We start from the raw sequence: 139,265 nt of genomic DNA, 5'->3' as shown, positions 1-139,265 counted from the left end.
AATAACAATGAAACAAAACACACAAAAACTGAAATAACAATTGTCTTAGCAAAAGTTCACAAGGAAGTAACATTCAACAGAAAAACCAAGCATGGCTTCTTCTCAGGTTCATTCTTGACTCCTCCCATTGATTTACTCCTCTGCATCCCCTTCAAAGAAATAAAGAAAGTCACGTTGCAGGCATCAATGGTTTTAAGTTTCTTTACTGAAATGAGTTCAGTGATGTACCTTTCAAACAGTCTGCTGACTAAAGTAAGCTCTGATCTTATTCGCGGTTGTTAAAATCAGATTCTCAGTGGTTGCAAGAGAGCTAAAAGACAGCATAGTCGAAGGATCTTTTTCAGCCAGAACCTGAAAGGCAGTACTCACTAGTGACCCTCCTTCTCTTCCAGGCTGAGCCGTACCATCAGGAAGAATAGCAAAACCCATTGGAAGTAGTGACACATTGCCAGGGTCACCTCCCATGAGAACATTCTCTGTCAATGTTACATCAAGAGGTGCGTAGATCACAAATGAAGCGGTTGGGTCAGTAGAGGTCTCTTGGATCATCATCATCTTTTTCTGGCTAGTGTTTGGGGTCTGTATAACCAGAAACACATTAGTCACATATTAAAGACCAAAAAAAGAATCAAAAACAGACTAAACAGAGAGTAACTTTTATACCCGGAGTAAAGATACACAGTTCCTACTGTCTCTCCCATTTCCAATCTGTGACATCAACTGTAAACCTTCCCCTCCGGTTGTGATAACATCCCACTGCATATAACATTTCAAAACATGTTATATATATCAAGAAAGAAATCAAAACAAAGAGGAGTTATTGTTCCAAAAAAGGTACTAACATTGGTTCGATTGTTGGCATCTCTGAGGAAGTCAAAGACAGTCTTAGGAGGAACCGGTAGCCAAAACGAAGTGGATGCATAGAGAATGACCCCTACAGGCCTTCCTGGATCATTCAAGCTCTTTCGAGTCATCGCTCTGACAGTATTTCCTCCATTACCAGACAATCCAAACCATATATCTCCATTTGAAGTAGCCACTCCAGAGAGGAAGCTTCTTGTCATCCTCTCAGCTATCTTCAGAAGGCTCTGCTTTGCATTGTTCGTTATCACTGCACCATTCCACAAACAAAATCACAAAATGGTTAAGGAAAAAAGAGAGAAAGAGTTTATCACTTAGAAGCAATGTTTGTGATTGCGTAAGATCATAGGGAGTAGCAAATACTTATTAGACCATCCGGTTCTATGGATGGAACATTTGGAGACATGATGTAGGCTAAACGCTCGCACTGGCGCTCCAATGTTTCAACCCAACGTTCAGCACTTAAAGCTTGACCAGAGCTGATTAAGGACTTATACAAGGGGTGTACTTCTCTGTCATCTACCTCCACATGCTCAACCCAAGTAACCTTTTTCAAAACCAAAATGATAACCATTTAAACTTGTTTACACACAAAACTAACTCTGCGGATTTCAACTGAGCCGAACAAAAAAATTCGGTTTTCAGTTTGGTTATGGTTTCGAGATTGATTTAATTTCAATATTTTGAAAATACTTCAGTTTTTGGTTCAGTTTTAAGTTAGTTCGATTTTTTCTTAAAAATGAATTATACCCGAAAAAATATAACCGAATTAACCAATATTTTCCATTTTTTTAAAAAAAATTCAAATTTAATCGAAACAAAAAATTTGGTTATTTTCGGTAAAATACTAAAATTTTGAAAACTGAAATTTACCAAAACCAAAATTTCGGTTTAATTTGGTGAGATTATGGCGAAAATATCTGACCCGAATAAACCAAAAAAAAAAAAAAAAAAACGCATAAACCGGATGGCTACACAAAACCATAACAAGACAATTAACCACAAAGTCAAGTAGTACCTTGCAGAATCCATTTTCAATTTGCTGAATCAAACATCCAGAGGGCCGTCTCCGACATTTAAGTTCAAGGTTTGGAAAGAGATGGTCGATAGAAACATCGACCACCGCCCATATACCGTCACCTTGCTGCTTACAGTGGCGGACGAAGTAGCATTCTCGGGTTGAGACTACTGGCGAAAGAACTTGGTATTCAGCAGTCATCTGTGTAGTGATAACAACAATAGTATTAGTTATGTTGATAGTATTGTTCTTATTTTAGAATTCTTGAACTTGTACATATATTATATTGGAATAAAATTGAAAGATCTACCAGATGGAACGCTCCGTCAAAGTTTCCTTGGACTCCAGTCAAGAGAGCGTCATGACTCATGGCTCTAGCAACCATTCTAGCAAACATGTTCGACCAAAGATTCTGTGAAAATACACGTTAGTTAATAACACCACCTTGTAGACACTATTAACGTATGTATGTTGTTGACAAGGGAACATTTAATTAACTTACCACATCCATTAGACTTTGAACAATGTCTAGATGGTTCATGAACGCGATTGAGGTTGCCTTGGATGCCTCGGTTCTAAGCCCATTCAGTATAGGCCCGAGTCCGTTCCGAAATATTCTTGTGTATTCATTCAAGTTTAAAGCTAAGCTCGTGCCATTAGCTCCTATGTCCCACAGCGGTTCATCCAGTCGAGCCATCGCCATTAGCTCCTTCATGGCTAACTCTGCTAACTCTATGATCAACGGCTTATCGCCATCTTTCACTCTAAGTGCTGACCCCGGGACGTTTCCGATACTTCCATAGACTTCTCTTCTATTAGATGCTATCTCTTCCAAAGGTCGAGCTGGAACAGGAGGAGTAAGGGTATAGTTCATTACAGGCTTGCCTGTACACTTGGGCATCACCAAAGATAATTGACGGATCTAGCACCCCAAAAGACAAAAAAAAAAAGAAGTTGAAAATTAGATTTGAATTGATTTTTATATGTATGAACTAATTACATAGCCTACTGATATGCTGTATGAATTGATTTTTATATGTATGAACTTTCAAATCTATATATTGGCAACCAAAAAAATTGTATAAGAATCTATGAGTTTCACCATGTTGATTTCAGTGGTACGTTGTGAAATGGTTATGAGACTAATCATATATGTTAGTCTCCGGTGTATGCCTAGCATTTTAAGTTAAAAATACATTATAAAGGTGCATGGCTCACTTATTCATCTTCTAGTACACATAGTACGTACGTACCTCTTCAGCTAACTTAGTATTTTCGAGGAGAAGATGATGTTCCTCGAAAGACATTTCACCAATTGCGGTTTTACCTCCACACCTATGACATATGGCCTTAGCAATAGATGCTCGACATTGGTGGTTTTCGGCTCTAAGCCTATCGTTCTCTGCCCGAAGTTGTGAGTTCTCATGGCGTTCTTGATGATTCTGCCAAAAAAAAAAGACCAAGCCGAGTGGTTATATATATATTTAGAATGGATGAGTAACAAAGACAACGAAGTTTTTGGTTTTTAAGTGAGTTAAGAATTAATTTAGTAAAAGAAGTGATCATGAATATTGATCGCGTTCGTGCAACCCTCACACCAACGTATAAGCGCGATTTATGTCACATTTGTGTGGCGCGCGCAATTAGACATTTAATTTGAAAAACCTTATGCATAATACATGTGTGTTGCATTTATATTCTCTCGCATTATGTCAACACTACATATGTATAGATAACCATCAATATATATTTATCTACCATGTATCAGAACCAACTATAATTTTTGTCAAAATATTAAATATGTGATAACTGATGATACATTTTTTGACATACATATACCTTTATTTGGGTGCGTTTGTTCTGGAACCAGAATTTGATCTGATGATGGTCTAATCCCAGCTGACGGCTAAGCTCTTTCCTTTGCGTGTCATCTGGATGAGGACACTCTTTGAAGAAACTATTCAACAAAGAAACAAGACACAAATGAAAGTTAAAGTTTTATAGTTACATACAATAAGACCAAAATGAAAGTTAAGGAAGAATTACTTTTCCAATTCCTGGATTTGATGTTTGGTGTGACGATGATAACGTTTTCTCTTACTAGGACGTGCTGGATCTTGATGATCGCTTCCATCTTCTTGATTCTCACTTGTATTAGCACTGTCTATTTCCTCATCCCCCAAAACAATACCCCCATTCATGTCGTTGTTGGTGGTGGTGATGTTGTTTCCGTTGTTGTTGTTGTTGTTGTTGTTACCGTCTCCAACATTGTTGTTCATCTCCACTGGTACCATGTTGGGCTGAGACATTTTTGCTATTTTTTCTTTGGATAATCTGGAAGATCTTTAGAGTTTCAAAAACTATCAGTACTAGAGATTAAACTCAAATAAGATAAATGATAATTTTAACTCATAATATCCAGAAATTAGGGTTTACTAGAAAGGTTTATTTCGTTTCCCTTAGTATCTAGACAACACTCTTGCCCACATACACTGAATTCGTTACAAGAAAAAGTTAGCTTCTCCAAGTCAACTACTTTTCTTTCTCTCCTTTTTCTTCTTCTTAAAGATCTTATAAATAAAAGAGAAACATAAAATAATATAAGAAATTCAGGATGACGATATTTGTAATGAAAGGACCTACCAATTCAAATTAAGGACACAAAAACGCATAACACCGCAACCAGCATATTAACAAAGAATCAACATAAATTGACTTTCATAGACAGAAACAAATGAAATCAAATATATACTGAAAAAAATCAAGATTGTAAAAAGGATAAGTCTTCTTAGAGACTGATTGAAAATCGTAGTATCAAGCCTATCAAAAGAATACTTAACATGTTTTGTTTTAACATTAAATTTATTTTGAAGGTTCCTCAGTTTACAGAGATATAAATTGAAAAAGGAGAACATCTAAATAAAATAAAGAGAAAGGGAAAAGAATACAAAAATATAAGTGGTGGATTCTTTTCTCAAACAGTTAATTAATGTTTGCAGCCAAATTAATAATGGTGTAGCTTAGAGTCTTTAGACCCTTTCCTAATCGATATAAATATTCTATTAATCTAGATTGATTATTAATTTATTTTATAAAAATTTAAAATATAGAAAAAAATCTTAATACAGATGTGACATCATACAATTAATTATTTATAGTTCAATTATATCAATAATACAATCAATTTGTAAAAGTAAATCACTTATTAATTAATTTCAAAGATTATATTAATAGCGCATGAAATTTGAAATGCTGGAAAAACAACATAGCACAAAATTTGAAATACTGAAAAAAACATATTGTTCTTTTGTTTTGAAAATATGATTTACGTTTTTCAATAAATATATATAATTAATTACTAAGACCGGTACTAACATATCCTTTAATTATATATGTAATATCATATATTTATCTTATATCAATTACAATATAATAGAACTATAGATTATTCGTAAATAAATCTAAACCTTCAGTCCAATCTGATTAGAAGCATACAAAATTTTGAACATTGAGTATTTTTTTTAATTAATCATGTATATATATTATGGATTAATTGGACGACCACTGAAAAAGATCTAACTATAACTATGTAAGAATTTAAAGAAGTTGTATAATATTTTAAAATTTTCCGAATATATTTTTCATTAATTGTTTATGTATATGTAGTCAGATCTTTCCCGGTGGAGATCTAACTATGTAAGATGCATAAATAATTTTACACACATACATAGTGTATATAAACGTCATGCACGAAAACATAAATTGAAAAGGATAAGTAAGACTATGAGAATCCAACGATACCTTTATGGTTCCTTTGTTAGCGTCGTTTCTCACTCCAGCTTTGTCTAATCACTCTCTTTCTATAAACGAGAAAAAATATAAATCTATAAACAAATACGATACGGTCCAGATAGCAGTATAAATAAGAATCATGTCATCATTTGATGTACCATTTATGTATATGGACATGATAGATAATTAAATAAGTTATTGATGATTAGGTACTTTGCCATAAAATGAATGGTTCAATAAATTTAACCATAATTAATGAGAAAGTTAATGAATATGAATGGTTCAATAAATTTAACCATGCTTAATGAGAAAGTTAATGAATATTACAAATGTACGTTGTCGATGAAGAATAGGCAATGAGTTTGGTCGGAAAACTGTTGGTGGTTTTACGAAGCGGTTTAGAGGCGTACGTTCAAAGGAGAGAGTTAATGAAAGTGTTGGAGAGAGGATTAGTAAGTGTGCTATTGAATTTAATGGTGATATATCATATATATATATTGTGAGAGGCAGAGACGCACTCTTAGTCTATATCTACCCTACACGCTCGACGAAAAGAAAACAGAAGAAAAGAGAGAGAGAAAGAGAAAGTATGACTTTTTCACAGTTTCTATCCTTGGCACAATATAGTAGACAAAAATTTAGTTTCTTACCATTAGAAGAAAAATATTATTAAGATAGTCTTCTTTACATTTTAATGTGTACTCTATTCTTGTTATTTAAACTTTTCATTTTAAGAAATAAATAATTCATAAATCATTTATGGTAGGACCTAGGACTATGCATATATCTGTAAGAAAAAATCACATTATTTAAATTTGTTTCAAAATCTAAATTTTTTTTACCTAAAATACACAATCAATCTTATTTATAATACTAATACAAGAGATAAACTTTTCTCAAATGATTCTTTCAATAATATATACATTTTCTTAAATTTTAAATTACTTTTGCGATTGTTTGGTCTCAGATTAACTTACATATTCAAGATTGGTTCATTTATATATATGTTATCATATATCTTGTTAATAACAAATTAAATTTTGGGTCAATGGTGGAATTTTTTTATTAGTATTGACTGGACCATCATTTATTAATTAAATGAATAAAAATGATCGGAATAAGAAACAAAAAGGAAAATATAAAATGATATTCTTACTAATTTGATCGATTACAAAAATCTTATAAAAAAAGTTATTGTCAATAAAAGAATAGAAAATTATTTGATTGATTACCAATTTAATCATTTATTCAAAAAATAAAATGATCGGAATAAGAAACAAGATGGAAAATCTAAAACTGTATTCGTACTAATTTGATCGATCACAAATATATTTTTAAGTCAATAAAAGAAAAAAAAAGTGTAACATTTATTCTTAAATTTTAAATTACTTTTGCGATTTTTTTGGTCTCAGATTAACTTACATATTCAAGATTGGTTCATTTATATATGTTATCATATATCTTGTTAATAACAAATTAAAATTTGGGTCAATGGTGGCATTTTTTTTTATTAGTATTGACTGGGCCATCATTTATTAATTAAAAGAATAAAAATGATCGAAATAAGAAACAAAATAGAAAATATAAAACGATATTCTTACTAATTTGATCGATTACAAAAATCTTAACAAAAAGTTATAGTCAATAAAAGAATAGGGAATTATTTGATTGATTACCAATTTGAACATTTATTCAAAAAATAAAATTATCGGAATAAGAAACAAGATGGAAAATCCAAAACGGTATCCTTACTAATTTGATCGATCATAAATATCTTTTTTTAAGTCAATAAAAGAAAAAGAAATGTAACATTTATTTTGGAAACCCCGTCAAATATCATTACAAGTAGTCCTTAGTCAAATATTTTATTACCAAGTTACTAAATCAAATGAATTTGACCAGAATAATAATCATGTTTTAAAAAAATAATGAAAATTATTGATTAACTAAATATACAATAAAATTTTAAGCGCTAGTGCCTAGTGTGTAAGGTTTAGTTTGTTTGCAGAAATTAGATTTGTATAATTAGTCGGCCCTGGCATCAAGCAAATGAAGCAATTGCTTGTGGCCATTTATTTTATGAATAAGATTCGGCCACATAATCAATATATTCCCTTTAATCTAGTGGCAATGCTCACTAAACTTGCCTTCTTCAGCTCATGGGTTCGACCATCAGTGGCTACAGATCCGGCCACATATTATTTTTTTTGCTTCCAATCTTAAATATTCTAGGACCGGCTCTGTGTATAAACCATGTTGTAAGCTAGTTTACTCCGAATTCAACATCCAGTTACAATATATTTGGGTTGTTTAAATATATGGTCGGAAAAATACTTCAAATTGAATATCTGTTTTTTACTAAAATCCTTACAAAAAGTTCTAAATCCCCAAAATCTCGAATCTAGCTCTGGTGTCAATATATTACTTATATGCTAAAATTGTTTCGAAGCCACGAAATAACTTTGGGAGTGATTGGCAATTGTTGTAGATGTTTTCCATGGCCATAATTATATTTACAGTCCTAAATCTACACCAATCTTGATTTGTATTTTTTTAAAGCTCACAACCATTTTTTAAAAATCCACAGCATTTCTTTAATCTAATGTCTTTATAATTGTTCTGCCGAAACAAATACCTATAACTCAAATTTAAATACTTTTAAAAATTAAAAATCTAGAACCAAAGCAAAAAAAATCACAGCAATATTTCTACAGCCAAAAATGAAATCACAGCTCTTACCAATCAAGCTCTATATCAAGCTCTTACCAATCAAATCTTATATCAAGCCGAGTCTAAGCCCATTTTGTGATTTAGATGAAACAATTATAGAGCTGAGCATAAAATCATTTTGTGAAACACAACAAAACAACTATATATAGAGTCGAGTCTAAGCCCATTGTCTGATACACCCGGAACAATAATTTTTTTGGAGCACCTACGGCATTCAACTAGGTACCTCTTAGACTCTTAGTTGGTAACACAAAAATTGTTTCTTACAGTCTTCATTCTGTCTTTTAATTAAGGTCCACTTTCTATAATATCCACAAAAGAAAATTTGAAAGTATTTTATATATAAATCTATAAAATAAATTATTCTTAACCTGATATATGTTAATTTATATCATTTGAAGTCAATATATATTATAAAGTAGCATAATTGCTGCATGCTTCTCCCCAAAGGTGACTGAAAGCTTATTAACCATTAGGAGTAGGGTGAGCACTGATTGAATGTCTGGATCTTTTAGAGGTATTCATGATCCGGTTTATTTGGTCAGAACAATCAATTATCCGATTCAGTTCGATCAGTAGCCAACCGGATATTTATTGTCCCGGATATCCGAAAAATTAAGATTTTTAACTGGATATCCACACGATCTGTACAAAATAAAATTATTTTAATTTTAAAATAATAATATTTTATTACAAAAATAAAAATAATTATTTAATTTTTAAAATTCTAATAAATATATAATAAATTTAATCATTAAAAATATTATAAAACTTATATAAATTATAATATTTATATAAATTATATATAGAATCATTTAAAATAGATGCATATATATGTAACAGATCAGATCGGATATCCGTTTCTAAAAATATTAGTATTTGTGATTTGTTTTATTTTTTATGAATATTGTATATTAGTATTTGATTTGTTTCTTTGAGTTATGGATATGATATATTTCCTTAGATTTTTTTTTCAAATTTGTATTTTTTTCCTCTAAAATATGATATATTTCCTTTATTCGAAAATATGATATATCTCATTTTTATATAATATTTTATTGCTCTTTTTATTTTACATTTTTACCCTTTTGTCTCATTTATATGTTTTCTGCATTTATATTCCAGACCAATTAATCCAGTCACCAAGTCAAACAACAGTTGGGGTTTATTAGGTCACCCCCTGTGTTTCGAACCGAAAACTCTTAACTCAGTTAAGAAGCACACAACCACTAAGATACATGCATGTTTTGGGGTTTTTTATGCCCATATATATATAACCTAATTTGGCGCCTAAAGCTGGTGCTTATTAGGTCAGGGCCGGTGGTACTGCAGAAAACTCAAGTTTCTTCGGCAAAATGAACCGTTATCAATTGAGGGGGCCCCGGCTCATCTCCATCACGAGTACAAACCTCACGAGGATAGTGATCTAAATGTCTTGCAAATGAAATTTAGAATAGATGATTAGTGAAGTGAATAGTGGAGTGTCACAACTGTCGGCTTTATGTTATAGGATTGGGCTAATTGGTTACACTTGCATCATTATTTGTTTGCCATAATCAGTTGATTTGCCAATGATCCAATGTTTTCACCTTATTAACCTTTTTAGTTACTTTAATTGTGTAGCCTTAATGTTTATTGTTTTGTTAGTCATTTTCATTGCTTATCGTGTTGTCTTGCTTTGTGTTATTTTATGTTTTAGCTTTAGTTCAACTAGTAAAATCATAACAAGTTTATTAATGTGAAAGGTTCCGTGCAACAGTAAAGTAATGAACTAGCTAAGTAACTCCTAAATGCAATTGGGTTGGTATAAGACAAAATTCTAAGGATTGTTTACCTTTCGTTTTTTTTTTTGAATGAGTCTGTTTTTTAAAAAGATTAATGAATCCTTTATATACACTTTATTTTTACGTATTAACATTTTTTTACATATTATAAAACAAATTAATAAATATATATTGAATAATTTACACATATACATAAATTAAAGAAATCACTATGGTTTATTTTGTGGTGAATACATTTAAACAATTATTTTCCTCTATTTTGTATTGTATGGAATTAAATTTAAATAATATTAACATATATATATATATATATATAGTATATAGTATGATTTTATGATCATTTGTAATTTTTAACCAAAAAAATTAAACAATTAATAACAAAAAATTAGTTTGGGACTTTTAATATTTTAATAAATTATAATATTTCTTGAAAATTCAATGCAAATTTTGAAATTAAAATATTAAGTTCTCAATTTAAAATATTTAAACCATTGATCACAAAATTTTCAGTATGAGGCTTTTAAAAGTTTTCATAATTTATAGTCGTTTTTAAAATTCAAAATATAACATATACGAAAAAATCTAATTTATATGGTTAACATTATTGTTTAATTTATTTTAATAATATAGCATTAAAAAAATAATTGAGGATATGTAAATTGTTATCAAATATTTATTATTAAAATCACTAATTGTCAAAATATATATTCTATTCATTTTTGGTAACTCCGTAGTTTTTATTTAAAGAAAGAATGAAAAATTTTAATTGTAGATTGTTAATAAATTTATGGTTAATTTAATGACAAATATATAATATATGTTCAGTGGACTAACATATTTTTCTAAAGATGTTAAGAGCTAGGAAGCATAGCTAAAATGATATAATGTTTCTCTTGTAATATATACTAAGTTTTGACCCGCACGTCCACACGGGTGTATTTAAAAAAAAATAACACTATTTATTTTTTATGTCACTATTTAGGGTTGAAAACAAAACTCAAATTCGAAGAACTGAAATGATCCCAATCCAAATAAGTAGCACCAAATCTGAACTGAAATTGATTAAATATCTGAATTATTCAAAGTTTTGGTATTTGAAGAACTGAAACCTAATCAGATCCGAACCGAAGTATTTTGGATATCCAAAATAGATTTATATACTTATATATATTAATTATATTTAGATTTAATATATATAAAAACATCCATAATATATATACTACTTTCAAGTTTGTTTAAATACTTGAAAAAATATACAAATAATCAAACGTAAATATCTAAAATAGTTAAAATATATTCAAAACTCCAAAAATACTTAAATAATTATTAATTTTCTATCCAAATATTTAAACCAAACCAAACCAATGTATATGTTAAGTTAGGTACTCTGGCATATGTTATTTAAATTTATATGTAATATATTATATTGTTTATAGATATTTAAAAAAATAAAACATATAATAAATTTGAAATTTTTTAAAAATAATTTAAATTAGTTTATCCAAATCTGAACCGAATCCTCAAAGATCTGAACTGAACACGAAATCCAAAACATACCCGAAAACGAATTCGAACGCCCACCCATAATCACTATTATATATCCTATATGTGTCATCATAGGTTACAAAAATATGTATTATCATATAAGTAATCATATAACTAATAATATTTTATACGTACAATCATATAAATAATCATATATATTATATTTTTAAATTTCAATGTGAAATATAAAAAAATATAATTTAAGTTGGTGTTTGAAATTGAGCTTTGTATTGTATTTTTTTTATATATATTGAAAACATTTTTATACTGGTTATTGGAAAATATGTTAGTAAAAATCTGTTTCAAAAAAAAAAATGTTAGTAAAAATCAAATTTTGAATATATATATTTTTTTGAATGAATTTTTTATATAAATAAATTTTAAATTATTATTTTGATTTGAATATGTATATCAAGTAACATAAGCTCATTATTTTTTTAATATAATGTAATGACCTTCCGATTTTTTTAATAGCATAAGTTTATTACTTTTTTCATAACTTACTGCTATCCATGTTTCCAAACATTACTATTTTTTTAACTGCTATTTATGTTGTCAAACAAAAACTTAAAATATTTCTATTTTAATAAGATAAATATGTGATAATAATGCTATTACACTTGTATTTCTTTCCGTAAAATGTTTAAACACAAGGGGTGACTGGTAAATGCTTTCCACAAGCCACATTAATGTACAATCATGCTTTAGTAAAGAGGATATGTTAGTTTTGAAAATCAATTTTCAAGCTCCTAATATCTATTCTTTTGAAAGTTTTTGAAATAATTCTACATCAATAAAATTTGCAGTTGCAGCTAAAAGCCCTTCCTACACAAGTCTATTTACTTAATCGTATTGATATTAATCCTTCAAAAAAACAAGGAATGTAGATCATGAGTTACCTTACATATATCATGTTTGCGCTTATATATGATACGATTTGCATTATTTGATTTCTATAGAAACTAATGACGGCTGTAATATATTATACGATTTGCACATTAATTTTGGCATGGTCCATTTCTTATTGATATATAAATGAAAATTTCAAAAAAATACTTTAATTAAATTTCGTTAAAATTTTTAATACCTATTTTTTTTGCTACCCATTTTAATATCTTAACTAATTTTTTTTTTTCATTTTAATACATTTTTTTTGTAAATTTGGATCCATTTAATACCCAAAATGTATACTATGTTTGTTTCATAATAAGTGTCACTTTAGGTCTAATTTGTTGTTTAAAAAACTGTCGTTCTAAAATTTCAATGTAACTTTGTACATTGAATTTATTTTTTACCCTCTTGAATAACAAATATTTTTTTATTTAAATCATTTTTATTTAATTAATCATACATTAAATAAAAATATATTAGTCTATTGCACAATTTTTAATCTTCGTGAAAATGATAAAGTGAAACTTAAAAAAAAAATAGATTGAGTATATTTTAGTCAGAAATATTAACAAGTTTCAAATAAAATTAAAAAAACAATATTTGAAAATTGTAATTTTATTTTATGTTTTGGAAATAAGTAACTAAATTTTAGATAATTTTAAATTGTGTAATAAAATTTTATGTTTTAAATATCGAATTTAGTTTGTTTTCTGAAATAAAAATAAATTTATTTTTTCTTTGAAAGTTAACTGTCTTTTCATGTAAATATTTCTTCAAGATTTAGTTACTTTCTTTCCTAAAAATTTAAAATAAAAGTAGAATTTTCATGATTTTTCTTAATTTTTGGAGAAATTTACAATTTGGTTAAAATTTATTAATACTTTAGATTAAAATTAAAATAAACAAATTTAGGTGTTAAAATGGAAACATGTTTAAACTTTTATGTATTAAAATGAGCTAAATGATTAGTTAATGTATTAAACTGGGTAGCAAAAAATTTAAGGTATTAAAATGTAACAAAATTTAGTTGGAGTACTTTTATGAAATTTTCCCGTATATAAACAAAAATATAGGTCTATTTCTTATTAATAAGCCAAAAATATATAATAATATCTATATACCAAGAAGAAGTTATGGTTATCTTATTAGTTTATGGTTATATATGGTCCATCAATGGCAAGCATTTTCTTGGTCCAATATTTTACCCCATAAAAATGTGTTTAAAATTAGTATATAAACTTTATTATTAACACAAATTATCCATAACTATGCATTCTGCGTATAACGCGGATCTTAGCCTAGTTATTTATTGCTAGCAGAGTAAGCTAACTGTTCCGAAATTGATTAAGTTTGTCAAATGGAAAGTCAATATTCTCCAAATTTTGGGTATAAATGTAGCCAGAACCAAATTTGATAGGATAAATTTTTGGGTATTACCGGTTCTTAACACAATATCCATACAAAAAAAAAGAACCGAATGATAATCTAATCTAACAAACTTTAGGATGGTTCATCTTTGGTTACCTGAAGTCGAAAACCAAAAAAAAAAGATAAATTAACTGAATCGAACCTGAATTGAAAACCAAATGCCTATTGAAAGGATCACAACTTTTTATAGATAAAAGGGTTACGTTTATACCATCCATACAATGTACATATATTAGTATACAAGTAATTATGTTGAGTCCGCAACAAAATGAATTGTGTTACGTTTTACTACACATTGCATCGCCCACGTTTCATTGTGAAGTTTTAGTTACATCGACCCGAGAACTAATTTGGAGATCTAGCAAATCGTTTAAAAGTTGTAGTGTCCACTCACCCCGTTGATCGTAGTATCAAGTATAATAATTCCTTTTATACGGTCTTTTTGAAAATATATTTTTTATCATGAAAATATTTATTTGATTATATATTTTTATCTTAATTTTTAACTAATTGTTTAGCAACCGCCTACCATTAGACCACCATGGTTATAGAGCTGGCTCCACATTAGGCTTCTCAAAATCATAAGCTTTCAGAAAATATATCAAAAGTAAAGAAAGCTCTATGAGTTTCAAGTTTCACGACTGAACGCTATACTAATCACTCAAGCAGTATGCATGCGTTTATTTACGTAGATGAATTACGTAGAAAATATATCAAAAGTAATGGATTGGTTTGCCACAAGAAGTTAGCAAGAGATTAAGTTGCTTTTGATCTTCAATATTTTTTCTTATTGCAAAAATAAAACAATGTTACACCTGATGTAAAAAAGTTTTTTTTTATTTGAATAAATTTAACATTTTTTCAAAAAAAAAAAAGAATTGCTAAAGTCAATCAAACACGTAAACCGTTGACCAAAACAAAGACATTTTTTTCTTATTTAACCAAAAACTCGTTGATTTGTTTCTTATATACAGAAACTTGTGTAACTTTCATATACTACACTTTCCTATGAATAATATATAATTTACATGTCTTCGTAAGCAGTTAAGGAACTTGCGTTTTTTTTTTTTTGCCAAATATGTGAATTCCATTAAAATGGGTAGAGTTTGTAACTTATTACAATCGGTGCAACTAAACTGGTTTTCGGTGCAACTAAACTGGTTTTCATTCGACAAGTGTAGCACCAAGAACGTTGTCTGGCTATTTATGGATTAGGTTAAATAAAATAAAAAGGCTTCTTGATCCATTATTAGTTCTTTACTTGATCCAACATAAATACTAACTCTCAACAGATACAAACACAAGTTAAATTATTTACCAACTCTGCTCACCGAAGATTCTTTTTCAATCACTTCTTCCTAAAACCACTATATACACACACATCTGACACCAAACGTTAAGCACCAAACATCATCATCTCTTTGATCTATCTTTCAAGCTCTTGTTGATTTTCCCTCACAAAATAAAAAAGAGAAGAGAATGGCATCCAGAGAAATGCTGATCATATTATTGGTCTTCGCAAGTACACTCATCGGTCTAGCAGTACCTACAGACCATACAATTGGTGGTCCTAGTGGTTGGACCGTAGGCACTAATCTTGGAACTTGGGCTGCAGGACAAACATTTGCTGTTGGAGATAATCTTGGTAATTAACACATCTTCATGCTAATCTTTGTTTCAACATAAACAAGACTAAAAATCTGAACACTATGGGTTTGAATGGCAACCAAGAAAATGAAAAGGAATACTCTGAACACTATGGGTTTGAATGAAAAAGAATATTATATTCCTTAACGTTCCTTAAAAAGATTACCATTCATGAGAAATATTTTTTCTCTTCATTCTTTTTCATTCCCTTTTTTTTTAGAGAATTATAATGTAAATTTGTTTCTTATTAATTTTGATAATTGAACTCTCATTCTTCATCATTTCCAAAATTTTATTCCTATTAATTCTTTTCCTATTAATTTCTAATGTTCTTTGATGAACACAAATTTTTTTTGCTACACACAGTTTTTGCTTACCCTTCTGCATTCCACGACGTCGTTGAAGTCACCAAACCGGAATTCGACAGCTGTCAAGCGGTTAAACCGCTTATAACGTTCGCTAATGGAAACTCCATTGTTCCTCTCACCACTCCTGGAAAAAGGTTACTACAACAAAGACTTATATGACATGATTTATATATATATATGTATATATATATACTTGGCAATATTCATAATTCGTGATAAATTATGTTTAGGTACTTCATTTGTGGAATGCCTGGACATTGCACACAAGGGATGAAACTTGAAGTAAACGTTATTCCAACCGCAAACTCAGCACCAACCGCACCGGTTCCAAACTCTGTTAATTCCATATATAAACGCGCCTTCACCTTCTTCTGTTCTACCAATACAACCTCTTAACCCTGTCCCTGCTCTCTCTCCTTCTTCCTCAACTCCGCTTCCTTCCTCCTCTCTGCCTCTTATTCCGGCACAGTCGCCGGGACTTTCTCCAACGGCTGCAGCGGGGACTTCTTTGCCGTTGTTCCCAGGCTCACCTGCCAGCTCTAGCAGCACCACCACCAAAACCGTCGGGAGCTTCCCTTCTAGTGGTACGGATACGACGGCTGATCTTTCCGGAGCAGGAGCTCCTCCGGTTGACTCCTCCTCCTCTTCCTCTACGAAAAGCCTTGTTTTGGGATTCGGATTCATGATTGCTATGATGCTTCATTTGTTCTAAGTGTTTAACTAGTAGAGAGAAATTTGTTTGCAGAGGTTAATGTGTTTGCCTTTACTTTTACTTTTTTTTGGTTTGATTGTTGTATATGTTGTTTTTGTTTTGTGGTTTCGTATGTGTATTTCAGAATTTACCATTGTATATCGGACCATATATATCCGACTATTTATTGTATATTATATTTTTATTTTCAAGTTATATTTATGGGATTTTTGCCAAAACTAACCCACAACTTGATTTTAATTCTAAACCTATACCCAAACTTGAATCAAATGCAAAACTAACCTAAAAGCCTAGTGAAATTACAGCTCAGCCCCTTGTGACCAAACAAAAAAGCAGAAGCCATTTTTACGAATATAGCCCCAGTAAATCGTCTGAGTCGTCTGAGATGTTGGAAGTCGTCTGGACGACTGAAGTGTAAGTCGTCTGGTACCAGTTTATTTTAAAAATAATTTATAAATCTTGTAAAAAATATTTTGATGCGTAAAAAATAAAAATCAAGTAATTATAAACAGTTTTAACTGATATAAATTAAGATATGATAAAATTGATTTGTTTTGAAGATATATGAGTGGAAGTAGTGAATCATGAAATACTTTGGTTTAGGAGTTTGGCAAACATATGTTGTAGTATTGTATGTATTGTTAGGGTTAGATTTTGGAAAACTAAAATGTTTTTTTCAAAAATTAGTTTTCACCTATATGTGTTTATTTCTGTGTATAGTAAACACTTTTCAAGTTTGATTTGGTTTTATGAAGTGTTTAATTAGATAATTAAGTTTAGGGGTTATGTTTAGGGTGTGGACGACTTATATTTCAGTCGTCTGTTGAATAATTTACCCGGACGACATATATTTCAGTCGTCCAGACGACTTACTTGTAAGTCGTCTGGAAAGTCTTCTATTTTAGTTTCCCGCTAAAAATATTTAATTTCCCGCTAAAAATATTAAACTCTTCTCGACGACTTACATGTAAGTCGTCTGTTTTAATTTCTTCACCAGACGACTGAAATGTAAGTCGTCCAGGAAGTCGTCTGAGTCAAAAATATTTAATCTAATTGGATTTTTTGTCTCCCTATATAAAGAAAAATTTACACATTCTCTCTCCTCCTCTCAAATGGCTGTAACAAAAATGTAATGTTCATCATTCTAAAACTCTCCAACCTCTCTCTAATCTCTTTGACTTGAAAACACCAAACTTTATATGAATTTTTCAGTTTTGTCTCATGTATTTCTTACTAATCTATCTCTTTTGCAGGTTTTTAATCAAACGGTACTCAACTTCCACTAATTTAGAGGTAGATCTATTAATTTTAGATATGTATTTTTGTGTGTTCTATAAATGTAGATTTATCTAATCTTCCACTCATTTTCTCTATTTTTAAGTCATTTGAACGTTTATGAATATGCAGGTTTTTCAGATCTGGATTTGATGTGCAGGTTTTTCAGATCTGGAAGACTTCTGGGACGACTTACCTGTTAGTCGTCTGGAAGTCGTCTGGACTTCTTGGAAGTCTTCTGACAAAGTCGTCTGGACTTCCAGGAAGTCGTCTGGACTTCCAGGAAGTCGTCTGGACTTCTAGGAAGTCGTCTGGATTTTTCTGAGCGTTTTGGTAAGTTCTTATGTCTGATTTTTGTTCATTTGGTAACTTCTTGTTGTATAAAGTTCTTACTTTTTTCCCAAACTAAAACTCTCCAAACCCACTCTAATCTCTTTGACTTGAAAACACCAAACTTTATATGATTTTTTCAATTTTGTCTCATGTCTTTGTTACTAATCTATTTTTTTTTGCAGGTTTTTAATTATTTGGTACTCATCTTCCACTAATTTAAAGGTAGATCTATTATTTTTAGATATGTATTTTTGTGTGTTCTGTAAAGGTAGATTTATCTAATCTTCCACTCATTTTTTCTGTTTTTAAGCCATTTGAACGTTTTTGAATATGCAGGTTTTTCAGATCTGGATTTAATATGCAGGTTTTTCAGATCTGGAAGACTTCTGGGACGACTTACTTGTTAGTCGTCTGGAAGTCATCTGGAAGTCGTCTGGAAGTCGTCTGGACTTCCTAAAAGTCGTCTGGACTTCCTGTAAAGTCGTCTGGAAGTCGTCCGAACTTCCTAAAAGTCTTCTGGCAAAGTCGTCTGAACATCCTGGAAGTCGTCTGGACTTCTTAGAAGTCGTCTGGACTTCTTAGAAGTCGTCTGGACTTCTTAAAAGTTGTCTGGTCTTGTCTACTCAAGTGGAATCCAAGCTTGTCTTTGTAGATGAATGATCTATAATTGTTTTGTTTGTGGTCTGTTTTATGAATTGCATGTATACTCTTTTAGTTGTGAATTTTTTGTAAAATCAGTAATAATATTTTCCAAGATGTATTAAATGTGCTAACAATGTGTTTACACATTTACAAATCAATGAAATAATAGACTTCAGTAGCATTTTTCTTATCTTTGGATCTCTCATATGCAATAATAAACTCCAATGGCCTTTTTCTCATCTTAATAAACAAGAATGTTGGTAAGAGATGGAAACAAACAATAGTAACTAGTCAAAGCATATCATATTTTTTATAAGTTTGCATTGAAAAACTTAGTCAAATTTAGTAAAACTAAGGGAGAGAACATATTTTGTAAATATGAGTTTTACATATCTTGAAGTTACTTATCACTCTTAAAAATACAAGTTATTCAAAAACTAACGTAGAAGACTTAAAAACTAGTGGAGAAGACGCGGACGACTTCAATCTAAGTTGTCTAGACGACTAAACTATATATCGTCTGGTCAACGCAGAGGTTATTTTTGCAATTGACTTTGAAATCTGTTATTTCGGACGACTGAAAGTTAAGTCGTCTACTATTGTTTGGTTAAAAAAAACTCCAAAAAAGCTAGACGACTTACATTTCAGTCGTCAGAGGTTAGTTTTGCATTTGACTGGATTATTTCAGAAGTTTGACTTTTTGGACGACTTACATTTCAGTCGTCTAGTGAAAATTAAAATAATAATATTTTTTTAAAAGTAGACGACTTACAGTTAAGTCGTCATAGGTTAGTTTTGCAATTGAAAAAAAAAACTTCAAGATTTAATTATATACAGACGACTTATAATTCAGTCGTCCACGAGACGACTGAAATGTAAGTCGTCCAGAATTTACGAGGTTTGACCAGAATCTCGGAAAAAAATCCTGGACGACTTACAATTAAGTCGTCTGGTGGACGACTGAATTATAAGTCGTCTGTGTATAATTAAATCTTGAAGTTTTTTTTTTCAATTGCAAAACTAACCTATGACTACTTAATTGTAAGTCGTTTACTTTAAAAAAAAATATTATTATTTTAATTTTCGCCAGACGACTGAAATGTAAGTCGTCTGGGGAAGTCAAACTTCTGAAATTATCCAGTCAAATACAAAACTAACCTATGACGACTGAAATGTAAGTCGTCTAGGTTCTTTGGAATTTTTTTTGAAACCAAACAATAGTAGACGACTTAACTTTCAGTCGTCTCAGGTTACAGATTTCAAAGTCAATTGCAAAAATAACCTCTGCGTTGACCAGACGACTTCCAGGTAAGTCGTCTACAGCCAGACGACTGAAAGGTAAGTCGTCTACAGCCAGACGACTTCCCAAGTAAGTCGTCTGACGAACAGATCTGGAAAAAAACTCGATGTCATACCTTAAATTGGTGAGATAAGTTCCTTAGCATACATAAGGCTTCTCCAAGCACACAGAATCACAAACGGAAGTCACCCACCCATAATCGTTAGCTTCTATGACTCTATGAACCATAAAAATTTTAGAATCAAAATCTTGGGTTTTTTTAGCTCATTGTGGAGAGAAAGTGAGAGATATGTTGTGTTTAGTTCACAAGAATGGAAAAAGAAGAAGGGTAAATCGATTTTAGGAGCATTAAGAGCTTCAAATTGGTTGTTCATGGTGGTTGTGGTATTGATGACAATGGCAATCTTGTAATTACTTGAAGATGATGAGGGTGAGAGAGTAAAGATGTCATTTTCGAAAAAAAAAAAAAAAATTGATGGCATTTTCGTAAATTATATGAACTTGTGGGGTGAATAGGGCAAAACCAATTTTCAAAAAAAAAGGAGGTTAGTTTTGTGTTTGACTTTAAGTTGTAGGTTAATGTTGCAAAAATCCCTATATTTATACTATTATAATATAAGAAAAGTAATTACTTAATTGACACATTATGAAGTACCTAAACAAAATTGATATATTGCAAAAAAGTATTAGTTAGATTAAACCAAAAATTTGTATGTAATGTTTGATCACGTAAAATTAGTTCGCTAATGTCAAGTTCCAATATAGAGTTACTTCCAAATATTTCATCTATACTATTATTTACGAAGTAAATTTATTATATATAAAAAGTTAAAAACATGAATTATATAGCTAAATATTAATCAAATAAAATTTTTAATTATATAATTAAAATAGAATATTGAACTATCCAAAATCTAAAAATATAATTAAAAAATAATAATTTCTATATATATATATTGTATTGTTATCTGAAAAATATTTTAGTAAAAAAATTAAAACATAAATTATATAATTAAATATTAATCAAATAAAAAAAATTAATTATATAATTAAAAATATAATATTAAGTTATTTTAAGATTTATTTGAGTATAATGAATATAATGTACAAAAAACTTTTCAAAAATTATAAAAATGTTTAAGCACGCATCGCGGGCAAAACACCTAGTTAAGCATATTTAGTAAAAAAAATCTTAATTACTGTTTGTATTTTTAAAATAAAATAAAAACTAATATTAGGAATTTAATTGAAAGAGTTTATATGAGAAGGTTTTGATTAGTATCCCCGTAGTAAATAAATTTAGTAAGAGCAGCATTAACGGGAGGTTTTAAGTGGGGTGCTTAGGTTTTTTTGTAATTAAAAAAAAAGAAAAATCACAATTACCTTAAGCAGCGGAGCTTAATTAAGAAGAAGAAGCACCGGCTCTTGATACACGTGTCGTCTTCCATCCTCTCCCGTTCTCTCCTTCTCACCGCCGTCAATGCTTCGTAACGATGGCCACAATCTTCTTCTCTTCCTCTCCACTTGCTTGAAACGGACAAAAATGGCCACCATAAACCCTATTTTATCTTCGCGCCTGCTCACTCTCTTCAAGCTGGGTCGATTAACTTCTCTTATGGCCATGGGGGGTTCCTTCACCTCCCACAGTAACCCTCTCTATGGTCTTTCTATTTTATTTGTTCTAGTGGTGTTTGACTTTCAAGCTCGCTTATGGGTTTCATGAAATACAGTAGCTTTGTTCATATCTTCTGTAAAGTTTTAATCTTTCTTGGTATCTTTATTGATGGTTTAGTTTGCTAGACTTTACTTGATTGTGGATTAATCTGTTCTGTTTCGTAGCATTTAGGCTCATTTCTCTATTGTGGTTTTGGTTTTCAAGCTCGCTAATGGGTTTCAGGAAAGACAGTAACTTAGTTATGTCTTCATTGATGTTTTAATATGCTCTGTCTCGTCATTTATATGGGTTCTAGCCTCAGTTTGTTAAGACTTCACTTGATTGTGTACTATTCTGCTCTGTTTTATAGTTCTTAGGTTCAATTTTCAGGAGAATGCAATAACTTTGTGGTGTCTCCAGCCCATTGAAGTTTTAATTTGTTATGTCATGTAACTTTTGCGGGTTTTAAGTTGAATTTGTTCTTGTAAATTTCAGGAGATTAGCTTCCACAGAAGGTTATTCCACCTCCACAGTTTGTCATCCAGAACCAGTATGAGTTCTTCGTCCAGCGTATGGGAGGCCCTCCTCTGTATTCTCAAAGGAAAGGTTAAGTCTTTTTTACATTTTGGATTCTTCTTCCTTTACTATAATCTGGTGAATGCCTTCAAATGTTTGTTTGGTTCTAGCTGTTCTTTTAATGTTCATGGCACTTTAATCAGTTCTGCATTAACATAATTTTCAGGCTGCGATTGAACTATGGCTAGCCGCAATGATCCCTTACAGATTGCAACTTCCTAACTGTTTTGTATATTGGTGAGTGAGATTCTTTAGAAAGATTGAGAATTTGAGTTTATAAGATTTTTTTTCCTAAGGGGTGATGCATTTTGTATGTGTGAAGGGTTTGTGGGAGCTCACACAATGCCGGTTCTGTATGAGAAATATGAAGACGAAGTTGGTGGTTTTGTTGATTCTCTGCTCATGAAGTTTCACAGTCACTATAAGAAGATGGATACTGGCTTTCTCAGTCGAATTCCAAGTGGAAGGTTTGGGTTCAAGAAGCATGACTAAATCAACTTGTTTATCTGTGGATAAAAGGTATGTGTAGCTTGGTTTATTCTTGAACGTCTTCTTCTTGGTTTACTCTTATAGGATGTTTCAAACAATGTTGGCTTACTTTCTGATGATGGCAATAGATTTTACAAACCAAAGTGTTTCTTAATTTTTTTTTGATCTTTTAATATGTTTTATATAATAAATAAATTTTATCTTAAATAAAACAATGTTTAATTTTTTTTAAGAACCCCTAAATAAGATACTTGCATTGGAGGACAAAATTTAGAGGTTGCTTAAAAAAAGTGTTTATCACCCATTTATTATTAAAAAAGTGATTAAGCACCCCATTAGGGGTGCTAGGGTTAATGGTGCTCTAAGGATTTTAGAACGGATAATGAAAAATGGATTTTTTGTGCCCCCATAATATTAGAGCAAAGGCAAAACATTCGTGAGCTTAAAGCCATTTCCCCGAGAGGGTGGTAGTCTGGTAGATGGTAGAGCGAAGGCAAAACATTCGTGAGTTTCTCTAGGGTTTCAACCTCATTGTCTCCGCAATGAAAACACGGCGGCGTAACCTCTCCGGAGATCTTTCCTCAACTACCGGAAGTAATAAGCGATCGATGACCTCAGAGAATGGAAGAGACAACTCATTACCATTTCCAATTGATCTCGTTTTCGAGATATTCTGGAAGCTTCCGTTGAAGTCAATAGCTATATGCCGGTGCGTTTCAAAGACCTGGTCCTCCGTCCTTAGCCGTCAAGATTTCACCGAGCTGTTCTTGAGCAGGTCACGTACACTCCCCAAGCTGTTTCTCGCCTACCAAAAAGGCGGTGAGTTTTTCTTCTTCTCGGCACCTCAGCCGCAAAGCCCGGATGAGAATTCGTCTTCTGTAGTAGCTACTTATCATATGAAGTTTTCCTTTCATGCGTACCTCCCTGGTTTGTTTGAATTAAGTGGGCTTGATCAAGGCTTGGTGGGTCTTACAAGTAGGTGGATCGGAAAGGGAAGGGTGCCCTCGGTGCATGTGCCGGTGATATGTAACCCTAGCACTGGACAATCATTACCATTACCCAGAGTGAAGACGAAGAGAGTTAAGTCAAGGAGTTTGTTTGGGTATGATCCTATTGATAAACATGTCAAAGTATTGTCCATGTCAGTAAGTCAGGGAAGTGTCCTTCCTGTGGCTGAGGAGTATCAAGTTGTGACATTAGGAACGGGAAAGCTGTCACAGAGAATGATCAACTGCGGCCGCGAACTCCGTTATTGGCCACATATCAGAGGGAGATGCATCAATGGTATTTTGTACTATCCATCTGTGGATATGTCTACAGAGAGTCATGTGTTAGTTTGCTTTGACGTTAGATCTGAAAAAAGTTGATATGTTCTTCACTGAGGGAACTATGATAAACTACAATGGTAAATTAGGTTTACTTTGGTCTGAAGGATGGCTTTCTAGAAGTAGTACAAGTGTTAACTTGTGTGTGCTAGAAGATATCGGAAAGCAGGAATGGTCTGAGCATGTGTATGTATTGCCTGCTTTGTGGGAGGATATTGTTGGGAGTGCCTCGTTAAGCTTTGTTGGAATGACGCAGACAAATGAGATTGGGATGAGGTCGCTAGCCTATCCACCAAGCCCTTTGTACCTATTCTACTTCAATACCGAGAGGAATACTGTCGTTAGAGTTGCAATCCAAGGAATGGATGTGTCTGAGTATGATAGAGTTCACATCTTTCTAGACCATTTAGAGAATGTGAAGCTTATGTAAGTGTTTAGGTACTTCATTACTTGAGTCTTTGTTTGGCTATATGTTAAGTTTGTTGCTTTATACTCTCTTCTCCTTACAAGCAAAGCCATTTTAAAAAAAATGGTGAGTTATATGCTATTCGTCCATAGGTTGGTAAAATGCAAAAGAGAAAGACAACCTCTACAATAGATCGAGATTGGTTACTAATGCATAACTGGTATAATACCTGCATCTCACTCACAGTAAAATGTCCTACCTGAGAAAACAGGGGTTATCAAATCCATTTTATGTATTCTCTCACTAAAAAGAACTGGAACCTGGTCTTTATGATCAGCTTGATTTAGTTCTGTGAATTAATCAGTCTGAATAACGTTCTTGTATATTATATTATTACAGTTTAGAGTATGTACGTTAGAAATTAATAATCGTTTGGATTTCATGTCATATTGAATTAATATGAAACATATTTATTAACGTTTTATTCTTAATTATAAACATATTTCATGTCATACAATACTTAATAGCAATACTGCTACTCTGGAGGAAAAGATAGATGCATGTTTACAGATAACAACATCACCAAGTCTAGCACACTTTCAAGATTTACCAATCTGGATGCTATGGAGGCTTTGGAAGAGTCAAAACTTGCTTATATTTCAACAAAAAAAGCATTGCTTGGAGAAATTTAATCCAACAAGCGAGGTCTGATGCTACTGAATGGAAAACGCAGAGCAAAGCACAACAATCATAGCTATGCAGCATTGTTGGAGCAAAGGATATACGAACTGGTGGAGACAACAATTTCATAAAATCAAGTTCGTATAGATATCAAGAGAAGGAAACAGAGTTGATGATGCTTTGGCGAAAAATTTACTACCTCCTCTTCAAACATTTGTCTTTCATTATTATGTACCAAATACTATAACTCATTTGTTACATCAAAGACCATGTAAATTCTATTAACTAATAAAATATTGAAGTTAAAAGAAAAAATAACTGTTTGTGCTTTTAAATTACAATAAAAAACTACAGGACTTTAATTTGAAAGAGTTGTTTTATATGAGAAGATTTTGATTAGTATCTCGTAGTTAATAATTTGTTCACTGTAATTTTAGCAATTTTTTTAAAAAGAGGATAACTTTTGTTTTCAATAAAATCTTCATCTTTTTTGAGCAACTTTTTCCATTAAAATCTCTATTCTCGAAAATCAGATTAAAATTCTGATCTTAAGAGACGGGCCCTAAATTTGGGCTTGTTCTCAGCCCATTTAATATGACTTTGAGGCCTTACTCTTCCCTGTGGTTCACCTCAAAATGGTGGAGGAGCAACGGCGAAGTAGTAGTGGTTGGTCTAGGGTTTTAAACTCAGTGCCTCCGCCATGAAAACACGGCGTCGTAACCTCTCCGGGAATGATCTAACCACTACCAGACGTAATACTCGATCGAAGACCTTAGAGAATGGAAGAGACAACTCATTACCATTTCCAGTCGATCTCATCATGGAGATATTCTCGAGGCTGCCGGTGAAGTCAATAGCTACATGTAGGTGCGTTTCGAAGACGTGGTCCTCCGTCCTTCGCCGTCAAGATTTCACGGAGCTGTTCTTGAGCAGGTCACGCACACTCCCCAAGCTGTTGCTCGCCTACCAAAAGGACGGTGACTTGTTCTTCTTCTCTGCACCTCAGCCGCAAAATCCGGATGAGAATTCGTCTCCTGTAGTGGCCACTTATCGTATGAAGTTGTCTTTTGATGCCTACTTCCGTAATGGTGCGTTTGGAATAAATGGGCTTGATCATGGCTTGGTGGGTCTTAGTGGAAGGACACATTCGGTCATATGTAACCCTAGCACTGGACAATCTTTGCCTTTCACCAGGGCGAAGACAAGGTCAATGAGTTTGTTTGGGTATGATCCTATTGATAAACAAGTCAAGGTGTTGTCCATGTGGGGAGCAAAGTTTTCTGGACTGCTCAATGTGGTGGCTGAGGAGTATCAAGTTCTGACATTAGGAACAGAAAACCCGTCGTGGAGAACGATCGATTGTGGATGCATACTCAGTTATTATTCTCAACATGTGAGGCAAAAATGCATCAATGGTGTTTTGTACTATTTATCTACTGACATGTCTACAGAGACTACTGTGTTAGTTTGCTTTGACGTTAGGTCTGAGAAGTTCAGCTTTGTTAAAGTTAAGACGTTTGTCACTGAGGGAACTATGATCAACTACGATGGTAAATTAGGTTTCCTTCGGGCTGGAAAATCTGTCTGCGCTTATAGAGAAAGTAGAATTGTTAACCTGTGGGTACTAGAAGATATCGAGAAGCAGGAATGGTCCGAGCGTACGTTTGTATTGCCCGCTTTGTGGGAGGATGTTGTTGGGAGTGCAATATTAGGCTTTGTTGGAATGACGCGGACAAATGAGATTGTGATGAGGCCGCTGAGTATTCTACCAATACCTTTGTACCTATTCTTCTTCAATACCAAGAGGAATACTGTCGTTAGGATTGCAATCCAAGGAATGGATGTGTCTGAGTATGATAAAGTTCACATCTTTCTGGACCATGTAGATAATGTGGAGCTTATGTAAGTGTTTAGGTACTTCAAAACCTGAGACTTTGTTTGGCTATCTGTGTTCTAAGTTAAGATTGTTGCTTTATACTCTCTTCTCTTTAGATGGAAAGCTACTTTGTGCTTTGTACTCTCTTCTCTTTAAAGCTACTTTATGATTAGCTTGATTAGTTCTTGGTGAATGAGAATGTTCTTGTAAGAGAAGCTAAAAAAACCTGAATCAAAAATGTTATAGAATGTCCCACAATTGGTTTATTAATTCGATTTTAGCCGATGATATCCGAAACCAGCTTTTTTTAATCAAAAGACAAATACTTCTACGAAAATGCACGAATACAACTGAAACTATAAATCAAAAATAATGTTTTGAACTATATGGTTGATTTATCAGAGAAATTGTGTCGACTTGTAGTTACTGGAAAGGAACAATATATCATTACATGTCTCCTTCTCTAAGACACTCGCTTTCTCTTTGCTCGGTATTTCCTAAAACACACAAAAGCAGAACTATCTTGAGAACAAAACAACAAGCATAATTAGAAAAGGTAAACCTAATTTTAAAACCACGAGAGAACCACATTCATATTCTATAATCAATCATAACAGAACCAAATTAAAATCGAGATAAAGATATTTGAGAGAATTAGTGCACATTTTTTCTGAATTTTGAAAACCGTAGTGTTAATAGTGTTATTTTAACTATGGTAAACTACAATGGTAAATTAGGTTTTCTTCTGTCTGGAGAATCTGGCTACGTTTATGAAAGAAGTACAAGTGTTAACCTGTGGGTACTAGAAGATACCGACAAGCAGGAATGGTCTGAGCGTACGTTTGTATTGCCCGCTTTGTGGGAGGATATTGTTGGGAGTGTAAGGTTAGGATTTGTTGGAATGACGCGGACAAATGAGATTGTTATGAGGCCACTGGGTCTTCCAGGAAGACCTTTTCACCTAATCTACTTCAATATTGAGAGGAATACTGTCGTTAGAGTTTCAATCCAAGGAATGGATGTGTCTGAGTATGATCATGTTCACATCTTTCTAGACCATGTAGAGAATGTGAAGCTTCTGTAAGTGTTTAGGTACTTCATAACTTGAGACTTTGTTTGGCTATCTGTTCTAAGTTAAGTTTGTTGCTGTGTACTCTCTTCTCTTTAGATGGAAAGCTACTTTGTGCTTTGTACTCTTTTCTCTTTAAAGCTACTTTGTGAAACAGATCAATATTATGATGTTTTGACCAACTATGTCCCTGTCTTTGTCACGCCTCAGTTTAGGGCCATAACGAGCGATAACATTCTTGAAGCTTAAGAAAGTGAATCAGAGTCACATAGATGGAGCCATGGTTATAAAATGTCGGAATCAAAATGTCCAAAGCAATGTCAGTATTGGAAACCATGTTAACTGCCTGATACTGAGGTGCTTGTGATCGGATATTGGAATAGAAACATAGAGTTTTGTCTCTGCGCCGAGGAAGAACAGCTGTTGAGGATGAAAAATACATCAAAATGAGAATAACATTTATTCTCTATCGTAATATTGCTCTGTTTCTAGATGCGTAGAGATCAAGCTAACTTGTCATGAGCTGAAGAACAAAGAGCAGCTAGCAGAAACTATGAGTGTACCTCAGTAACTTGTTCAGCAAGTAAGCAAACTGATCACCCTATGTAACATACTTTTGTATATATGTTCTGACTTTGTGAATGTTTGATGTTCCTAAGGTTTTGAGTTGTGGATGGACAGAAGGTACTAAAGTTGCGGGCAAAAATTGGTTTCCAAGATTAGGTAGAGATGGATATAATAAGATTATACTAAAGGCATGGCCAAACAGGATTAATCAAGATGGTAAACCTAGAATGTTAGGGTTCACATATCTCTGGTTATCTGATAAACTTCTCACCGAACCAAACTTAGCGACGTTTTAAACCTGCTTGAAATAAATGCTTGAGAATCGAGTAAGCAACCAAAAGCCCTTTTTGAGAGCTGTCTTTCCCTCACAAACACACTATACAAACCATAGTTAAGGTACAACAACGATGCTTATACAAGCTACTGAATAATATGACCATATACACTAAACTCCAATATTTGGAAAAAAGTTACTTGGCAATGCTCTATCCATCACTGTAAATTCTTTACCTAGTAAATAATTAAACAAGTATTACGAATATATAAAATAATAACTAAAACTGAAAAGTTAGCAGAGCGTATGTTACCACTTAACACCAGAACTTCTTCATTATTCGTCTGAACGCACTCCTCTTTTTGTTTTTAGATTTCACATGTGTGACATGGTTATCAATCTCAGTTTCTTCATCTTCCAATATCGGGGCTAAAGACGGTCTCCATGTTGTGTACTCTTCTGAGTAAAGCACCACCGGCGATGGCTGATCAGTCACGGTGGTGGGGGAGGAACAACAACATAGACGGAATAGACAAAAAACCATTTGAAACTATTCCAAGTGTTAGTATTGGTAAGAGATTTGGGTTTTTTTACAACATTTGGGTTTGTTGTTATATACACCCTTATCATATACGAAGGATTACTACTCTTTTTAGGGGTCATTTATTAATGTTTGTTGGTATATTTGAATAGTAACTATATTATTTACTTTTAAAATTATTGTTGATTTAGAAAGGTAAAAAATCATCACTTTAATAATATAAAGTAGCTATAAAATACATATAATTAATGAGAATCTATAGGAAAATAATAGAGAACATATGAGTCAAGATTCATTTTGGGATAAATATGGAAAAAGTGAACTTTTTTCTCTGATTGGTCATGTTTTCAATGATTTTAAGATAACTGAATAAGTCATTATCCAATTAGAGATTACCACAAGTTTAAAGTTTTAGTGAAATTTTGAATACATGTGAAAATTCCAAAATGTTTTTATTCCTCAAAGCCATAACGCCAATCGGACCCATAGTATTTTTTTTTTCTTTCTTCAGTGATTTGCATTAATTATACGATTTGTGTGTTTATCAAGTTTCTTTTAGTTTAGTTTCAAAATATTTATGCTTTTGTTGATGAATACTCTTGGTAATTTCCTATTTAAATTATCTCAATGGATTTTTTTGTTAACTTATATAGAACAATCAAAATCACTCTTTGTGATTTGAGTTAAATGTTGCTTGCAATGATTTTTTTTATTTGTTTGCTTGTTTAAAGTATATTAAAAAAAATTAAATTTGATTATTGTTCATAATGGATATGGAATAAAATGTAATATATAAATAATGTTCATGAAACAGAATGAATAAGCACAAAATCATTAGCATGGACAATAATCATTTCTCTCGTTTCCCTCATTTTAAGAACATAAAAAATGCAATAAATACTAATTTACATTATACTAAATATCTGTCACATTACCGAAAGAACATATGATTATAGAAGTCGATGCCCAACTGGGCAAGGAGACAATCCGGGCGAGGTTCTTAAATCCGCCATCGCAATATTCCTATCAAAAAGTACTTCGTTATATTTTTATTAAAGTAAGTAAATGGCATTTCTTCTAAAGTTGATTATATATTTTTTTTAACATCAAAGCATAATCAAACATATACTTTGAAAGCATAATCAAACCTTTTTTCATAAACTAAACTGATAAATAGAAAACTATATACACTATGCAACAACTTACAAAAATATTGCATACTCATCATAGGGATATTCATATACAATCAATGTTAAAAGGAAAAAATGTCGTAACTAAAAAGATAGACTGTGCATTTTTTGTATAACCTAATCTATGGATTTTAAGAATATAATATGGGATTATGCGTGATGACTTACCAGGCTCTCTTGAATTTGTATCTGAACGAAGTCGTTTTTTTGGCCTTTGATTTATCACATGAGAGTAAGACCTTCGCCGTTAAGTGATCACTCTCGCCGTCGATCTCCAAAATGGGATACAACGACGGTCGCCACCGTTTGGAATCCCCATATGTGCTTCGCTCTGAGTAAGTAACTAACGATAACTGATTAATCGTTGATGATTCTTCTTCATCCGCCGCGGTATTGGAACGGTAACAATGGCGAAAAAGAGAGCAAATCATTTCAAACTTTGGAAAACAGATAGAAATCAGTTATAAATATTTATGTAATCTTTGGGTCAACGATAAATGGCGTTGTGTTTATATACTGAAATATTTATAACTGTAGTAAAGTTATGAGGATGCATTAAAGAGTTTCTATTCATTTTAGGTGGTGTGTTACTTCTCTGGATAAGTTTCAATTTAATTTAATGAGTCTTCTAAAAACTGTTTATGTTAATGGCTCTTTAGAAATCTCTTTGAAATGAAACTTTTTTTCACGGATATAGCTTCTCTTTTTTTTTTTTTTGGACAACCCTCGGATATAGCTTCTCAATTGCCAATTTAAGTGTAGTATGTTCATTAGCTTATTTCTTAAAGTTGGGAATCTTGTTTTACAGAAATATTTAAAGTATATAGTTAGTTATTCTATTGTAAATAAACTTTTTGAAGTTTGTTTTTTTCACTTTAGTATGTTTATGCTTTAATTATTTTATTTTTTTCATTTGTTACTTATTGCCTTAATAATATTACCAGTGTTAATATTGTAAACATGAATAGCTAAAAAAACTTATTCAATTATAAAGAATCGAAATAGCTTTTTGAGAAGATATACAAAAGTCTTAACTAAAAAGCAAAATAAGCGCAATAAAATGAGAATTAAAATAATATATGGACAAATGATATCTACCGTAATGGTTTCAGATACTTCAACAACTTCACACTTTTAAACTTATTAGCTATTTAGTTTTTTTTTTTATCAAACTCTTCTTGATGTATAGCTTGCTAATATATAGCGTGTGTAACATATATAGCTAATAAAAACCAATGCAACTGTAGAAGCATATTTGGTTTATTGGTTGTTCAGAGAGCAACAAATTCTAACCTATCATGTTAGAAATTTTGATGTTAATCTTATTTTTACATATATTTTGGATTCTACCTTCTTAGAGGTTTCGTAGAAAGTCGTTTCTTTATACGATCATTGTAAGTTGAATAACTGTAGTATAATCTAATTACGACTTAGCTATATATAAGATACGTTATATAACACACAAATAAATATAACATAAGGTCATTACAAGTCACACTCATTCAAGAAACAAATCAGGGCTTCTTACTTTTCTGGGACATGAATAAACTATACATAATTCAAATAATTTTTCTCATGTAGACATGAAGTGGGCCAGAAAATAGAGATTTCAAAAAAATAATTAAAGGAGAAACAAGAACAAATGCTTGACAAAAAGAACAAATAATTGAGTGTTGAATAAGAAAATAATCATGCCCATTTGGCCAATATAGACATGAGGCCAGCACCAAGAAGAAGAGCAATATGTGCCATTATTTGAAGTCCAGTGTTGGATTGCATTTTGGGATGCATAAAATCAGCTGCGAGAAGGTCCACCAGAGACATGTAGATGAGAATACCTGCGGATGCAGCGTTCAAAACTCCCTGTACGATCAGAGCCGTTGGAGAAGACTCATCGTACGTATTCGCTATTTCCATTCCAACAACGATACCTAATGGAGTTGTTATCGCGAAGAAAGTCGACATTATTGTTACTGACAAACACTTGAATTTGCCCTACAATAACAAAATAATGGAAGTGAAAACGTGTGCGACAACTATGCATAACGCAACTCTACAAAATATACAAGAGGATATAGTCATATAGACATATATATTTCGTCATGAATATATCATATGTGGACTAAGCTTATGTTGATTGAGTAAAGAGAGAGAGCTTATTAATTAATGAAGTAACGAAAATCAATAGAAGAGAAAAGATACCTGAGCAATACAACCACCAAGGCCAAGACCTTCGAAGCATTGATGAAACATCAAGGCAATAAAGAGAGCTTTCGCAGCTTCTGGACTCTGTGAAGCTCCAAGTGATATTCCAATTACCACTGAGTGTACTATTATTCCCAGCTCCAATACCTAACTCATTTTTTTTTTTAATAAAACACAAGAATATCAGTTTCTGGGGTAACATAAACGTTTACACTAGATGATTTTTTTCTCAGATAATACATAAGAAAAGTTCTTATTTTAACATTTCGGACTCAATATAACGTGATGTGGTTTCTCTAGAGAATCAAATCTCACATGGTCCGAATCTAAATAGCCCGCGTTGACAACAAATAAACTCTCAGAAATGCATGAACTAGTAGTTTTTTTCAATATCCTGAACAAAGCACGTTAAGTTGAAAATGTATGTTTTTAAATAAACTGAAAAAAATTGGTTGTTTTATTTTTTCAAAAATGTTATATTTTCAGGAAAAAAACTATTATATATTTTTGCTAAAAATCAAAATTATTTAAATTTTCAGAAATGTTAACCATATGAATTCCATGCATAAATATTTCCGATCGAAGCAGTAACAGTGCATCCATTAAATTGAAATGGGAATGCACATCCATCTTCGTCTATCAATTCATTTCATTTCTTCTGAACAGAAAAAAAAAATTCGAAGACTTTCTTTAAAATCATTAAACTAGAAAACGCAAATGCTATGTTTGTTAAACGTGGAGGCAACAAACCTGTGCAATAACTCTTGTCCGAAGCATCTGCACCTTGGCAGAGTCAACGACCAGCTCGCCAGATTCTCCATCAGGGATCGTCTTCGACGCATTGCAATGAGATTTATTGAAACTCGAAGTGGCAAATGTATCCACTGATAACGTCAATATCGCAGCGACCATCGCAATAAATCCTGTGAAAGGAAAGTCCCATGCTTCTGAAGTCAAGCACGGCGAGTTAAGCATCTCGTAAGCCTCAGGCAAGACGTGCATAAACCCTGTAGATAGGATCACTCCTGCAGCAAAGGCTTTCGTGACGAAGAAGAAAGGTGTCTCAGGACGCAAAGAAGGGAAGACTTTGCCTAGGAGAGGGAAAAGAACTCCGATTACTCCGGCTATTAGAACGGAAGGAACGGCAGCGATCTTGTATTTTTGAGCTCCAGCTTTGTTTTCTTGGTCGTGGTCGTGTGAGCATTCGCATTTTGGGTTTCTTGAATGAGAATGGCCCTCGTGGCCATCCTGGGCTTCAGCAACGGCGATCAGGAGGAGGGAGATGGAGATGAAGAAGAGTAGGAGTTTCACGTTCTTCACCATATTCTTTATTTTATAATTTAGGGTTTCTAAGGAGAGACTTCTAGATTTTTAATGATGAAAAAGATATAAACTGGTATGGAAATGGAAGTATGTGAATCTGTATATATATACACATATATTAATATCATATAAATTTGTGCTACTCATTAACAGGACATAAGATAATCTAAACAAAAAAAATATTGAACCTTGTGATTTTGTATCTCGTTTACCCAATTTGTAGTCCCAATTAACGAATATTTAATAGAAAAATAATCAAATCGTTGTTAAAAAGTATGCTATGTACTCAAACTTGTTTTTGTAAATTACCTGAGAAATATTTATAGTAAACATCAATTTATTCAATCAAAAGAATTTTACTTGAGGAAGTAGTTTATAATTGATCTCCCCATAAATAAATAAATCAGAAAATAAGCAATAGTTACGATTTGCCTAGAAAAAAATTCTGATAAAAAACATTATCACATAGGCTAGTAATCAAAAATTAATAAGGTAATCGTATCTTGCTTACCAAATTCAGATATGGTGCCTTGCATTGGTTTTCCCATGTTCAAAATACGGATGCCTCCAACATATGAAGGTATAGGACTATATGTCATTATCGGAATTTCTCAACATGAATCTCTAACCAATACTAAATCAGATGTTTTCAATACTGAATTAGACATTTTTTTTATAAATTGGGACCTCGCATTTTTTTTCTAGTTGGTTAAATAAAATGTATCACTATACTGATATTAATAATCACTATAGAGTATCATTTAAGATGTATCTCAAGCGTTTATAATTAATTTGTTGCTCATATCTAAAAGACTTCATACTAGTAATTTGTACAAGAAACAAATAGTGAGATATAGCACTTGTTTGAGATATTTTACTGGTTGAGCTATTTTACATTTTTCTTTCTTAATAAGCTCATATAAAAGATTTAACTTTCTAATCTTGTTTTAGCTAACTTGTGCTTGAACTCGCGGATACCAAATTATTAATTAATTGAATATTAATCAATAGAGGTTATTAGTTATACCTTACAGTCTTCTTCTCAACTGTAAATATAAGACACAAAAAATAAAAAACGTGGGAAAATAAAAACTTCTCAAAAGTTTAAAACTTTGCCAAAATTGAAAAATATTTAAAGAACCGACTTGATCAAAAAGAAAAAAAAATTAAAGAGCCGACTTGGACAAATTCGTATTTCAATTGAACAAGTTGAGCTGGAACTTGAAGATAGCGATATTTAATTTATGGCAGACACGAGTCATTGACTTTTCCTGTTTCAGACCATTAATGCATTATCTTCATAGCACTTTGCCCGTTTTATCAAAAAAATGCTGAAACAAAGATACAGAAGATTTTTTTTTTTTTTTGATAAAGTCTGATTAGGAAAATAGCTACGGTGGCTCAAAAGATACAGAAGATACCAAGTATCGAAAGAGAAAACATGAAAAGACAAAAAATCAACAAAGATGAGACAACTAATCAAAGACAAGCACGCACGTTCGAATTTTCAACACACTTACACAACACTCCGTTACTCAACATTGATATTATATAACGAACGGCTTATCCTTTGTATGGGTTGAGGATGGCTTGTATGTCAAGCAATGTTCAGATACTCTGAAATTAAATGAAGGTGAAGTTAATTGATAATTATTCTCTGTACATTTGTCGTGGAAGGAGAACCAGTTCTACGTAACTCAAGTGAACCAATTAGATTAAACGGCCTTGTAGGTTAGGAATATGCATTTTACCCTATATCCAAACTGGTACCCAAATCCGATTTGAAAATCCAAATTGAAGTGGCAAAATATATGAACGAATATTGAGTTAATTAGAAAAGATTAGATATCCGAACCCAAACGGAAATTAAACTAGGAAAAATTAAATATCTGAACCCGAACAAGTAATATCAGAACCTAAATGGATATCCGAACATATGTATATTTAACCTTATATTCCTAATTTACTTACATCATTTTATTTAAAATATTTATATTAATATTGTACATAGTTCAAAAATCATGTAATATGCATATACTTACCGACAAAGTGATTTGTTACTCACTTAAAATAAATGTCGAGCTTCTTGGTTGATGCATTAACAAAAAGTGCATTCAAAATCTCAAAACAATAACCATATAAGTTTTTTTCTGTTTTCAAATTTTTATCTTGAAACCTATTAATCGTTTAATCTATTAAAAATTAGAAAATTATTTAAGTTAATAATAAATTTTAAGAACAAAAAGCTTTTTTTTTAAATCTAAATATTCGAACCCAACCCAAAATAACTATACCCGAGTTAAAAAATATCCTAACCCGATCCGATATTTAAAAATACTCAAACTGGTTCTAACCGCCAATATTAAAATACCCTAAAACCCCCAAATATCTGATCGAATCCGAGAGGTATCCAAACGTCTATTTATTCTAATTTTAAGTCAAACACTGTCTAGATTTATTTGTGACCCAAATAATAATAAGAATTTAAAAAAAAAACTCTAACTTAATCTCTTTTTTTAATTCAAAAAGTTCTGAGTCTAAGTCTATAATCTCTTTGGACCATGAACAAGGACCGGTTGTTTAATCCCCTGCCCGCAACTACTGACACTCAAACATGGCATCTCTATCCTTTGGGGAGAAAGCTTTACCAATAGAACTAGCGCAGCTCTGAGTACCTAACTAAATCTTTCGAAGCCCTAAATGTAAATTCTTTTGCCGTTTGTGGGCTTCACATGATAGCAAATTATAGGAATACGATGTAGCAACTCCAGAGATCAACACGGACGCATCCTGAGAACCCTTTTCCGATGAGCGGAGAGGCCAGAAGATAAAAAAACGGAGCAACGCTGGAAAACAAGCGGAGGTTTACCGTTTATGGCTCCCGACTCCGGTCCCTTCCCACAAGCATAAAACTCATAAAACTAAAGATTCCGGCACCAAATAAGGAGGAGGCAGGGCACAACTAAGAAGAGTCGCTTTCCGGATAAGAGAAAAACAAAGGAGCTGATAGCTCCTATCAACAGACGACGATAGAGCCGCCAAACTTGATGCTTCACGAATTTGTCTAATGGAAATTATAGTCATCATTGTCCTAACATGATTTTGATGTGTGAAAAAGAAAATAATTTATGAAAAATGATAAATTCAACAATAAGAATCAAAGATAAAAATTTCCAAATGTGATAAACTACTCAAATCCCAAACATGGTACAACAAAGCAAGATACAAATCATTCGCACGAGAATTAACAACAAATAAACCATCGAACTCCTCTCAAATCAGAAGCAGGCGTCGAGGACACAACAGCAACACACGGCCGCAAGACTGCATTCAAAATTGAAAACAGCAAAGTAATCAAGACTACAATAACCGACCCGGTTCGATATATAACCAAACAAAACTGAATTTAAAGTTTTCTAGAGGAAGAGAAGAAGAGATTACCAGCCTTTCCAGAATCCATCACCCTTAGACTTTGTCTCGACCGGAGCCATCGTAGCATGACTTGTGTCGTTAGTTGGGTAACCGGCAGGAGGCGGTGCAACGTAGGGACTGGAAGACGCTGGTGGCGTTTGATAAGCTCCTAGTTATAAACACACATACATATGTTTCACGTTAGTTTAATACCATAAATCTCTAGGAATACGATTAATCATGATGACGGCTAACATACCTGCAGATTGTTTTTGGCTGAACTGACTCATTCTTCGGAGTTTGGACAACTTGTAAGTTCTCTTTCAAAAGCAAAGGGAGAATCGTACGTAAAGGTGAATGTATACGTGTGTGAGATATTGAGATGGCTTGTTATTTGCATGATGATCATATATATAGTCGTCATGCATATACTGTATATAGGGAAGAAGAAGGTCGGTTTAGTAGAACCGCGTGGGCGGCGGAATAACATTAAGTTATCATAATTGATCCCAGCGAACCAATTAATGAAACGACCAAGAAGCATCCTTTATTTTGGTATAGACACATAAGTTTGATTTAGTTTTGCTCTACTTCTTTGTGGTCTAGACACTTTTATTGTCGACATTTAAATAATAACTCTTTAACAAACAGAACTCCTTCATGGTAATTCAAATATGCCAACTTAAACTCGTAATTACTAGTGTATACACTACTGAAGATGTTTCATTATTTGCCTTACTTAAGAAACCAAAACAATTATATATATTGATATCACCATCATCATACATTTATAGTATTTTCCTTAAATTAAAAGAAAAAATCATTCACATATTTGATTTTGGTTTGCACAAAAATATACATGCCAAAGCTTTTGAATAATATTAGAAACTTTTTTTTAAAGAAAAACATTAGAATATGCAACATGAACGATGATCATAAATTTAACATGGGTTTATTCCTTTCGTTGTAATAAAAGGTTTTATTTTCTTTCTGAAAGCAAAAGCTTATTGCTTTCTCCATCGGAATATTTACATGTTAGAAAGTGAGATACAACTAAACCTTACACACAGTATTCGCTAATGGCGACTTATATCAAGTAAAATTGGACTGAAACTTTATGCTGAGAATATTTCCTTTTGAGATTTGCAAGTAATTTTTTTTCCTTTCCATCACGAATATACATAAAATACTATATACGAAAACTTTAGTTTCAAGATGGCGTATGGAATTTTTCAACTCAGTGAATGTAAACGCAAGTTGTGATTTGGCTAGTGCATCTACTTCTAGTAAATTAGCGGAGTAACGTTAGACAACGTTTGTTTGTTTGGTGAACCGACCAATATGTGGTTCTTAATCTACCAAACGCCATTTCAACTAATTAGGCCACTTATTTTTTAATTTCGAATCATCAAATTATATTTTACTCAAAAAAGAGATAATAGAAGATGATATAACGTTGTATGCTGCAATTCACTAAAAACAAACGTAGCTATCTTTTTCAGTGCACAAGCTTTTTAATTCACAAGTACTAAGCAAGTGCCAGCCATGGCCAGATCTAAATCTCCAAATCATGTTACCGGTTGACATTGAGTACAAAAGTTCTTTTATTCATCAACTGAAAACATCGTATAGTAGTTTGTACCAACAAAACAAATAGTTGATTCATCCCAAGAAAAGAAAATCAAGATGCAACAAAAAATCTCCGGAATGAATATCGTTGTAGGGATATTTAGTTAAGTCATTATTGCACATTTCTTCCTCATTGTCCAGAAGGCAGCATAGTATCGGTTCTGCAAACAAAATAAACCCAAAAAAATAAATCGAGATTAGAGATTAGATATAATGAAACTTTAGAGGGACATGAACAAATCTGAACCTGCATCATAGACCTAGGATTCGTAGTGTACGTTGTTTCAATTGTTCTCTCTTTCTGTAAACGTCAAGGACACGCAATGAGTGTGGAAGACCATGTGATAAAACAGGAATTGTCATAGTGTCTTGTGTTAGAAGATTACCTCAATCTCGAACCCATACTGTGAAGCAACTCTCTTCACATCCTCCAAACTTAGTTCAACTGACATTTCCTAAGGTGAAAACAAGAAATATACATTGTGATAACAAACGTTATAACGAGATTGTGGGATAAGACCAGTGCGTACATTGTCGTGGCCATATGTGTCCGCAAAGTGATACAACAGAGGTCCTAAGTTTATCCAAACCTGATAGAAAAATTGATATTAGACAAGTCAGGAGCATTAAGAGATCAAAGGCGTTGAGAAAAGTTTAACAGGGAATATTACTCCTCCATCCTTTAAGATCTTGGATATGGTTTCGATGTACTCAATGATGTTATGAGCGGTGTCTATGAAAAAACAAGTCACCACAGCATCCCACATTCCTGAAAATTCAGTGTTACGGGTTACGTTTTAAATAAATGAATAGTGTTTTTAGTATCAAACATTGTCTAAACAAAAACAAGTAATCACGAGTTCTAACCTGCCTGGCATGATTCATTGTATACTTCAACAAAATCACCACCGCACATAGAGAAACCTTCTGTTATCCCTGCACTGCTCTCGCAGGTGACATATAGTAAATGTAGTTTACATGAAACCATCAATGCAAACCTGCTTGACCACTTTTAGTTAAGTTCGATAAAAGGCATACCTTGCAGGATGAATATCAGGAATAGAAACAGGGCGTAACTGATCATTGTCGGAGAGCGAATTGCAGTTGCTGTGTATCCAGGGGTATATCGTCCACTCACCAGGCACTTGTGCACTGTTGAAAAACAATCAAGTTGAGAGTAAATTATAAGGAAATTAACAAAAAGATAAATATTATTCAGGAAGGTAAGAAACTCTCTTACTAATTCAGAATAAAACTTGAGCATATCATCATGTAGTATGAAAACTCATTTCCTTGGCTTATGAAACCTGTTCCAATTGCACAAGAGTATTAATATTCTTTATTATCATTGAAGCTAGATTACTTCTTCATGGCATACCTAGACAAGAAATTTCAAGGGCTAGACGTCCAAGTCCAGCACCAGGGACTAAACAGCTAGGAGGGGTGCTGCAAATCATATAATTAACTCTGTAAGCGGAGCTCAGAGACTCAAAAGAATATCACTAGCACGATGTACCTCTTCTTCTGACGATCAGGAAACAAGGAATCAAGCTCGTCAAGGATAGGCTTGTAGCACTGGTCTCGTTCTCTCTGACCCTAAAAGTAAAAAAAAAAAGAGTAACTAACAAGTCAAGTTCTGAATAAGCGATTGATGAAAGAATCTGAGTACATTAACATGACAAAAAGAAACACAGTTACCTCTGCTGCCCAGTCTCTAACTATATTCCTTATTATACAACGAACCTGTGTTAGAATACAACAAAACCATGAACATTTCAACGTACTAGATTGGTAAATGGTGACCAAAACACACAACAACAAACCATGCATACGTGTAAGATGTAATTAAGATCAAAAGGATTCACTCAATTAGAGAAAGCTACATGAGATCGTCAAAACTGCGTAATGAATCTAATAGAGCTTGAGAATAAATTCGAACACGTCAACTTATACTCTTTGTTCTGAACATTACAAGAACTCTAATAGATTTATGATTTCATCAGGCATACTAAAAGTCAAAAGCATACCTTATCTACGTCAACCAGTGGAACATGTGTCTGTAACGATGGGTCCAACCAATCATGAGATGATAATGATGCCTATGAAAAAAGAGCAACATTAGAACTAGAAAATCATCTGAATTGGTATGAGTTGACATTACATTGCCATGGTCGTGATTTAAATGGTCTCCATCACAATCATATCTCTCATCATGGTTTCTTGTGTCTTCAGAGTGATTCTTGGGGGGAGGATCACTAGCATTCATCCTCTGAAGCTCCTGCATTTATACATATACATTTAAAGTTCATAAATGAAAAGGATATATTTTTCATGTCTTGATCTGACAGCAATAGACAGAGTTCCTCTTACTGAGTCGTGCAAGCTTTTGCTTTCTTCCTCATGTGCACAATTATTAGTCAAGGCAGGCTGACAAGAGGAGTCGTGCCTTTCATCTAGTACGTATTTCTCATGTGGAGCACAATCAAGATTTGAGTCTTCATAACCATCAAGATCCTGACTCAGGTCTATAGGGGGCTCAAAAGCCTGCCAAGTAATTATGATTCACATCATTATTCATAACCATTACATGACATGAACTGCTTATGATTTCTAGCGTTTCAACGTTGAGTTTATGAATCACATAATCAAATAAGTAGCATGAAGCAATTAAAACGCCAAGGGAAATAAGAAAATATTAGAAAATGTGTATGCAACACTAACCTGAAGCATATTAAATATGAAATATGAATTCGTTGATATACACCTGCAATAACAGAGTCAAATAACCAACTGGTATTTTAAATCAGATTATAAACAGGATATAAAGAACTAAGTTCAATATGGCATACTATTGAGTTTAGTGTGCCAGCATGAGAAAGAACAATTATAAGAGGCACGGATATCACAAAATGACACGTGAATAATTAATCTAACAGGGTTTAGACAATCAAACACGGAAGTACTCCCTATTGTAAGTAGTTGCAAAGTTCATTTTTTTACTTTCAGAGGGTAGCAGATAAATATGTTGTCTTACATTAAACATGCAATTGCAAACTATTTTTCGAAAATCATCCTAGAGAGGTCACATTATTAATAGGATGACAACGCATTGATGTCACACCAAAAAACTAGTTTGTTATACGTTTAGACCGTTCCTAACCTCAATTACTCTAGGGGATATCATCACAGCGACAAAAAATATTATTTACTACAAAAATTAATGAAAACGTTTAGGAAGCATCAGGATTGTTCCATAGTCCTAAGTCGAAAAGAAGAACCAACGAGTCATATCTAAACCTTAAGGACACTATAACAAAAACATAAAAAAAGTTCAGAATATCATCCAAGCAAGCTCAGACACTGATATATACAACGAGATGACGAAAAATGATGAAAAGTCTACTAAATATAGATTTCACCTTTTTAATCTCTCAAACTTCAAAGCGTAATGGGGAACCAATGCCTGGACAAGGAAAAGAGAAAATACATCGTTGAAAATAGTCAGTTTTATTATAAGAAGAAAAGAGGATTCCACAAGTAATGAACTTCACTTGATATCATTTCTAATCTATCCATGAGCGTCAAATCAAATGTAAACTGTTGACATAATATCAATAGGCTTACACAACAAATAAAAAAACTACAAGGAACACAATAAGAAGTTTGTCTCTGTACAAAACTAATGCAACAAAAGATAACCTTGTGGGCAGGAGACAGCTTCCGATATGATCTTTCCCATTTTTTCAGATCCTCTTCTGCTGCCTCGGGGTAACTGTAACAAGTTTCCAAACCTAAGAATGAGCCCACTAACATGGCTATTACAAGAAAACTAATCTTCATCACACTTAACTCACAAAAAAGTGAGAATTCAAAAAGCAATGAACGTGAGTGAAGCTTCTGACATTATAAACCAAGGGAGACCTAATAACCGAAATACACCTTCTTTTTATTATTGCTTAAGAGAGTCTGGACCGAACCCTCATATCCGAAAGAGAAACCACATCATGTCACATTAGTTTGGTCTGAAGAACATCCGATCAAAATCAAATTCTTGTAACTTTCACTACTAAATCAAATTGTAATCAATCAGATAATTCTCCTGAACCCCAATTATAGTACACCTTTTTTATTATTACTAAGAGATTCTGGACCGAACCCTCATGTCCGAATGAGAAACTACATCATGTAACATTAGTTTGGTCTGAAGAACCTCAGATAAAAATTTCTTGTGATTTAACCACTACTAAATTCTAAGAAAATATAATAATAATAATCTAAATTTGAGTGATTCGAAGTTGTAATCAGTCAGATAATTCTCCTTGAACCCCAATCATAGTGCCAATTCAGATACGCAATATATATAAAGAACCGAAAGATAAATGATTAAAAATAAAGAAAGAAGGAGAGGATAAATATACTTGAGGTAAGCACTGATGATGCGGCGAAGAGATTTGGCTTCGAGAGCTTCTTCTAGCTTCTTCTGACGCCGTATCTTCTCCTCCTCTTCACCGTCCCTTTCCCTCGACATCTCGGTTTCCGTTGCTACGGCCGTAACAGTTTCCGGTGCCTGAGCGGTCGTCGGCTCCGTCATCTCTGACGATGAAATCATGGTGGCGTGGAGTTTGATTTCGTCGAGGAAGAGGATTATACGAGGGAACAAAGTTTTCTATTTGGGCTTTTATTCCTTTATGGGCCTCGTTTAGCCCATTTGTGAGATAAGATAAATAAAACGTACATTGGAGACTAGTCAGAGTTTCCAAATACATTTATTTATGTTGCAGTTTCGGAATTGATTTCTAGAACAAAACATTGAATTGCTTCAGAAACGCTTATGGTCATCGTCCGAATTCAAACATGTATACACTTCATATTCTTGCTTTCCTTTTTGTTTGAGATTAGTACTGCTAAAATGAGAGGATTAGTAAACTGAAATGAAAGTTTGTAAGGAAACATTTAACTAGAGCATAAAAACTAAAATATATGATATGAGCTTCAACTTAACCAATAGACTGCAATTTTTTGGATCCTCTAATCACATAATAAGAAAGAAAACATGAGATCACTCAATCCCAATATGCAACGCAGGTTTAATTGAGAGAGAACTAAGTAACACTTTCCACTATTCTATTGTTTCAAGAGAATTCAGCTTTTTTTTTGTCACGAAACTCTTAAATTAAATTAGATGTCCAAAGGATTTAAACGATTACAACCGGAAGTGAATTCGACGGCTAAACGAAAGCGAAAAATACTACAACAAGAGATAGGAGTGTTAAAGGGGTGAAGAAACCTGTAGACATGCTTCACTTGAAACCCTGAAACTGATGTTCCTAAGAACATACTAATGTCGGTACAACAACCGATGAAAGGGGACCCTGACGAGCGGGTTTGAAGATCGTTGGTGAACACCAACACTGATGATAAGCCCACTGAAAAGCTAGATTTGGCTATGCAGTCCATTAAACAAACAAGATCAGCTCTTATACCAACTATGATAAACCGGGAGACTAGGTGAATCTCAACTTTGCCGGAAAACATATTGTTGGAAGAGACAGATGGTGAGGCGGTTGATACTGTGCCATGAACTCCGGTTCTAGAGCACTCGCTGGAATGAACAACGGATGTTATTTCCATATAAACGAGACTCATCGTGACAGTTCTTGGCTTTGTTGATAGGTGGGTTGAAACCGGCTCTAAAGAATGGCTGACCTTCAAGAGAATTCAGCTTACATTACATTAAAATAGTTTTTTGCAAAAAAATTTATGAATACAAAAACTAAAAGCATACTATTGTTATTTAATTTTCTAGGTTGGATTAAATAGGGAAGTATGAGACTACCAAAATTCACAACTAAAAGTAGTTTGGTAGACTCATAATTCCTTAAAGTTCTTGGATTCCTTATTAGTTGTAAAGGGTTTAAAAGGTCGTAAATTTCATTTCCGGGTTAATGAGAACTAATTTAACATGGTCTGGGTGTGCTTTAGAAAGATATGCGAGTTTTCGGATCCAGAACCTCTTAATCATTAAAAAGATTAACATGGTTGACGCTAAACTGAGAATGATGAGATGTTTGATATGATCGTTTAGAAGTGTTTGAATAGTTTGTAACTTGCGAAGTACAGATTTATAACAAACAGTGGGAGCTTATGATAATTTTTAGAAGGAAAAAAACATATATTTTTTTAAGATAAAAACTATACGTTCAGACAAGAAGTGAGTGAGATTCTAAACAAAAATAAGTTATTTTGGAGTTCTGGTTCCAATATTACAATGTGGAAATAACAATCAACACATTTCGTGTTTAATAATTGGGAAAGATTAACATACCGCATAATGTCCAAAAGGACCCGAAGCCCACATAGGCCCATTAGAGTGGCCCAGGTTCGCAATCAGGGATCGTAAACCCTAATATAATAACTTCGTCACTCTATTTCCAGTTCACCTTCAGTTCGTCCTTGTCGTAGCCTACCTCCATCTCCAAGAAACAAACATGTCTGGGTAAGCTTCTCTTTGCGATGTACCTAATCACTTCTCTAGTTAAGTGTTTGTAGATTCGTTCATAGATTTGGTTCTTATCCAATGTGTTTCAGTGATGAAGCTGCTCCTGCTGTTGTTGTTCCCCCCGTTGCTGAGCCCTCTGCGATCCCAGAGGACATGGATCTCTTAACTGCACTGGAGCTCACGCTGAGGAAGGCTCGTGCTCACGGTGGCGTGGTCCGTGGTCTCCATGAATGCGCTAAGCTTATCGAGAAGCGGTCTGCTCAGCTCTGTGTCTTGGCTGAAGACTGCAACCAGCCTGATTACGTCAAGCTTGTTAAAGCTCTCTGCGCTGATCACAACATCAACTTGCTTACGGTTCCGAGTGCTAAAACCCTCGGTGAATGGGCTGGTGTAAGTTTTTGTCTTTTTCTTTTAATTGATGATGTGGAGTTTTGGTCTGGTTTTGTAATAATGTTGGAATTTGGTTTTGTAGCTTTGCAAGATTGATTCAGAGGGTAATGCGAGGAAGGTTGTTGGATGCTCGTGCCTTGTAGTCAAGGTAAAGAGTCTTCTTCTTTTTTTTTTTAAACGTCTCTCGATGTGATTGGTGATTTATTTGTTATGTTGTTTAATGTTACAGGACTATGGTGAAGATACGACTGCACTCAACATTGTCAAGAAGCATATTGAATCAAACTAAGTCAGCAAAGTTTTATTTCTGATGTTTTTCTTGTGGCCATTTTTCGTCTTTTTTCATTGTTTTTGTTATTTGATACAAGTATTTTTAGTGGAAAAAGGTCTTGAGATTTGTTTGGAGCATGAAGTTTTGATGTTTTGCCATCCCTCCCTCTTAAATCAATTTAATCACTCGATGGTACCTTTCTCAATTGCGATGCCGTTGAATACAAGTTTGGACTGATACAATCATACAATCATACTAGTCTTATTGTTGTATTTGACTTCTTAAAGTCTCATATGCTTTTTTTTTGGTATTGATTTAATTGACATCATGCTGGTTAAGTACTAAATCACTTATTCACTATAAATTACTTTAAAAATAGTAATATAATATAAGAATGGGAAAGTACTCTTTATCTTCACTAATGCTGCTTTTTAGTATCTGGTGGCTCATTTAACACAAGTGTTGTAACTTTGAATTAGTTGGTTTATTTGAATCTGTTGGCTCATTTAACATAAGTGTAAAACCTTTGATCAGGTGGTGTATTTGAATCCGGTGGCTCATTTTACACAAATGTGATACCTTTGAATCAATTGGCTTATTAGAATTTGGTGGCTCATTTAACACAAGTGTGGTACCTTTGAATCAGTTAGTTTGCACTTGTATTGTGCCTCTAATACATTGTGAACCATTCTGATAGACGTTTTTGTGTTGTTTGTTTGTTCGTTCTATCTTCCTTTGTCTAGCACTTTGGTGGAAAAAAGAGAGAAAAGATTGATGTTTTGTGTCCGTCTTCTATTCATATATTTTTCAAAAAAAAAAAAATTTATACATGAACTCTATTTTACAGGGGTGGACGTTTGGATATACGTTTTGGTTCGGTATTTATAAATTTTGGTTCAGGTTTCGTTTGGATCTTTGTGAGTTTGGATACCCGTTTAAACTATTTTTAATAAAATTTAAAAATTCATACATACTTTAAATTTCCAAAATCTAAAAAAATAAATGATATATTACATATACATTTGAACATTGTATGCTAAAATACATACACTTAACATATAAATTGGTTTGGTTTAAAGAGTTAATAGATATTTTTAGTATTTTTGGTGTTTTGATTATTGTTTAAATATTTTATGCATTTATTTTTGACTACTTGTATATATTTTTAAGTTTTTGGATAATTTTCATAATATTTTATATATTTTAGATTTTATGTATATTAAATCTAAAATAATTAATATATTTAAATATATAAATCTATTTCGGATACATTTAGGTACCTAAATATTTGAGTTTGGGTCCGATTCTGTTCTAGATCTCTAGATATCAAAATTTTGAACCCGTTCGGATATTTAACCAATTTTGGATCCAGTCCAATACTATATTTTCGGACCAGGTCCGGTTTGGTTTTTCGGATTTAAATTTTTTGTCCAGCCCTTATTTATATAACCAGAAAAAATCCAAGAAATATGAACTAAGAAGCAAGGTGTGAATTCTCAGTCTTAATTGACTAGGTGCTTTAAAGTTTAAAGTTAACAACAATAAAAATCTCAGTTTGGATAGCATCATCATCTATAGCTCTTCTTCAACTTTCTTTATTTTGTACCTATCTCTATGATCTCTTACAAAGACGATCAGAAAACTACGTACACATATCTTACTTAAAGAAACTTCACATCCTCAACATAGTTGACAAAGGTGTAAAATCTCTTTCCCTGAAGCGCTTCCATTACCTGGATCCCAACTTTTCTGATCGTCTTTCTCTCCACATTGTAGTAGATGACATAGGGAGGCACGTTTTGGAACAAAGGGGCCAATACGATTTCATTTGGACCAACCATTCCAGAAATGCGCATGTACTCTGAAACTACATCCTCCCACGAAGGCGGTAATACGTATACATGCTCGGACCACTCATTTTTTCCAGCATCTCGTAGAACCCACAGCTCAAGACTTTTACTTGCTCCACAAATATAATAACTACTAATATCTTCAGACATAAGCAAACCTAGTTTCCCATTGTAGTTGATCAGAGTTGTTGAACCATGCATTTCTTTACCGGAAGCTTTCATGAAATTCACAAAGGTCAACTTCTCAGACTGCAAATCAAAACAAACTACCATGGAAGGCTCGTAAGAACGGCTGTCTGCATTAGCTGTGTAATAAAGAACACCATTGATACATATCCACTTAGTAGAAGAACAATGTGGGATGGAACACTCGATCAACCTCCATGTCAGGTTCTTGGTTCCTAATGTCAGAACTCGATGTTTCACAGAGATCCACTCACCACTTACAAACGAGGTTTCCATTGACAAAACCTTGAACTCTTTAGAAACGGGGTCATATCCAATATAGCTTTCAACTCCAAACCTCTTGCTCGACTTCAATGTTGGTAAGGTCAAGGACTGTCCGGTGCTAGGGTTACATATCACCCGAACATACTCTGAATCTTTCATCCCCTCAAAGATCCGTTCAACTACATAACAGAAGAAGCCACTGGTAGGACTAGGAGTAGAGAATTTATAAGAAATTGGGAAACATGCAAGATGACTGGGGGCTACAACATACGAGTTCTCTTCCGGATTTTCATGCTGAGGCGACGAGAAAAAGACAACCTCACTGTCATCTTGGAAGGCGAATAGAAGCCGAGGGCGAGCACGAGATTTGGTTAAAAACAACTCTGTCAAATATTGACTACGAAGCATGGACGCCAAGAGCTTGGATAAGCAACGACATCTCGCTATCGCCTTTGACGGCAACCTCGAGAATATTTCGAAAACAAGGTCATCAGGGATCGGCAATGAACTTCGTGTAACAGGCGGAGAAAAGGTTAGAACCGAGACGTTCATGGCGGAGACAGGAGATTCCGAAGAGTTGGTGTTTTTTCTTTCTTGGACCAAAGAGTTTGTTTTGTTTTGGAAATAAAATCTCTGTATTTATTCTAGGAGCAAAGGAAAAAAAATCAAGAATTACAGATTCTGCGTGATACAAATGAGACCATTACCTCCTTTATATACATGGCATCTCCTCAATAAAAGGTGAAGATCGAATTGATATAATGACTGAAATCTATTCCTTACTCTCAACTTTTTAAGCTCATCTCTTATTTACTTTCTTAGATATTGCAAATCTTTCCAAAACATTTTAGATTACACTAGATATTTTACATCAATATATTCTTCCTAACTTTTACCATTAAAGAAACGCTAATAATTACAAGTAATGTCGTTAATATTCCAAAGAAATTAAACACTCATTAATGGTAGAATGGCCGTCCGGTTTTTGGGCTTTAACTACATCTCAACCTCAAATTATTTAAACTAGATCTTTGCCCGCGATGCGGGTTTAAATATATTCATAAAATTTTTAAAAGTTTTTTGTACAATATATTCATTATACTAAAATAAAATTTTAAAATAACTCAATATTCTATTTTTAATTATATAATTTATGTTTCTTTAACTTTTTACTAAAAGACTTTTTCAGATAACAATACAATATATATATAAAAATTATCTTTTTTTAATTATATTTTTAGATTTTGGATAATTCAATATTCTATTTTTAACTATATAATTAAGAACTTTGTTTGATTAATATTTAGTTACATAATTATGTTTTTAACTTTTCACTTAAAGACTTTTTCTGATAAAAATATAATATATATATAGAAATTATCTCTCTTTTAAATTATATTTTCAGATTTTGGATAACTATTACTATTATATCAATTATCTAATCAAATAAATTAAAATTTTGTTTTTATTTTTTAATTTATTTATACATTTTATTCATTAAGGGTATAAACAATATTAACCACTCTAACTTTTAACGTGAGAGTTCGATTTCGAAAATTTACTTCGCAAATAATAGTATAGATCCTTATTTAGTCCTAAGATTTCATTATCAACGATAAATAAAAATATCGGTGTATAATAGATTACTAATAACAAAAATAAACGAATATTGTTATATCAATAAATTTTATTTTTTATGTTACCATTTTTTCTCTTTTTCGAATTGCATAATAAAAATTTAATCAAAATTTAAAGAGTCATAAGTTTTATTCAATTTTATCTAACACTTAAAAATATATGAGAAATTAATCAAAAATTTTAAAAACTATTATCAAATTTTTGAGTTTTTCACCCTGTATCGGATCACGTGTTGATAGTGGATCTTTGGATTGTTAGCAGGTTTTATCGAATTTTTAATTAATGAATTTTTTATTAAATTCAGAGTGGATTATATAAAGATCGTTGGATTTACTGTTTTGACCAATCGGATATGAAAATTATGCTTGAAACTCAAACATTATAATATAACGACTTTAAAGTTATTTATTTTCAAAAAATATTTTATACTCATGCAAAGTTTATCAAAATGTTCAACAAAAAAAATATGCACTTTCAAATTACGAATGTAAATCTAGTAAGAACTAAAATTTAAAATATTAAATATTGTTGGGCTTGGTTCTCTTTACGATGATCCATTTGCTTGGCTGTTTTATGAATAAAAATGGCTAAAAATTATACCTTTTTTTTAATATTGCTACAACACGCATCTAAATTTTTTTAATTTTTATAGCAATTTAACGTGTTTTGCCAAAAAAAAAAAAATTCAAGATACATGTGAGATGATAGATGATTAAAATTAATAATAGAGATTCATGTTCATCTCTTAAGTCTCCAATACGGGTTTATATTACTGAAATGTAAGCCATTCTTAGAGACGTTTTTATTTGCTCGTTCGTTCGTTCGTTTCCTCTTCCTTTGTCTGACACTCTGGTGGACAAAGAGAGAAAAAGGTGAAAGTTGTGTGCCTCGTTTTTATGTTCTACTCTTCTTTTGTTATATTTTTCTGAAAAGAAAATCTTTTACATACTCTGTTTGTTGAGTAAAATATTTAATTTCAACCAAGTTAAAAGAAAAGAAAATCTTACACCAACTACAGAAAAAAAAACAATCAATAGTCTAATTGGAAAGATGACCAAACATTCTATGCCATGTCACATTATGGGCCTCCCACGAGACTGAAAGATAGCTCCATATTAGTTGTTGCGTATTTGACCGGCCGGTAGAAGCAACAAGGAAACTTCTGTTTTTATTTTCTTTATTTTTAATTTTATTTTATTTACTATACAAATGTCTAATTATTTAAACCGCCATATGTGTAGAATCAAGTATCAAATTGCCTTAGCAATCTTTGAGAATACAAACTTCAATGCCTTCAAAGGAAACAGACCAAGAAAACTCAAAAGAATCATCATCCAAGATGGAGATCGACTCATGCACTCTCAAAGCCGTGAGTTCCTCGCCGTCCGAGAAAATCCATCTCCGACCAATGACTCTCTCCGACATAGACGACTTCATGGTCTGGGCAACTGACATAAACGTCACACGCTTTTGCACGTGGGAGCCTTACACGAGCCGAGAAGCCGGCATAGCTTACATAAACAGCTTCGTTTTGCCACACCCTTGGCTCCGAGCTATCTGCTTAGATGATGACCGCGCCATCGGCTCGATCTCGGTCACGCCCGTCGATAGTATCAGAGGAGAGATCGGTTACGTTATCGGAAGCAAGTATTGGGGGAAAGGGATAGCGACGGAGGCGGTGAGGCTTGTGGCGGCGGAGATATTCAAGGAGATGCCGGAGATGGAGAGGCTTGAGGCTCTTGTGGACGTAGATAACATTGGGTCTCAAAAGGTTCTTGAAAAAGTTGGGTTTGTGAGAGAAGGCGTGATGAGGAAGTTCATGTACCTTAAAGGGAATGTTAGAGATATGGTCATGTTTAGTTTCTTGCCATCTGATTCTTTGCTCTAGTCTGATTTTGAATAACAAAGATCAGTCAAAGCACATGTATAATTTGATATGATGATGCTCTGTTTTTCTTTTTCTTATGTTGTTGTAACCTTATAGATTTTACTATTTTACACCAAAATTATTTATATTATTTGAGAGTATGTGCTTTTGTATCTAGTACCGTGTTCACTTCATAAAATGAATTCACCGATTCAAAATCTCATAAGTAACAAGAGTAAGTTTATATTGAACTTTTTAGAAAATTAAACAATTAGAAGGAAAAGGATAGTGTATGGAAATATTATAAGAGAAAAAACGATTTCATAAAATTTATTTGTTGAAAGTTTTGTTATTCATGTAAAATCTGTTTTAAACTGAAACTGATATTAATAAAGTTTTTAGCCGGCAAAAGAAAAATAAGAGAAAACCGATTCATATTTCTAACATAGTCAAATATCAGTTTAAAGTCTCCAAATTTCTAAGATTTAATATATATATATATATATATATAAACCTATGATTTCAAATTGTTAAAAATTAACTTTTTTGTTAAATTAAGATGTCTGTAGCTTCCAAATTTCGAAGCTGACTTTTTTTATAGCTACGATTAGATGAAATAAAGATCAGTTAACCATGATGGTGTTAAAAAAATTTAGAAGACCAAGTATTTTAAGAAAAATAGACCATACAAAATCTCTTAACGTTGGGTAAATTTTTACCTTCACAACATAACATGTTGAGCCTTAGCCTTGTTACAGAAGAAAACATGATGAGTCTTGCGTTGACTACTACCATACCAAATCATTTACTTTAACCACTTGTTACGAAAACTAAAATCCTCTTCGGAAAAGAAAAAGCGACCAATCAATTTTTGACACGTGGGGTTTAAGGCATCCCTTTTTCTTTTTTTTTTTGAAACACAGGCATCCCACTGGAAGCTATCAAGCAACAAGATGAGCTCCAAAGTCCGATCTATGCTTTGTTTGGCAACCAAGTAAGTGTAAAAGTCAAAGGTCAAAATTGACAACCATTCATTCACACTGACACGTCATCTTTTGTCGGAACTTCAGTCAATAATTGTTATAAAAAAATAATATGATATTACCACTAACTTTATTTTACTCAAAAGCAAGAAGCAAGATTCGAGTTTATTTGCTAAGCTGTGTATATAAAGATATCGCATTGACGTATATGATGAGATATCTCAAACAAACACTATCCTAAATGGAGATGGACTTAAACGAGACTCAGCCAACGGTGGTTGTTTCATCGCCGCCGGGAAGAATATCACTCCGGCCGATGACTCTTTCGGACGTTGACGACTACATGGTATGGGCCACAGATGCTGAAGTCGCACGCTTTTGCTCGTGGGAGCCATGCACGAGCCGAGAAGAAGCCATCAAATACATAACGGATTCTGTCTTGACACACCCTTGGCTCCGAGCCATCTGTTTAGAGGACGATCGTCCCATCGGCTACATCTTGATCATGCCGGTCGATAAGATCAGGAAAGAGATAGGTTATGTGCTAGCAAGAAAGTACTGGGGAAAAGGGTTCGCTACGGAGGCGGTGAGGCTAGTGACGGCGGAGGTATTCAAGGAAATGCCGGAGGTTGAGAGGCTTGAGGCACTAGTTGACGTGGACAATGTCGGATCTCAAAGGGTTCTTGAAAAAGTTGGGTTTACTAGAGAAGGTGTGATGAGGAAGTTTATAGTTATGAAAGGAAGTTTAAGAGATATGGTCATGTTTAGTTTCTTGCCTACTGATCCTTTCAAGTAATTAATCAATAAAAAGATTAATTAAGATTATATATATGTTTGACTTTGTGTACGATTCATATGTTGAATATGAAATAAACACTCTCTTTCAGTTTTCTTTCTTCTGTTTCCTCTGTATTTGTGAGCTAATTGCTACTGATGTATTAGTGTCTTCGTCAAAAGATTCTAATCCAAGTACATGATATTTTGAGTATTTCTATATACAGAGAACTTACATTAGTAACTATAGAAACCATCAAACCACTTAATTTTAACCAGCTATGTCAGAAAACTTAATTAGACGATCACCCAGTTACAGATGCTAGGTAAACAAGAGTTTAGAAAGCTAACTTTTAGCTTAGAACAAACCACACAGAAACCATTAAAATAGTCATCGAATAAGCCATAAAAGTGATAAGTATACAAAACCAGTAGAAAAGAGTAAGGGACTAAGTAACGAATTAAAACGCTTCCATTAGCTTCAGGTCATCAATATGGTCTAGGAAGGTGCACAAATTAGCACTCACACACGCTTGACGCTTCCATCCCTTGGACTCCAACTTTTATGATAGTTTTTTTTTCGATATTGTAGTAGATAACTTAAGATCACATTCTAAACTACTCTGTTTAGAATAATAATCAATGCTAAACTTCTCTGTTTTGGATGAGTATTTACATTTGTGAAGAGTTTGAAACAAGAAGATTATCTATCATCCACAACAGGTGGGGCTTTTTCAAACTAAGATGCTAGAAAAAAACGAAACACACAAAATGAAAACTACACTTTGTCTCTCACTGGTAAAATGCTTAAATAAGCTTCACATTCTCAACATAGTTGAGATAGGTTTTGAAACTCTTACCCTGAAACGCTTCCAGTCCTTGGATTCCAACTTTTGTGATGGTCCTTCTCTCCACATTGTAGTAGATGACATAGTAAGGCATTCTTTGGTAGCTTGGGGAGAAGACGATTACATTTGTACCAACCAGTCCAGCAATGTACATGGTCTCTGCAACCACATCCTCCCACGAAGGTGGTAATACGTATACATGATTGGACCATTCTTGTTTTGCAGCGTCAAGCAGAACCCACAGCTCAAAACTTGTACTTGATCGAGTAACGTCATCGTGAGAATCTCCAGACATAAGCAAACCTAGTTTGCCATTGTATTTTACCATAGTTGTTGAACTAGGCATTGCTTTACTGAACATGACGGAGCTAAACTTCTCAGACCTCAAATCAAAACAAACGACCATAGAATTCACTGAAGATCCGGCTGCTCTAGCTGCGTAGTAGAGAACACCACTGATGCATATCCACTCACTTGAAGAACAATGTGGGATGCAACATTCGACCAACCTCCATGACAATTTTTTGGTTCCTAATGTCAGAACTTGGTACTCCACAGAGATCCACTCATTACTTACAAGCGAGCTGTTCATCGACAATAACTTGAGTTCTTTCTCCATCGGCTCATATCCAAGATAGCTCTGCACTCCATACCTCATTTTCGAGATCAATCTCGGTAAGGTCAAGGACTGTCCCGTGCTAGGGTTACATATTACCGGAACACGCACTGGCTTTTTCAGCCCCTTAAAGAACCGGTCAGCTCCATAACAGAAGAAGCCGTTGGTACAACCATAGAATCCGTTGGAACGTGGGAAACACGCAAGATGATTGGCGGCGACAACGTACGAGTTCTCTTGGGGATTTTCAGGCTGAGGGGACGAGATGAAGACAAACTCTCTGACGCTGTAATCATCCCTGACGAAAAGGAGCTGAGGACGAGCGCAAGATTTGGTCAAGAAGAAGTCTGTGAAATCTTGACGGCGAAGCATGGAGGACCAGAGCTTGCATGCGCAACGACATCTCGCCATCGCCTTCGACGGCAGCCTCGAGAATATCTCCATAGCGAGTTCTTCAGGTACCGGCAATGAGTTCCGATGACGTCTGGTCATTGATCGTGTAACGCCTTGATAAATGGTTACACCATCGCCCTTCAAGACGTTCTGCCGCGGTGGCTGCATGGCGGAGACTCTTGAGTAGAGTTCGTTATCGAAAGAATGAATTCGTTCGTATCGAACTCTTTGTGTTCGTATTGCTTTGGAAAGAGTCTTTTATATCTTTATTATAAAGAAAAAAAAATCAAGAACTACTCTTCGTGTTTTCTTTTGATGCATGCAGCCCCACTTTACTTGGGTTAATATAACAAAATTATAACACTTGGATTTTGCAGCTAGACGTTTACCTTTTTAATATTCGAGTTGAAAAAATACTTAAAAAATACAGTTTGGAGTTTTCATTTCCTGATGTAAGGTGTCTTTTGATAATTATTGAATCGTCACCATCTAAAGCTGTTTGTTCAACTTGTTCTGCTTTTTTTTGTGTCTTTCTCGATTATTTCTTAAGAAGTTTTGACTTGTGATAAACACTATGTAACTCCGTACAATCCAAAATCGCACAAAATTAGATCATTTACAAGGGCTTGGACAAAACCTCGTTTTCTGGCGAGGTTAAGCAAATAGCAACATTCTGCTCATGTGATGGATCTAGAAACTCTTATCCTATCCATCACACTGAAAGATCGCATTCTTAATTAACATCCCCTTGGATTAGTATATTTACTATTTACAGAGTTTCTAACAAAAAAAAAAAGATTTTCTACCATCCCCTTGTCTATAATCTTCCACAACAGGTGGGGTTTTTCACACAAAATGAAAACTACACTCGTCTCTCACTTAAAAACGCTTAAAGAAACTTCACATTCTCAACATAGTTGAGATAGGTGTAGAAACGGCTACCCTGAAAAGCTTCCAGTCCTTGGATTCCAACTTTTCTGATCGTCTTGCTCTCGACGTTGTAGTAGATGACATAGGAAGGCACGTACTGGAAGCGTGGGGACAAGACGATTTCACTGGTACCAACCATTCCAGCAATGCACATGGTCTCCGTAACCACATCTTTCCACAAAGGTGGTAATACATATTCATGCTTTGACCATTCATCGTCTTGCAGAACCCACAGATCAAAGATTTTACTTGATCGAGTAACATTACTAGAATCTTCCGACATAAGCAAACCTAGTTTCCCATCGTGGTTCACCAGAGTTGTTGATTCATGCATTGCTCTACTGAAAGTTTCCAGGAAACTCACAAAGCGGAACTTCTCAGACCTCAAATCAAAACAAACCAACATGGAACTGAAGGACGAACTGTTGACTGAAGCTGTGTAGTAAAGAACACCTCCGATGCAAATCCACTTACGACAAGAAAAATGTGGTACACAGCACTCCACCAACCTCCATGACAAGTTCTTGGTTCCTAATGTCAGAACTTGGTGCTCCACAGAGAACAGTTCGCCACTTACAAGCGAACGGTTCATTGATAATACTTTTAGCTGTCCACTCCAACCCTCAACCTCGAGTTCAGTCTTGGTAAGGTCAATGACTGTCCTGTGCTAGGGTTCCATATCATCTCATCAGAATCACAATTCAACATCATGTTAGCTCCATAACACAAGAAGCCATAAGTACAACCAAATAAGCTATAGGAGCTTGGGAAACACGCGAGGTGATTAGAGGCTACAACGTACGAGTTGTCTTCCGGATTTTCAGGCTGAGGCGACGAGAAGAAGATGTACTTGCTGTCATCCTCGCATGCAAATAGAAGCTGAGGGCGAGCGCAAGATTTGGTCAAGAAGGAGTCTGTGAAGTCTTGACGGCGGAGCATGGAGGACCAGAGCTTGCATGCGCAACGACATCTAGCTTTCGCCTTCGACGGCAACCTCGAGAATATTTCGAAAACGAGTTCATCTGGAATCGGGAATGAGTTTGGTTGAAGTTTGGTCATCGATCGTGTAACGCGTCGAGAAATAGTTAGACCACCGACGTTCTGCCGCCGTGGTTTCATGGCGGAGACAGTTTTGGAAGAGTTCGTATAATTTTTTCTTGGACTAAAGAGTTTGTTTTGTTTTGAAAGACAGTAAAGACTTTTGTCTTTATGTTGTGCATGATAAAGCCCAATTTAAGCCCAATATATGGGCCCGTATCGATACAGCCTATGTAGTTCATATTATTAATGTTTGTTGAAAATGATCCATATATGCGCAGACCAATTATGATGCACATTCTCTTGTTTTTTGGATTTTTATGTTTTTTTTTTTTTTGAAAAAAGGGCTCTGATTTTATGTATTTGTCAGCTTATTGATGCAAATCACATTTTTTCTTTCTTTTTCAGTATACAGAAAGAATCATATTACGATTACTTGATATCTTTTTTTTTTGTAACACTTAAACAGTCTCATTTAATATCAAAGGTAGTAATACAATGATCTAGATATCACAAGTCACAACTGTGAAAAAAAGAAAAACAATGAACCAAAATTGTAACGAAAACATAGAAATATCAGTAGGTACCATAACTTAACATGTAAAGAAAAAAATTCACTTTGAGAAGACGAATGTAAGAGCATGTGCATTGCAAGCAACCTTATTTGTTGTTTAAGTGGGGCATGATTAATTTTTAATTATTAAAATTAAGAGAAGCAATTTTGTTAAGCAACGCTTAGTTATATGGGTTTATTGGTAGTTGCTTAATTAAGGATTTTAGAGAACAAAATGTCATGAGATGAATTTTTTTAGATTTTTATAAGTGTGCTTGTGATGAGAATTGATGATCAAACGATGATTTTGATGATCAAACGATGATCTTGATAACGTAAGAAGGAGAATATGTGTGATAACAAACCTCTATTGCAATTGTATCGATGAACCTTCCTCATGTCTCTCTCCACAGAACAAATCAAAACTCGATATCACAGGGAACAATAGCCTTGAAGACCGTCTCGAGACCAGGACTGTTATCAGAGAACCTTCCGACATGCGTGATAAGCTCATAAACTTGTTCCTCTTTAGCTCTAAGCTGAGCTTCGTAGGAGAGGTTCTGAGCTTTGCAGCCACCACAGTAGGAAGCATACTCACACGGAGCTTCTACTAAGTCACGGTGTGGAGTTAAAGTCTTGATCTTTGTCACCTAAACAACATATCAATAAGCAATTACGAACATAAAGATTGTAACTTTATTGCCAAAACAAAAAAAAAGAAGCTTTTTTCAAGAAAAAAAAGGAGAGATTTTTAATGGAACCTCAGCGTAGCTGCCTTTGCGGCGAGTGACGCGGCGAGGAAACGCTGCCGGGAAGAGCACGGTCGCACATGACGACGAAGCCTGTGCCGTGGACTTTGCAGATTCCTTTGCCTTTGAACGCCTTGGGAGAGTTCACGAAGAGTGATGAATCCACCTCTCCTCTCTTTCCACTCACTTGCCCACACGTATCCGTAAGCAATGTGCCTTCTGGGCCTTAATTAAGCCACGACGCTTCTATTATCAAGTCTTTTTGATTTTCTTTTTAATGAAAATTAGGCTAAGCAACGCCTTAAGCGTCCGCAATGCACATGCTCTTAGATCCTTGTACTTGTGATGTAAGAGTACTCGAAAAGTAACCGAACAATGACCATCTTAGGAGAAGAAACAAACTATAAAAAAATTCAATCGGATCAAACTCCATGGTATCTTTACTTGAGGCTGCAGTTTCCTCATTCAAGAAACATTAGCATACCTAGCATTGTATTATTGAATACGATGCGCAATCATCTATAAAGCAAAATAGCTACATTCTGCTCATTTCATGGATCTAATTCTCTTCTGCCTCTCACAGCAATGAAAGTGTCACATTTTTAAAAATTCTCTGTTTTGGATTATCTTAAAGAGTTTATAACAAAAGATTTTCTGCGAACAGAAGATTCAAACTAAGAATCTCAAAATAAAAACAACACACAAAATGAAAACTACACCTGCCTTGCTTAAAATGCTTAAAGAAGCTTCACATTCTCAACATAGTTGAAATAGGTTTTGAATCTCTTACCCCAAAACGCTTCCATTCCTCGAATTCCAACTTTTATGATCGTCTTTCTCTCAACGGTGAAGTAGATGACATAGGGAGGCACGGTTTGGTACCAGGGGGTCAAAACGATTTCATTTACACCAACCATTCCAGCAATGTGCATGTCCTCTGAAACTACATCCTTCCACAGAGGCGGTAATACGTAAACATGCTTGGACCACTCATTTTTTCCAGCATCCAGTAGAACCCACAGCTCAAGACTTTTACTTTCTCCACAAATACAACCACAACCACTATTATCATCAGAATCTCCCGACATAAGCAAACCTAGTTTGCCATTGTAGTTTATCAGAGTTGTTGAAACAGGCATTTCTTTACTGGAAGTTTCCATGAAATTCACAAAGCTGAACTTCTCAGACCTCAAATCAAAACAAACTACCATGGAACGCATGGAAACCCAGTTGTCTGGAGCTTCGTAGTAAATAACACCACTGATGCATATCCACTTATCAGAACAATAATGTGGTATGCAACATTCGACCATCCTCCATGACAACTTATTGGTTCCTAATGTCAGAACTTGGTGCTTCGCAGAGATCCACTCACCACTTTCAGACGAGCGTTCCATTGATAATACCTTGAACTCATTGGCAATGGGTTCATATCCAAGATAGCTTTCTACTCCAAACCCTTTCCCCGATTTCAATATTGGTGGTAAGGTCAAGGACTGTCCCGTGCTAGGGTTACATATCACATTCTCAAGCTCACAATTCATGATCAGGTTAAATCCATAACACGAGAAAAAGCCACTGCTAGGAGCAGAGAATCTATCGGAACATGGGAAACGTGCAAGATGATTGGAGGGTACAACATACGAGTTCTCTTCTGGATTTTCAGGTTGAGGTGATGAGAAGAAGTAAAGCTTACTGTCATCTTTGCACGCGAATAGAAGCTGAGGTCGAGCACAAGATTTGATCAAGAACGACTCTGTGAAATATTGACTGCGAAGCATGGACGCCAAGAGCTTGGATACGCAACGACATCTCGTTATGGCCTTTGACGGTAACCTCGAGAATATCTCGAGAACGAGGTCATCAGGAATCGACAATGAGCTTCGCGTAACAGGCGGAGAAAAGGTTAGAACATTCATGGCGGAGACAGATTCCTATGAGTTGGTGTTGTTTTTTTTGCCGTGAACCAAAGAGTTGTTTTGTTTTGGAAATATAACTTTTTGTATCTGATGAATATTTGGATACACATGCGGTCATTATCTTCTTATTAATAATTTTTGGTTTATGTCTTATTAATTCAAAAAATAATATAATAAATAATTATTAATGATTTAACAAAAAGTTTAAATCAAACATCATATATATATATATATATGATGAATATTTCCATCAAAATATATATATTTATTCTTGTGATAATTTTATTAAAGCACTTATATATTAGCAATATTTTTGATATATTAATATTTAATTATAAATGGTTCTATATCTTAATGTTTTATAATAAAAAAATATTTCCAGATAACAACAGTATATATATATATATAAGAATTATCTTATTTATTTTTAAAAATATATGTTTTGATTTTGAATTTTTTTCATATTAGTTTATAATAAATTAGCTAATATAACTTATAATCTATTATTACTAATATAAAATTCTTTTAAATTATATATTAAGCAAAAATACCTAAAATCATGGAGAATACGACACACAAACAAAATCTACTTTTGATTGATTAATATTTAATTAGAAATTGTTCTATGTCTTAATCTCTTATAATAATAAAATTTTATTTTCCAGATAACAATAAAATATATATGTATAAGAATTATTTTATTTATTTTTTTTTAATTTTGATAATTTATTATATTAATTTACAATCAATTTAGTAATATAAAATAGAATCCAATATTATTAAAATAAGAATTCATTTTAATTATATAATTGACTTTTAAAAGCACTTATATATTTGAAATATTTATAAAAATATTTTTGATTGATTAATATTTAATTATAATTTATTTATATCTTAATGTTTTATAATAAAAATATTATTTCAGATAACAACAAAATAATATGTAGAAGATTTATAGCATAGAAATTTTTTTTTATCATTTATCATATTAATTTATAATCAATTAGGTAATACGAAATACAATATAATATTATTAATATAAAATTCGTTTTGATTATATTATAAGTCAAATACCTAAAATTATGTAGAACTTGACACAAAAGCAAATTCACTTCTCAAATAATAGTATAGATATTCCAAATATCTTAATTATTTAGTTTTTATATTAGTTAATTCGAATTATTTAAATAACTTTTAATAGTTTTAAGGTTGCTAGATTTTATATAAATAGGTTTTTTTGTGCCTAGAGTTGTATTCAAATTTTTGATATTGAATAATTGAGCTTTCATAGCTAAACGAATTTTTATGACACGAGAATAGCATTTTCATACCAAGAGCTTTTGTTAAATCACTGATAAGAGTTTTTTTCAAACCTTAGTATCCGGTTATTTTTACAATCAACGAATCTAGTTTTATCCATATAAGCTTCCGTTATATCAGTTGGTATCAGAGCCAAGAAAATCAAGAATTACGCATTTTGCATGATACAAATGAATTCATGACGCCTTTATAAGTTTATATACATGGCATCTCCTCAATAAAAAGTAAAGATCGAACGGTGGGTTCACCATTTTGCGTATGGGCTTTTAGCACATACGCAAACGCAAGAAACTTTTGAATATGGCCTACTTTTGTGGGTTCACTATTTTTTTTGACATCTTACCATTTATTTTTCTAAAATAAAATAAATACTATTATGCATATTTAACCAAAAAACAATGACAAACACATGAAACTAATATATTTCTATACAATAAATTAATTATACAAATATAATATGTTTAAATAAACATTATATTTAACCAATTAGCTTATAAAATTAGTTATATCAAATGTAATGTCTTCATAATTTTTATTTTTGTATTGGACCCCTCAGAAATGTCAGGACCGGCACTGGATCAAACTGATCTAATGACTGAAAACTATTCCTTACTTCCAACACTATTTAAGCTTATCACTTATTTACTTTCTGATATTATACATTTTTTTTTCCAAAACATATTAGATTACTCTATATATCATAAGACTTAAAACTTAAAAACTGATTTGAAAAAGTACATAACGAAAGAAAGAAAAAATGGATCAGAAGAACATGAGCTCTGATACCATGAAAGTCTGTGTATTTCCTTAATCAAAACAAACGATGTACAAGAGTTTATATGGACAGAGTAGTTGTGAGATATACCTATAAGGAGATGTAATCTAACGTAACTGACTTCCATGAATAAAATTGGGCTGAAAATTGGCTGCAACAACACGCACCTAAAAGCTTTAATCTTTATAATTATAACAATTTAATGTGTTTAGCTAAAAATGTACTAAGAGACATGTCAGATGATAGATGATCAAAGTGTATATTTACTGAAATTTGGCTTATGATAATGAAAACTCTTGTTCATCTCGTAAATATGCAATAGGAGTATATATCACTGAAATGCAGTGGTCTCGTCTATTCATCATATTAAAAGAACATATTAACATAGAGAAATAACATTTAACCAAATATTTAAGTGCTAGTGTCAGATTATAAATATCTGCTATAATTATAATCATATAACGTTGTAGTTGTATTGTTTGTTAATTGAAATGTTAGCTTTTATACATAATTTTGGGGGTTTATAACTGAAAAAGAGAGAAAAGAAATGCGGAATTTGTGAAATTAGAATATATTGGTCTCATCTAGTCCAGTTAAAGAGCATGAGTACGAGATATTGTCAACTTTTAAGATGTAATGGTTTCATTGTGTTAGATGAACAACGATGAGGTATTTATATTTTTTATTAGCTGATATGTTAGATTGTAATAATTATATTAGAGTCTGAATTCCTAAAGACATGTAAAATTTAGAGCTAAGAATGTAGTGGACCTAGTGGTCTCATCTAACCACCATATATTTTTAATGTTAGATTGTAAGTATAATTAGATATTAAACTTTGACCTATCGTTGATCCTTTGAAGTGAACAAACCAAATTCGACTAACACAATGCTTGATATGAACATGTTAACATATATGAGTAACGTCTAAACAAGTTCTTAATTTTGTACCTTTTCACGATGATCTCTTAAGAAGTTTTGATTTATGATAAGACACTATGTACTCAGATCTACTCAATACAATCCAAAATGGCACAATTAGATCTACAACTTGTTATTTATCAATCATCTACAAAGGCTTGGACAAACATAATTTTCTGGTGAGGTTGAGTTCTCTTAAGCAATCTATTTATCTAAAAAACTATCTAAAGAGTTTGTAACAAGAAGATCTAAAAACTCTTCTCCCTCTCACAGCATTTAAACACCACATTTTAAACTTATCTGTTCTGGATTATCTTAAAGAGTTTCTAACAAGAAGATTTTCTGCTTACAGAAAATTTGAAACTAAGAAACTAGGAAAAAAAAGGCAACACACAAAACGAAAACTACACTTGTCTCTCTTAAAATGCTTAAAGAAGCTTAACATTCTCAACCTAGTTGATATAGGTGTAGCATATATTACCCTGAAACGCCTCCATTCCTTGAATACCAACTATTCTGATCGTCTTTCTCTCCACATTGAAGTAGATGACATAGGAAGGCACGTATTGGTAGCACGGGGACAGTACGATTTCATGTGTACCAACCATTCCAGCAATGCACATGCTCTCCGCAACTACATCCTTCCAAAAATCAGGTAACATGTAAACATGCTCGGACCATTCATTTTTTGCAGCGTCCCCAAGAACCCACAGTTCAATACTTTTACTTGCTCGACTAATATTACCAAAATCTTCCAACGACCTAAGCAAACCTAATCTCCCATTGTAGTTTATCAGCGTTGCTGAACCAGGCAGTGCTCTACTGAACTTCACAAAGCTGAACTTCTCAGTCCTCAAATCAAAACAAACTACCATATAATAAGCCTCTGAAGTCCTGGCTATGTAGTACAACACACCACTGATGCATATCCACTTACGAGAAGTAGAGTGCGGTACGCAACACTCGACCAACCTCCATGACAATTTCTTGGTTCCTAATGTCAGAACATGGAGCTCCTTAGAGATCCAACCATCATAACGTACAGACAATACCTTGAACTCTTTAGAAACGGGGTCATATCCAAGATAGCTTTCTATTCCAGACGTCTTGCTCGACTTCAATGTAGGCAAGATCAAGGACTGTCCCGTGCTAGGGTTACATATCACCGTGACATACGCTCGCTTTTTTCTCGCCTTGAGGATCAAGTTAGCTCCATAACACAAGAAGCCACTGGTGCAACCAAATAGTTGATAGGAGCTTGGGAAACACGCAAGATTATTGACGGCTACGACATGCGAGTTCTCTTCCGGATTGTGAGGCTGAGGCGACGAGAAGAATAGAAACTGCTCGTTGTCATCTTCGCATGCGAAAAGAAGCCGAGGGTGAGCACAAGATTTTGTCAAGAACAGCTCTGTGAAGTCTTGACGACGAAGCATGGAGGACCAGAGCTTGCATACGCAACGACATCTCGCTATGGACTTCGACGGCAACCTCGAGAATATCTCTGTAACAACCTCAACGGGAAGCGTCAATGAGTTTCGATGATGTGTGGCCATCGACCGCGTGATGCGTCGAGTGATTTTAACGCCATTCTCTGAGTCGTTCTGCTTCCGTTCTTTCATGGCGGAAACACTTTGAGTTGATTCCCCTGAGTTTCGTATTACTTTGGAAGGAGAATAAAGTTGTAACGTTAATCTAAAGAAAGAAGATCAAGAAATACAGATTGTGCATGATAATTAAGCACAATACTTGGGCCAGTATCGATAAAGCCCATTTAATTTACATCATATATGATCCATGTCACTGAGTTTATTGATTGCAAGTCATCCCTAGTATACAGAAAGATCATACTAGGATTATTTGATAAAATTGAAATGAAACAAACTAGCTCTGTGACTAGAGAATAGTCATCTACAAGGCTGATGCAAATTCCCTTAGTATATGTTTCTTAAAGCTGACATTGTAAATTACAAAACCAACTATGTTGTCAAAAAGTCCAATAAGGTCAATCACTCATTTATGCTAGTTGATTTTCTTAGCTTAAAACAACCATTGCTCTAGACTACGTGAACATGAACCAGTGAATAATGGGATGCATATAGTATCCATAGAAAATACTCATCAATAAGCCATAATAGGTGGGCGTTCGGGTACCAATTCGGGTTCAGTTCGGGTCTATTCGGATTTTGGGTTTTCGGGGTCCAAGATTTTAGCCCCATTTGGATTCTAAGTTTTGGTTCGGGTTAGGTTCAGATCTTTGTAGGTTTGGTTCGGGTTCGAATAACCCATTAAAATTATTTTTAAAATTTTAAAATTCATTATATACTTTAATTTTCTCAAAATCTATAAACAAAATAATATATTACATACAAATTTGAATAACATATGTCAAAATACCTAAACTTAACATATAATTTGATTTGGTTTGAATATTTGTATAGATAATCAATAGATAAGTATTTTTGGTGTTTTGAGTATATTTGAGCTATTTTAGATATTTCTTTTTGACCATTTGTATATATTTTTAAGTATTTTAGAAAATTTAAAAGTATCTTATATATTTTGGATGTTTTTAATAGACATTAAATTTAAAATATATTTATATAAGGGGATATAGAAATCTAATTCGGATACATTCGGGTATCCAAAATACTTCGGTTCGGGTCCGGTTCAGTTCCGGTTCTTTAGATACCAAAATTTTGAACCTGTTCGGATATTTAATCAATTTTGGTTCAGGTTCGGTACTACTTTTTCGGATCGGGTTCAGTTCAGTTTTTCGGATTCGGATTTTTTGTTCGGCCTTAAGCCAGAAGGTGGCTAAATAAACCAGTGGAATACAATATGGCTTTATAAAACCCTCCATGATCTTTCATGATGTGAACTTACGAGCATGGATATTGTTACAAACTCACGAAAAATATAGTTAAAATCATCAAAACAGTTCATAAGCTTCATGTTCTCTACATGGTTAAGAACCATGCCAAATCTACTAGACCTCAATCTTTCTATCCTTGGATTTCAACTAGGAGACGTTGACAGAACAATTTCATATGTAACAATCGCTCCAATAACAAAACTTGGCCTCCCAACTACCTTCTCATCAGGATTTTAAGTGATGATTACTTGTATTCAAAATTTATCTGTATTTTTTGTTGTATTTTGTAAGGTACGAACTTGTGTGCCTCCTACCTCTATGACTCTGTGCAGGAGAGTGAACGAATTCTGTAATTTCATAGATAGAGAAAATAAAATAATCTGGAAAAAAGATTTTTTGTTATAAAGACAAGAAATAAATGTGCTTGTGAGGCTGCTTTCGTTCCCACTCACGAAAGCCTATTCCATCATGTCTTTGTTTTTCTTAATGTAATCACTTTACTGTTCTAGAACTTGTTTTGACTTATTATAAAAATAAATTCATAACAATATAGCTTAATACATATACATGTAACCCTTTGGTCAAAAAATATATGTACATGTACATTATATATCATAATCGTATTCAGTTTCTTTTAGGTTGCTTGAATAAGGCTGACCTATTAATTCATAGAAGTTATTGCTATACAATTAAGATTAGTATGAAACAATTCTGAATACAATTTTCTGTGAACTTCATCTGTATGTTAAATCACTTTATAACTGTGCAATCTTTTTCTATTGACAAAAGAAATGATATCTAAGTGTCCACTCCTATAAAGTATAAATCATACAGTATATGTATAAATTTTCATTTCTTAGTAGGAGTAACTTTGATAGGGTACACAAGTGAAATCATTTTGATATACACTTATGGACCACACTTTCCATTCCTTCTTTATTGAATTGTTCATATTCCGTAAAATAGGAATTTCCATGAAAAATATATAACTGATCATTTTCTGACTTCACATTTTACAAGAATGTTTTTGATTTTGTGTTTTATATGTTCAGGTAAATGAAATGAAAAGGGAGGGAATTTACAAGTGTTGTTGTAATCACGAAAGCTGAAACAAGAGAAAGCATGAGTATATAGGAAGAAGAGAAAGGCATGATATTACACAACACACTCTCTTCACTTTCATGCTCCTTTTCAATCATTTCCATCTACAATTACCTCTTCGTAATATTCTCTCTCATACACTTCATTTTTACTATATCAACAACATTAAATATGATAGAAATATTTGATCAAGTCACAGTGAATAAACTCAAACTAATGATTGAAAATTATTAAACTTTTTGCACGCATAAATAATGCATATATATATATGTTTACATTAGAATTTTGCATTAGGTACTTAGGTGTTAATGTGTTATATATGTTGATTTGACAGATTTTAGTGATCAAATAGTTGACTTCGTTTCTCTCAAAACAATTTAAGAATTACCACATTCGAATTTATAAATTACAAAAAAAAATTATTGATTTTATGTTTTTTTTTTCTTTTTGGTGAAAGATGTTATTTGATTTTACGTTGTTTCCACTTTTTATATGACTTTACTTTATTGATCAAATGGTTTACTTACATATTACATTAGGTTGAAATTAGGATTTATCATTTACGTATTACATGTACATGCATGTGTTTGGGATGACCGTGCAACCCACTTTCAATTCACTAATGTTAATCATGTATTAATTTATACTGTTTAAATTACAGTAATCATCATAAATCATAACTCAAGTGTGATGATTGAGTTTGTGTGAGTACGCAATTCCATGACTCAATGTGTGCATGATAGTAGAAAATAATCATTGACTTTATAAAGTCCAGTATCGAATCAGAGAATGAGTGAGCTTCGAGGTTATCAAGAAACCTTAACTTTTTCAGTACAACGATCATCACAAGACGTTATCTTTAGATTCTTTTACTTTTTCTTCGCAAAGGAAACAATGAGAATGAATAAAAAAATAAAATAATGCTTTCTTTTTGGCATAATCTTTTTGTTACACGGCTAAACTTATACAACAAGCATTACACTATCATTAGGGAAGATGTGACCACACTTCACTTATAATAATATGCAAAAAATATTCACTAAGCATTAAACTAAAAAAAAAGATGGATTGTAAAAACACTTCCATCTATCAGTTTCATAATCCTTCACATAACACATGTTTTATAATTTACCAAAATAAAATTACCTTGGGATTAATCAATTCTTCAAAAGTTAGAAGATCCATGAAAAGAAAAGAACCGGTTTGATTTGATACGCCAAATTAGATTAACCAAGACAAAATTACAACCCTTTTCTACACCTGTAAACCGGAAATTTCACCCGTTAAGTTAAAAAAAAATACCAAACCGGAAACAGACATAAGAGAAGTTGGACCAAACCTGTTTCCTTTTGTGTTAAAAGAAGCAATGTAATGTCTCCATCACTCTTCAAAGCTTCAAACACCAACAATAAATTTTAAAAAAAAACTTTAATACACCTGACAAAAGCCGAATAAAATCATATACCATAAGTGATCAAGATATGATGAAGATACATACACAATAATTAACTCTTACAAGATTTTCAGAATCTTTTCTTTATCAAGAATGATACAAACGAATCTTACAGTTTCCTAATCAGTTGTTTTCACTGACGATGCAGAGATAATCATATCCCATCAAATCATATCCAGTGCCTTAAATGATATAATAGGAGAAACGTGTGGGCTACTTTCTTGGCTGATGTATATAAATGCAGACCAGTGTCTTAAATAGACTTAAGTCTCTATTATGAGTTTTCAGGACCACAACAACAACTACTACTAGTCTACCACCCTCGATAGGTTCATGTCACTGACACTACATTCTATCTGCAATCTCCTAATTTTCTGGTTAGTTCTATGGATAGAGATGGTCACTGAACCTTTTAGAAAAAAGTTAGCTCGGTGTATCCTCTTGGGTAAGGCAAGAGTTCTTCAGCTTGGACCCTTGAAGTAGAGTAGCTCGTGGCTCGTTTTAATCTCTTGTGATTTGACTCAACCTCTGCGCTGAATATGCCATAAACTGGTCTATGATCCGAGAATCTTGACTCCCCTCTTACATAACATAACTGATGCAGTCCTTCTCCATACCATAGTATTCGATCACACCTTTTTTAATAACACAAAGAAAAACAGAAACTCAGATCAGTACATGGTTCTTGATTATAGGATTGTGAATTAAAGAAACACTAACCAAGCAGGAGTGCGACGTTTCTCCTTGGGATGCAAGTCATCTCCTGCATATCTATCTGAGTTAGTTGAGTATTTGTAAGTTGGTGGGAAGTAGATCTTCCCTTCGTCCCATCCTTTAAACACATGTCCTCGTTTCTGCTCTATCCTTAACTGGTCGTTCTCTAGTAATGCCCTCCAGTTTTGCATCTCAACAAGTGCTTTAGCAGATCGGTAAGAGAGTGCTATCCGGTAATTCAGATCACCAAGCCATATTACTCGACTGAATCAAATGGAAACAAAACATTTAAGTACAAAACAAAACATTGGACTCATTCCAAGAGACTCAGGATTCACTTACTCATGCTGAAGTATATTCTCTGGAGACTTCTCTCCTGCAGAACTCTGGACACGAGGAAACCTTGTCTTCTTGAGTATCTCCATCACATCAGAGTTTCTCCTCAGCTCATCTCCTTCCTTTTGTCCTGATGTCAAGTGAGTGCAGACAAAGCAAAAGCTTGTTTGGTGAAGCAACATACTAATAGAGATTGATCCCTACAAAGAACCATAACAGCACATTTTAAACAATCCATCAACTAACTCAAGTGATAGTAGAAGCAGCACAAGAGCTTTACCTTGTTTCCAAGATAACCCATTAATCCTCTCCCAACACAAGACACTTTCATGTTCTTGACATGTTCTCTCAACTCACTTTTCACCCAAACTGTCAAAAAGATACCAACCATCTGCTTGCTAGCCACCAAACAATACTGAGAAGAGTTCCAAGAGATTCTAGAACCATTCTCGTTCGACCCTGGCGAATACAAGCCTGTGCTTGGTGAATCCCCTGGAGCATAATCATCATCTGAGTAACTACACCGAGAGACATCACTCTGCCTAGAGTAATCACTCGCTCTAGAGTAATAATCACTCGGTCTTGAGTAGTAATCACTTGCTCTAGAGTAATCACTAGGCCTGTGACTGCACCTGAAGCTAGGGTCAAAGTCACTCGGTCTATGACTGAAGAAGACACGATCACACACGCTTAAACGACGCTCAAGCGGTGGTTGTGTGGCCGAAGAGTCGTTCTCGTCCGTTCTCCAGATGCTTGGGGTCTGGAAAGAGCGTCTGTTGAAGAAGGTTTGTCTAGAAGATCCAGAGAAGTCAGCATCAATCTCTGCAATGGGGACAGGGATGGGAGATGGAGTGTGAGAGAGGCTGCTTGTTCCTGGGAGGTTGTTGAGTGTTTTTCTTATGAGGGAGTGCCATTTTTTGGCGGGACCGTTGTCTTCAGCTCCAAGAACGTTACCAGCATTAAGAGGAACAATCTCTTGGAATCTACAAAATGAAAACAAAGACCATTTTAAGAACAGTTCTTGAACAAAGAGAAGATGTGGTAGTAACTAACTATACCCTAGTACGTATATATCTGCAGGAGCTGAGGAGTGAAGCCACTCGTCAAGGTTTAGATCTTCAGGAGGAGAGCGTCCAGCAACGTTCCATGTAGCTACAAAGATGCTGTAGTTTTGGACATCAATGATTCTTGGGTTCTCATAGTTCATCCTCCTTTGTCTAGCTTGCTGCTCCCAGTTCTTATTGAGTTTCTCTGTCAAAACTCAGTGAGTCATAAGAACAAACTTTTGCATATATGTATGTGTAGTTAGTTTGATGAATGTTTTTTTTTTACCAGCTTTGCTCTTCTTGATTGTGGAAGGCTCCTTCTCTGAGATGCTACTTCTGTGCTCAACTTCTACAACTAGTACCAGCAAAAACTAAGTCAATCACAACTCTTTAATTTCTAGGGAGAGCGGTGGTTAAAGTTAAAGCAGAAGAAACAGAAACTGTTTGTTTGTTTCTTTGCTCAAGAAAAAGACAAAAGATTGCAGTTAAACAAACGCCTCTTCAGAAAAAAAAAAGGAGTGAAAGTTTTGGGTACCTTGAGGAAGAGAAACATCAGCTTGAAACTCTTCTGTTTTGCTTTTGATGTTGAACCATTTCCTCACCATCTTCTTTGACCATGACAGCTTCATTCAATAACCCAAAAACAAAATCAATAAAAGGGTTTAGTTAAAAATGTTTTATATGAGATTTCAAGAAGATGCAAAAAAAAAATTAAATACCTTGCTTTTCTTGGATTTGTCGTCTCTCATTGCTGCTTCTTACTTGTGTATCTGTTTGTTCTTGGATCTGTCGACTCACTCCATTGAAAAATGTTGAGCAAGTTTGGGGCTTTTAGTTGAATCACTGTTGACAAGAAGAATTGGCTTCTTTCTTTGAATCTCAGACAGAAGCTAATGAGGGCAAAGACAGAGCTGGATTAGGATTAACGGTTTTGTCTAAAATGGGTTTAATTTGAGAGACTCTTTCTCCCAAGAGAGACAAAAAGAAAAGACTTTTTTTTTGTTGTTGATTTGTAATAAGCAGAGGAAGAGAAAGTGTTGAAGAGACAACAGTTTCTTGAAGCAGCCAAAGACAATGAGGAAGATTTTGGAGAGAGAGAGAAAACAAAAGTGATTTTAAGAGAGAGAGAGAGTGTGTGTGTGATTAAGCTTTTTACTTGGTCCTGCTGCTTCTTCTTCTGAGATTGAGAAAGAGAGAGAGAGAAAGAATGTGAGCCTCGTTCTCAGTGAAACGGCAAAGTAAAAAAGAAGCGGACTTGAACAGAATAAAGCGCAGAGAGGAAGGAGCCTTACCTTGGACTATTCAGCCCCTTGTGTGTCTCTTTTTTTTAAAGAAAAATTAATTAATTACAATTATACTTAACCTGATTCGATTACAGCATGTGAGAATCAAATATTAAACGGATAATTCAAAAAAATAAGCTTTGATGGTTTTGTCTGTTATTATTTCTTAAAATAAAGTTGAAAATAATTTTCTAAAATCTTGTAGCATTTGAATAATTTATACTGTTGGACCTAATATATTTTAAACTCCATGTTAATTATTGTTAAATTATAATATTTTTAATCACTAAAAATGATATATCAATTATAAATGGTTTAGATACTAGTTTGAACTGAGTTTGAGAATAAGAACTTGCAAGTGTTGATGAGGACAGAAAACATGTATATTTCTTAGATTTTAAAATATGAGTCAATTGGCTCAAACTACATTAAAAACTTGGTAATTAGGCAATATATACGAGTATTGTGTTTCAAAAAAACAAAAATAATACTAGTAACATATATCATAAGTCATAACAGGTGAATTTCAAGTAATTCAGATATCTAAAATTACGTGTCAAACTCATACTAGGTCGTGTTAGCCATATATTCGGAATTGTCTATTTTATATCAACTAAAAATAATTTGGTTAATTTTGATATTTTCTAACTTTCAAGTCGGATATCCTACTTTTGATGCAATTTCATTGTGTTTAAATGTTTTAAGAAAAAATATTCCAATCGGCCGATTTTTGTATACTATTTTAATATAAGGTAATTATATAATTAAATTATAAAATATTACAATACTAATGTTTTGTTATAGGTAGCACATATTGAGATAACATATATATCATATCCCAACTGATACACTTTTAATCTGTAAAAACTTAAATAATATGGATAAATGTAAAAAAAATTAAATATGCATTCAAAAAGGAAATTCTTCCTTAAAAAATTAGCTCTATATCTTTGAAATCTTCACTGTCCAGGTTTGGGTGGATCTAAAAATTATCCCAAACCACATTTCTTTCAAGATCATGATATAAACTTATGCTTACTCGTAAACCAAGGTTAAATCCAACTCTCATGGATGAAGTTGAAATTGAATTGGACAAACCATTGTCTCAAAGAACCGATATGGATGACAAAACTATACCAATACCATAACCAGAGAACCGATTCTTCATCCAGTTACTGTTATGAAGAAAGCTACTAAAATCACTTGCTGTTTCTTTAGCTTTCGAAAGCCATTCTACTATATTAAGAGTATGTTTAATCTTATTGCTCTCATCGTGTCCTTAGGTCATAGCTTGTAAATTTTTGTATGCATTTCAATAGGAAATTTTTTTTATCAAAAAAGAATGAAAATGATAACTTTTTTTGAGAACTGGCTTTCAATGAAAATGATAACACTTGTATTAAGAAAATCCTGCAACACTCGTGTTATGAAACGAAGGTACCAATAGTTAAAGCAATTTTTTAACTATTTTTTTTTTACCAAAAAAAAAAGGTACCAATAGTTAAAGCAATCGTAATCTTTGATGTGATCCTAAACTAATGATTATTTATTCTGAATATCAGAATTGAAAACCTACATAAATAAAATGAGTGATGTTGGGGAATCGAGAGGTCTATGTCTATGTCTTTGTATCATAAATAGGTCGAAGAAAACCTACAAGGTACCAAGATAAGGACATAATTTTTTTAATCGCCAAAATAAATATAGTACGTAAGTTGACTACGAAAAGTTTATTATTATTATTTGACATCAATATATTATTTTATAATAAAACACTCGAATTCGTATGCAATAATGTGGTGTTAATGTTTTTTTTTTTTTTTGAACATGATAATGTGGTGTTAATGTTGTGTGCGATATGTTACAATAGTCAATACTTATCCACATAAAAAAATGCTTTGAGCTGCACAAAGCTCTCAGTTAATCATAAAATTGCATTCAAAATACTATTTATTTCGTTGACAAAAAAAATACTATTTATTTCTATAAAAGTAACAATTCACATAAGAAAATGCAATATTGAGACGGCATAAATTCTTGAAAGTTTGAGTTTATAACCAAAGACATTATTTTGTCTTTATAAGGTCAACCATAAACCAAAATATGAAAATTCTAATGTAATTTTAGTCAAAAAAAATTCTAATGTAACTTGCAGAAATTCTATGTAATTTTTTTTAATATGTTAGGGGTTATTTGTGAAATAACAAATAAAAAATAGTTTTTAAAGAGATAGAAAAAGAAAAGAAAAAAAGAGGGACTGATATTTTAGTTAGTTTGTTAATTTTACTTTTTTGGGTTATTGGGTGCAGTTTCTCAATGTCTAAAATGGTTAACATATACCAATGACACAAACAAACATAAATTCTTAAGATTCTCAAAATGCTAAATAACATGACATGACCCGCGTCCATAACCGAATGGGCATTACATAGCCTTCGACAAAAAGGGATTCTACGCAAGATTTCAAGTATTAAGCAATTAATTAAATATATGTGCGAACTTTGAAGGATCTGTAAAACAAGATGAATCTTGGTTGCTTTTGACTGCCTCGTAAATGTTGAAATTTTAAGGATGTTAAAGGGAGTCTTCCAAATCATTTTGGATTAAGGAAGGAGCAAAAAGTTAATCACTATATATTATAAACTATAATAATGGTATAGTCTTACCTTTTCTTCTATAAACATACTATAACTTTACATTTTCTCCCCCTTAAAAGTTCTTGTAAATATATGGACATATATTTGTCATTCAACTGCTATACATCTATCACGTGTATAATTTAATTTTTTTTTCTGAACAAGACCCTCACGTTTAATCTCGCTGGATGACAATGACTATATACATACATAAGGATTATATTAAACGTGATTTCAAACATATTAATATATATGTATACAATGTATAAGTATAATATATGCATGGGTAGTCATTGATGTTATAATATCGAACGGATTCTTTTACTTTAAAAAAGACAAAGTAATTAAATATTTGGATATGATAGTTTTTGGCCTTTAGATGGCCAGATGCCAAACATGCCTCCATCATTTCTTCTTTCCCATCCCAAGCCTCTGCCTCACAATGTTGGTTTTTTCCGCTTTTAATTTTATTCCACCTTCAAATTATTTTTCGGTTACTTATAGTATTAGTTTAGCTTTATAATACTAGTATGCAATCTATTGTCTAGACCCTAGGGTTTATTTTGGTGCTAAACTTATAGAAATATAATCACCAAGTAATTCTTGATGGAGAAAATTATGATTTTGTCAATCAGACTACAATAAAACAGAAGTCCGTCATATATGTTAAAAACCTTATAATATATAGGGTACTACAAGCTAAAACGTAACATAATTTAAAATTTTAACATTTCAGTATATTAATTTAAACGTCTAGTACTGATAAAAATTCCATAAAAATCTTTGAGTATATACATTTGACTATATTTATTTAATCTAGAATAAACATCTAATTTATGATTAACTAAAAATGTGTCTTTTAAAAATCAAAGCTAGTATCTTATTGATTTTAATGCATAAGTGAGTATACTCCTATCTTGTACGTTAAATAACCCTCCGATATGCAGTACTCGTTTCTCCATTATTCCACTATCACATGCACATAGTCATTTGGATCTACGTCATGTGCGCACACATGCATGCTCATATGCGGGTGAGCTTCGTAGACTGTTAATAGAAAGTGTCTTTGAAAGAAACACTAATCCTTAATTTCGATGTATTGTTTCTATTTATTACGTAAATCATATGAACAGAAAAGATGAAAATACAATTTTCGTTTATTTTGAGAAACAGTAATGACAATGTTTTTTTTTTGCTTAAAGTAATGACAATGTTTTGAATGGTTTCTTTTCCTTTTTGTAAATATAATGTCGATCGCCTTATTTGTAACTTTATTACGAATGTGCAGCTCCATTCTATTAACTTAATTTATGTGCTAGCGCATATATCATCTGATGATTAAATTTTAGCTACGATTTATCATCATTCTTAAGAACTCACCAGTTAAATTTTTTTATTAATAACTGTAAATAAACTCTTTATATATTAGTTTTTGATATGGAAAATTAGGAGAAGTCTCCATATAATTGTACGGCTTAGATGTGATTTTAAGTATTCTTTTGTTACAATTTCATACTGAAATTTGAACAGCCAGACAGCGTAGGTATCGTTACAATTATTTGATATCAGTAGACTTTAGTAGAGGATATTCCGCCCAAATATTTTGCTTCAAGAAAAGAACAATATAGGTTAACTAATAAATACAGAATTTAAAGGCTCTATAGATTTATATTTATATACATGAATAAAGAAATAAAAAGCCGGAAAAAGAAAACATATTGAAAGGGAAAGATGATATGTCACTACAACAAGACACATTGCCCTTTTATTGCTTGCTTTTTACTTTCTCCATGGTAGACCAAAATCTAGGAGGGATGGGAAAATAAAATTTTAGGTTGTATTAAAATTTCGGATTGTTGTGTCGTTTTTAAACTCAATTTTTTTTGTCAATCTCTTTTTACTCATAATAGAGCATGATTTTTCGCAAATAATTTACTGGAATAGAATTTTTTTATTTTAAATGTTTGATAATTTAAAGCTTACATAAGCAGATAAAACTCAAATTTTAGAATCTGAAATTTTAGAAATGCTTTTGCGAAAATCTTTAGTTCGTTAATTCTCAAAAAAAGTTCATACTGAATTGGAAAATTTGACTCAAATCTATCCCTATAAGTAGCTATTATCTACTTCTCTTTATAATTTTATATTGTCTTTAAATTTAATCTTTTAACATTTCTTCCGCATCAAATTTATCAAATTCATAGGCTTGTTTTACCAAAAAAACATAAAAATTCACGGGTTTGTATTTTAAAATTGTTAGAGATTCGATTCAGATTTGTGATATCTTGCATAGTTCGGTTTCAAAATAAAACTTTTTTATGAATATTTATTATTAATGTAGTTTCTAAATCTGAGTTTAAAATGATAACATAATTAAAAATCCTTCTATCTTCTTAATATTTTTTTTTCTAATTTAGTCTGTATAGGTGTGCATCTTATGTTGGTGTTTAAAGGAACCGTGATAATAAAATTCGAGTATTAACTTTTTCAATAAAATAAGAAAACAACTGAGATAACATTTTAAAAGTTCCTAAATATGGGATTTTGGATGCAGTTAAAAAAAGGATTTAGGATGTTGTAGTAAAATAAAGATGCAATAAATGTATGAACATTAGAAGAATCTAGTTACACCTGACTTACAAAATATATAATTTATGTAAAACTATAAAGTAAAAGAAAAAATACTTTTAAGAGTGTATAAATAAATTGAAATCATTTATAGTCTTTAATAAATCATTTCTATTTTTATAAATTATTTTAACAGTTAAAATTGCATAAATATACACTTAAGAGTTTATAAATCCTATAAAAACTTTATTACATATAATTTAATAAATATATTTTAGGTGAAATTTTATAAAATCATATTATACATAATTACTCTATGTAAATTTATTAAAAATTTAAAATTATTAGTTTTGTGTTGAATTTATAAAGAGTTAAAAATTATTATTAAATATATATATGAGTTTATAACTTGATAATAGATATTTATGTCTTCTTAGACTAGAATTTTAGTTAGTTTGATCCAAAAAAAAAAGATTAGAATTTTAGTTCATGTATTTTTCTTAAGTTGGTATATTTTGGAGAAAAAAAGTTAGAAAAGTTCCCTTTAACCAATTTCAAAGTACCAATCATTATTTGTATAAACCAGTAAACGGTTTAGATATCACTCAAAACTCGTGTGTATTTTGTTTGCCTTTATGCAATTTTGCGTCTTCGTCTAAAAGCTCTTGGAACGCCTGATCTTAGGTTTTGACCGGATTCGAGCATCGTCGTCAATGACTTTAATACGATTTCTAATCTCTGTTGAAGTATGGTATTGTCACCTTCAATGATAGAGAATGATTCTTCTCGTTTCGTTTTGCAGTAAAGATGTGCATGCATTTGATGGGATGTTCAGAGGCTTCAAAGCATATTATAGAGTTTTTTTTTTGAAGCATATTATAGAGTTAACATCTGTTTAGGTTCTCTCTGGCCTATATATGTGTTATTCAAATCAAGAGTACTGGAGATGACCGGTTTCCTTTAGCTGGTTCATCATATTTAATTGTGAATTGGTTTAGTTCGGTTTAGTAAATACATGTATATATAATTATATATGATTGTAAAGCTGACCGACCATCAACACTTAATGAAAATATCTTCATTTTCATAGCAAACTATCTCTACATAATATAGTATCAGAGCCAGGTTTGTGGTATATTACGCTTTCAAGTCTCTATTAGTTACTCGAGTCTCTAATTTTTGTTGGTGCACTCGAGAGTAGTTTGACGTTTCATTTCATACAATCACTTGCTTCTTAGACAACTTCGAGCTCGTGATCTATTCAATGCCAGAACCACTCTGCATCAAGGATGTGTTCTCTGTTATGAGTTTCTGCTCTCACGGGTTGAAGTGAACCATATGGGAGGTCCTTCGTGAGACGTGGAAGAAGGGGAAGAGGCCGAGCCAGAGGGAGAAGAGGCTCAAAGCTGTCCCAAAAACGAGTTTTAGAGACTTCTGAAACCGTACAAGACCCTTTTCTGTATTTTGTCTTTGCGTTACTTGCACCAGAAGTAAACATATGGAAATTCAAAGATCTTACTTGTTTGCGTTAGAAGGAAACTATTCACGACTTTCTAGCTTTACGGCAATACTTGGCTATTGCTAAATCGATCATTCACAGCGTATTACGTACCATAATTTTTGTCAAACACTTAAATAATCAGCTTTTTAACCATCTGACTAATTCTTATTATACCATCCTAAACAAAAGCTGAGGTACACAAGTGTAACCTTGTCAGCTTGCCACATGTTACACTTCATGCATACACTCCACCCCTTTTCATAGATCACACCCACACATATGCAAGCATGATCTATTTCCCTTTGCAATAACTCTGTTTGTTTGATTGCTTAGGAAATTCTGGAGAGGAAGATCAAATAACTTTATTAAAATGGAGAAGGCAGTTCACTCATCTACTACGCCTGGCCCGGAGGTTCCAGGGGAGGCAGCGAAAACCGGCACCTCCATAGTCGACACCGCCACCTCCGCCGTGCAAAGTTTTGCTCCGGTTAACCAAATCCACCAACATCTCTGCGCGTACGTAAACCCTGTCAAACTCTATTAGTTCTACTTTGTTTACCCTCTCTTTGATTGTAATTCTCAATTTGAAAGCAAAACAACATGTGATTGCATGTTTTTCTTTTAAAAAAACATATGAATAATGATTGCATATGATGGTTCTAAGTTGTCTCTATATTGTGTTACCATGGATTTTTTTTTTTGAGAAAGACCATGGATCTAATTAGTAACTTGTTTGATCTCAATAACAAAACTGTCCGACCTTTTTTCGTATTCTTTGAAACAAGTTAGGAAAAACTAATATATATAAATAAGCATCAATCTTAACCAAAATTGGCAAAAAGAAAGAATATCATATCAAACTTATTAAAAATGATATCTATTTGTCAAATATTTATTTAATAAAACAGATGAGGTATGTTGTGAATTCTTGTTTGGTTCTGTTGAGTTTTTGAGTTTCGATGGCAAAAATCTCTCATAGCAAAAGGTTTGATTCGTTTTCCGTTGAAGATTCGATTTGAGCTATAATGTTGTTAATTGTTATACATACTCGGATGGTTGGCAGGTTCCATTTCTATGCTTACGACATGACACGACAAGTGGAGGCTCACCATTTCTGCAGTCACGTGAACGAAGATATGCGCCAATGTCTGATCTACGATGGTCCGGATGCAAACGCTCGTCTGATCGGATTGGAGTACATAGTTACAGAGAAGTTGTTCATGACTTTGCCTGATGAAGAGAAGAAACTTTGGCATACGCACGAGTGGGAAGTGAAAGGAGGGTTCTTGTTCATGCCTGGTGTTCCTGGTCCCATTCAGCGTCAAGATCTTGACAAAGTCGCTAAGACTTATGGCAAGGTTTTCCACTTTTGGCAAGTTGATTTGGGCCATGATCTTCCCATTGGTTTACCTAATGTCATGATGGCCGTTACCCGCGATGGCCAACTTTTCCACGAGATGATTCAGGGTAAGAAAATCCGTAGATGAACTTATATCATTTCATATTTTTCAATTTGAAAATCATAAAAGTTTACGGTTTTACTTTGTTATTTTACATCTAAAATTTTCATCAATTTATATTCATATTAAATTTATAGGCGTCTATACCTGTTTAGTAACACTTGTATTGATATAGATATTTGGCATAGTGTAGTATAAGGTCATTAGAAGCTTATGACGATAAAGTGGCTGAGGGTTATTAAGGGTATTGAATATTGATATGGCAAAATATAGTTAGGACCGTTGGTAGCTTATGATTGGATTTGGAAAATATAATTATGGATGCAGAGACAGAGAAGCGCTTTGGGGTATCGATCGAAGGAGAGAGGGAGGCAAGGGCGTACATGTCAGGGCCAGAGCTCGGGATCCATCCATTGGCGAATGGAGGAGGCAAAGGGCTAAAACTAGAGTTGCGAGAGGTCGATATCAAGCCGGTTGAGTCTGTCGCAAGAGTCTTTGTCTGAGTTTAGTTAGACCTTTATGTCAAATAATGCCATACATCAAGAAACTTAAGTTTTGGATAACAATCATAAGACGTACAGTTTGGTTTGTTTTTATATTTTTGTGGATCTTAAATATTTATTTAGAAGTAGTAACAAACTAATAAATTATTTATTAGTTATATGATTTGGTGGTAGACATTTAATAGAAAAATTGATATATATATATATATATATATATATATATATATGAATTTATACTACACATAAGTTACAGTAATATGAATATATGATTTTGTGGATCTTAATTACTTATAATTAAGTAGTAACAAAATAAGAAATGATATCTTGCTAGTCACATTATTTGGTGATTGAAAAGCTTATATTATTAATGTCCATAGTAAACCATACCCCATTGACCACATACTGAATTTTGAAAAAACAATTGTAAGAAGTTTCTAATCAGATGGCATATATGATTTTTTTAAAAAAATGAAGAAATATATGAAACTAAATAAGTCTATTTGATATACGAAACAAGACTTTTATCACCCAATCAACATTTATTTAATAGGCGCGGAATAAATATTATATATAAATTATTTTCAAGTATTCTACATTGGGGAAATTTTACTTTTACACTTTGTTGGATACCACTTTTCAATTTTACCATTAGTCTAAGGACATTTTCAGAAATACCACTTTCATTAATGAGCAAAAGGCAATAATACCCTTACCTTATCTTCTTCTCCACCATCGGTTTCTCTCCTTCTCCCCGAGTCACCATCGTCTCTCTCTCACCGTCGTCTCTCTCTCTCACCATCGATTTCCGGTGTCTCTCTCACCATCTAGTTTCGGCGTCTCTCTCACCGTCTAGTTCCGTCGACTTTTCTCACCGTCGACTTCTGGCGACGAAATCGATTCAAAATCTCCAAGATGTCAACTCCTATACGTGATTCACAACTTGTATGTCTCTAATTTTTGTATTTTTGTTTGATTCGATTTTGTGCTTTCTCTTATCGAACAATCAAACAAGGTTCTCTTAGATATCACATTTAAAGATGTCGATCTAAGAGAAACATATTTGATAGTGAAACATTGAGAGTGAAAACATTGAGTATTTGAAAACTTAAATCTGGTTTTGAAGTCATATTAAGATTGATCTGAATGGTTCCGGCTAAGAAAGAGATTTTCCGATAGTGAAAATTGCATATTAAGGAAGAGATAATTTTCGTTAGTGAAAACTGAATATTAAGGAATTATAACCCCCTATAAATCTGGGTTTCATGAGATTGTTGATAAATACAAGTCAATGATTTATAAGGAATTATAACCACTTATAAATCTGGGTTTCTGCCAGGAAACCTCTTCTGCAGATCCGTTATGTCTACGTAGGGACTCAACAAGGGCTCCGACAATTACTGAAGTGTTGGAGGTGGAGAAGAAAAATAATGTGAGTTTTTACTAAAGTTTATAAATTTATTCGTACTGTATTGTTTAGAAAGAGGTTTATAAACATACTCCTTGAAAAAGCGTTACAAGCAGGCGCCTTGGTAAAAAATGTGAAGTGTTTAGACATTTTAGAATATTTTTCATTTTGTACTTTTTCTGTAACACGTTGCTTGCATCATTCACACACTAGCCCTTAACATTCACATTAGATTATTGAGAATGGTTGATATGTTTCTTCTTGGCTTGTGTTTTGTGTGTGAACTTGCATGTTTCACTTGTCTTAACACCTTGCTTGTGTTATGCCCTCATTAGCTCCTGCCATTCACATGAGATTACTAAGTTAACTATATTGTTTCATAATGGTTTATAAATAAGAGATTTACAGAGACTTATAATATATTGTTTTATCCTTGTTAAAGGGTGTGGTTACTACAATGTTTGGATTCTCTGAGGAATTCAAACATTTGGTGAACCCAACACATCCTGATGATAAGAACTTTGACAGTGTTGTACAACTAGTTCAACAAGGATACAAAGTGAAGAAAAGCGATTGGGAACAAGGATTTGTGGATGTTTTCTTACAACAGAAGACATTGGTCGACAAAGCAGGACATAAGACAAAGATGTACAGCAAAACCTCTAAGGTCATTGTGTTTTTGATGTTTTATAAGACTTTATCAAATTTGAAATTGCTAAATTATTTTAATATTATAAGCATTTATAAATCTCTTATTTTTGTTTGAAATAGGAGCAAACACAATATGAAGAAGAACAACAAGTGGAAGCTGGTGCTGAATTCGGCGACGGTGATAAAGAAAGAGAAACATCAAAAATCAATGAAGTAAGCTAATATATAAACCCTTATAAATTTGGACTATCATTTTAAAAAAATTATAAGCCATCCTAAATTTGTTATTGTTTTTTTCTCTCTTGGTAATAGGGGCAGACACTTGAGGAAGGAGAAGAAGAACAAATGGAAGCTGATACAGAAGTTGAGGAGCCCATGCAAGTTGAAAGGCAGAATGAAGAAGAGGAAATAAGGTAAATAACTCTTTTTATAATGGTTTATAAATGTTATTTTCTGATTGTGTTATCAAAATTGAATGATGAATATGTTTATATAGCCATCATAATACTGTTTAGGAACAAAAGCATAAGAAGAATAAAGAGAAAAGAAAAGATGAAGCGTTTCTTTTTCTTGTAAAATGATGATTAATATTTCATAAATAATGTGTGTTTTTCTAGATAAGTTATCAATTGGTTAATGTTATGAAATAATCAGGAAATGTCTGTTCTTCTTCCTAGAATTATCCTCTTGATGGCTCATGTGATGAAGATCAAGATATGTTTTGTTTTCAAGTTAAAAGGAAGCATGTGAAGAACATTGGACATATAGTATAACATGGTTGCAACAGAGAGCCTAACAGATAAGTTATTTGGGACTTTTATCTTCATTACGGATAAGATCTTATTGTAACAAAACAGAACAAATCCACATGTTGTTTCCTTTCCAAGCCATCCAAAACACAACAAAACAGCAGGGACGCTCACTTCACTTCACTGTGGTTTCTTATACTATGATGGAAAACCAACAATCTCAACTTAAATGCAATATAGCTAATTCTTTCCAGAGGTTTCCACACTTATCTCTAGTCCTACCTCACGTACCTATGATTACAAAAGTGGATATCTCTTTGGTAATATTAAGAAGCAAAAAGTAATTCAAAAATCAGTAATAATAGTTAACAAACTATTTCAAAGTCTATAAATCTATTTATAAAAGTCTATAAAGCCAGTTACAAAAGTTTATAAGAGTTTATAAAATCTTTTATAAATATACAAATGATTTTATAAGAGTTCATAAATCATTTTATAAGGTTAATTAATAAGAACTTATAAAGAGATTATAAACCTTTTATAAAGGTTTATAAATATTTGTAAAAGTTTATATAGGTTTCTAAAATGTTAATTAAGGGTCTATAACAAAGATTTATAAAAAACAATTATAAAGATATAATTTATAAAAGTTTATAAAGATTTATAAAAAAATTTATTCATAGTTTATAAACCATTTATAAAGGGTTATAAAAAAATATAAAGGCTTTATAAGAATTTATAAAAGGTATATAAACGGTTTAGAGGCACTTCTAGAGCTGTTAGAAAAATATATATTCTGCTAGAAAAATATCAGAAGGGTTATAAATCGGTGTATAACACTTATAGAACTAAAATTAGTTAATAAAAATAATATATTATCTTAAAACCCCAAAAATCACCTTAAAAACCATAAATCAGTTTATAAGACCTTATAAATCAATTTATAAAATTTTATAAGTATATATAAACTGATATGTCTTTTGTAAGAATTTAGAAGGTTTTGTGTATCATTTATAAACTCCTATAAACAAATGTGCCCATTAATAGAAGTTTATAATTATTTAAGTGTTTGTAAATTGGTTAAGAACAAATAATTTATAGAAACTATAAAAGAATATATTTTAAAATTAGTTTATAATTTTTTCAAAAAAATTCATAATTGGTATATCAGCTATTTATTTATAATAATTTATAAATAATCATTATAAGAGTTTTTTTTATATATCATTTATAAAAGTCTTTATTTCATTTATAAAATTATTTAAACAAATTATAAGGTTTATAAGGGTGTATAAGTCATTTATAAGTGTTTATAAATGGTTTATAAATAATTGGACATGTGTATGCATCAATCTTCTAAGGGTTTATAAATTAACTTATAAGGGATTTGTAAACTGATTTATCAGAGTTTATAAACTGGTTTTTGATTATAAAGGTTTATAACTTAATTTATAAGATTTTATGAACTGGTTTGAACAATAGTTGATTATGCGAAATCATAAATGAGTCATTTTGATAATAAATCCCTATTATTAATTTTAAGTATTCATAAGTGGTTTATAAATGAATTTCTAAGGTTTTATAAATTAACTTATAAGGGATTATAAACTGATTTATCAGAGTTTATAAACTTGTTTTGGATTATAAAGGTTTATAACTTAATTTATAAGAGTTTCTGAACTGGTTTGTAAGGATTTCTAAGTTAATTTATTATAAATAATAATAAGTTGATTTATAGAATAGAGTTTTCTAAGGGCTTATAAAATATTTATACAGGCTTATAATAAGTTGTCTTTGTTCAACATCACACAGCTCTCCCTCCACAAATATTCAAACTCCATAGACAAATAAATATTTAGCAGGATCATGTTTACTTTTGGTGAAATTTTTTGACCTTCTGCCATTCATCTGTGATCTCTGCCAAAATCACCTGTACACTAGCAACTTTGCAAACAGCTATAATCTCTTGTATATTATCTAGTATCTCCCATCCACGTTCAACTGCAAGATCACCTCTAACTATCATAACTCCTAAAGTATTTGAACACTTCATCTCCAAAGAAGAGGTTCATGTACATATCTTGCATTACTCTAAGAAATGATCTACTGCTGCGTCTTTTTATGGAAAACAGTTGTTTCCAATTTTGATGAGGCTTCATGTTCTGCAGGAAAACAAAGCATATCTCAATTAGATACTCTCTAATGTCAGGAAGTCGAAAAATATACAAACCAGATGGATACACATGCCCATTCCAAGATTAGGCTCTGAGGCATCAGCATCTGAAGTCACTATTCCACACTCCAAAGCAATAGCCCTGGCAGTTTGGACGTTGTCACCAGTAACCATACGAACCTGAACATCAACAAACATCATGCAGCGTTATTAGCAGGCTAAGAAAGATAATTTGTGCAATGGGCTTTTTTGGTTAAATCGAACAAAAGAAGCACTTTGACACCAACATTCTGAATCCACATTTGAAAATAATTTGATAAGAAACACTACAAAAATACTGCAGCCCATGATATGTGGGTTATTGTTATGAAATTAAACAAATACGATGTATACATTTGACTAATGTTAAGATAAAAGTAAAAATGAACATAAATAAACAAAACTAATCCTCACCTTTATGCCTACTATAGATCGTAAAATATGGTCGTTCTCTGGGAGAACCCAGTCTGAGAGTTCTTAGCCTGTTGGGACCTTTTCAAGCTCATAGGTTCTGAAGGCCAGTGCCACACATCGTAAGGTTCTTCCAGCCATCTCTTCGATACCATTTTTGAAATATTGTGCCTGGAAATATCAAAGTAATTCATTGGCAAAGTGTCATGAAAACCTAAGGTTGATTGCAGAATCATACAGAACAATAAGATCTGGTGGCTATAGTCACCGACGAGCCGATCAGGATCGGGATCGTGGGATTGGATTACGTCGCGTTATGGATTTTCACGGAGGACACGTTGCCGAAGTACAAGGTGACGGTGGAGGAGGGGATGAGGCTGGCGAAGGAGTACAGTCCCATTCCGAGAATACATAACACTATGTTCCTCATAAATAAAAATTTATAAGGTTTTATAAATCTGAGATTTGAAAACTTCATGAAAAAAACTTCGTCTCCTTCCCAGAAACCGATCGATTTTGAGAAACCAAGCAAATATTACAGAAAAGAAACGAAAATCATTATCTATTATCCTCTGACCTTTGTTACGTTCGTTAAGATAGATTGTTCTATTCGTTGAGCTTGTAGTCTTCGCCAAATCTCGTCGAACGTCAACATCTCCTGAATAATCAAATCTCACCGGGGAAATCGCCGAAGTCGTCGAATCTCTCGCCGAAGTCGTCGAATCTCTTGTCGGAATCGTCGAATCTCTCGCCGGAATCGTTGAATCTCTCACCGGATTCGTCTAATCTCTCGCCGGAATCGTCGAATCTCTCGCCGGAATCGTTGAATCTCTCGCCGGAATCGTCGAGTCTCTCGCCGGAATCGTCGATCAATTTGGGGATTTTGAATTTGAAATTTTTTGTTGGAAAAAGCATATGTTTATGTTTGATTAAATAAGGGTATAATGGTACTTTAGTCATTAAAATTTTAATGGTAAAGTTGAAAAGTGTAAAGTTGAAAAGTGGTATTAGGAAAGTGGTATTAGTGGCAATTCCCCTTCTACATTTTTATATATTATGAAATAATAAATATATATTGAATAATTAAAAATTTAGTAACTATTACGTATATAATTAAATTGGTACAAATACTTAAATAAATTTTATTAATCCAGCCAAACATTTTTTTTCTATTTTATATGGCATAAAATTAAGTTTAAATGATATTAACATAGATATATAGTATATTTTTAATATTAACATCTGTTAAACAATATTTTATATTCATACTATTTTTGATCATTTGTATTTATTTATAAAAAAAAAATTAATGATAACAATAAAAAAATTGTGGAATTTTTAATAGTTTTAGTAATTTATAATTTTTAAAAAATTCAATACAAAATTTAAAATCTAAATATTAAGTTGTCAATAATTGTTCAAAATGTTTATCAAAAAGATTTAAAGCAAATTCGAAATTAAAATACTTATGTATTTTATATGGTATATAATTTATTTTTAAAAACTATTAATATACATATATATATAATATTTATTAAATGAGACTTCCTACTTATGTAATTTCGTAATCATTTGTATCTTGTTATAACATAAATTTAAACCATGGATCACAAAAATTTATATGTAAGATTTTTAGCAACTTAAGTCATTTATATTCGTTTTTAAAAATTTTAAATATAAAATATACGAAAAAATCTAAATTTTTATAATATAGTTAATGTGGTTATTTAATTTATTTTAGTAAGTTAAAATTAAAAAAAAATGATAGAGAATATACTAATTTTTATCAAATCTTTATTATTAAAAATGATTAATTGTTATATATATATTTTATCTACATTAGGTAATTCCGTGATTTTTATTTAAGGAAACAATGAAAAATATTTATGATTAATTTATGGTTAGTTTAATAAAAAGCTTATTATATATTTATATGGACCAACATATTTTTCTAAGGATTCTAAGAATGATTGTGATGATGACATGTGGCTACAAAATATGTTGTAATGTTTCTATTTTAATATATAGGGGATATATCATTTGCGTGTACTCTCTCACTTTTTCTCTCTCAATTCGACATGGATCGTCAAATCAAGAACACCACAAAACATTCACAACAACAAAGACGATGAAGAACCATCCATGGAAGAAGAAACCAACCACTCTCTTACTTCTCCTCTCTCTCCTCACCATCGCTCTCCTCCTCCTTGGTCTCTCCCAAAATAAACTCGTCCTCATCACCACCACCACCTCCGAATCGGAAGTAGAAGAAGATTCTTGTCTTGGCCGGTACATATATATCCACAACCTACCTTCTCGATTCAACATCGACATCCTTCAAGACTGCGAGAGGGTTTCAAGACCAAACGACAAGATCAGTATGTGCAAGTACGTCGAGAACTTCGGCTTCGGACCTCCGATCAGAGAGCTTAACGGTGACCGAGTTTACTCTCCGAGCTGGTACGGGACTAATCAGTTCATGCTTGAAGTGATTTTCCACGAGAAGATGAAGAGATACGAGTGCTTGACGAGAAACTCGTCGCTGGCGTCGGCTATTTTCGTACCTTATTACGCTGGTCTCGATTTCCGGCGAAATATACGGCGGCGTAACGTCGCTGAGAGAGACGCCGCCGGGAAGGAACTGTTTAAATGGCTCAAAAAGCAACCCCAGTGGAAAGGTACGCATGCCTGTTGTTATTATTATCTGTTCGTTAATTCAATTATTGCTTGTTTTTTTTTTATTTAAATCATTGACCAATAACTTTTCTTCCCTCCCTCACCACCGACGACTTTTCTTTAAATGTCAACAAAAATATAAAAAACACAACAAATTCTTTAAATCAAATCCAAAAATACATTTATTTTGTAAGGAAATAATCGTAGTTTTAATCTATTACATTTCAGTTATGAGATTCAAATTTAATGTACTCTCCGTTTCATAGTAAATATATGAAAATGTTAACATATAATTTTGAAATGTTTTTGAAATATTTATTTTGGAAATGAAGAGAGTATTTTTACTCTTTTGGTCAAATTTGTTCTTTGTTGGTTGCTAAGTAATGGTATTTCAATGTTGTACGTGTGTATTATGGGCTTCCAACGTTACTTACAATGTTGTCGGCCTATTATTTCTTTTCACATAGCTACATCATTAACTATTTTATTGAAAATCCAGCTGTGTTAGGTCAAGATCATTTCCTTGTAACCGGTAGGATTTCACGAGATTTCCGACGAAATTCCGACAATAATTCTGGATGGGGAACTAACTTAATGCTCTTACCAGAGTCACATAATCTATCTTTCCTCACCATCGAACGAAGTCCAGCTAGCCACAACGAGTTTGTTATTCCTTATCCAACCTATTTTCATCCAACTTCAGCCGTTGAGATCCTCAAATGGCAAGATAAGATCAAACTCGCAACCCGACCGGTTCTCTTCTCATTCGCCGGAGCTCAAAGACCGAGCAGAAGCCGGAACGGTTTGGTTCGAACTCAAGTTATCCTACAATGCAAGAGTTCTTTCAAGAATTGTAGGTTTCTTGACTGCGATGTTAGAGCTAACAGTTTGATGAAGCTTTTCGAGAGCTCTGTTTTCTGCTTACAACCGCCGGGTGATTCGTTAACCAGAAGATCAATATTTGATTCGATCTTGGCTGGTTGTATTCCAGTTTTCTTTAATCTAGGAAGCGCATACAAGCAATATATATGGCACATACCAAGCAACTATAGCGAATATTCGGTTTATATACTGGTTAAAGAGCTGAGAACCGGAGGAAAAAACAAGATCGAAAATATTTTGCGCGGAATACCGAATGAAAAAATAGTTGGTATGAGAGAAAACATAATCAAATTGGTTCCGAAGATTGTGTACACTAAACCAAACCGTCAAAAAGCGGATGAAGAGGCACTTGAAGATGCTTTTGATGTTGCTGTGAAGGGAGTGGTAGAGAGAATTGAAGGAGTAAGGAGAAAAATTCAAGACTGAGGAATATATATTAAAATTTAGACCTAAGAGTGTTATATTCTACATATATTTGTATTTTTATATTCATTTCTGGTAGGGTGTTTCCCAATTCTTTCACCAAAATTAAAATAGGTACTCTATTTTACCAATCCTATATAGATGAAAATACTTTGTAACAAAAGAAATTTATTGTTAAAATAAAAAATATGTTCTTCTAAAAATGCATTTTTCTTCTATGTAATTATTTAGTTCATTATATTTAATCAAGTAGCGGTAGCCTAGTTGCAATCTCTTGGGGCTTAGAGTATATCCATATCAGTATTGGGTTCGATTTCACGTGGAAATTAAATTATCATTACTTAGCCAATATAAATTTAAATTTTAGTTCAAATGGTTTACATGGTGGACCGGAACAGATGATCGGTATATCCTTTTGCATTAGTCGGAAAACATTCCGAACTCGGATAAAGCAGTATGGTATATTTTCAGAGTAGTCCACTCTGTAATACTAAGTGTGTTCCTTTCAAGACCGACCGGATCAGTCCACAAGGTTTATTAAAAAAGAAAATTAGTTCATTACATTTTTTATCACCTAATGCAGGTTTTTGAAGCTTATTATAGCGGAAGAAGTTATATACTAATCAAATCTAAAATGAGATGGATAGAGAGACCTTTGTAGTAATATTTTTAAGATTCGACGACCAGTTTCTGAAGATGTTGGTAGAAACTTGAAGACTAGCATCGACTGTGGAGACTACATCAGAACCAAATATGTCCTACAAAAGAAACTGGTGTTATAATATCATGTTCGGACCCATCATGTTTTTGTTGGGTTCAACGAAACTAAAGTAACCAATAATTATCAGCCCAATAAAACGGATAAGCCTACCTTAAGATGATCTACTAGCGTGGCCAATATGCGCCAAAAAAAGTATTTTTTCTTTCGTATAGTAACAGATTGACATTATGCATCAATGTGTAGTTTAGCATACGTAAGACGAGGTGCTACGTGAGCAGCATGCGAAGAGAAGAGAGGACAGGTGTCAAACTCAGTTAATACGTGTATAGTTCTCCCAAACATCATTGCATGATCAAAACAAAACAAAACAAACAAAAAGATAAATTACAATTCAAAATCAAATTGAGGCGATAAGAAAAAGCTGGAGATCCATCCATGGTGATGATTCCGTTTGTCAAATTAGAAATTTAAAAATACTCCATTGGTGAGATTGTGAAACAACGAATCATGTAACCAAGTGGATAATATAAAAAAGTTCAACGTTAAATATAAAACATCAAATTTACAATGCAGCACATCCATAATTTCCTAGGATCAGAACGTATAACCGGTCAACCAATATTCATGATCTAATTAATAGCTTTCGCTCTGAAGTTCTAACATCATATAAACATTATGTAAAAAGTTTATGAACATCTTTAATTTGTTAAAATATCCCTTCAAAAATTAGGAAATTGCTTTTAATAGAAAAACTATAGTATTGTTATAAAATTAATCGTTCAGAATCAGTGGAATCTGGATCAGATTCCTAATCCGAACATGTCACATACGTTAAAAATGGTGGGGCTCACTTCACGTGTTGATGTAAAAGTAACTTAAAAGATGCGGAACCTCGAAGGTGCCTATGGCATGGGACGCATTCACGTACACCCAAAGACAATACCATCAAACCCACACCAAAACACTCTATATAACACGCTTCCGTCTCACTCTCTTTCATCTCACACACAAAAAGCACTACACATAACAAAGAGAGTTTAAAAGGAAAACATAAAGTATCAAACTGAAGCCAAAATAGAAGACAAAAGTAAGAAGCAATGTCAAAGGTTTCTCTTATTAGATTGTCATTGTTAGGGTTTCTAGTGATCGCCCTCGTCACTCCATCGGCGAACGCTACAAGAAAGTCCGTCGTTCTTGGAGGGGAGGCAGACATTCCGAATGTTCAGACCAACATAGAGATTCAAGAACTTGGAAGGTATACATAAGATGAATGATATACATCCACACTTGTCGTTTAAATAGTACCAGGAAAGTGATGCGATCTTGTGACCACAGGTACTGCGTGGAGCAATTTAATCTAATGGAAGAGAGCGAGCAAGGAAACGCAGAATCCATTGCGGATACCGCCGTGTTGAATCCGTTGAATTTTAGTAGAGTTGTGTCGGCTCAGAAACAGGTCGTGGCTGGTCTAAAATACGATCTAAGGATTGAAGTGATTCAACCCGATGGCACGAGCAGGATGTTTGACTCAGTTGTGATTATTCAACCATGGCTCCATTCCAAGAAGTTGCTCGGTTTCACTCCCGTTGCTACTCCTGTCTACTAACTTTATTTCTTTCTTGGCCAAACAAGTTTCTATATTATAATTAAAAAAAAAACAAAAGTGTGTAATGATATGATCGCTATTAACAATGGGTTAATAGTTGATTTGTAATGATGTTTTACGTTGTTCATAATAAACACAAATGATGTTATGAAGATGTGATGAGAGACTTGTTAGAATATCAAAACCATCAAATGTTGTATTGGTCTCTAGAATAACTTAACTTGCACACATGATTTATATAACCAAAACCATATGTAGGTGGGTGGCTGTTGAATCCTAAATCTGGTAAGAGATTGGAATGAATTAAGATGAATAATTAAGAGATTTAGGGGGCCAAAGGTTTCGTTAATATGAAGCGTAAGCTACAAGCCGAAAAGAGATATCAAGAAAAAAAAAAACTAACTCGTCGTCAAAGTTGTTTCTCTATCTATCTATCTCTCTCTGTGTTTTTTTTGTCTCTCCCTGTTTTACGACTTCCTTTTCTTCTTTTATAGGCGCCTTAGTTGTGTGGAGATCACTTAACTCATTATTACCGCCAGACTGGGAACAGTGATCTGCGGAGCGGTTGATACTTACGGTCGTCCGTCGCCATTTAGGGAATGGGCGATCTTCTCTTTTGCGTGTGTCAGTTCGTCCTGTGGAGTTGATAGGTCGGCTGTTACTATGCGATTGGGTTTGTAATGGGCCACGTTTCCTTTCCAGGCTTTCCTTAGAGCTTGTTGGTCCGGGTCAACTCCTAGGTCTCGATGTTTAATCGGGGCATGTATCCAATAGTGGCTAATGCTGTTATGTTGGTTAACAGGACGCTCAACCACTTTATCAATGAAAGATCTCTTGAGCCTCGATGATGCTGCGAGGGCCTGAGAAGATTACGAGTTGCCGAAGTTTCGGATTTCGGATTCAGAGAAAATGGATTAGACTAAATGAAAAAGAATCAAATAAAAGATGAGAACCGCAAGCAAGAACGTTTTGCTTACATAATCATGGAGAATGAAACGACATAGTAAGATCCAATGTTATGGTCTTTCTTGGTTCTACGGCCAGAAGTGTACTTTCTCCGTCTACCAAAGGTCACCTCTTTTCTTCCTCTCTCTCACCTTTGATCAGGTTTTATCCTCAACCTTTCAATGATTGTCTCGTTCGATTGTGTCGTCTCTGCAGTGTTCACACCGATGAGAAGGTCTCTTTCCAAACTCACTCACTACCAAATGGGTTTCACCAAATTTAACTCTTTCTTGGTAAATTCTCCAATAGCTACATAGATTTTTGGAAATTTGCCAAAGATGAAGTCTAGACCATGTCAGGAACAAGCTTGCCAAAGATGAAGTTGGATGAACGGTAAAAACAGAATAGTGAAGCTACATTATTTTGACTTCTTTTGTAATCTTTATAGTTCCTTCGAATATGTGTATGTAAAAGAAAGAAAAATAAAACAAGAAAACTCTCATGTCATTTTCTTCATTCCTTCATAGATCAGATCTAATATCTGTTTTTCATCTAGTTCAAGGCATACTCATTCATGAGTTCTCAACTTTTAATATATCACACAAAATCAAGAAAATGATTGTATTTGAATGAATGATGATCTCAAATGTTGAGATGCTTATCCAAAAGTATCTCAAAATGTATTGCCATCGGAGAAACTTGGTAAAATAATCCATATGGAATGTTAATTCAGTAAATAGTTTATTGGAATTATGTAAAGATTAATGGGTCATGACTCATGAGCTTTAATTTCTAAAGAGTGTGAACGTTCATACTGGAAGTTTTGATGAGACGAGAATAATATATAAGAAAACCATTCCACATACCTCAATTTTTTTTAGATTGAGAACCCAAAAAACTTAACATAATTTGACAAAAAAGTATAAATTATCTCAGATCTTACCGCTTTTATACGATCAAACTTTCCCATTTCTTTGACTGTTCCTGCTGAGGTACACTTTTCAAACAACAATATATCAAACTTGGCGTAACCGCACAGTCGAAGACATGGGGAATCACCATCTTCTTCTGCGGTGCAATCAAGGATAGTATAGAATGGTCAGCAATCGGCTGTCATTACTCTGCGAAGGCACACACAAGAAGTAAGAAAAAGGGCTACGGGTGTAGTTCTCAACTCGCAGATGAAGAAGGATTTAGTTTCAGGGCAAATACCAGAGCATGTGCTACTTTTGGTTTTGTTTCGTATCTGTAAATCCAAATTCAAAATTTAGACCCATTAAGTGTAGGAACCTTATTTTACTACCTTAGGACAACTGATATTTGTAAAGAATAATAAGAACATAAACTAAAATTTCAATACTAAAATATAAAAATAAAGAAGAATTGCAGAGTCGAGATAATTAATCTCTTTCCTTAAATCTTTAAACGCCCCGTAGTGTGACGGTTTTATGGCGCTCAGATTCCCAGGATACAACTGCAGCATTGTTTCTGTTTACCATCACCGAAAAACAGAATCTATCGAACTTTTTTTCTGTGATGTACTCTCAGACTCAAAATAAAAAATATACTAGCATAACTATTCTGAGTAGAGGAATGTGTTGGTGTGTGCGTTTTTTCTAAATGACTCACAAGCCTTTATATAGAAAAATAATGAGAAGTACAAGTTTTATTTTTCAACACAAAAATGAAACCTCCATGGTGCACTAATGGAGTCTTTAATTCTTGTCAATTAGTATGTGAATTTATTCCACATTTTGACCAAGAAATTAAGAGTAAAATTATTTTTTGTTTGACCAATTCAAACAAAATAATATACTTTAAAATGGATTTCTTTTTTATATTTTATCAATATAAAAGATCAACATATATTTGGTTTATAAGATTAAGTTAATGAACATGAAATCTCCAACTAACAAATCAAAAAACCCAAATCCAAGTTCAAATATCCAATGTGTGTATTTGCTACTTTATACAAGTTTTTTAAATCACACACATTAGACCTCCATTTCTCATTCAAATAAAACTTCATTTTTGACATATGAATACACTATTCATAATGTTCAAAAAATAGTTCCAACATTAAGATGTAAAGTAAATTTTTTGTTTTTGTAAAAAGGTTTTTCATATTTACGAATGTTTGCGTTTGTTTTTTATATTACAAACTAAAATAAGAAATAAAAGCCACAGAAAACCCTAATGGGTCCGATTACAAAGTAAATGTAAATAAGCCGAAAAGACAGCTGCGGACACCAGCAGACGAGTCAGCTAGCCACCACGACGGAAGAAGAGCCGCTACCAGGGAGAAGCCAGCGAGTTATTTGCGCATTCCCATTTGATATTGTTCATTTTCATCATCCTCTTCCTCCCCATGAGAATTCATTAAAGGCTTGGCTTCATTGGCAACCCTGGCTCCACCGCCAACATGTTCTTGATTGTTTCCTGCGGTTTGCCTATAGGCGGCTGAGAATTGTTGAATCACAAGAACCGAACCTTGCATTGTGAAGTTTGATGAAGCTAATGTATCGCCTATAACCCCTAAATCCGGACTAGTATTCCAATCAGTCAAACCCACGGTCACAGGCGTTTCTACTTTGTACCCTCTTCCCACAATGTAAAGATCGAAAGAATGGTTATCTTCCATTTCTCTAATCGCTGCGATCGTTTCTGGACCATCGACAACCACTTTCTCGGTATAAGTCACAGAAGAATCATTCATAGTCTTGAAGTTAAACTGGTAGATGTACTCTTCGTCCACTTGTGCCTCCTTCACGTACTCAGCGGCATCTTCCCCGGCCGCAAATAAAGCTTCCCTGCTCGGGACAAATCTCACAACCGTTAGCTTGATCATTTCTTGTCCCACCATCCTCCAAGCATAAGCCAAAGCCTCTCTATCGTCCCGGCCTCCAATGAATAGCATTGCAATTTCTTTATCGGTGGTCTCGCCATGGAACGAAGAAGATTCAGACCGAATAACCGTCATGCCACGGTCGACCAATATCCCGACCGAACAAGGTGCGTAGCTCAAAACGTTGTGGTTGATATCCTCGTGCGCATCGTTTCCTTCACCTAACCGACCATCAGATGTCAAATTCTTATGGTAAGGCAATAAGATGAGGCTGGCTCGTTTATCCTCGGCCAACGAACAAATATCCTCATGCATCGTCGCGTAAGGTGAGACCGCGGTGAGTGTCTGAACCAACATGGCGTCGTTGTTCACGTCCATGTCTTCGAACATCTCAGCGATCTGTTCGGATTCCGCTCTGACTCGGTCCGAAAAGTTAGCTTTAGGTTTGGTCTCGTCGTTCATTATGAGCAACGAAGCTGTAGTGCGACCGGTTAGTTCGACTAGGTGAATTGCAAAGACGTTGATAGGAGATCGCTTGGTCGGGTTAGAAACCTGTAATAGGCTGGTTAGGCCGGAGACGTTAGCGAGGACATGAGCACAGGTTAACACACGAAACTCTACTTCTCCTTGGAGTTTTTGAACGGTTCGGTATTTATAGAAAGACATTTTCTTCTTTGGCGTGTAAGTCAATGTTAAAAGTGGCTGCACCAGTATAGACATCACCAGGAACACAACCGTCATATGAGTGTACATTATTACGTCCAACGCCTTGCTGTCACGTCCTGCATTGAGTATGACTAAGGCCATAGTTCCTTTGGTGTTCATAAGGGCACCAACAGCAAAACCATCACGCAAGGGCATGCGCAAGAAGAGGGAGCAAATAACGGTAGACAAAATCTTCACCATAAAGCACGAAGAAATCACAAACACCAACACTCCAACGGTCGTGTTCTGTAGCAAGTAGTCAAGATTGAGTCTTAAACCACAAATGATGTAGAAAAGAGGCATCAAAATTCCCGAGAGGTAATCATGGAGCTTCTCTTCGATCATATCCCGAATTACGTGGTCATGAGGGATCGAGAGACCGAACAAGAAAGCTCCAGGGATTGAGGTGACCCCAATTGCTTCGGTGATTAAGCTACAGAAAACGACTCCTACGAGAGTGAACCATACGTGATTTTCTCCAACGTGGCCTCCTTTGACCGTGTTGGCGAAGGCCCAAGCCACCCCAGGACGGATCACGTAGATGCTGAAAAAGACAAAACCGATGGTTGATACTAACGCGAATAGCATCATATCGTTCGATACACCTGCATTTTTTCATGTTTTTGGTTAGTACTGAAAGGTGCAGAGTCGGGCCTGAAATTATGGGACTCTAATTTTAGTGTGGATAAAAAAATGATTGTAAAGTTGTTAGTGTATTTTATAAATGTTTTTTTAATTATACCCATCTAATTGGGTATGTTCAATCTATCTTTTTTTTAAAAAAAATTGTAGTAGAAATTTTCTTTTAAACAAATTTGTAAAATTTAGAAGTTAAGACTTAAGTTTCAATAGGTGGAGTGAACCCAAACGATAATGAACGTGTGTGAGTTATAAACTAATAAAAGATAATTGGTCTTAGAGGAATTTAGATTTTATTAATTTGGATTCTTCTCTTCAGTTACGTTAAGCTACAAATTATAAACGACAAGAAAAAAAAGATCATATTACCTTGTTTGTTAAACATTACGAGTCCGAGGAGAAGGAGAACCCAAGTACACAAATCCGTAATAATGGATGCACTCATGGCCGTGCGTCCCATATCAGAACGCAAGAGCTTGAGATCCGCAAGAATCCTCGCAAGGTCAGGGAAATTCGTACAACTCAACGCAACCGACCAGTAAAGACAACCTGAAATAATCTTGTCGTCGTCTCCGTTACCGTGAAGGTAATACAAGGCATAACCGGCCAATAAAGCCACAACGAGGCCAACGATGGCTATGACTATTGGCTTGCGTTGCTTGATTTTTATCATCTTCAAGTCCATACCAAGACCGAGGAGGAAAATGTTGTAGACGAGAGCTAAGTTTGCGAATGTCTCCAGAACCATTGTGTATTTATAAGGAAAGATATACTCGAGGACAAATATTTCCCCACCGAGCAAAGTCGGGCTGAACAGTAATCCACACTGCAAATCAAGAATAAATATAATCATTACCAAATTATAGGAAATGATATAATGTAATGTCAGAAATAAATTGAATTAGCAAAAGGATGAACGCATATATAACGTGCATAATATTGCATTAACAAATCTTAGATTTTTCTCGTTTCTTGGTCCATAGGAAATGCAAAAATAAAGAACATAGTGTTGACTGAGACTATATTTCCCACAATAATAAGTTTTGTTGGCTTAATAAATTGACTTTGAAGATGAACATGCTTAGAAGTAATTAAAGACATATCTAGCTAAAAAGAAAAACAAAAAAATTCGCAATTTTCATGAGACACACGATTAGAAAGAAAAAAACATAAGATCAATACAAATGTTTGGTTAAAATAGTTATCAACATTTGATTACTCACAAGGAGTTGGGCAACGAAAGGAGGAAGATGTAGCGGCCGACTCATGTAGTAGATTACGCGGTAGACAAAGTTAGCGACTAATAGTTGTTTTATAAAGAAAGGAAATGCGGCATGGATCGGTTTTGCACTGTCCCATCCATTATGGTGTTCTTCTGCTATCAAATCCGTGTGGCTATAACATACTACTTTACCGTACCGGGACGTACTGAGGTCATAATAGGATGAATTTGATTGCAGAGCCATAGGATTTTTGGGCTCGGCCACCTTTTGGAATAGAGAGGTAAACGTGATCCTCTAAGATCACCAAATGTTTTGGCCGGCCTTTCCCTGAACAAAATGTTCTCTGTTCGTGATGTGTTGTTAGATTTTATTGCATTAATATAGGTGAGAGCTCCTACCTGTTTTTTTCTTTCTGTTCCTGTAATGGCTAATTATAGATTTTTATGTTTTGATGTCAAAGAGGTGACTACTACTCATGTTAGCTGTTTTTGTTTTCTCTTTGAGATTAGTCAAATTCTGTTACTTTTCTAGTTTGTTTTTTAAAGGGCAATTTCATGATTATCCCTGCAAGTAAATAATAATGATAAGTCTTTTTGGGCTATGGTTTTCTTTCTTAATCTTTGCCTATTTGATTGCTGAAAAACAAACAATTAAATGAATACAATAAAAGTATTAAATATTTGTTGAAATGCACGTAGATAAATTTGTGTAGATAATATTCAACATGTTAAGCCCGAAAAAGAAGAAAAAGACAATGACAAGTGATAAGTTATCATTGGCCTTGGCCATACAAAACGATGATATTTTTTAGAGTATTTAAGCTTTGTATACACCGAAATACCTGAAACTAAGTAAATGTATTTTCACTGTATGTTATACTGTGTACATTTTATATTCCAACTTCCCACCTAATAATCTATAACCTATGGGTTGTCTGCCGATTCCCCCCCCCCCCCCAAAGACACACATACCCTATCTATTCCCCCCCAAACTACTAAGCTCTTTACTAACCCACCCAAACATATACTTTCTCTTCATAATTCTCCCCAAACTTTTTTAATCCCCCTCTCTAATTGACTTTCCAAATCGTGATTAATAGAACACAAATCGCGTTTAAGAAATATAGATTGCCCAATTATAAAACACCGACCCGAAATTAAAAAAACCCGACCCAGATTTTAAAATTGAATTGGGGCTTTTTTTAGGATTTCTTCTGTGTTCTTCACTTAGACACACAGACAACAAAGAACAGAGAGAGAGAAAGAGAAAGAGAGAGAGAAGAGAGACGACAACGACCAGGAACCAGAGAGAGAGACAACGACGACCTGAAACAGAGAGAGACAACGACGGAAGACAGAGAAGAAAGAGAGACGAAGAGAAGAGTGATGAAAAACAGAGAAGAGAGTGAGACGAAGAACAGAGGAGAGAAATAGCAGAGAGAGACGAAAAACAGAGAGATAAATAGCAGAGAGTGACAAAGACTTCTCCTTTGATCTTGAGCAGCTCAACTTCATCTTCTACGTGACAAAGAACAATGGATGCAAAACATGATGAACTTGTGAATTATGTTCATGACGACAGAGTGTGATGAAGGGCTTTGAGTTTCAAAAAACAAGGCTTGCGAAGATGGAAGACAAAGTTATGAGAACTAAGATGAATGAAGAGATGGTTGAAAGCTATGATAGGATATGGTCTTTTGGAAAGGAGTCTGCTAACTAAGATGATCATGTTCTCTTATGTGTTTAAACTTATGTAAGACTTATATTATGTATCGAAAAATGTCATGTTTTTAATGTGGATTTGTGCTGTTAATACACTGTTTGTGCTTATAATTCTAAAGAATACAGTGTTTGTTTTTCTTTTCTGTTATGAGTCTGAAAACTAGCAGTAGACACCATTAAACATTTCTTAAATGAGTCTGAAACAGAAACAAATCAGACATAACCATCCTACTGCTGATGAACAAACAGAACCAAGTCTTATATAAACAGAAACAGAAAACACAGACTCGATTGAAACCCAGACCGAAACAGAAAACGCCACGGACAGAGTAGCTTTGACTATGTGTAGGCTGAGTAAGTCTTACTTCATCCTGCTGCCCATGAGAAGAATTTCCCTGACGTTATCACCATGCATTAGCATTATAAATCACTCATCAAACACAGAGAAAATAAACACCTAACAACCACAGCCTCTTCATCGTTCCTCCATCTCTCTCTCTCTCTCCTCTGCATCTTCGTGTTCCTCACTGTCTCTCTCTTTCTCAGTCATCTTCTTCATTTCTCTCTCTCTCTTTCTCTTCTCTGTTCCCCGTCGTTTCTCTCTCTCTCTCTCTCTCTTTTTTTACTCTCTCTAGTTGTTTCTGTGTCGGGAAGAAAATAGAAGAAACCCTAAACTCCAATTCGATTTGGGATAGATAATGTTATAAAATCTGGGTCGGGTTTTATTTTAAATGTCGGGTCGGGTTATTTTGGATTGGGCAATCACAATTTCTTAAACGCGATTTTGTTTCATTAGTCACGATTTGGGAATTAAATTAGAGAGGGGGATTAAAAAAGTTAAGGGGGAAATTTAAAGAGAAAGTATATGATCAGGTGGGATTATAAAGAACTTGATAGTTTGGAGGGGAATAAGTAGGGTAAGTGTGTTTAGAGGGGGGAATAGGCAGCCAACCCCATAACCTATTCTAAATCATGTATCTTGGGGAAAATCTAAGTTTCAGATTCTTTTGCCTAAGTGAACATGCTTAAAGGATGACTCAGTACTCTATAGACTCGACTAGTGAGCCTAAGCTAAACGTGTGGACAAGAGACTGAGTTGATAGCAATTCAAATTTTCTGCATAATCTCCTTCTATCCGTAACATCTCATTATCTTATTCTTAATTTTTTTGTATTATTATTTCCTAATCTCCCGCTTCTTTGTTAAATCACTCCCTTTTGCTCTGCCTTGTGATCTTAGATGGAGGATATCATTAGGTGTCTGGCAAACGCGCAAACCTTACCACAAACCCAAGAGGATCAAAACCATTCTCGATGCGCTTGAGTCTGAAGAGATCGAGTTTCTGAAAAATTAGCCTTTTGGAAAAAAAATTTCTCTTGATGAAAACCCATCATTTTCAGGGAGCTTTTGTCAGTTCGTGATTGTTTGGATGCTGAGAGTGAATCCAGGACATGCGAGGGAGACGAAGAGTATCATGTACATTAGTAGATGTTATTGTGATTTATTTTGGTGTAACGTAGATGCTTATCTCTTGTATACAACCATCACTCTGTGTACATGCTAAACTTATATACAACTACCAAGTTACTTGAAATATATCAAGATTCTTAAAGGAAGCTTTAACCAGTCAGAGCTCATTTATGTACCCCAGACGCATAATACAAAGACGAACAATATTGCATGCAGTATGAGGAAACAACTGTTTATTATAGCTCATATGGATCCAGAATTTACCAATTTGGTTCGCAGAATCTTAGTTATGTGTATGTTGCTGACAAAAAAAAAATTCTAAAGTGATTATGTTTTCATATGTGAGTAGATCTACAGTTAATTAAGTTTAGGATTGTAAGAAAAGTTATGGATTGTTGATATTAATAAGTTAAAATAATAATATGTCGTTTTCTTCGTCTGAATTAGTTTTGATGATTGATCTTCACTAATCATCTAGTTAATAATTTTAGGCTGTTTAATGTTCTAAAGTGTGTGAGCAAATGTAAGAAAAGAATTCAAAGCATTTTAGGTAGCGAGAGTTGACGTTAAAGTGTTTTGTAAACCTATCAAGCTAACTTTTAAATGCATGTTTACATTGTCAAATTCAGATGGAGCTATAGTCTTCGTATTGGTAAAATGATAACCTAGTTAAGAAATTTGAGTTCGATAACGATGTTTATTGTATTCTTTGTCTAGCAATTATTTTCGTTATTTCTGTTTTCTAAGAATTGCCTAGACCTAAAAATTCCAATTCATAAGTTCACATCACATTTACATTCTGTCATTTGCTTTCTTACTTTCTTACTTTCAAAACAACAAAAAAAACCACATTCATTTTACTTCAACTATACTTTCCAAGAATTATAGTGTGACATTGGTCTATGAGTATTCAATCCATAAAATACTATTTCGTACGCTTACAATAGTTGTATAGGGTTAAAACCTGATCGTATCATATGAAAAAAAAAATGAAAAAAAAAACTCTTGTCATTTGCGCATTCCCATTTGATACTGTTCATCTCCATCATCCTCTTCCTCATGAGAATTCATTTTCGCTTCATTAGCGGTTTTCGCTCCACCTTTAACGTGTTCTTGATGGTTTTCTGAGGTTCGTCTATTGGTGGCTGAGTATTGTTGAATCACAAGAACCGAAGCATGCAATGTGAAGTTTAATGAAGCTAATGTATCGCCTATAGTACCCAAGTCCGAATTACTACTCCAATCTGTCAAACCAGCAGTTACAGGTGTTTCTACTTTGTACCCTCTTCCCACAATGTAAAGATCGTAAGAATGGTTGTCTTCCATTTCTCTAATCGCTTCGATCACTTCTTGACCATCGTTAACCACTTTCTCTATACAAGTGACCGAAGAATCATTCATAGTCTTGAAGTTAAACTCGTAAATGCACTCTTCGTCCACTTGTGCCTCCTTTGCATACTCAACGCTTAATTTTCCGGCCGAGACTAAAGCATCTCTGCCCGGGACAAATCTCACAACCGTGAGTTTAACCATTTCTTGTCCCACCATCCTCCAAGCATAAGCCAAAGCCTCTCTATCGTCCCGGCCTCCAATGAATAACATTGCAATTTCTTTCTTTGTGGTCTCGGCATTGAACGAGGAAGCTTCAGACCGAACAGTCGTCATGCCACGGTCGACCAATACCCCGACCGAACAAGGCGCGTTTCTCAAAACGTTTTGGTTGACTCCCTCGTGCCCATAGTTTCCTTCGCCTAACCGACCGTCCGGCGTCAAATTCTTATGGTAAGGTAATAAGATGAGGCTGACTTGTTTATCCTGGGCCAAAGTACAAATATCCTCATGCATCGTCGCGTATGGTGAAACCGCGGTGAGTGTCTGAACCGACACTGCGTCGCTGTTCACTTCCATGCCTTCGAATAACTCAGCGATCTGTTCTGATTCCGCTCTGACTCGGTCCGAAAAGTTAACTTTAGGTTTGGACTCGTCGTGCATTATGAGTAAGGAAGCCTCGGTGCGACCGGTTAGCTCAACTAAGTGTATTGCATAGATGTTGAGAGGAGATTTCTTGGTCGGGTTAGAAATATGTAGTAGATTGGTTATGCCGGGAACGTTACCGAGGACATGGACACAGGTTAAGACACGAAACTCTTCTTCTCCTTTGAGTTTTTGAACGGTTCGGTATTTATAGAAAGTCAATTTCTTATTTGGTGTGTAAGTAAAGGTTAAAAGTGGCTGCACCACTATTGACATCACCAGGAACGCAAACGTCATATGAGTGTACAATATTACGTCCAACGCCTTGCTGTCACGTCCTGCATTGAGTACGACTAAAGCCATAGTTCCTTTGGTGTTCATAAGGGCACCAACAGCAAAACCATCACGCAAGGGCATGCGCAAGAAGAGGGAGCAAATAACGGTAGACAAAATCTTCACCATAAAGCACGAAGAAATCACAAACACCAACACTCCAACGGTCGTGTTCTGTAGCAAGTAGTCAAGATCGACTCTAAACCCGCAAATGACGTAGAAAAGAGGCATTAGAAAGCCCGAGAGGAAATCGTGGAGCTTCTCTTCGATCATGTTTCGAATGATGTGGTCGTGAGGGATCGAGAGACCGAACAGGAAAGCTCCAGTTATCGAGTTGACCCCAAACGCGTCGGTGATTAAGGCGCAGAAAACGACACCTACGAGGGTGAACCAAACGTGATTTTCTCCAACGTGGCCTCCTTTGACCGTGTTGGCGAAGGCCCAAACGATTCCAGGATGGATCACGTAGATGCAGAAGAAGACAAAAGCGATGGTTGATACTAACGCGCATGGCATCAGATCGTTCCAAACACCTGCATTTTTCATTTTTGAAATTACATTTAGTTAGTACTAATGTCATGGTTTGAGGAGCCTGCTCCAAGGTGTAGGAACCGGTCGGTGAAATAAAAAATGACTAGAGACAAAATAAAATTTGGGCTTTATTAATTTGTGGTGTGAACCAAATGATAAGTGTACGTGTGTGAGTTCTAAACTAACACAAATGTTTTGGCTTATAGGTTTATTAATTTAGATTCTTTTCTTCAATTGTTACTAAGAAACATTCTAGTATTTGATATTTAGTCATTTTCAAATCATATTACCTTGTTTGTTAAAACATGCGTTTCCGAGAACGAGGAGAACCCAAGTACACAAATCCGTAATCATGGATGCACTCATGGCCGTGTGTCCCATATCAGAACGCAAGAGCTTGAGATCCGCAAGAATCCTCGCAAGGTCAGGGAAATTTGTACAACTCAACGCAACCGACCAGTAGAGACAACCTGCGAGGATCGTGTCGGGGTCTCCATTACCGGGAAAGTAATACAAGCCAGAACCGGCCAATAAAGCCACAACAACGCCAACGATGGCTATGACCATTGGCTTGACTTGCTTGATTCTTATCATCCTCAAGTCCATACCGACACCGAGGAGGAACATGTTGTAGACGAGAGCTAAGTTTGCGAATGTCTCCATAAACATTGTGTATCTATAAGGAAATAATTTTTCGAGGACAATACTGTTTCTACCGAGCACAGTCGGGCTGAACAGTAATCCGCACTGCAAATTATGAACAATATATACAATCACTACAAATGATAGGAAATAACATAAGACTAATTTGAATTAGCAAAAAGATATCACATATATAATGTGCATAATACTGCAAATGAACAAATCTTTTTTCTCATTTCTTGTTCTAAAGAAAATGTTTTGAGGAAAAAAATCCTAAACACAAAGCAACAAACTGCTTTTTTTTTTTAAACAATGAAGTTAACGGAATGCAAACCAAAATCTAAATCTCCAATGTCATCATTTTCCAAACAAGACAATGTTGATTAAGACGATTTTTCTCACAATTAATAATATCTTTTGTTGGCTTACATTTTTTTACCAGGACTTTGAAGATAAACATGCTTAGGACATAGCTAGCTAATAAAGAAGAAAAACGATTTTGCAATAGTCAATGATACCACACGTTTTCGAAGGAAAAAAAGAAAACTATGCAAGATCAATACTAATCTTTAGTTAAAATTAGTTTGCGACATTTGATTACTCACAAGGATTTGAGCGACGAAAGGAGGAAGATGTAGCGGCCGAGTCAGAGAATACATTAAGCCGTAGCTCAAATTAGAGATGAGTAGTTGCATTACAAAGAAAGGAAGTGCCGTTTCAATCGACTTTGCGCTCTGCCATCCACTATAATCTCCGACTAGGGCCTCATTCGTTTGGTTATAACATACTATATTACCGTACCGGGACGTGCTGAGAGAATAGGTTATATTTGGTTCGTCACTCGTAGGGGGCTCGGCCATCTTTTGGGATCCAGAGGTAAACGTGATCCTCTGAGATCACCAAAGGTTTTGGCCGGCCTTTCCCTTAACAAAATGTTGTGTTCATCGTGTGTTTGATTTCATTGCATTAATAGGTTAGCGCTACAGCCTGTTTCCTTCTTCATTTTCTTCTTCTTTTCTTGCAATGGCTAATTATAGTACTTTTATGTTTTGATGTCAGAGAGGTGACTACTAGTCATTTTGGCTGTTTTTCTTTTCTCTTTTGAGACTGAATTAGTCACAAAGTCTATTTCTTATTTTTTTCTAAATTGTTTTATCCTTTTTAAGGAGCGGTTAAATTTGATGTTTTCCTTGCTTTCAAATAAAACAATTACATGAATATTAGTATATTTGATAGATGAACAATATGATATTACAGTTGATATAATAATTTAATGTTTAATAAAACAAGATTAAAATCCATTTTAATTATACATCTTCATCACAAGCTTCTGCCAAGCGAACACTATAGTGTTTTAATTATTTCATACCAGGGAATGTAAACATACATACTTAGAAGCAAACTACATATCATAGAGAGACACTAGCTAGTGCTTGATCTGGGACAGCATAGTCTTGACATCTCTGCTGTTCGGCCTCTGTTTAGGATCATCCAAAGTACAGTAACAAGCAATCTTCAGAACAAGAAGCATCTGTTCATCGAACCCTTGTTCCATCAGCTTCGGATCAATCGCTAGGCTTGGATTCTCCGACGTTAGTACCTTCCTCATCCACTTTATAAGACTCATCTCATCAGTATGCTGGAAAAACTCATCAGAAGGAAGCTTCCCAATCACCAGCACCCCAAGAATCACCCCAAAGCTATAGATGTCACACTTGTCCGTGAACTTGAGAGTTTGGTGATACTCTGGTGCTATGTATCCCACGGTACCTGAAAGCTTAGAGGTTGTAATGTGCGTGACTGCATCAGGCATGGCCTTGGCCAATCCGAAATCCGCGATTCTAGCCTCCATATCGTCGTCAAGAAGAACGTTAGCCGGCTTCAAGTCTCTGTGGATGATTCTAGGGTTACTCTCCATGTGAAGATACTCAAGCCCCGCAGCTATACCTAAAGCAAGCTTGTGCCTTGCTGGCCACGTCAGCTCTTTGTTTCCAGCTGAAACCTCGGTTAGTATATCTTGCAAGCTCCCGTTCTTCATGTATTCATAAACAAGGAAGTGACACTCGGGTCTCGGGACGTGTGCTAGCAACGGGAGAAGATTCCGGTGCCGGATTTGACCTACAGTATTGATCTCTGACCTGATTTGCCTCAGGTACTTGTTCAGAAACCTGGACTCTTCGTCTACAAGCTCGGTGGCGTCTTTAGAGGGCTGTGTCACTCTCTTAACGGCTATGATCTTCCCGTTGCTTCCCGGTAGTTCGGCTTTGAAAACTTCTCCGCAGCCTCCTTTGCCGATGAGCTCTAGAGAGGCTAGTGATTCTTCGTTCTCCAAGAAAGCTAAGTCTTCAGCTCTTTTGATCAAAGGGCTGAAGATAGAAGGACCTGAGAGTTTCTCTGGTCCTCTTATTGCTTTGAGGATCAATCTGAAGATCAATGAGAAGACAACTCCGGAGAGGATTCCACCTATGCCTCCGACGACAAACCCTAAGATCCACGCAACTACTTTCTTCCTTTTGTTCTTTTTCTTCTTCTTTTTCTTGTCTTTTGGAGGTGACGCTGTCGCTTTTGTTGTGGTGGTGGTGTTGGTGGGTTTCTTCGTTGAGTTTGTAGATGGAGTTTCAGCGAGAATGTGTCTTGTTTGGTATGGAGATATCTTGATTTTACTCATAACCGGAACCGGACCTTCCAATAACCGGTTTTCTGAGAAATCAAAGAACCGGAGATTATTATACGACACAACTGGCTCCGGTATCTTGCCTGAGAAGAGATTGTTTGCAACGGAGAGACTCTCGAGATTGGGTAGATTCTTCAAGAAGTTCAAGTTCCCGGAGAATTTGTTCGAAGAAAGATTTATAATCCGAAGATTAACCAGACGAGAGAAGTTTGCCGGAGTCTGACCGGACAATCTGTTGTTTCGGACATCAAAGACTTCGAGTTTCTTGCAGTTTAAGACATCAAGTGGAAGACCACCGACCAGCTTGTTGTTAGACAAAGTGAGTTCTTTGAGCTCCGACAACGTTCCGATAACCGGTGAGATGGTCCCCGTCAAGCTCCGGGATCGGTATACAAGCCTCGTGACGCGGAGAACGTATCCTCCGGTGGCGTCGGAGTGGCGTATCTCGCAGGAAACTCCTCCGCGACCGCAAGGGTTAGCATCACTGGAAGAGAGAGAAGAGCGTTGACCGTTGACTCCTAGCTCTGTTTCGATGACTTGAAGAGCTTTGAGATCTGAGGAATCGATCTCCACGGAGGAGACGAAAGGTGAGGCAAGAAGAAGAAGGGAGAGGATGAGAGGCCGGAGAAAGAGATTGGTGTTTCCGGTGGGAGCAGCCATTTTAATCATTTCTGTTAAGAGAAAGTTTCCTCTTGTGGGTGCTTGTCGGAATCTTTTACTCTGTTTATTTATGGTCAGCAACTACCACTAATCTATAGAAAAGTCTTTACGTGTTTTACGGTTTTCTTTTTTTCCTTAAAGAATTAATCAATACTTTGAAAATTGGTCCAAAGATATTTTATAAATAGAATTGCTAAATTCAATTTAATATCTTCAAAATATATAAAATATGTATACGAAAAAAATGGATATTTTCTAAGAAGTGTATGATTGAGTGTTTATTTCCTGGAAATAATAGTATGGGCAAATAACTGTTTAGAAAATGTGAACGTAGCGAGTCTGTTATTGACTTGAGAGTTGATAAGTCAAAGTCTACTCTGCGTCGGGTTCCACAGGGGGCCACCCTTTTGATTTATACACGTTAGAACTTATTGTTGCTATGTTCCACACATTTTCTTGTTTTATAGTCACCCTCTTTAGCGTTTAACGTCGACAAGTTCATTGTCTTTTTTAAGATTCTGAGCGGTGAGTGTGTAATAAGTCGTTGGAAAGAGACATCGGCTTCGAATGGTACAGGAAGATGTGTAAACCAAGTATTTTATGAAAAGAAGAAATAGCATGTAAAAATTGGTAATGCAAACCAAACGCTGATAGACTAGTAATAATCTAATAGTAAGGTAGTGATTGGTAACTGCGATGCGGGCGTAATTACAATAAGAAATGCCTAATTGAGCAAGTATCACCAATTATGCATATCAGTTGAAAAACGCAGTTTACCAAAATAAAGACAAAAAGCAATAAATCACTACTTTTTTATACATGCAAATTGAAAGAATTACAATGAAAGGCAGTTTATGAGTTTTATTAACACAATAAGACACTTATCACTACTCAGACACTTTTTTCTAACTAAATTTCATTTTCACTCATACACTAACTAAAGAGTTATTTTCATAAATACACTTTATGTGTTTTTATTACAGCAGAGAACATATTTTGCTACTGAGACACATTTAGGTGGTTAAAGACCCTTTTGTCCTATGAAAAACAAAACCAGACATGGGTATATGAGTAAAAGACCATTTTTCTGGTTAGGTTTGCAAGTAGGTTTAAATTTTGAAAAAAGACAGAATTGTATTGGTGGACGCGAATAAAAATTTGGGACGGTTAATAAATAGACCTGGGTCCGTAAAAAGGTGAAATTAATCTAATTAACTAATTCTCTCAACTAATCCTAATTTTTGTTTACGGGAGAGAATACGGCGATAAAAGTTACTGACGAGGGGGCTTTAATGGTGGATTCAGGCGAAATTAAGAATGACCAGGATAAAGAAGCGAGCATGGAAAGAGAAGACGAAGGCGTTTCTGGTTTCAGACGAGTGAACCTTTGACCGGTGGAGATGACGACGAGCGGATCGACGAAGGTGTGTTTTTTTGCCTAGCCAATTTTTCGAGTTTGGTAAGAGCCTCGACGTGAGGTGTTAGGATTTTGATTTGGGGCGCGGTTCTAAATTTTTGAAAAACTCCCATTACAGTTTTGATTTGTAGATTAGGGTTTCAATTTAGGGGTGCGGTTCTAGATTTCTAAGTGCTCTAAGTTTTTTTCTGCTTGTTTTACAGAGATGGTGCAGTCTGAAGAGGGAGCGGTGAATGGAAAAAAATGTCGAAGCTTGTTGCTAATTTTGGTGTTTTGACAAAGCTGTGGTCGGATGTACACCAACAGGTGTGTATATGTGAACAACCAAGATTTTGTACATGTGTACATGCGTGTATATGTACATAATAAGTATTCTTGTTGATAGGTTGACATGTATATGTTGTGTTTGTTGGTGTAGGAGCCAGTACATATGAACAATATCCATGTGTACACCATTGTAATGATATTCACATGTACACAAAAATGTAAACTTTTCAACAATATAGCAATACCAATCTACTCCATTGCAAATTCATTTTTTTATTTTTTATTCGAATACTTTTTACATTGAGAAGCATTTAAAACATTATTATAAATTGGATCACATTTTTCATTGATGGGGTGAACGTATATTGTTTAAACCAACCATCTGTATAATGAGTGAAATAAGTGTACACAAGAGAGTGTGTACATATGGACATTAGAAAAGTGTGTACATATATGGACAATAGAAAGAGTGTGTACATATGGACATTAGAGATCAAGAACCCGTAGATTGCAATATAGCCACAAATATGTATTTTTATGACTTCAAAAATTTGATTGCATTATGTTAGATAGTTGTTTGTAGTATTACTAGATGTATTTTGTGTTGGATGAATGTAATAGATATTCGTGAGAACAATACTCATGTGTACATATGAGAACAATATCCATGTGTACAACACTATAACGATATCCATGTGTACACTGATGTAATGCTATTCACATATACACAAAATTAACCTTCCAATTTATGTGTAATAATACCAATCTTCCAACATATAGAAAGATGGTTGGGGAGTATGGAACAGTGATATTTTTTATTGTAAAATGATCAACATGGTTCTTGTTTTGGAAAAAAAATTCAATTTGCACATGAGAACGTGTACGATGTCTGGAAAGCTAGTTTATGCATGAATATTATTTAAGAGGTCTATATGGACAACAAAGCATAGACACAATTAACGTAGACAACCTAGATATAATGACAACTATATCATGTACAGAAAATGTTAAAATACATGAAAAATGTTATGTATAAGAATAAATGGAATTGATGAGTAACAAGTACATGGAATATTATAGAAAATCACATTTTATAGTCATGGTAAAACAATACACATATTTGATGTCCATATGTACTTAGAAGTTATAGTGTACATGTGTACACATATTAAAAACTCATAAAATTATGTACACAAGACTCTAACATAACAAGACTCTAACATGTTATAAACTTTTTCTAAACTTCAACATTATAATATTCACTAACAAAAGTGCAAATTCCATGTGTACAACAAAAAAGCAAGAAGACATGGGTTGTGGATAGTCTTGCTCCTATGATGACCAAGAATAAAAATCATTTTCCATTAACAAGAAAAAATACATCCATTTCTTAATCTCCTCCATACAAAATTCATCGCATACATAATCATGAACAAAAAATTATTTTCTATTAACAAGAACAAAAAGATTCTTTCAGCTAATTTTTTTTGTCAGAATTTCTTATCCAATAGAAATAAACATAAAAAGAAAATTACTTTGATGAAAGGAGATCGTCTTCGTCCTTTAAAACATATGCAACATAACAGATATTTAGATGGTACATAATCAAAAGGGTTCACCGGAGAGATCTTTTGTCACGGGCAGAACATGAAATCAAGAAAGGATCGCAACAGAGCAAGAAGGAGGAGATGCCTTGGGGTTTGCTTGTCATCTATATTGATGTGGACTACGTTTCCATCTTCATCTATGTCGATGTTTCCATCATCGATGTTGTTTGTGTTGTTGTCTACATTTTCGCCGTTGTCTATATCGATGTCTCCGTCGTTGTCGACATTGCACACTCCAAACTCAAATCATTTTTGTGAGAGAAATAATTTGTTGCATCTCTTTACTAAACAAAAAGAAAAACCTTTGCCAGAGAAGAAAAATTAAAAGCCACGAAGATGATGAAGATGATAAATTTAGCTTTGTTGATTTAATGGATTAGGTTTCAGATAGATATATGTCTAATCCAGATCTATGAAAAAAAGATCTTGGCCGTCGAAATAGAAAACAGATCAATGGTTGTGGTTGAATCCCGCCACTTCTATTATTTTTATTAAAACCAGTCTTTATAATTGAACTAAAAGTGAATTAATTTAGTTAAGAATGAATGTAATGGTTGAAGAAAGTGTGTGTGTAGTAGAATGTGTCATAGAGTGTAATAATAAGATGAAATGTATCTTAGACTGTAAATGTTTCTTGAAAACTATCACATCTAGATAAAAATACATAAAAAACAAGTTGAGAATACAAAGAATCATAGAAAACATGCGAGATATGCGGAGATCATGGTTTCTGGTCGACAATGGCTAAGGAAGAAGATGAAGTTATTTTCGTAATTTTGCAACATTTATGAAAAAAAAGAAAAATTATGTGTACATTACATTCAAACTATACATGTGTACACTTAATTTTGTATTATACATCAAAGTGATTGTGTACACATTTTTGACTTTTTGTAGGTTTTCTATCTAAATAATTAAGCTTCTGCGACTTTATGAACTCACTTAATGTTAACATAATGTACATGTGAACTTTTTTCCTTCTTCCCATGTAAACGGAGGGTTGAGCATCCTTGAAGTATGACTGAACCTAAATATCATCCTTGCTCTGATTAATGTGTGTGTTTTCATGCTAGCTTCATGGTAGGTCTTAGCTTGATTAATTTATGGTTGTTTTACATATGTACACTATCATATTTCTCGTACATATGTACACCACCATATGTTCTGTACACATGTACGCTAATACACTTTTTCGTACACACGCCTAATGAAAATGAATTGAAAAGTTTGGGGTCAAAACGTAATTATGTGAATCTTAAAGTATAATAGCGTACATGTGTACATGCGGTTATCCAATCGTTATTTTAATTGAACTAAACGCATACATCGGTTTCTTTCATGCATTTTCTTGTCAGCGTTGTTTGATGTCCACATGTACACATATTTAATGTACATTCCCCCCCCCCCCCTCCAACCAAAACCTACCACAACTTTAGCGCCATGTACAAATAGTTTTTCCTACGTTATCCATATGGACACTGAACATGTAACATGTACATATTTACTAATATTACACAACATCATTGTTTAATGTCCACATATACACATATGTAATGTACATCCCACATGTAAAACACAACTACAAGTTTAGCTCCATGTACATATGTATGAGGTTTCCATGTTGCCCATATGGACACTTACCAAGTACATGTACAAATTTACCAATATTACACCATATCTAAAGATCTCTCACTATGTATACATGTACAAAGGTTTTTGCTTTGGGCATATGTACACTATTTGGACATGTTCAAACTTATCAATATCAGAACACATGTGAATGCAATATATTTGGTAAAATAGTGTACATAGTTGTAATTTTATAAGTAAATGTTAAACACGTAAACACCTTAGTGTACATATACATTATTATCCATGTGTACGACCCATGAATGTGTACATATTTTGTTTTTTTTCAATTTTTTTTAATCAGTGGCATTTTAGTAAATATGTCTTCGTCTTCCCCAGAATTTTAGGGGTTTCTCCAAAATTTTTACGGCCGCCATTGATTTCTTTCACATAATCGTTCATTCTTTTACGTTTTAATTATATGTTACACTTCAAGATCGTAGTTTTATCATTTATAAAATATTTTTCAAGTTCAGATTTCAAAAATAGTGAGTTTTTTTGTTAAGAAAGATGAGTTAAAGAGCACAAGGGGAGATGAACTGAAGAGCACAAGGATTCTGGCGGTATATATTATAACGGGTTTGAAGTGTTTGAGATCTTCATGTCTTCTTCTTCTTGTTTGGAAAGATTAAGAGATGATAACTTTATTTTTGACTAGAAAAAAAAAACAACGATAAAAGAAGAAGAAGAAAGAAAAACTGATGGGTCCCACTAGTTGAAAAACTCACTTTCTCGTTATATCTTAGTTGAGATAAACTACCTCAGTAGTTGAAACTGTCTCTTAGTGTAATAAAAACTCAGAAACTGCCTTTAAATGTAAATCACTACTCTTCTTTTAAACGCACTACGTCGTTCAGCAGCCAGTTGTGGTTTTACATAAAACCACACTTAACAGTGTAAAATGATTTTATTAAATATTTTTAAAAAAAAAATTCAACACCATTATTTATTCATGTACTACAATAGTTACTTTTTTTTTATATCAAAACTTAATCACATATAATGTTTTTCTTGCTTTCAAATAAAAGAATTACATGAATCTTAGTATTTTGATAGATGAACAATATGATATTACAATTGATATAATATATTTGGAAAAGTTTAATTCACCTGCCATTGCCTCCACACACATAAATATAAAGTAAATAACAGGTGGAGAACTTCCGCTGGCCGGTGAAGCCGGTGTATGAAGCTGGGCCATTTGAAAATGCTCATGGGAGGTTGTTTTCCTGTCTCATCAAGAGGTGAGTTTAAATACACAAAAGCTCCAAATTTAAAATTGAGGTACTATGATGATGAGATACACATTGTTCTTCATTTTTCTGTTTAAGGGTAAACAGCTCACTGCTCTTGCTGTAGCAAAGGAAAACTCAATTGACATTGTTTGTCGATCTCACTACAAGTTTATGCATCTCAACATGTGTTGACTCAGTTTTTATTATTTTCTAGTGTGAAGAACATGAAGGCAGTCATGAACAGCTAAAAAATCTGAGGGAGATTCTCAAACGGCTGCTTATAGTTATAGAGAAGACAAAACGTTTCTTTGTCTAGATAGCTAAGCTTATTGTATAAGATGAATGGTTTATGTTTAATAAAACAAGATTAAAATCCATTTTAATAATACATCTTCATCACAGGCTTCTGCCAAGCGAACACTATAGCATTCACGTGTAATATCAATACTATTAAAAGGGAAAGAGTCTTAAAAAATCTACCTATAAAGTTGTTTGGACCCTTTCATTTAACTCATTATTTCTTGGTCTTACCTTAAACTTAGACTAACAATATGTTACCATGTATTTCTCTAACAATAATTTATTCAATTCCTTTATTTATTCAAATATCACTCCTACATCTTAATCATTACTATTACTATATTTACCATTTTGACTTTTAATCATAAAAACATTGAAACTAATGTTTTATATTATCACTTTTATCATATAATATATGATTTAAAGCAAGAGAAGTTACACGACATATATGTGTACATTCTAACTTCCTATTTCCTTTATAATAACGTAATCATATCATATATAAATTTTCCTACTAAAATCCCATATTATATACTAAAATTTCAACCGTCTATAGTTTGATAGATATTTTCATATTTAAAAATGAATTTTCTAAAAATATTTCATCAACCATGTTTTTGTACAATAACATTAAAAATCTATATCAAAAAGTTGTTGGACCCGATATGGACGTAATGGGTCCACATCTGTTCGGGTATTTAGGATCCTAAGAAAATTTGAAATATCTAAAAAATATGAAAAATATCTGGAACACGAAAAGTACTTGAAACTCCAAATAAATAGCCAAAAAAATTCAAATTCCTAAAAATTTAAAATCTTATTCAAAATCTGTAACTGAACTGAAAATACCCAAAATTTTATCCAAATACCCAAAAAAAATTTTACATTAAAAATTTACCTGAAATCAAAAAACTATAATCGTGAACCAAAAATCTAAAACAAATAATGCTGGAAACATATTTGAAATATCTAAATATACCTAATAAACACAACATATTTATGATCGGGTCTAAGGTAGGACCCGGACTCAAACAAAGACATACGGGTCCAAAAAAAACCCAAATATGTTATCTTCTCTGGACCTGAACTATACCTATATTTTCGGGTCGGTTCGGTTTGTTTTTTTGGTCCATATATAATTTTCATGCGTAAAAGAAATTTACGTAAAAGTGTACATATAAAATATCAAATAAACTAATTCATAGATTATATAACTGTTAAAAGTTATATTTTTGATATAATAAAACTTTGTATTATAATATAATCCAAAAATCCGAGCTTTCCAAGCGCGGATCAAAATCTAGTAATATGTTAATTTATGATTATATTTTTATCTACTATTAACAAGTCATAGTAAAATCATTCAAAAGATTAGTTAATACGACATATTAGATTATTTACATTAATAATAAACCAACCATAAATTTCAATTTTTTCAATTGTAACAAAATATCTTGAAAAAGAATGTAACAAAATCTTACTAAAAATATAAATATTTTTATAAAATAACACATTAATTAATTTCGTAATTAGTAATAAAATATTATTACAAATCAATGTTAATTAAAATTTTATTCTAAAACAAAAAAAATATAAATTCTATACTATATTTTATAGTTTTTTATATTATATTATGTATTATATAAAAATTGAATTGATTTAGGAATTAAATATGACAAAATTATATTCAATAGGTAAATTAACAAAGTTTTTATTAAAATTATTTCATTTTAATAAATTATCACTTATCATTAAAAATGAGTTAAAATTCGTAAGCTAAATAATGTTTTGATACAAAAATAAATTTATTAACATAGGTAAAACCTTTATATCTACAACAATATGATATCCTTTTATTTATTTTGAAACTCCCAACAATATATTGTTTAAAATGCTTATATAAAAAATATAATAGTATAAAATAATATGTTATTAGAAATATATAAAATTTTAATAATTCATTTAAAATATTAATTAAAATCAAATTGTAGCTATAATTTTTTTTTTATTATAACAAAATCTGGTGAGAAAATTTTAGAAAGTATTACTAAAAATTCATATATTTTTTTATAAAATCCCCTATATATTAATCTCAGAGTATTACAACATATTTTCGTAGTCACGTGTCATCACGAGAATGATTCTTAGAATTGTTAGAAAAATAAGTTGGTCCATATAAAATATATACTATGCTTTTTGTAAACTAACAATCAAATTAATTAATAGTGTACAAAAGAATATTTTTCTTTTCTGAAAATAAAGGCTACGGAAATACCTAATATGGTTAACAAATATATATGACAATTAATGATTATGAATAATACATATTTGATGAAAAAAAATTCTAACCTCTCTTTTTTTGTTTAATTTTATACTATTAAAAGAAATTAAACAATCACACTAAGCATATAATAAAAAATTAGATTTTTTCTTATAGGTTATATTTTGAATTTTTAAAAATGACTATAAATTACTAAAAATGGTAAAAGTCCCACATTAATTTTTTATGATCAATGGTTTAATTTTTTTTTGTTCAACCAAGATACAAATGATCATATCATAGGGGTGGGCGTTCGGATAAACGTTCGTGTTTGTATATGATATTTCAGTATAAAAGTATAGAACCCATTCGAGTATTTCTACACTTCGAGTCGGGCTCGGGTATTTTATGTTCGGGTTCGAATATTTTGGATCGGGTTCGGATATTTAAATTTTGAAGAAAAAATAAATCAATTATTCATTTTTTAAGTTTTTGTATTTAAAATATATTTTAACTTATCTGTTTTTTTTTTTAATTTTTAAAAGATTAAACTATTAATAGGTTTGGAGATAAAACTTTAAAAATAGAAAGACACTAATTTAGTTGTTGTTTTGAAATTGTAGATGCAACTTTTGTTATTGCAAGAAACAAGAACTTGATATGTATTTTAAGTGAGTAGCAAATGATTTTGTCCATAATTATATGTATATTATCTTATTTTGAGCAATATGAATCATTAATATAAATACTTTGAATAAAATGAGAAAAATAAACTAGAAATATAGAGTTAAATATACTTATGTTTGGTTATCTTCGGATATCCATTCTGGTTTGGATATTCCCCGTTCGGATTGAGATATTACCCGAACTGGTGAAATAAGTAATTTGTTTTGTTGTTCTAATTAGATGATTTTTAGACCGAGCTGGTGAATATATATTGGACAAACATTTATATTTCGAGTCTGCACTTATATTCTATAACAGCTTGATATATTAGATTTGAACACTAACCTGTTAATATAGTTTGCCGATGATTTTTTTTCAAAATTTTGATTCTTAGATATATAAATATAGAGTGAAACTAATTTTTACAGATGTCTATTTTTCTTAATTGACACTTATGTAATTCACTGAATTCATAAAATAAGTTAAAAAGGAAACTTAACTCATATCAATTAAACAAAGACGAGAACAAAAACACGATTCTATAGAGGTAGAAAATGAAATCACTTATGGAGAGTCAACAGTACAAAAATCGAGAGCAGAAAACCTAATTCCCTTTCGTCATTATACAATCGATGTTGCATATTTGGTTTTGGTGATTTGTGTCAGCCGCAAAACTTAATTTTCTTTTGTCCATATGAAGTCTTAAAAATAATTAAAATTAGATGTAATACGTTAACTCTTCAACAACAATGATATATTTAAGAGACCAACATTTGTATTCATCATTTTATAATCGATAAAGATTGTAGTGTTGCAAAATGTTAACATCATTTCATAAACAAACATTATTATAAGAACTCACCCGCGCATGCGTGCATATTATCATCTAGTAATATATTAATGAGGTAACAAAAAAAAATTCAAAATTCGTGTAATCTTCCAAACTCAAAAATAGTTGTGTAATTTTTCAAAGTTTTCTTAACAAAATATACAATTTCGAAAGTAAATATTCAAACTCAAAATGATAATATTTCAAATTTTACAAAAGATAAAATCATAGATAATAATGAATAAATTTTTGAAATGCACCATGAAAAAAACTATATATGTTGTAAAAATTAAATTAATCGAATATATTGAAATATTAATTAAAAAAAGAAAAGAAAACTTAATATCATAACATCCAAAAATATCCTATATTAAGAAAACTTACTAAAATAATATGATAGATGCTACTATGTATAAAATTTACTAAAATAATATTTTATTACTATGTATAAAATTTACTAAAATAATATATTATTTAAAAAAACAGTGTTTTTACTTATAAATCTCGTAAAATACTAAAATGATATATATTAAATTATCTTACAACATGTAAATATACATTTTTTTTGTCATCAACGTATACAGATTCATACTGACTCTTTAAACCAAACCGGGTGATCTTAATCCATGTGAACGACAAAAGACGGTTGCTTCCTAACATTGCGTGCTAGTCTACCGCCTTTGAATTGTGCGTCCTTGGTACATAGATAATCTCTGATCGGGTGAAACTCTCTTTCAGGATCTTGACATCTTCCAAATAATTTGCAAAAGCTGGCCATTCTTCTGGTTCCGAAACCATCTTCACCAATTGAGAACAATCCATTGAAAATGTAGCTTGAAATTGACGTAAATTTCTCATACATTTCGTTGCCCATAGTGGCGCTTCCATTTCCGCATGAATGGCAGAGAGACTAGCCCTAACATTCCTCGGTCCCAACAATCCATCAAATTCTTCTAAGGTGCTGAACTAACCTTGTCCTGAAAATGCATCACCCTCTTTCTATGAGCCATATGTAAAACACTATCTGTAAAACACATGTAAATATACATTATCTTAAACAAATATATGTTCTATAATATAAATAAATAAATTTTAAAAATATATTATATGCAAAATGTATAAATTAAAGAAAAATCATATTTTGAAGGAAGTTCTCTATTTAAATATAAATAAATAAATTTTAAAAATATATTATATGCAAAATGTATAAATTAAAGAAAAATCATATTTTGAAGGAAGTTCTCTATTTAATTATTTCAGATTGTTATTTTATTGTACCTAACTTGAAAATATATTCGTAAATAATAAAAATAATAACAAAGTAAAATGCATTAAACAAATTACTATATATTAATAATGCCAAATACTAAATATAAACAATAATATTGTAGAGTTACAAAATATATAACACTAAAATGAAAATTATATATGTAAAACATTTGTAATACTATCAAATACATTTATAAAATGAAAAAATTTCTGCACGAAAGTTCGGGTCAAAATCTAGTTATTTCATAAGACAGGGAATGTACACTACATATCATAGAGAGAAACTAGCTAGTGCTTGATCTGGGACAGCATAATCTTGACTTCTCTGCTGTTCGGTCTCCGTTTAGGATCATCCCAAGTACAGTAACAAGCAATCTTCAGAACAAGAAGCATCTGTTCATCGAACCCTTGTTTCATCAGCTTCGGATCAATAGCTAGGCTTGGATTCTCCGACGTTAGTACCTTCCTCATCCACTTTATAAGACTCATCTCATTGGTAATGGTATGCTGGAAAAACTCATCAGAAGGAAGCTTCCCAATCACCAGCACCCCGAGAATCACCCCAAAGCTATAGATGTCACACTTGTCCGTGAACTTGAGAGTTTGGTGATACTCTGGTGCTATGTATCCCACGGTACCTGAAAGCGTAGAGGTTGTAATGTGCGTGACTGCATCAGGCATCGCCCTGGCCAACCCGAAATCCGTGATTCTAGCCTCCATATCGTCGTCAAGAAGAACATTAGCCGGCTTCAAGTCTCTGTGGATGATTCTAGGTTTACTTTCCATGTGAAGATACTCAAGCCCCGCAGCTATACCTAAAGCAAGCTTGTGCCTTGCTGGCCACGTTAGCTCTTTGTTTCCAGCTGAAACGTCGGTTAGTATATCTTGCAAACTCCCGTTCTTCATGTACTCGTAGACAAGGAAGTGACACTCGGGTCTCGGGACGTGTGCTAGCAACGGGAGAAGATTCCGGTGCCGGATATGACCTACTGTGATGATCTCTGACCTGATTTGCAACATGTACCTGTTCAGAAACCTGGGCTCTTCGTCTACAAGCTCGGTTGCGCTTCTACAGGGTTGTGTCACTCTCTTAACGGCTATGATCTTCCCGTTGCTTCCTGGTAGTTTGGCTTTGAAAACTTCTCGGCAGCCTCCTCTGCCGATGAGCTTAAGAGAGGCTAATGATTCTTCGTTCTCCAAGAAAGCTAAGTCTTCGGCTCTCTTGATCAAAAGGCTGAATATAGTAGGACTTAATGGTTTTTCTGGTCCTCTTCTTGCTTTGAGGATCAATCTGAAGATCACTCCGGAGATGATTCCGCCTATGCCTACGACGACGAACCCTAAGATCCAGGCAACTACTATCTTCCTTTTGTTCTTCTTCTTTTTCTTTTTCTTTTTCTTGTCTTTTGGAGGTGACACTGTCGCTTTTGTTGTGGTGGTGGTGTTGTTGGGTTTCTTCGTTGAGTTTGTAGATGGAGTTTCAGCAAGAATGTGTCTTGTTTGGTATGGAGATATCTTGATTTTACTCATAACCGGAACCGGACTTTCCAATAACCGGTTTCCGGAGAAATCAAAGAACCGGAGATTATGGAAGGACATAACTAGCTCGGGAATCTTGCCTGAGAAGATATTGTTTGCAACGGAGAGACTCTCGAGATTGGGTAGATTCCTCAAGAAGTTCAAATTCCCGGAGAATTTGTTCGAAGAAAGATCAAGAATTCGAAGACGGATAAAACCAGAGAAGTTTCCCGGAATCTGACCGGAAAATCTGTTGTTTCGGACATCAAGTGTAAGAGTATGGAAAGTGTATAATCATTAACGTCTATCAACGGCTATATAGTCTGTAATTAGTCTATTGTATCTCCTAGAATATTGCCTTGCCTTTCTTGTGATCATCTCTGTACATATAAGAACAGAGCTCCTTACTCAATAATATTCATTCAATTCCAATACTCAATATGGTATCAGAGCCCTATAGGTGAAAGCCTATTTTTTTTCTTTTCTCTTCCGCCTCTCTTCTCCCAAATCTCGTTTCTTCTTCTTGTCTCAGACCTAACTTTCTCTCCAAGTATCAATGACAATGAATGAACACACGGCTGAACGTACGGTTGTGTTCAATCCCGATGATCCACGCACCACCCTGCTCTCGGTCAACATGTCGAGCGTGACCAAACTCACCACGACGAACTATCTGATGTGGAGTCGCCAGATCCGTGCGCTTCTTGAGGGTCATGAACTTCATCACTTTATTGATGATAACAACACCGCACCTGCTCAGACTATTAATGTTCATGGCGAGGCTCAACCAAACCCGGCGTTTGCTCCTTGGAGGCGACAAGACCGGCTTCTCTACAGCGCTATCATAGGTGCGATCACCTTACCGGTTCAGACCGTCGTCTCCAGCGCAACAACAACAAAAGAGGTGTGGACTATTCTCCTGTCTACCTTTGGTATTCCGACTCGTGGTCATGTGCGCCAGATCAAAAAGCAAATTGAATCTTCTGTCAAAGGTACCAAGACCATTAGTGAATATCTGCGCCTAGTTAAGTCCAAGGTTGATGAGCTAGCCTTGCTCGGCAAGCCAATGGATCCAGAAGATGTTACTGAGAGAATTCTTGATGGACTCCCTGAGGAGTACAAACCAGAGATTGATGCTATCAACGGCCGTGACACTACGATCCCGTTCACTGAGCTATACGAAAGACTCATTAATCGCGAGGCCATGCTCATGTGTAAAGACTCTTCTACTGCGACTCCGATTGTGGCACACGCTACTGATGCTAGACCACGCTCTCACTGGAAGAACAACAACAACAATCACAACAACTATTCGCAGAACAGAGGAAATCAAGCCACATTCCAACCAAGGTTTAACAAACCTTATCTTGGCAGATGTCAAGCATGCGGCACACAAGGACATAGTGCCAAGTATTGTCCACAGTTCCGTCTTGTTCGAGGTGCAGCAACGCCACCACAAGCGACTGCCATGCGACCTCAACAGTCTTGGAACTCTCAACAACTCAACCTGGCGTGGCATCCTCAAGCTAATCAAGCAATCATGCCTTCTCCGATGAATCAACCAATCATGTCTGATGCATCTACATGGCTCTTTGATAGTGGCGCTTCCCACCACATGACATCTGACTTGGCTAATCTGTCTCTCCACAATCCTTACAGTGGCGGTGATGGTGTCTTACTTGGTGATGGGTCAGGCCTCAACATCTCCCACACTGGTTCTTTATCTCTTCCTTCTTATACAAAACCTTTCTTTCTTAATAGTGTATTATGTGTTCCATCGTTACAAAAGAACTTAATTTCTGTGTTTCAATTATGCTCAACTAATGGGGTTGCTGTCACGTTTACTCCAACTTACTTTCAGGTGAGAGACTTGCAGACGGGGGCTCTTCGTCTGGAGGGCAAGCCTAAAGATGGTACCTATGCATGGCCGCTTTCAAAAACCTCTAAACCTCCTTCTCTTGCATTTGCTTCAGCTGTCAAGACCACTATGTCTGATTGGCACTCGCGTCTTGGTCATCCTGCTTTTCCAATTCTTCAAAAACTAGTTTCTATTTATCAGTTACCTACTACATCTAGTGTTTTAATGGCTTCTCCATGCACTTCTTGCTCTATTAATAAAATGCACAAGTTGCCTTTTAAAAATTCTACTTTGCGATCATCTTTTCCGCTTGACATAGTCTTTTCAGATGTGTGGACATCTCCACAAATTTCAGAAGATGGTTTCAAGTATTATGTTATCTTTGTAGATCATTTTACACGCTATACATGGTTATATCCATTGAAACAAAAATCCCAAGTGTCTGATGTTTTTACTAGATTCAAAGTCTTGGTTGAAAATCGATTTCAAACCAAACTTAGAACTCTATACACTGACAATGGGGGAGAATATATAGCGTTAGCATCCTTTTTAGCTTCTCATGGCATCTCTCATATGACAAGTCCGCCGCATACTCCAGAACATAACGGTATATCGGAGCGTAGACATCGACATATAGTCGAGACTGGTCTTGCTCTGTTATCTCATGCTTCAATGCCTAAATCGTTTTGGACTTATGCATTTGCTACGGCTGTCTATCTTATAAACAGAATGCCAACTCCGGTTTTAAATTTTCAAACTCCTTTTCAAAAGTTACATGGACATGTTCCAAATTATGAAAAACTTCGGATCTTTGGCTGCCTGTGTTTTCCATGGCTTAGACCATATGCATCTAACAAGCTTGATGCACGATCGACACCTTGTGTCTTTCTAGGCTATTCAATAACACAGAGTGCCTATTTCTGTTTTGATAGAGAAACAAAACGGATTTATACTTCGCGTCATGTAGTTTTTCATGAATCGGTTTTTCCATTCTCTATTTCTTCTTCAAAAGTTTCAACAGAGGATGATCAAGACGTCCCCACTCGCTCTCATCCTGTTGTCTCTCTTATACCGCAACCGGTTCCTCATGCTGAACCCCCACCCGCAACAAACCCACCTCAGCCTAACCCTCCTGCTACTACCACTCCCAGCAACACTCCACCTCTCGATGTTCCTTTACCTCCTCCATCTATACCACCTTCAACCCAACTTCCTCAACCTACTCGTGCGAGTACTCGTACCCGGAAACCAGTCCAGAAACTAAACCTTCATACTACCACTACCTCGCTCTTGGAACAGATTCCTAAAACAGTTGCTGAAGCCCTCAAGAGCCCCCATTGGCGCAAAGCTATGAGTGATGAGTTTGATGCTCAAACAGGGAATCATTCATGGGATTTAGAAACACTCACTGAAGCAGCTAATCATGTTAATGTTGTAGGTTGCAGGTGGATCTTCACCATAAAGAGAAACGCAGATGGCTCCATAGCTCGCTACAAAGCCAGACTTGTTGCCAAGGGTTACACTCAAAGACCAGGTGTCGATTATCATGACACATTTAGTCCAGTCGTGAAGCCGGCCACAATCAGGACCATTCTCAGCATTGCAGTTACTAAAAATTGGAACCTGCGTCAACTTGATGTCAACAATGCATTTCTTCAAGGTCATCTCAAAGAAGATGTCTACATGATGCAACCCCCAGGTTTTATTGATAAAGATAATCCCACTGCAGTGTGTAAGCTCCGGAAGGCTATTTATGGACTTAAACAAGCCCCACGGGCATGGTACAATGAGCTCCGCACGTTTCTTCTCCAGTCTGGTTTCAAGAACTCAGTAGCGGATGCCTCTCTCTTTATCTACAACAAGAATGGGGTTCTCATCTACATGCTTGTCTACGTAGATGATTTGATCATCACTGGAAACAGTCCCTCTCATACATCCCGGTTTATCGAATCCTTATCTCAACGTTTTTCTTTAAAAGATTTAGATGATTTGTCGTTCTTTCTTGGCATAGAAGTAATTAGGACAAAGGAGGGAATGCACTTGAATCAAAGTCGTTACATATTAGATCTTCTACATCGTACAAAAATGGCTGACTGTCATTCAATCAAGACACCTATGTGTTCTAACACTACTTTAACGTTGTCTTCAGGTACTCCTTTGGCTGATCCTTCAGAATATCGAGCAGTAGTCGGCAGCCTCCAGTATCTCTCATTGACGCGGCCTGACATCTCCTTCCCAGTAAATAAGCTGTCGCAGTTCATGCACAAGCCCACCACTGACCACTGGCAAGCAGTCAAGCGCATCCTTCGTTATCTTGCTGGCACAACCACACGCGGCATCTTTCTTCCAGCTCACAACACTCCTAGTCTTCACGCGTTCACTGATGCGGATTGGGCTGGGAACCGAGACGACTATACTTCCACTGGTGCTTATATAGTCTATCTTGGTCGTCACCCTATTGCCTGGTCATCTAAGAAACAAACTGGTGTAGCTCGATCATCAACAGAAGCAGAGTATCGGTCTCTTGCATCCACTACAGCTGAAGTCTGCTGGCTTCAGTCTCTTCTGTCCGAGCTTGAAGCCCCATCTCCTACTAAACCAGTCATCTACTGTGACAATATTGGCGCTACATACCTTGCTGCCAATCCGGTCTTTCATTCCAGAATGAAACATCTTGCTCTTGACTATCATTTTGTTCGACAATTTGTGCAAAGCGGTGAACTGCGCGTATCTCACGTCAACTCAGCTGATCAACTTGCCGACGCACTGACGAAGCCATTACCTCGCACACGGTTTGATTCTCTACTAGTCAAGATCGGACTCTCGAATGGCCGTCCGTCTTGAGGGGGTGTGTAAGAGTATGGAAAGTGTATAATCATTAACGTCTATCAACGGCTATATAGTCTGTAATTAGTCTATTGTATCTCCTAGAATATTGCCTTGCCTTTCTTGTGATCATCTCTGTACATATAAGAACAGAGCTCCTTACTCAATAATATTCATTCAATTCCAATACTCAATATCAAGGACTTCGAGTTTCTTGCAGTTTAAGACATCCAGTGGAACACCACCGACCAGCTTGTTATTAGACAAAGTGAGTTCTTTGAGCTCCGACAACGTTCCGATAACCGGTGAGATGGTTCCGGCCAAGCTCCGGGATCGGTATACGAGCCTCGTGACGCGGAGAACGTATCCTCCGGTGGCGTCGGAGTGGCGTATCTCGCAGGAAACTCCTCCGCGACCGCAAGGGTTAGCATCACTGGAAGAGAGAGAAGAGCGTTGACCGTTGACTCCTAGCTCTGTTTTGATGACTTGAAGAGCTTTGAGATCTGAGGAATCGATCTCCACGGAGGAGACGAAAGGTGAGGCAAGAAGAAGAAGGGAGAGGATGAGAGGCCGGAGAAAGAGATTGGTGTTTCCGGTGGGAGCAGCCATTTTAATCATTTCTGTTAAGAGAAAGTTTCCTCTTGTGGGTGCTTGTCGGAATCTTACTCTGTTTATTTATGGTCAGCAACTACCACTAATCTATATTAAAAGAATTAATCAATACTTTAAAAATTGGTCCAAAGATATTTTATCATTTTGTAAATAGCATTGCTAAATTTAATCTAATATCTTCAAAATATATAAAATATGTATACGAAAAAAATGGATATTTTCTAAGAAGTGTATGATTGAGTGTTTATTTCCTGGAAATAATAGTATGGGCATATAACTGTTTAGAAAATGTGAACGTAGCGAGTCTCTTATTGACTTGAGAGTTGATAAGTCAAAGTCTACTCTGCGTCGGGTTCCAAAGGGGGCCACCCTTTTAATTTCTACACGTTAGAACTTGGAGTAGAACTTGTTGTTGCTATGTTCCACACATTTTCTTGTTTTTTTTTTTGGTCAAAAACATTTTCTTGTTTGTCACCCTCTTTGGCGTTCAACGTCGATAAGTTCGTTGTCTTATTTAAGATTCTGAACAGTGAATGTGTAAATAAATCTTGCGAAAGAGACATTGGAAGATAATGATAAAACGACGGAAAGTTATTGAAAGCAAGTTGTGTTTGAAACAAATCTGTATTGTACTCTGATACTCTGTATGTTTAGGAATCGAGAAAAGAAATAGCATGTAATTAAAATCTCTCTGTTCTCTCTTCCCGACTCATCCACCTTCGGCGAGCTCTTCGATCCTCCTTTGGTGGCCGGCGGTGAGTCTCTAACCGCCGGCAACCACCCCTAAAACCGCTCCTCTCGATCCAATCCTCTCCCTGTAAAGCTGTTGGCTTCCTCACCTCCTCTTTGCTCCTCCTTCTCTAGTTTTTGCCGGATTACGGCCGGATCCGGTGACCAAATCGACGTCTGGGTGTGTCCCCAGTGTCTCCGGAGAGAGGGCGAGGTCGTGATTGTCTTTATGCTTGCAGGAGGCACCGTCGTCTTGGTAGATCTAGGGTTTGTTTCCCGCTGGATCTGGGTCAGATCCGCCACGGTGGTTTGTCGGAATGAAGCGCGTCGCTGCCTCTTCACCTCCGACCTCCGCCTCCTCTGCTTTCCCCTGTCTCCTCCGTCGGCTGCTAGTTTTAGAGCTTCCCCGTCTTGTTCTAATGGTCCAAGACGAAATGACGAGTCTGAGGAACTCGTTGGGGACCTCTCATTTATTTCAAGTAGCAACAGCCATGGCTTCCTTTGGTGGTGTGATTGGCTTCCCCTTCTTGCTTCCGATGTCGTCTGCTAGGGTTTGAGGACAACCCGATGTGGTGATTCATTTGCTTGTAGGTGGAGTTCTATATCGGCTTCTGGGTTGCCTGTTTTCAAGGAGAATTAAACCTCCTTCTATGCTTCATACCCTTATCTTCAAAGCTCCGACAGTCCGACTTAGTGTTCCCCGTGGTCTCTGCTGCATTCTCTGTGTCGCGTAGGCGGTGAAAAGAGCCTGTTGTACCAGCCTACGCTTGACCGTAACTTGTGCTTCTATGTTAACAGCTGCGATTCGGGCCTGAACTTTTGTCTCCCAGTTGAGATAGCTAGGTTTGTTGGTTGAGGTCCTCCTCCAGCGGAGCTCCGGGGCGTAGCCAGGCGCCTTCGTCGATGCCTGCTTGGAGCCACTTCGGTGAGTTCTCGACTGAACTTCCCGGCTATTCTCTTGTTTCCTCTGAGTTGTTCAGATGCAGCAAGAAGTGCTTTGTTTAGGGTGATTAAATTGTTGCTATACTTGATCTTATTCCCTATTGCTTTCAAGTTCTCTCTTGTGAGAAGTTTGAAATCAATCTCATGTATCTGTCGGGTTTTTTAATTTTTTTGCAGCCTCTAGGATCAAATCAGCTTCTAAGCAGATTGTGGTCACAATTAAGTTTGTAACCAAACTTTCATTAATGATATTTACCATTTAGCAAAAAAAAAAAAAAAAAAAAAAGAAATAGCATGTAAAAATTGGTAATGCAAACCAAGTGGTGATATACCAGTGATAACCTAATAGTTAGAAGAGGACATTGGAATATACTAAATCTATGATTCTAGATTGGAATTATACCATCAACTAAATTGTCATTTTACTTTGTCAGGCGAAAATATAACCTTGTTTTAAGATTTATTAGATTATTTGATTTTTTTTATTGTATGTTATACTAAAGGGTTTGCTGTATACATGTTCAGATTCATTTAATCTATTCGGATTTTGGATTTTTAGAGAAATCATCATCGCTGGAACTCCTTATGTTTTCTGGAGAAAAAGTCACAAGAATCACTTTTTTTTTCCACTCTTTTTCTCGTTTTTTTCAAATAAAATAAGAAATAAAGAAAAAAAATACGGATCCGTGTAATCATGCATGATCCGTTTCGCCCTATCCCGCAAAAGGTCCAATCCCGTAAAGACCCGTCCCGCGATGCCCGCAAATTTACGGACCTAGAAAACGTCGTCCCAATACCGTTCTGCGACAGTCTTTTACGGGCCAGGTCCGCGATCCAGATCTTAGATTGCCATTTCTAGACACGTGTCGAAAATAATATGAACTCACTAATGATAAATATTTTACTTTTAATATATAGGAGATGTGGGACTCTCAAACTTTTGGAGGATTAGTTGAGATTCGACCGAGATACTTCAGATTAAAAAAATAAAATTGCTAGTGAATCATTCAAATTATATTTGGTAAAATGCAAAAGGATAGTTAAAATCTACTACCCCTGAAGACTCATTAATTTGGGTAAAATATTGACTTAAAAACAAATATTTCGGAGAGCAATTCTCTAAATTAACATTTGTTAAGTTTTTGTCATAAAATTAGCTTTCAACAAAGAAAATAACAAAAATATCTTTTTTTTTTTTGAAATTTTTAATATTTATCTTTTATTTTTTAAAATTTGAAAGTAAATTAGTTAATCTTATGATATAAATATACTTTATCCTTTAATAAAAAAATTAGTCATTTTTCTTTTTGATGTCTATTTTTGTGAAAATAAACTAAAGATAGTTATCTCTATGTCAGATGATGGTCGATTTGAAGACAGAAATTTAGTAACTATTTAAAAGTGGAAGAAACTTAGAAATTATTTGAATAAATGTTCTTAATTTTTTTGATAATTAATCTACTCATAATTTTAAATCTTAATATACAAACTTTCAGAATATAAATTATTACATAATAATACATATGTCAGATATTTAGAAAATATAAAAAAATGTAAACTTAACGAATTTTTAGATAGTAATGCTTTATTCAATTTTTAACTGATTTTCTTTAATAGAAAATAAAATCTATAAATGTATTATTTGGATATAGGATTGGACTTGGATAAAGCCCACAAAATAAGGAAAGCCATTTACCAAACCCAAAACCATATACCACATTTCAAACAAGACCGAACCGGTTCATCCCACTACATTCTCTATTCTGTTAAAGTTCAATTCCCCGGTTCAACCAAACTGGTTTACCACGCCGTCGTTCTCACTCTTTGACTTTAAGTTTCTGTCCGACTCCGACGGCGGCAGAAACTTGTCGCAGAAGCGATTCGCCGACTGATTCCAAGACGAATCCAAAAATGGAGAGCCGTGAAGATCTCAACTCCATCCTCCCCTACCTCCCGCTTCTCATCCGTTCATCCTCTCTCTATTGGCCACCGCGCGTGGTGGAAGCCCTTAAAGCCATGTCCGAAGGCCCAACTCATTCCCGAGTTGACTCGGGAGAAGTTCTATGGCAAGCTATTTCCGATATGAGGCGATCACTTTCCCTATCAGCTCGCCTTCTCTCCCCCTCTGCTCCTCAAGGCTACGCCCTCCTCTTCGACGAAGTGAGTGATTATACTTACATGCAAAATCGAGTGTTCTTGTGATGGGTTTAAGTAGTGGGGTTTAAAGGTTTCATCTTTATGTACTTGCAGCTGATTCATGGGAGAGATTCGAAGAGATGGTTCGATGAGATTATACCGGCGTTGGCGAGGTTGCTCCTTCAGCTTCCGTCTCTGTTGGAAATGCATTTTCAGAATGCTGATGGTGCTGTTAGTGGAGTCGAGACGGGTTTGCGGTTGTTAGAGCCCCAACAAGCTGGCGTAGTTTTCCTCAGACAGGTATTGATGATGCAAAGTTCTGTTACCTTTCATATGAGGTTATGTGCTCGTTCTTCGTTATGAAAGGTTTTTTCTTTTGGTTTTGTGTAGTTCATTTGTTAGATTTTATTAGGTTAGAGGATAGTGGGAATTGGAAGAGTAGTGACCTGGTCTTGTTGAAGGTGTAGTGTTAGTCTCTATGGATTATCTGATTTCCTTACATGTCCATTGCACTTTAAACTTTGCAGGAGTTAATTGGAGCGCTTCTTGCCTGCGCTTTCTTTTGTTTGTTTCCAGTTTCTAATAGAGGTGCAAAAGACCTTTCAGTCATCAACTTCGATAATTTGTTTGCGTATGTGATCTCTCTCTCTCTTTGACTTCTAAATTTTTCTTAACTATTAGGCCTACATTGGTTAGGTCTGGAAGAAGTGTGTAATAAAAGTTAGTTTTAAAGCTTAAGTGATAAGTGATCAAACAAGTTCTGTGAAAGAAAGGGAATTTTATTATTTATTTCATTGACGATCACACTCGATAGTCTAAAGAAAGTAAATCCTCTAGAGATTTATATGGGCTTCACTATCCATTGAGAGCTCACTTGTTAGACTTGGAAAAGCATCTTGTCTTTTGTCCATTGAGTTCAACATCAAGAGTTTCATTTGCTTTTCAGGAGCCTTTATGAAAGTTACAGTGAAAGTCATGAAAGCAAGATACGGTGTATTATGAATTACTTCGAAAGGGTGTGCTCCTGCATGCCTACTGGGACTGTTTCATTTGAACGCAAGATTCTTCCAGCTGAATACCACAATTCTTCTACCACTGCTCCTGATGCTGATTTTTGGAGCAAGTCTGACATCTCCCTTTGTGCTTTTAAGGTAATTAGAATAAGATTGTAACATTACTTACTTTTGCACTACAGTATTTGCAAATGCTTGTAGATTATATATTCCAACAGCTTTGAATGTTACAGGTTCACTCTTCTGGGCTAATAGAAGATCAATCTGACAATGCTCTGGAAGTGGACTTTGCAAACAAGTATCTTGGAGGTGGTTCCCTGAATAGGGGGTGCGTACAGGTTTGAGACTCATAATGCATATTAGTTCCTTTTTGGGTATAAAAGACTTCTAAACGGATTCTTGTGCAGGAGGAGATACGCTTCATGATCAACCCTGAATTAATCGCTGGCATGCTTTTCTTGCCTCGCATGGATGACAATGAGGCTATAGAAATAGTTGGTGCAGAAAGATTTTCATGTTACACAGGGTGAGATTTTGTAGTTCTGTAGCATCGTTCTTTGTTTACTTGTTAACCTAGATTGATCGTTCTATGGACCAGTAAGCTCGTTGACATGTCAGTCTGTAAAAATCCTGTTTTGGTCACCGCTGAATTATAGTAATGGAAGTGTGCAACTAAACTATATGTTTTATGACGTAGAAATGGTTGGCATCTATATCACCAAGTTTTGAATAATGGTTGATTCTTTATAGTTTTGCCCTTCTTTCTGCTGTAGGTATGCATCTTCGTTTCGGTTTGCTGGTGACTACATTGACAAGAAGACAGTGGATGCTTTCGAAAGGCGAAGAACCAGAATTGTTGCAATAGATGCCTTATGTGCCCCGAAGATGAGACACTTTAAAGATGTGTGCCTTTTGCGGTATGTGAAACCTTCTTTTGGGGATTTGTAGGTTCTTTAGACAATCAAAGGTTTGTGTTTATTTGACATTTTGGAGGCTTTGCTACTCTTTGATTCTCTTTACAATCAATGTCTTTTTTTTCCCTCTCTTTTTGTCTTTTCCAGGGAGATTAACAAGGCTCTATGTGGCTTTTTAATTCAAAGAAAATCTTGGCAGCACCAGAATAAAGGAGACAATGATATTCAGCTTGCCAGTAACGACAAATATTCTGGTCTCTTGCATACAGAAACCTCAACGGTTGGAACTTTTTCTACAAATCTGTAGTGCCCTTTTTCATTTGTGGCCTTGTAGGCATTATTTAGGTAAATTTTTTGGAAAGTAAAAGTTTCAGACTCTTTTTGTTTTTGTCTGATGCTACTGGTACAGTCTCATGGAGCTGCATTGGATGATGCCGAGACAAATAGAGAAAAACAAGCTAGCAATTTTGTCAGAGATGTGGAAGGATCCGATTGCATGAATCATGAAGATGTTGGTGTGGCGACTGGTAATTGGGGGTGTGGTGTTTTTGGAGGAGACCCAGAACTAAAGGCTATGATCCAATGGCTTGCTGCTTCCCAGGTACCCTTTCTCATGTTAATTATAACTTTTCTGGATTACTTATCTCTAAAACCATGAACTTAGTGGAGTGTGTTTTGACTTGAAGACGCACTCAATGTCACTTTTGAGTCTTGTTACTTCTACAATTAGACTCAGATTTTCTGAAGCTTTGGTCTGGACGATGAGATATATAGCGGTTTTCATTTGATGCGTGTTTCTTGACTTGGCCATGTCTACTTTCCAGGCGCGGAGACCATTTATATCATACTACACCTTTGGAGCACAGGCCCTTGAAAACCTAGATCAGGTAACCTCTCTTGCTCCTTAAAACTCCATAATACTGAATCCTTTCTTTCAGTTTCTTCTTTTCTCCTCTACTGTTTAGGCCGTGTGTGTACTTACATTGATTTTGCAACTGATACATCATCTTGCAAAGGGCAGGTGACCAAGTGGATTCTATCCCATGATTGGACCGTTGGAGATCTCTGGAACATGATGCTAGAATATTCTGCTCAAAGGCTGTACAAGCAAACAAATCTTGGCTTCTTCTCTTGGCTACTTCCATCTCTACCTACCAACAATGAGGCCATCTCGCCGTCTTGACTCTCTGCAAATTTGCCTTGATCAAGTCGATTGCCGCATTTCAAACTGTACCTATGCGTTTTCCCACACAGATATGTAAAAGTGATTATTTTCAACTAAGTTGTATTATCACTACTAGAGTACTAGTCCTTGATCATCAAGCATCATTTATTAGGTGCACTAGTCATGCTGCTGTATGGTGGTACTGGTCAATTGTTTGAATAACTCTTAATATTTGAATGAAACAACTTCTTTTGTCTTGTAATATGCTGAAATTTCCCGGTGACAAACATTTGTTGACAGAGTAAATGAATGTAGACTGAGTCTCTGAGTAAAACCTGTTCTTGTTTGACTTTGTTGCCGTCTGTTATAAAGAGATAAAAGTAGATATATATATATATATATACAACATCAGATATTTATTTCTTCTCCTTTAGTCCATTCCATACTTTTATCTTCTGCTTTGTAAATGTCTTTCTGGAAATTTGGAAAGGCGAAAAGGATGGAGAAGAAGGAAGATCTTGGGTCGTTTCTTAAGTATTTGCCTCTTGTGGCTCAGTCTTCATCTCTAGCCTGGCCACTTTCTGTTGAGCAAGAGCTCCAAACAATCTCTGACGGACCGACCAAGTCTATGGTCAACTCTGGCGAGGTTCTTGCCTCGCATATCACGAACATGCGCAAATCCCTATCCTTGGATGCAGGTAATCTCTCACCTAATCCATTACAAGGGTACGCTACTTTCTTTGAAAAGGTAACAATTCTTATTATCTTTTCATCTATCCTATTGGTTGTTTTCGTTTCTTTATTCATTATCTCATTAAGAAATGGCATGGCCTCACAAAAGATTGTTTTCTTGTGATGCAGAAAATTTCCAGAGAAGAATCAACTAAGTTTTTTGGTGAGGTGGTTCCTGCGTTGTGCGGACTACTTCTCCAGTTACCTTCAATGTTAGAAACGCATTACCAGAATGCAGACCATGTTCTTGATGGAGTTACATCCGGCCTTCGCCTATTAGCCCCTCAAGAAGCTGGCGTCGTGTTTCTTAGCCAGGAGTTGATTGCAGCTCTTCTTGCATGTTCCTTCTTTTGTTTGTTCCCTGAAGCTGACAGACGCTCGAAGCATCTTCAAAGCATCAACTTTGATGATTTGTTTTCGTATGTTGGCTCCTTTCTTAACCTTACAAGTCACAACTATACACTGCCTGAAAGTAACAAATCCTACTTTTGTTTTTTTTTTAAAGGTTTCCGTTTATGAGTTACTGCTCGAAGCGGGAAAACAAAATAAGATGTCTTCTCCATTACTTTGAAAGAGTATGTCAATGTATGCCCACCGGCTTTGTTTCATTTGAGAGGAAAGTTCTTCCGCGAGGACACAAACATAATCCTCACTATGTTTCTTATCCTGAGGCTGAGTACTGGGCCAAATCCACCACCCCGCTTTGCTCCGTTGAGGTAACATCGAAACACTCTTAGCTGAATCCATTTCTTTTAGACGATTTTGTAAGTATGCTTTAGTTTAGGCTTGCGGGTTCGGGTAGTTCGGTTCGACCAAAATCTTGCCAAATTGAACCTGAAAAAGTTCAGTTCTGTTCGGTATTCGGTAGTTCGGTTTTTAATTTTTCTACCAAAACTAACCGAAGTTTTTGGTTTCCATTATATTTTGGTTAAAAACTCAGTTAGATTTGGTTAAATTTGGATAATTCCGGTTAGGTTGGTTAAAAACTCAGCTAGTCCGGTTATTTCGGTTCAAAATTTTGGTTAATTCAGTTAATTTGGTTCAAAATTTGGCTAACAAAATTTTTCTTTTATGAAAAATCGAACTGTCTGATTACCAAACCAAAAACCAAAGTTTTTTATAAACCTGCCGAATCAAACCGAACTAACCAAAATTTTGGTTCGGTTCAAAGTTCCAGCCTACTTTAGTATATCATCCTTTTAATCCATTTTTTTTTTTACTGGAGTAGATTCATACCTCGGGAGCTATAGAAGATCAACCTGGTGAAGCTCTTGAAGTGGATTTTGCAGATGAGTATATTGGAGGCCTTACTCTGAGTTATGATACTCTACAGGTATATGACTTGTTACCTCCCTTCTTTGTCAATTTCTCTGCAAACGCTACCACTTCAAAACGTCTTCTTGTGTAGGAAGAAATAAGGTTTGTGATTAATCCAGAACTTATAGCTGGGATGATCTTCTTGCCACGTATGGATGCAAATGAAGCTATTGAGATTGTTGGTGTTGAAAGATTTTCACGTTACACAGGGTAAGTACCCACCCACCAGTGAACTGAAGATAGATGCTAAAGCTTATTAATAGTCTTCATCTAACACATGGTGGCACCATTTAGTTATGGGCCTTCGTTCCAATACGCTGGCGATTACACAGACGAGAAAGATTTTGACGCTTTCAAGAGGAGAAAGACAAGAGTCATAGCAATAGATGCACTTCCCAACCCAGGAAGTACACAGTACAAACCTGAGCGCCTACTTCGGTATTCAAAACTTGCCTTAGGTCCTTTCTTTTCATCTAGTTTAAGGTTTGTGAATTTCTCAGTTACTCCTGTTTGGTCTATAGAGAGATTAACAAGGCCTTTAGCGGATACTTGCATCAATGCAAACATCAAGCTGGTCCTCCTCCATCGTCAGCTGTAGAAAGCTCAAAAAGATGGTGTATGGATGATCATGAAGAGAAGGTCGGTGTAGCTACAGGGAACTGGGGTTGTGGTGTGTTTGGAGGCGATCCAGAAGTAAAGATCATGCTTCAGTGGCTTGCCATTTCACAGGTATGCTTCTCTGTTCTCTTGTAAAAAATAGTTATCATTCTATAACACTCTCAATCCTGCTTTCTCCAGTCTGGAAGACCATTCATGTCATACTACACATTTGGCCTCCAAGCCCTGCAAAATGTCAATCAGGTTATTAGAATCCTAACTCATTGAAACTACATGACTATCTCAAGACCTTAAGAAAGCATGTTATATATAGTATAAGCTTTTCAGGTTGTGGAAAGGATTGGTCTGCAAGAAATGAATGTAGGAGAGCTGTGGAGTAAGCTAGTGGAGTATTCTGCGGAGAGGCTTAGCAGAAGCACAAGGCTTGGCTTCTTCTCTTGGTTCATGGCCTCACTCTCTGCCACCAATTGAGCAGAAGCTACATCTGCTTTTCTGAATACTATGACATCACATTTCTCTTATATGTTTTATGACAATCTGAAGTCTGTTTATTTGTTGTTTCTTTGCTGGCATTGAATTTACTTTGATTATCTTTCCTTTGTGTAAATAATTGGTTTATCCTGGTTAAAGCATTTACTCAACCACATAGTTAAACCAGATTGAAATGCAAATCACCAAAAATAAACATTGTTATCATCCATTCATACAATCAAGGTAGCTACAACACTCAAGAATAAGGAAAAAAGTAAAACCAAAAAATTCATTTGAATGCCTAAAAAAATATACTTGCGTTACACGGCAATAGAGAGAGGGCTAGTGTTCGGAATAAACAAAGAACAAGTCACATAGCAGAGTGCATCCTCCAGATTTACATTTAGGGCTTCTGTCATGGTTTCACCTAAGCAGCAGATTTACATCCATCTCGAGGGTAAGATGTTTTGATTTAAAAATGATGGCACGGTAATTGTGGCAGAATACTCTTGTTGTCTCTTTTGTATTTAGCTCTTGAGGTTTATCAGTGATTGAAAATCTAATCCTCTGGGTAAATCTAAAATTTGGAAACAACTTGTTTGATCCGTAGTAACAAAAGATTTTGAAACCGTTTCAGGTCATACGTACCCAATGGATATAGTGAACATCATCAATTCTGTTCCACGTCTTTATAACAATCCCCAGCTGATCTCATTGTGTTTTAATGAGTGAAACTGGAAGAAAATGAGTAATCTGCTCTTCCTAAGTGTTACTGGAGAAGATATGAAGGAAAGGTTCATATGCTGACAACAAACATGAATATTTCACCACATCTAATGTGACTGCGTTTTCTTTCATTACCCGTATAAGATCTAAGTTGGTATGTCATATAGCAAGCTGCCGAAGCTCTGAAAAGGAATCCAGGTTAGTCTTGCTTTATATATCAACCAAATTTCAAATCTTTATTGAATTCAAAGCAGAGCTCGAGTCTTTCAAAGCTTGAAGGTCCGCACAGTAAACAAGTTTAGCTTCCTA

The 139,265-nt window shown here is 34.3% G+C and overlaps 22 protein-coding genes and 4 pseudogenes across 26 annotated transcripts in view; 12 read left to right on the top strand and 14 right to left on the bottom strand.

The window, feature by feature from the left end:
• Positions 1–7,148, bottom strand: part of LOC106450104 (homeobox-leucine zipper protein HDG2-like) — a 7,445-nt gene extending 297 nt beyond the window's left edge. Inside the window, exons 1-13 of the mRNA XM_013891765.3 lie at positions 5,999–7,148; positions 5,681–5,739; positions 3,926–4,222; positions 3,719–3,836; positions 3,133–3,321; positions 2,382–2,801; positions 2,190–2,291; positions 1,880–2,080; positions 1,225–1,408; positions 843–1,111; positions 664–756; positions 229–579; positions 1–149 (exon numbers count right to left, since the gene is read on the bottom strand). The exon at positions 1–149 is cut by the window's left edge and continues 297 nt beyond it. Coding sequence (XP_013747219.2) covers positions 232–579; positions 664–756; positions 843–1,111; positions 1,225–1,408; positions 1,880–2,080; positions 2,190–2,291; positions 2,382–2,801; positions 3,133–3,321; positions 3,719–3,836; positions 3,926–4,188 — 2,187 coding nt within the window. The 5' untranslated portion in view covers positions 4,189–4,222; positions 5,681–5,739; positions 5,999–7,148 and the 3' untranslated portion in view covers positions 1–149; positions 229–231. The remainder of the gene's footprint in view (positions 150–228; positions 580–663; positions 757–842; positions 1,112–1,224; positions 1,409–1,879; positions 2,081–2,189; positions 2,292–2,381; positions 2,802–3,132; positions 3,322–3,718; positions 3,837–3,925; positions 4,223–5,680; positions 5,740–5,998) is intronic.
• An 8,378-nt stretch (positions 7,149–15,526) lies between these two features.
• LOC106450102 lies at positions 15,527–16,930 on the top strand (annotated as a pseudogene).
• A 4,730-nt stretch (positions 16,931–21,660) lies between these two features.
• Positions 21,661–25,691, top strand: LOC125608274 (annotated as a pseudogene).
• A 217-nt stretch (positions 25,692–25,908) lies between these two features.
• On the top strand, positions 25,909–27,505 carry LOC106450101 (F-box protein At5g65850-like). Its single transcript, XM_048778393.1, has one exon. The coding sequence runs from the start codon at positions 26,158–26,160 to the stop codon at positions 27,361–27,363; it is 1,206 nt and encodes a 401-aa protein (XP_048634350.1). The 5' UTR covers positions 25,909–26,157; the 3' UTR covers positions 27,364–27,505.
• A 540-nt stretch (positions 27,506–28,045) lies between these two features.
• Positions 28,046–28,973, top strand: LOC125608226 (F-box protein At5g65850-like). The gene is made up of 2 exons (XM_048778209.1): positions 28,046–28,413; positions 28,895–28,973. Exons 1-2 carry the CDS (start codon positions 28,046–28,048, stop codon positions 28,971–28,973), a joined length of 447 nt encoding a protein of 148 aa, XP_048634166.1.
• A 3,467-nt stretch (positions 28,974–32,440) lies between these two features.
• Positions 32,441–35,003, bottom strand: LOC106450100 (zinc transporter 3). Its single transcript, XM_013891761.3, has 3 exons — positions 33,930–35,003; positions 33,177–33,326; positions 32,441–32,969 (listed from the first exon to the last, which is right to left on the bottom strand). The coding sequence occupies exons 1-3, from the start codon at positions 34,500–34,502 to the stop codon at positions 32,664–32,666; spliced, it is 1,029 nt and encodes a 342-aa protein (XP_013747215.2). The 5' UTR covers positions 34,503–35,003; the 3' UTR covers positions 32,441–32,663.
• A 2,605-nt stretch (positions 35,004–37,608) lies between these two features.
• Positions 37,609–38,394, bottom strand: LOC106450099 (protein CYSTEINE-RICH TRANSMEMBRANE MODULE 3-like). Its single transcript, XM_013891760.3, has 3 exons — positions 38,173–38,394; positions 37,944–38,082; positions 37,609–37,826 (listed from the first exon to the last, which is right to left on the bottom strand). The coding sequence occupies exons 1-3, from the start codon at positions 38,201–38,203 to the stop codon at positions 37,781–37,783; spliced, it is 216 nt and encodes a 71-aa protein (XP_013747214.1). The 5' UTR covers positions 38,204–38,394; the 3' UTR covers positions 37,609–37,780.
• A 1,105-nt stretch (positions 38,395–39,499) lies between these two features.
• LOC106447080 (carnosine N-methyltransferase) lies at positions 39,500–44,204 on the bottom strand. The gene is made up of 18 exons (XM_013888935.3): positions 43,961–44,204; positions 43,242–43,314; positions 42,962–43,005; positions 42,264–42,306; positions 41,913–42,086; positions 41,704–41,820; positions 41,570–41,641; positions 41,241–41,285; positions 41,059–41,138; positions 40,921–40,988; positions 40,783–40,849; positions 40,581–40,694; positions 40,410–40,483; positions 40,214–40,311; positions 40,073–40,132; positions 39,929–39,997; positions 39,790–39,843; positions 39,500–39,703 (listed from the first exon to the last, which is right to left on the bottom strand). Exons 1-18 carry the CDS (start codon positions 44,149–44,151, stop codon positions 39,647–39,649), a joined length of 1,500 nt encoding a protein of 499 aa, XP_013744389.2. The 5' UTR covers positions 44,152–44,204; the 3' UTR covers positions 39,500–39,646.
• A 1,768-nt stretch (positions 44,205–45,972) lies between these two features.
• On the top strand, positions 45,973–46,860 carry LOC106450061 (40S ribosomal protein S12-1). Its single transcript, XM_013891721.3, has 4 exons — positions 45,973–46,038; positions 46,131–46,431; positions 46,514–46,579; positions 46,661–46,860. Exons 1-4 carry the CDS (start codon positions 46,031–46,033, stop codon positions 46,718–46,720), a joined length of 435 nt encoding a protein of 144 aa, XP_013747175.1. The 5' UTR covers positions 45,973–46,030; the 3' UTR covers positions 46,721–46,860.
• Positions 46,861–48,292: 1,432 nt separating this feature from the next.
• Positions 48,293–49,682, bottom strand: LOC106450062 (F-box protein DOR-like). The gene has a single exon (XM_013891722.3). It carries the CDS (start codon positions 49,552–49,554, stop codon positions 48,364–48,366), a length of 1,191 nt encoding a protein of 396 aa, XP_013747176.2. The 5' UTR covers positions 49,555–49,682; the 3' UTR covers positions 48,293–48,363.
• Positions 49,683–51,862: 2,180 nt separating this feature from the next.
• LOC106450063 (uncharacterized N-acetyltransferase p20-like) lies at positions 51,863–52,682 on the top strand. Its single transcript, XM_013891723.3, has one exon. The coding sequence runs from the start codon at positions 51,929–51,931 to the stop codon at positions 52,526–52,528; it is 600 nt and encodes a 199-aa protein (XP_013747177.2). The 5' UTR covers positions 51,863–51,928; the 3' UTR covers positions 52,529–52,682.
• Positions 52,683–53,631: 949 nt separating this feature from the next.
• On the top strand, positions 53,632–54,381 carry LOC106450064 (uncharacterized N-acetyltransferase p20-like). Its single transcript, XM_013891724.3, has one exon. The coding sequence runs from the start codon at positions 53,732–53,734 to the stop codon at positions 54,284–54,286; it is 555 nt and encodes a 184-aa protein (XP_013747178.2). The 5' UTR covers positions 53,632–53,731; the 3' UTR covers positions 54,287–54,381.
• Positions 54,301–56,410, bottom strand: LOC106448800 (F-box protein DOR-like). Its single transcript, XM_013890635.2, has one exon. The coding sequence runs from the start codon at positions 56,287–56,289 to the stop codon at positions 55,072–55,074; it is 1,218 nt and encodes a 405-aa protein (XP_013746089.2). The 5' UTR covers positions 56,290–56,410; the 3' UTR covers positions 54,301–55,071.
• A 346-nt stretch (positions 56,411–56,756) lies between these two features.
• On the bottom strand, positions 56,757–58,388 carry LOC106400420 (annotated as a pseudogene).
• A 1,726-nt stretch (positions 58,389–60,114) lies between these two features.
• LOC106399937 (F-box protein DOR-like) lies at positions 60,115–61,310 on the bottom strand. The gene has a single exon (XM_048778392.1). It carries the CDS (start codon positions 61,308–61,310, stop codon positions 60,129–60,131), a length of 1,182 nt encoding a protein of 393 aa, XP_048634349.1. The 3' UTR covers positions 60,115–60,128.
• Positions 61,311–63,955: 2,645 nt separating this feature from the next.
• Positions 63,956–66,314, bottom strand: LOC106450066 (F-box protein DOR-like). The gene has a single exon (XM_022718697.2). It carries the CDS (start codon positions 65,946–65,948, stop codon positions 64,779–64,781), a length of 1,170 nt encoding a protein of 389 aa, XP_022574418.2. The 5' UTR covers positions 65,949–66,314; the 3' UTR covers positions 63,956–64,778.
• A 2,889-nt stretch (positions 66,315–69,203) lies between these two features.
• Positions 69,204–73,121, bottom strand: LOC106446986 (type IV inositol polyphosphate 5-phosphatase 7). 3 transcript variants are annotated; one of them, XR_007339242.1, is made up of 10 exons: positions 72,571–73,121; positions 72,387–72,474; positions 72,138–72,206; positions 71,864–72,056; positions 71,086–71,788; positions 70,812–71,005; positions 70,476–70,733; positions 70,165–70,390; positions 69,642–69,739; positions 69,204–69,562 (listed from the first exon to the last, which is right to left on the bottom strand). XR_007339242.1 is itself a non-coding variant. In XM_048778391.1 (8 exons), the coding sequence occupies exons 1-8, from the start codon at positions 72,598–72,600 to the stop codon at positions 70,168–70,170; spliced, it is 1,758 nt and encodes a 585-aa protein (XP_048634348.1). In that variant the 5' UTR covers positions 72,601–73,121; the 3' UTR covers positions 69,748–70,167. The 3 variants fall into 3 exon arrangements, 1 of the variants encoding a protein (XP_048634348.1); XR_007339241.1 differs by having other exon boundaries at positions 69,642–69,695; positions 72,571–73,120; XM_048778391.1 differs by lacking the exons at positions 69,204–69,562; positions 69,642–69,739 and having other exon boundaries at positions 69,748–70,390.
• Positions 73,122–80,126: 7,005 nt separating this feature from the next.
• Positions 80,127–81,965, top strand: LOC106450068 (oil body-associated protein 1B-like). The gene is made up of 3 exons (XM_013891728.3): positions 80,127–80,355; positions 80,903–81,306; positions 81,627–81,965. Exons 1-3 carry the CDS (start codon positions 80,210–80,212, stop codon positions 81,800–81,802), a joined length of 726 nt encoding a protein of 241 aa, XP_013747182.2. The 5' UTR covers positions 80,127–80,209; the 3' UTR covers positions 81,803–81,965.
• A 7,343-nt stretch (positions 81,966–89,308) lies between these two features.
• On the top strand, positions 89,309–91,407 carry LOC106446988 (annotated as a pseudogene).
• Positions 91,408–92,921: 1,514 nt separating this feature from the next.
• On the top strand, positions 92,922–93,692 carry LOC106450069 (cysteine proteinase inhibitor 2-like). Its single transcript, XM_013891729.3, has 2 exons — positions 92,922–93,187; positions 93,268–93,692. The coding sequence occupies exons 1-2, from the start codon at positions 93,030–93,032 to the stop codon at positions 93,536–93,538; spliced, it is 429 nt and encodes a 142-aa protein (XP_013747183.2). The 5' UTR covers positions 92,922–93,029; the 3' UTR covers positions 93,539–93,692.
• Positions 93,693–93,901: 209 nt separating this feature from the next.
• LOC106448771 (cation/H(+) antiporter 21-like) lies at positions 93,902–100,153 on the bottom strand. Its single transcript, XM_048778390.1, has 3 exons — positions 99,896–100,153; positions 99,042–99,498; positions 93,902–98,638 (listed from the first exon to the last, which is right to left on the bottom strand). Exons 1-3 carry the CDS (start codon positions 100,136–100,138, stop codon positions 96,798–96,800), a joined length of 2,541 nt encoding a protein of 846 aa, XP_048634347.1. The 5' UTR covers positions 100,139–100,153; the 3' UTR covers positions 93,902–96,797.
• Positions 100,154–101,766: 1,613 nt separating this feature from the next.
• Positions 101,767–107,662, bottom strand: LOC106450070 (cation/H(+) antiporter 21-like). Its single transcript, XM_048778389.1, has 3 exons — positions 107,172–107,662; positions 106,215–106,671; positions 101,767–105,926 (listed from the first exon to the last, which is right to left on the bottom strand). The coding sequence occupies exons 1-3, from the start codon at positions 107,424–107,426 to the stop codon at positions 104,095–104,097; spliced, it is 2,544 nt and encodes an 847-aa protein (XP_048634346.1). The 5' UTR covers positions 107,427–107,662; the 3' UTR covers positions 101,767–104,094.
• A 113-nt stretch (positions 107,663–107,775) lies between these two features.
• On the bottom strand, positions 107,776–110,070 carry LOC106446989 (leucine-rich repeat receptor-like serine/threonine/tyrosine-protein kinase SOBIR1). The gene has a single exon (XM_013888826.3). The coding sequence runs from the start codon at positions 109,907–109,909 to the stop codon at positions 107,993–107,995; it is 1,917 nt and encodes a 638-aa protein (XP_013744280.2). The 5' UTR covers positions 109,910–110,070; the 3' UTR covers positions 107,776–107,992.
• Positions 110,071–121,441: 11,371 nt separating this feature from the next.
• LOC106446990 (leucine-rich repeat receptor-like serine/threonine/tyrosine-protein kinase SOBIR1) lies at positions 121,442–128,407 on the bottom strand. Its single transcript, XM_048778388.1, has 2 exons — positions 127,783–128,407; positions 121,442–123,167 (listed from the first exon to the last, which is right to left on the bottom strand). The coding sequence occupies exons 1-2, from the start codon at positions 128,197–128,199 to the stop codon at positions 121,668–121,670; spliced, it is 1,917 nt and encodes a 638-aa protein (XP_048634345.1). The 5' UTR covers positions 128,200–128,407; the 3' UTR covers positions 121,442–121,667.
• Positions 128,408–131,669: 3,262 nt separating this feature from the next.
• On the top strand, positions 131,670–135,352 carry LOC106446991 (poly(ADP-ribose) glycohydrolase 1). Of its 2 annotated transcripts, none has more exons than XM_013888830.3 (11): positions 131,670–132,024; positions 132,115–132,300; positions 132,528–132,631; positions 132,947–133,151; positions 133,247–133,351; positions 133,421–133,539; positions 133,787–133,930; positions 134,075–134,207; positions 134,337–134,528; positions 134,752–134,814; positions 134,944–135,352. In XM_013888830.3, the coding sequence occupies exons 1-11, from the start codon at positions 131,776–131,778 to the stop codon at positions 134,950–134,952; spliced, it is 1,509 nt and encodes a 502-aa protein (XP_013744284.2). In that variant the 5' UTR covers positions 131,670–131,775; the 3' UTR covers positions 134,953–135,352. The 2 variants fall into 2 exon arrangements, with proteins under 2 accessions (XP_013744284.2, XP_013744283.2); XM_013888829.3 differs by having other exon boundaries at positions 131,673–132,024; positions 134,949–135,352.
• A 199-nt stretch (positions 135,353–135,551) lies between these two features.
• On the top strand, positions 135,552–138,403 carry LOC106450071 (probable poly(ADP-ribose) glycohydrolase 2). 2 transcript variants are annotated; one of them, XM_022718264.2, is made up of 9 exons: positions 135,552–135,790; positions 135,954–136,243; positions 136,330–136,540; positions 137,053–137,157; positions 137,233–137,351; positions 137,436–137,579; positions 137,663–137,870; positions 137,940–138,002; positions 138,087–138,403. In XM_022718264.2, the coding sequence occupies exons 1-9, from the start codon at positions 135,785–135,787 to the stop codon at positions 138,228–138,230; spliced, it is 1,290 nt and encodes a 429-aa protein (XP_022573985.2). In that variant the 5' UTR covers positions 135,552–135,784; the 3' UTR covers positions 138,231–138,403. The 2 variants fall into 2 exon arrangements, with proteins under 2 accessions (XP_022573985.2, XP_013747185.2); XM_013891731.3 differs by having other exon boundaries at positions 135,559–135,840.
• The last annotated feature ends 862 nt before the right edge of the window (positions 138,404–139,265 follow it).

Source organism: Brassica napus, chromosome A4 (assembly GCF_020379485.1).
Source record: "Brassica napus cultivar Da-Ae chromosome A4, Da-Ae, whole genome shotgun sequence".
Taxonomy (NCBI): domain Eukaryota; kingdom Viridiplantae; phylum Streptophyta; class Magnoliopsida; order Brassicales; family Brassicaceae; genus Brassica; species Brassica napus.
The sequence above is the reverse complement of the archived record's forward strand: the minus strand, read 5'-3'. Positions and strand labels throughout refer to the sequence as shown.

Excerpts from the sequence above, each read along its gene's own strand:
- LOC106450100 (XM_013891761.3), bottom strand. The coding sequence starts at position 34,502 with ATGGTGAAGAACGTGAAACTCCTACTCTTCTTCATCTCCATCTCCCTC. Across the intron at positions 33,327-33,929 it reads GGACAAGAGTTATTGCACAG|GTATTGGAGCTGGGAATAAT; the intron begins GTTTGTTGCCTC and ends AAAATGAGTTAG. Across the intron at positions 32,970-33,176 it reads TTGGTGGTTGTATTGCTCAG|GGCAAATTCAAGTGTTTGTC; the intron begins GTATCTTTTCTC and ends TTGTTATTGTAG.
- LOC106450066 (XM_022718697.2), bottom strand. The coding sequence starts at position 65,948 with ATGAAAGAACGGAAGCAGAACGACTCAGAGAATGGCGTTAAAATCACT.
- LOC106450071 (XM_013891731.3), top strand. The coding sequence starts at position 135,559 with ATGTCTTTCTGGAAATTTGGAAAGGCGAAAAGGATGGAGAAGAAGGAA. Across the intron at positions 135,841-135,953 it reads ACGCTACTTTCTTTGAAAAG|AAAATTTCCAGAGAAGAATC; the intron begins GTAACAATTCTT and ends CTTGTGATGCAG. Across the intron at positions 137,580-137,662 it reads AAACCTGAGCGCCTACTTCG|AGAGATTAACAAGGCCTTTA; the intron begins GTATTCAAAACT and ends TTTGGTCTATAG.
- LOC125608226 (XM_048778209.1), top strand. The coding sequence starts at position 28,046 with ATGGTAAACTACAATGGTAAATTAGGTTTTCTTCTGTCTGGAGAATCT. Across the intron at positions 28,414-28,894 it reads GTAGAGAATGTGAAGCTTCT|ATGCGTAGAGATCAAGCTAA; the intron begins GTAAGTGTTTAG and ends CTCTGTTTCTAG.
- LOC106450070 (XM_048778389.1), bottom strand. The coding sequence starts at position 107,426 with ATGGCCGAGCCCCCTACGAGTGACGAACCAAATATAACCTATTCTCTC. Across the intron at positions 106,672-107,171 it reads CTTTCGTCGCTCAAATCCTT|TGCGGATTACTGTTCAGCCC; the intron begins GTGAGTAATCAA and ends CATAATTTGCAG. Across the intron at positions 105,927-106,214 it reads CGCATGTTTTAACAAACAAG|GTGTTTGGAACGATCTGATG; the intron begins GTAATATGATTT and ends TGAAAAATGCAG.
- LOC106450069 (XM_013891729.3), top strand. The coding sequence starts at position 93,030 with ATGTCAAAGGTTTCTCTTATTAGATTGTCATTGTTAGGGTTTCTAGTG. Across the intron at positions 93,188-93,267 it reads GAGATTCAAGAACTTGGAAG|GTACTGCGTGGAGCAATTTA; the intron begins GTATACATAAGA and ends TTGTGACCACAG.
- LOC106446989 (XM_013888826.3), bottom strand. The coding sequence starts at position 109,909 with ATGATTAAAATGGCTGCTCCCACCGGAAACACCAATCTCTTTCTCCGG.
- LOC106450062 (XM_013891722.3), bottom strand. The coding sequence starts at position 49,554 with ATGAACGTCTCGGTTCTAACCTTTTCTCCGCCTGTTACACGAAGTTCA.
- LOC106447080 (XM_013888935.3), bottom strand. The coding sequence starts at position 44,151 with ATGATTTCATCGTCAGAGATGACGGAGCCGACGACCGCTCAGGCACCG. Across the intron at positions 41,286-41,569 it reads CACTGGTTGACGTAGATAAG|GTTCGTTGTATAATAAGGAA; the intron begins GTATGCTTTTGA and ends ATTCTAACACAG. Across the intron at positions 39,998-40,072 it reads ACACATATGGCCACGACAAT|GAAATGTCAGTTGAACTAAG; the intron begins GTACGCACTGGT and ends TTTTCACCTTAG.
- LOC106448800 (XM_013890635.2), bottom strand. The coding sequence starts at position 56,289 with ATGCAGCCACCGCGGCAGAACGTCTTGAAGGGCGATGGTGTAACCATT.
- LOC106450063 (XM_013891723.3), top strand. The coding sequence starts at position 51,929 with ATGCCTTCAAAGGAAACAGACCAAGAAAACTCAAAAGAATCATCATCC.
- LOC106446990 (XM_048778388.1), bottom strand. The coding sequence starts at position 128,199 with ATGATTAAAATGGCTGCTCCCACCGGAAACACCAATCTCTTTCTCCGG. Across the intron at positions 123,168-127,782 it reads ACTGCAAGAAACTCGAAGTC|CTTGATGTCCGAAACAACAG; the intron begins CTTGATATTGAG and ends CATACTCTTACA.
- LOC106450101 (XM_048778393.1), top strand. The coding sequence starts at position 26,158 with ATGAAAACACGGCGTCGTAACCTCTCCGGGAATGATCTAACCACTACC.
- LOC106448771 (XM_048778390.1), bottom strand. The coding sequence starts at position 100,138 with ATGGCTCTGCAATCAAATTCATCCTATTATGACCTCAGTACGTCCCGG. Across the intron at positions 99,499-99,895 it reads CTTTCGTTGCCCAACTCCTT|TGTGGATTACTGTTCAGCCC; the intron begins GTGAGTAATCAA and ends CTTGATTTGCAG. Across the intron at positions 98,639-99,041 it reads CGTAATGTTTAACAAACAAG|GTGTATCGAACGATATGATG; the intron begins GTAATATGATCT and ends GAAAAAATGCAG.
- LOC106399937 (XM_048778392.1), bottom strand. The coding sequence starts at position 61,310 with ATGAATGTTCTAACCTTTTCTCCGCCTGTTACGCGAAGCTCATTGTCG.
- LOC106450099 (XM_013891760.3), bottom strand. The coding sequence starts at position 38,203 with ATGAGTCAGTTCAGCCAAAAACAATCTGCAG. Across the intron at positions 38,083-38,172 it reads CAGCCAAAAACAATCTGCAG|GAGCTTATCAAACGCCACCA; the intron begins GTATGTTAGCCG and ends GTTTATAACTAG. Across the intron at positions 37,827-37,943 it reads GATGGATTCTGGAAAGGCTG|TCTTGCGGCCGTGTGTTGCT; the intron begins GTAATCTCTTCT and ends TTTTGAATGCAG.
- LOC106446991 (XM_013888829.3), top strand. The coding sequence starts at position 131,776 with ATGGAGAGCCGTGAAGATCTCAACTCCATCCTCCCCTACCTCCCGCTT. Across the intron at positions 133,540-133,786 it reads AGATTTTCATGTTACACAGG|GTATGCATCTTCGTTTCGGT; the intron begins GTGAGATTTTGT and ends TTTCTGCTGTAG. Across the intron at positions 134,815-134,948 it reads CCCTTGAAAACCTAGATCAG|GTGACCAAGTGGATTCTATC; the intron begins GTAACCTCTCTT and ends TGCAAAGGGCAG.
- LOC106450064 (XM_013891724.3), top strand. The coding sequence starts at position 53,732 with ATGGAGATGGACTTAAACGAGACTCAGCCAACGGTGGTTGTTTCATCG.
- LOC106450061 (XM_013891721.3), top strand. Across the intron at positions 46,432-46,513 it reads CCCTCGGTGAATGGGCTGGT|CTTTGCAAGATTGATTCAGA; the intron begins GTAAGTTTTTGT and ends TTGGTTTTGTAG. Across the intron at positions 46,580-46,660 it reads GCTCGTGCCTTGTAGTCAAG|GACTATGGTGAAGATACGAC; the intron begins GTAAAGAGTCTT and ends TTAATGTTACAG.
- LOC106450068 (XM_013891728.3), top strand. The coding sequence starts at position 80,210 with ATGGAGAAGGCAGTTCACTCATCTACTACGCCTGGCCCGGAGGTTCCA. Across the intron at positions 80,356-80,902 it reads ATCCACCAACATCTCTGCGC|GTTCCATTTCTATGCTTACG; the intron begins GTACGTAAACCC and ends GATGGTTGGCAG. Across the intron at positions 81,307-81,626 it reads TTTCCACGAGATGATTCAGG|AGACAGAGAAGCGCTTTGGG; the intron begins GTAAGAAAATCC and ends TTATGGATGCAG.
- LOC106446986 (XM_048778391.1), bottom strand. The coding sequence starts at position 72,600 with ATGAGAGACGACAAATCCAAGAAAAGCAAG. Across the intron at positions 72,057-72,137 it reads AATCAAGAAGAGCAAAGCTG|AGAAACTCAATAAGAACTGG; the intron begins GTAAAAAAAAAA and ends GAGTTTTGACAG. Across the intron at positions 71,006-71,085 it reads TGGGTTATCTTGGAAACAAG|GGATCAATCTCTATTAGTAT; the intron begins GTAAAGCTCTTG and ends GGTTCTTTGTAG.